The sequence below is a fragment of the Octopus sinensis genome, linkage group LG3 (genome assembly GCF_006345805.1).
Source record: "Octopus sinensis linkage group LG3, ASM634580v1, whole genome shotgun sequence".
Classification (NCBI taxonomy): domain Eukaryota; kingdom Metazoa; phylum Mollusca; class Cephalopoda; order Octopoda; family Octopodidae; genus Octopus; species Octopus sinensis.
This window is the reverse complement of record NC_042999.1, coordinates 144,809,249-144,953,427: the sequence shown is the minus strand read 5'-3', so window position 1 is coordinate 144,953,427 and position 144,179 is coordinate 144,809,249. Positions and strand designations below refer to the sequence as shown.

At 36.2% G+C, this 144,179-nt stretch overlaps 3 protein-coding genes and 3 non-coding genes across 9 annotated transcripts; 3 read left to right on the top strand and 3 right to left on the bottom strand.

Annotated features, from left to right (window-relative positions):
• The first annotated feature begins 18,036 nt into the window (after positions 1-18,036).
• Positions 18,037-18,170, top strand: LOC115210079. The gene has a single exon (XR_003881422.1). It is a non-coding gene; the product is annotated as a U11 spliceosomal RNA (small nuclear RNA).
• A 10,580-nt stretch (positions 18,171-28,750) lies between these two features.
• LOC115209601 (60S acidic ribosomal protein P0) lies at positions 28,751-35,234 on the bottom strand. Its single transcript, XM_029778041.2, has 9 exons — positions 35,099-35,234; positions 33,024-33,120; positions 32,583-32,682; positions 31,969-32,044; positions 30,843-30,930; positions 30,499-30,754; positions 29,295-29,371; positions 29,063-29,203; positions 28,751-28,953 (listed from the first exon to the last, which is right to left on the bottom strand). The coding sequence occupies exons 2-9, from the start codon at positions 33,075-33,077 to the stop codon at positions 28,780-28,782; spliced, it is 966 nt and encodes a 321-aa protein (XP_029633901.1). The 5' UTR covers positions 33,078-33,120; positions 35,099-35,234; the 3' UTR covers positions 28,751-28,779.
• On the bottom strand, positions 32,751-32,987 carry LOC115210062. The gene has a single exon (XR_003881408.1). It is a non-coding gene; the product is annotated as a small nucleolar RNA SNORA73 family (small nucleolar RNA).
• On the bottom strand, positions 33,708-33,944 carry LOC115210064. The gene has a single exon (XR_003881410.1). It is a non-coding gene; the product is annotated as a small nucleolar RNA SNORA73 family (small nucleolar RNA).
• Positions 35,235-47,544: 12,310 nt separating the features above from the next.
• On the top strand, positions 47,545-51,993 carry LOC115209085 (peroxisome assembly factor 2-like). Its single transcript, XM_029777195.2, has one exon. The coding sequence runs from the start codon at positions 47,733-47,735 to the stop codon at positions 51,069-51,071; it is 3,339 nt and encodes a 1,112-aa protein (XP_029633055.1). The 5' UTR covers positions 47,545-47,732; the 3' UTR covers positions 51,072-51,993.
• Positions 51,994-71,815: 19,822 nt separating this feature from the next.
• On the top strand, positions 71,816-140,759 carry LOC115209919 (ribose-phosphate pyrophosphokinase 4). Of its 4 annotated transcripts, none has more exons than XM_036501459.1 (9): positions 71,816-72,756; positions 115,075-115,158; positions 119,741-119,867; positions 128,667-128,739; positions 130,141-130,234; positions 132,107-132,225; positions 133,690-133,874; positions 137,168-137,244; positions 140,215-140,759. In XM_036501459.1, the coding sequence occupies exons 2-9, from the start codon at positions 115,096-115,098 to the stop codon at positions 140,437-140,439; spliced, it is 963 nt and encodes a 320-aa protein (XP_036357352.1). In that variant the 5' UTR covers positions 71,816-72,756; positions 115,075-115,095; the 3' UTR covers positions 140,440-140,759. The 4 variants fall into 4 exon arrangements, with proteins under 4 accessions (XP_036357352.1, XP_029634382.1, XP_029634381.1 ...); XM_029778521.2 differs by lacking the exon at positions 71,816-72,756 and adding an exon at positions 94,647-95,201; XM_036501458.1 differs by lacking the exon at positions 71,816-72,756 and adding an exon at positions 106,567-106,692.
• The last annotated feature ends 3,420 nt before the right edge of the window (positions 140,760-144,179 follow it).

Sequence of the window (144,179 nt, the reverse complement as noted above, 5' to 3'; positions counted from 1 at the left end):
TTACACATGCCACCAGCACAGGTGCCAGTAAGGTGATGCTGGTAATGATCATGCTCGAATGGTGCCTTTTACATGCCACCAGCATGGAAGCCAGTTAGCCGCTCTAGCAACGATCACGCTCGGATGGTGTTCTTAGCACCCTACTAGCACGGGACTCAAGTGCCAGTAAGGTGACGCTGGTAATGATCACACTCGAATGGTGCCTTCAATATATCATTATTAACCCAGTAAATGCCTTTTTGAAGTTGCTTCTTTATCTTTTCTGTGACATTTCATTGACAAATATATAATTCATTCACTCAACAAGAAAATTAAATCTATATTGGATTTTCTTTCTCTTACTTCACTGAGGAAGTTTCTAAGGCTGATGGGTTTTTATTGTCATTTTATTTCCCACGGTGCAAGCTTTCTTCAACTCTTCACAACTCAGTAATAAAACATGTAAGAACCGGCTCATCACTCTTGATGATACACACTCTTCTGCCATTCTTTGTTGGTTTATCCTAATTCCGATATACCACTCTATCAATTAGTCATTGAGCTGGATAACAGCATTAGCGACATTGTTTAGCATTGCATTAATAGTCTATGGCAACTGCTTTTTTTCCTCTCAAAGTATCTTGAACAGACTGTAACAAAATACAGTACTTTTGGAAGAGAACTGTTGGCAGCCTGTCACAGTGTTAAATATTTTCAATGCATGCTGAAAAGTTCTGTTTTCTGTATTTACTTTGACCTTTAACCACTTACTGATGCTTTCAAATTCAAGCTTAATTACCACTAGTCTGGAGAAATATACCATCTCAGCTACATATTGCAGTATATGACTGATATTTACCACATTAAGAATTCAGATAATTCTGCAACTGATGCCCCTTTTCAAATCCATTTTAATACACTGCACACTTCTATGTTCATCAATCCTCACCTGCTAGCAATTGATCAGAACAAAAATGAAGAATTCTACAAATTTTGAAATTATTCTTTGAAATTTCAACTTCTTCCTCTGCCTTCTCCAGAGTATATTTGGCCTAACATTTCCATTAGTCATAAAATGCCATTATGTACAAAATAAATATCAACATCAAGCTTTCCCTACTCTGTGCAATTCATCATACCCAACTTGCTGTAGGAACATCCAAGAATGAGCCAGGGATTTTGTTCTATTAATGTACCTTGACTGATTTTCCCAGGGGTATAAAATACTTCTTTTGTTGTATACTACAGTGGAATCTATTGCTAAGGTTTTTATATGCCAAGACAGCATATCTTGGCACACCTGCCACATGGCTCATTAGAGGTAGTAGATCATTTCTGCTACCTAGGGGGGGATCAAACTAGTAGTGAGAGAGGATGCACAGAGAGTGTGATAGCTAGAATAATAGGCTGGTGAAATTCAGAGAGTTGCTACCTATGTTGGCCAAGAAAGGTTTCTCTCTCCAAGTGAAAGGAAGATTTGCTAATGCATGTATATTGACAGCAATTCTACATGGTAGTGAGATGTGGACCCTAAATGCAGAGGACATGCAAAGGTTAGAAAGGAATAAGGCTAGTATGCTCCACTGGATGTGTAATGTAAGTGTACATGTTTGACAGAGTGCTAGTGTATTGAGAGAGAAGTTAGGCATAAGAGGAATTTCTTGCTGTATACAAGAGAGGAGATTGTGGTGGTTTGGTCATGTGATGCAGATGAATGCTGACAGCTCCATAAAGAAGTGCCAATCTTTCAAAGTAGATGGAACACATGGAAGTGGGAGACCCAGGAAGACATAGGATTAAGTACTGAAGAACAACTTCAGGAAGCTGAACCTTTCAGGCAAGACGACTGAGATACCTGGTGCCTGGCCATACTCAAGAAGACTCTTATGTTACAGCAGAAGTGTTAAGACCAATCTTTCTGGTTGTGTAAAGCACTCATGGTGATGCCATGTAAAAGCACCTGTGTGGCAACACACAAAAGCACCCATGTGGATCACATAAAATTGCCCATGTGATGCCACATAAAATCACCCATGCGGTGTCATGAAAGAGCATCCAGTACACTCTGTAAAGTGGTTGACATTAGGAAGGGCATCCAGTTATAGAAACCATGCCAAATCAGATTGAAGTCGGGTGCAGACTCTTGGCTTGCTAACTCTGGTCACACCAGAGCTAGTAAGCTGGAAGGCAGCATTTCAGTCATTAGACTCCCACCATGCTGACGTACTGTCTTGAAGTTTTCAGTTGAACAAATTGACCCATGTACTCAGTTTTAAGCCTGTGATTATTCTATCAGTCTCTTTTGTCAAACAGCTAAGTTACAGGAACATAATCAAGCCAACACTAGGCATCAAGCAGAGGTGGGAGACAAACGCAAACAAAGCTGCACACTCATAGATATATATCCATATATATACATATTGGAAATTCGAAATTTTTTGGTGCTATTTATTCTCTATTACACACGTTTCATTTGCTAATAGGAATTACAAAGATTTATATGTAAGAGAAACATGCAAGGAATCTCCTATTAGAAATTCTTCAGACAGAAAAATTATAATACAAATTTTACATTTGGATGGAGTGTTTATATTTAGATAGTAATCAGGAAGAGCACAAACAACCTTGGTGAAGGAAGAAAGAGAAATACACATACACACATACAGACATACACACAGATATACTAGTACATATGCCCATATACAAGGGGGTACTCGAAGGAAACCAGAACTTTGCAATATTTTTTTATTCACTTAATTTTACATATTTACACTTTTATCGCCTCCTTCAAAGTATTCTCTATTTGAAGCAATGCATCAGTCCAGATACATTTTCCATTGTTCGAAGCAGTCCTGGAATGCTTGTGAAGTGATACCTTTTAACACCTTTGTTATGTGTGTGTGTGTGTGTGTGTGTGTGTGGTGTGTGTGTGTGTGTGTGTGTGTGTTTGTCTTTGTTCCACCACCACCATTACTTGACAGCAGGTCTTGGTTTCTTTATGACCCTGTAACTTTGCACTTCAACAAACATTACCAACAGAATAAAGACCAGACATTAGAAAATAAAGTTCCACGGTCAATTTGTTCAACTAATCCCTTCGGCTAGGCCCCCCCCACCTCCAGCATGATCACAGTCCAATGAATTAAACAAGTAAAAGATAATTAATTTTAATGAAATAAATTTTAGTATGAAAATAAAAAGCCCTCAAAAATTATGTATTATAGAAATATCATTTAACAAATTAGAACTATAAATAATAATAATAATATTAATAATAATGATAATGATTTCAAATTTTTGCCACAAGGCAGCTTGGGGGTAGGGATGAATCAATTACATCGACTCAAGTGTTCAACTGGTACTTATTTTATCAACCCCAAAAGGATGAAAGGTAAAATCGACCTCAGCGGAATTTGAACTCAAAACATAGTAACAGACGAAATGCCGCTAAGTATTTTGGCCAGGTGTGCTAACGTTCACTGCCTTAATAATAATAATAATATTAATAATAATAATAATAATAATAATAATAATAATAATAATAATAATAATAATAATAAGTAAACATAGGTGGGATTGGCTGAAGAAAGGAACATTAAAAAAGGGGATCGAGAGCACTATACTGGCAGCACAAAACCAAGCTTTAGCCACGAACTGAAGGGTCAACCTTAGGAATGAGCAAATGTCTCCGCATCTGTAATACAGTGGATGAAACCATTGTCCATATCACGGCCCTAGACTTGCCCAAAATGACTGCAAGCTGTAGCGACATGGTAAGGTTGCAAAAGTGCTATCTATTGGAAACTGTGCGCAAAGTGGGAATAAGAGAGAGGCAGAAACTGCAGTCAAAGACTAAGAAAATCCTCTGGGATTTCCTAATCCAAACAGATCTGGTACTAGAGCATAACAGACCAGACCTAGCGGTGGTGGACAAGATGCACCGCATGTGCTATATAGTTGATGTTGCATGTCCATTTGACACATGAATAATAATAATAATAATAAACATTGTGTACAGTTCTCAGGTGCACTACAACTCATCTAAAGTGCATATATAATCAGGTGTAGTTTCGACGGATTTCGGAAAGCATGAGGGCCTTAAAGGATGCAGTGTCATGGCAGTCAATAACTGACGCAGGCAGTTTATTCCATGCTTCAGCGACTCTGAGCGTGAAGAAATGTTTCCGAAAGTCATGGGAGCTGTGTTGTTTTCTGACTTTGTAGGCATGTCCATGTGTGTTAGACACATGAAGATCAAAAAGGTGTTCAGTGTTGTTATTGGTGAGGTGGTTGATAACTTTGTGGGCGTTTACCAAGTCCGTCGCCATACACCGGAGCTTCAGTGAATCCATGCCCAGGGAAACAAGGCGCTCAGAATATGGTAGGTGTCTGATGGAGGTTATGCGTTTGGTTGCACGTCTCTGAACAGATTCCAGGAGGTCAATGTTCTGAGCAAGATAGCGGTTCCAAACTGATGATGCGAATTCCAAGTATGGTCGTACCATAGCTGTATACAGTTTTAAATAGATGGCTGGAGAGCGGCTAACAAAAGTCTTGCTGAGTGATGCCAAGACACCCTCGGCCTTCTTGACAATTTTAGAGCTATGCTTTGTCCAACGCAAATCACTGCTGACAGTGATGCCTAGGTCATGCTCGCAAAAGGATTTCTTGATATCAGTGTTGTGGAGGGAGTATGTGGATGCAGGGTTTTTTCTCCCAAAATGCATGGTGGTACACTTGTCCACAGCCAGTTTCAGTTGCCAGTCTGTGATCCATTGCTGCATTGTGTCCAGGTCTGATTGCAGGAAAGAGCTGTAGACAACAGGATCTGTCCTCTTGATTTCAAGGTACAGCTTGATGTCGTCTGCATTGATGGAAGGCGAAAAAATAGATAAATACAGCCTTCTTAAGTACGAAATAGCCCGCCTATAGAAAATGAAGAAGGTGTAGATAGTGCCAGTTATTGTTAGGTCCTTGGGGACAGTATCAGAAGGCATTAAGGGGACGGAAATTGAAATAGAATGCCTAATAGAACTGTAACAGAAGGTTTGCCTCCTTGGCACGGCCAGAATAATCAGTAAAGTATTAGATTGTTGAAAAGAACGGATAGCATGTTACAATAGGCTGCAGGTAGCAAGCCCACTATGCATGTACCACTCCAGGAGTTCCGACAAAACCTGTGATAAAAAGGAAATAAAAATAATATTAACGTTCAATTCTGAAGAATGGCAATATATCATAACGTATAAAATTAAATAAATTCCAAGTTTAAAACAAAGTACAATGTAATGTAAGGGAGGTAATTCATGTAATTCATGTACATTTATTCCATTACATCAAGTTTCTACATTTAATAACGGGAAAGGAATAATAATAACAGTCACTATAAATCACCCTTGTATGTGGATTTATTAAATGCGCAACATATATTGAACTCTTATGGGAGGGGATAATGTGCTTGTCCGATGTTTACACTTATCCTATAGGTATTTCTGAAATGTTTGCATAAAGTGTATCAAAAGTCTTTGATAGCAGATATTCCTCTATACATTCAGCTTAGTTATTCAACAACTGACAAAATTCCAGATCTACAAAAATATATTGGTGAAATTTTTTCCTCCTCCTCTGACTGTATGTTAACCCTTTTGTTACTATATTTCTGCTAAAACACACTACCTTCATTTCAATTAATTTTGAATATACACACACACACATATGTATATATATTCACACACATATATATACATATATGCATGCATATATATATATATGCAGGAGTGGCTGTGTGGTAAGTAGCTTGCTTACCAACCACAAGGTTCTGAGTTCAGACCCACTGCGTGACAGCTTGGGCAAGTGTCTTCTACTATAGCATCAGGCCAACCAAAGCTTTGTGAGACGGAAACTGAAAGAAACCCGTCATATATATGTATATGTTTGTGTGTCTGTGCTTGACAAACGATGTTGGTGTGTTTAGGACCCCGTAACTTAGTGGTTTGGCAAAAGAGACCGATAGAATAAGTACTAGGCTTACAAAGAATAAATCCTGGGGTCGATTTGCTCAACTAAAGGCGGTGCTCTAGCATGGCCACAGTCAAATGACTGAAACAAATAAAAGAATAAAATATATATATATACATTGGATAAAAGGAGGGTGGAGGACTTACTGGGGATGCTGGGGTTGGAGGAATTGGTAGTATGGACATGTGTTGAGGAGTGTGGAGTGTGGTAGTATGGACATGTGTTGAGGAAGAATGAAGAACATGTTCTGAGGAGAGTGCTTAAATTTAGAGTGAATAAACTGCGAAAGCAAGGTCAACCAAAGAACCAAAGAGGAGAACAGGTGGAGAAGGAGATTGGGAGGGTTGGCTTAAGGAGGGAGAATGCCCAAAACCAGGTGAGATGGCGAGATGGTATGAGACCAGCTGCTGTAAGAATGAGGTAGATCTAACCACCCCCATTAATGGGGACAAACTCAGATTTAAAATATTGGACATCAGTTGTATATATATATATATGTGTATGTGTGTGTATGTGTGTGAGAGAGAGAGAGAAAGAAATTATAAGTTAGAGGTTAGGCAACCGTCTAAGGGATAAATGTATCCATACTGGTGCATTACCTAACTATGTATGGGCCTTGTTGTAAGGCTAACAGTAGTTGGTAATTTAAGGGTAAACCGTGGTTTAATATATTCAGAAAAAGTGTCACACCCTAGCGGTTGAGGGTACCTGTGGAAGAGGTAGTCCCTGAAAGACCTGGGATGAGGTGGTGAAGCACGACCTTCGAACATTAGGCCTCACCGAGGCAATGACTAGTGACCGAGACCTTTGGAAATATGCTGTGCTTGAGAAGACCCTGCAAGCCAAGTGAGACCATAACCCGTGGACTATGCCAGTGGTGTAACCATCCCACTTATGGGTTTTAGTCGAAGAAATAAACCCCAAGAATTCTTAGGGTTGATTTCTTCGACTAAAACCCTCTTTGTAAGCCTAGTATCAATGTCTTGTGCTGAACCGCTAAGTTATGGGGACATAAACACACCAGCATCAGTTGTCAAGTTGATGCTGGGAGGCAAACACAGACAAACACAAATATATACATATATATATATGACAGACTTCTTCCAGTTTCTCTCTAACAAATCCACTCACAAGACTTTGGTTGGCTTGAGGCTATAGAAGACACTTGCCCAAGGTACTGCACAGTGTGACTGAACCTGAAATCATGTGGTTAGGAAGCAAGCTTCTTACCACAAAGCCACACCTGTGCCTCTGTGGAAAATATTAAAATATTTTCCAGAATTTTCAACTTTTATGCATACCTTAAACAAATCTACATATGGATTTGGAATACTGGAATAAACAGATGTGACTCAAGAGGTCATACCTTGAATTTTAATTCATATATATATATATATGTGTATGTGTGTGTATGTGTGTGAGAGAGAGAGAGAAAGAAATTATAAGTTAGAGGTTAGGCAACCGTCTAAGGGATAAATGTATCCATACTGGTGCATTACCTAACTATGTATGGGCCTTGTTGTAAGGCTAACAGTAGTTGGTAATTTAAGGGTAAACCGTGGTTTAATATATTCAGAAAAAGTGTCACACCCTAGCGGTTGAGGGTACCTGTGGAAGAGGTAGTCCCTGAAAGACCTGGGATGAGGTGGTGAAGCACGACCTTCGAACATTAGGCCTCACCGAGGCAATGACTAGTGACCGAGACCTTTGGAAATATGCTGTGCTTGAGAAGACCCTGCAAGCCAAGTGAGACCATAACCCAAGGACTATGCCAGTGGTGTAACCATCCCACTTATGGGTTTTAGTCGAAGAAATAAACCCCAAGAATTCTTAGGATTGATTTCTTCGACTAAAACCCTCTTTGTAAGCCTAGTATCAATGTCTTGTGCTGAACCGCTAAGTTATGGGGACATAAACACACCAGCATCAGTTGTCAAGTTGATGCTGGGAGGCAAACACAGACAAACACAAATATATACATATATATATATGACAGACTTCTTCCAGTTTCTCTCTAACAAATCCACTCACAAGACTTTGGTTGGCTTGAGGCTATAGAAGACACTTGCCCAAGGTACTGCACAGTGTGACTGAACCTGAAATCATGTGGTTAGGAAGCAAGCTTCTTACCACAAAGCCACACCTGTGCCTCTGTGGAAAATATTAAAATATTTTCCAGAATTTTCAACTTTTATGCATACCTTAAACAAATCTACATATGGATTTGGAATACTGGAATAAACAGATGTGACTCAAGAGGTCATACCTTGAATTTTAATTCATATATATATATATATGTGTATGTGTGTGTATGTGTGTGAGAGAGAGAGAGAAAGAAATTATAAGTTAGAGGTTAGGCAACCGTCTAAGGGATAAATGTATCCATACTGGTGCATTACCTAACTATGTATGGGCCTTGTTGTAAGGCTAACAGTAGTTGGTAATTTAAGGGTAAACCGTGGTTTAATATATTCAGAAAAAGTGTCACACCCTAGCGGTTGAGGGTACCTGTGGAAGAGGTAGTCCCTGAAAGACCTGGGATGAGGTGGTGAAGCACGACCTTCGAACATTAGGCCTCACCGAGGCAATGACTAGTGACCGAGACCTTTGGAAATATGCTGTGCTTGAGAAGACCCTGCAAGCCAAGTGAGACCATAACCCGTGGACTATGCCAGTGGTGTAACCATCCCACTTATGGGTTTTAGTCGAAGAAATAAACCCCAAGAATTCTTAGGGTTGATTTCTTCGACTAAAACCCTCTTTGTAAGCCTAGTATCAATGTCTTGTGCTGAACCGCTAAGTTATGGGGACATAAACACACCAGCATCAGTTGTCAAGTTGATGCTGGGAGGCAAACACAGACAAACACAAATATATACATATATATATATGACAGACTTCTTCCAGTTTCTCTCTAACAAATCCACTCACAAGACTTTGGTTGGCTTGAGGCTATAGAAGACACTTGCCCAAGGTACTGCACAGTGTGACTGAACCTGAAATCATGTGGTTAGGAAGCAAGCTTCTTACCACAAAGCCACACCTGTGCCTCTGTGGAAAATATTAAAATATTTTCCAGAATTTTCAACTTTTATGCATACCTTAAACAAATCTACATATGGATTTGGAATACTGGAATAAACAGATGTGACTCAAGAGGTCATACCTTGAATTTTAATTCATATATATATATATATATATATATAGGCGTAGGAGTGGCTGTGTGGTAAGTAGCTTGCTTACAAACCACATGGTTCTGGGTTCAGTGTCTTCTACTATAGCCTCGGGTCAACCAAAGCCTTGTGAGTGGATTTGGTGGACAGAAACTGAAAGAAGCCTGTCGTATATATGTATATATATATATGTATGCATGTGTGTGTATATGGTTATGTGTCTGTGTTTGTCCCCCCAAAATCGCTTGACAACTGATGCTGGTATGTTTACGTTTACGTAATTTAGTGGTTCGGCAAAAAGAGACCGATAGAATAAGTACTAGGCTTACAAAGAATAAATCCTGGGGTCGGTTTGCTCGACTAAAGGCGGTGCTCCAACATGGCCAGTCACATGACTGAAACAATTAAAAGAGTAAAAGAGTATATGTATATATATACACATATATACATACATTGGTGTCCTGTATGATAGTCATGTACTATAGCAAGGTCAACCAATACTTCACAAGTGAAGATAGAGGTGTGAGATGGAGACAGAAGCCCTTCCTTATCATCACCACCATGTTAACCCCTACTATTTTAAGCTTGCATGGATCTGAAGAAATTATTTGACACAGATTTCTTATGGATGGATGCCATTTCCGATGCTAATCCTCATCATTTTCAAGCCAGATCTTGTACATTTATATATGTACATATTTATACAGGGGTCGGACAAAATAATGGAAACACCTAGCATCATAGCATCATAATTTCGAAAAATCTATAAAACAGTCAAACGCTTATTTATTTTTATGCTTTTTGATTTATTATTAGTGTTGCTTAATTTTGCTAAATTTGCAGTTTCTTTTCAGATATCATCAGAAAAAGGTAATTAAAATTCATTAAAATGACAGATCTATCGGACTTTGAAAGAGATCAAATTATTGGTGCTCATATAGCAGGCGCTAGCGTAATGGAAACAGCCAAAATGTTTGGTGTATCAAGAAGTACTGTCTCGAAAGTAATAACAGCTTTTGAAAAAGAAGGAAAAACCTCCTCGTCAAAACAAAACTCCAAAAGAAAACCAAAAGTTTCAGATAGGGACTGTCGGACTCTTACACGAGTTGTTAGAAAGGATCACAAAAGTACAGCTCCCAAAATTACTGCAGAGCTTAATGACCACCTCAAGAACCCAGTTTCCACAAAAACTGCTAGCCAGGAGCTGCACAAAGCCAGATTTCACAGGAGGGCTGCAATCAGAAAACCACTACTTTCAAAAACAAACGTTACAAAGCATTTAGAGTGGAGTAAAAACCTATAGAATTAGTCCCAAGAGCAGTGGAAGAATGTTATTTTCTTGAATGAGTCATCCTTTACCTTATTTCTGACTACCGGCTGAGTATACGTGTGGAGACAGCCAAAAGAAGCATTTGACCCAGACTGTCTTCTTCCAACTGTTAAACATGGAGGAGCATTTACTATTTAGCTGGAGTTAGATGGTAAATGTTTTTATTTTTCATTCCCTTCGAATTTTTATTCCTAATAGTGGTTTAGAATTTAACTGTCCTCTCTAGCATGCAATGAATCCTATGATGGATACCTCTTATGTGTTTAAATGTACACTGTATTTATATGAATAATACAGAGTCTATCGACTAAATTTTTACATGCTAGGCCACTGGTAATAGAAATTTCGAATATTTCTGATTACCCTTTGATATTATTAATTATATATATATATATATACAGAGAGAGAGAGAGAGACGTCTAAGAATCCATAAGTCAGGAAAAAATGCACTTGTTGAATTGTTAGTAGAGTGGGTATACTAATATTATATCTCCATTACAGCCAATCTTACAAATCAGTTTCACGCGAGAGGTTCAACAGAGTGTTAGGTAACAGCCTGATTATGTAACCTTGTGCTCCACAGAGAAAGCCATTATGGTATGAAATATGGTGACTGCTCTCTATTGTTGAAGGCGAGCAGACGAATCCAGTTTGTGGTTGCTATAAAAAAGACAATGAAATAAATCAAACCAGGGTTAAGTTAAGAGTTATGTCCCTTGGTACCAAAAAACACCATCTCTGTGGGTGGTTGTTGTAAGTTGGCTAGAGTTTTCTGGAAAAGGGTTTATGGGGAAATGGGTGCATCTTTAAGCTTGGTGTCTTTGTAGAATGTGTGTACATGCATGCTTTTTACATAGCCCCCAAACATGTGCAGCTCTAGGTGGCACTGGTACAGGTCCTTATGTGACACAAACACAGGTACTTTTTATGTGGCACCAGCCTACATGAGACCACAAAACGAGGACCTCTTGGCTGACAGAGGAACATGCCTGTTTGTATAGATAGCTACACTTTTACTTACCTAGATGTGTCTTCTTAAGCACAGCAAAATGCCAGAAGTCTCTTCCACTGTCATCTCAGCGAGGCCCAACGTCTGAAGATCCTTTCTCACCACTTTACCCCATATCTTCTACATGTTCCCTCTGCAAATAGAGACCACCCCTTCTCTCTTTCAAACTACATCTGATGCCTCTTATACTCAATTTAGTGTACATTGTCACACGTATGTTAACATTACCCATCAAGCCTTCACATGTCCTCAATAGTTACAGCCTATGTCTCACTCCCATGTAGCATAGCTGTTCATACAAAGGCATCATATCATCTGCTTTTCGCTCTGAGGGAAATCTACAGTTGCTCTATCCAGATTACAAGTTCAGGTTTATACCTGTAATTATTAGGGTCCTGGGATATGTAACACATTGCCTAAATACCAATCTTGAGAAATGTGGCTTCTCAAAACCAGAAACGTGAAAGCTAATTCGAAGGTTACAGATGGAATCCATCACTGGAATGGTAAAAATCTGTAAAACTTTCCAGAAGTTTATCATTTAAATATATATGAGCATGTCTAGATATGTAACTCTATGCATGAGAATACATAGATAAAACATACTAATCTGCACATAAATACATACATACAAAAATACCCTGTTGTTGATGTTGAAAATCCAATGAATGAACCTTGGATCGAGGTTAGAAACCGGTTCTTTATTGGCTAGAAATCTTGAAATAAACTGAATAATGACATACATACATGTCGCTAACTGGTATGGAAAATGTGTGTGTAAAGCTTTCAAGAAACGAAAGACAACACCATAAACAATGACAATCTTTTGGTATTCATATATGTCATATCTGTGTTTAGCAATTTAAGGAAAAAAATTTCTTTATTTTCCTATAGGCGAAGGAGTGGCTGAGTGGTAAGTAGCTTGCTTACGAACCACATGGTTCCGGGTTCAGTCCCACTGCGTGGCACCTTGAGCAAGTGATTCTACTATAGCCTCGGGACGACCGAAACTGAAAGAAGCCCATCATATATATATATATATATATATATATATATATATGTATGTGTGTGTGTGTGTGTGTGTATGCTTGTGTGTCTGTGTTTGTTTCGCCAACATCGCTTGACAACCGATGCTGGTGTGTTTACGTCCCCGTAACTTAGCGGTTCGGCAAAAGAGAGTGATAGAATAAGTACTAGGCTTACAAAGAATAAGTCCTGGGGTCGATTCTCTCGACTAAAGGCGGTGCTCAAGCATGGCCACAGTCACATGACTGAAACGAGTAGTGTAATTGATGCGTGTTGCTTGGAAATTTGCAGATTTTCCATACACACATGAAGCAGGTTAAGGGCGATCCTTCGGTACAAGTACACACGTGACTTTGTTTACATTTTCTGAAGATAACAGAAACTCTTTTCTCCCACCCCCAATATAATAAAAATACACTTTCTTGGAATGTATCCGGTACTTATACCGAAGTTACACCCAGGTTAGGAACAAATAATCAAGCTTTTTTTCCTTCAAGTTTAAAATGAGACATTGCTGGCACGCACACATTGACACAGATAAGAACAAACACGCACGTACAACCCATAAACTTTCTTCTCCTCCTCCCATTTCAGCAACTGTCACGGAGATATCCGAAGTGAAATGTCAAATCTTGTCAAGTTATATCGAAGGAATGCCAAAAAAAAAAAAAAAGGATGTATGTATGCCTGAGTGTGTTTTGGGGATCTTTTCCTTTTTGAACGGCCGTTTTCAACACAATCTCTAGTTAACTAAACACTTTTAAACTTCGTATACTGGTAGAATATGTCAAAATAAAATATTTTTTTCTCTTGGCTTTCTTGAGAAAATTGTAATTTGTAAGTTTAACGTAGTTTAATTTTTCGAATTTTAACCAATCAATCGCCTCTATTGAGGTAAAATCATTTGCTGCGTCTAAAACTGAGACAACATCCTGTCACTGTTATGTTTACGTACGGGAAACGTGTGTATAAAATAATAGAATTATTTTGTTAATTGTTTAAATTATTTTCCATTGCTTTCGTTTTTTTTTCTTAAGCAATGGAAAATAGTATCTCAAAACAAAAACAAAACGAATAATTTTAGACACACGCGTAACAACTATATTAATTTAACAATTAAGAAAAAAAACGAAAGGCTAAAAGTTAGGGTTAGGGTTAGAGTTAGGGTTAGTGACAGGATGTTGTCTCAGTTTTAGACGCAGCAAATGATTTTAGCTCAATAGAGGCGATTGATTGGTTAAAATTCGAAAAATTAAACTACGTTAAATTTACAAATTACAATTTTCTCAAGAAAGCCAAAAGAAAAAAAGGCATTCCTTCGATATAACTCAACAACATTTGACGGTACAGTTCGGGTATCTTCGATGTAACTACGTGTTCGGCAATTTACGTAAAAACATTCTATTTCTTAACTTTTTTTTTTTTCATGAGATGGTGAAACCGATATCATTTTTGATTTACACGAAAGCTGAACAAAAACAGAATCTTTTCCTTTTGAACGGCAGTTTTCAACACAATTTCTAGTTAACTAAACACGTTTAAACTTCGTATACTGGTAGAATGTGTGAAAATAATTTTTTTTTTTTGGCGTTCTTTCGATATAACTCGACGAAACCAAAACATCAATTCGATATAACTCGACAATTCACTTCGGATATCTCCGTGACAACTGTTGAAATGGGAGGAGGAGGAGAAGAAAGCTAATGAGGTGTGTGTGAGTGCTTGTTCTTGTCTGTGTGTGTACCTGTTCTGTTTTTATATAGAACACAAACACAGATAGACAAGAACAAGCACGCACGCACACACAACCCATTAGCTTTCTTCTCCTCCTCCCATTTTAGCAGTTGTCACGGAGATATCCGAAGTGAATTGTCGAGTTACATCGAAGATACCCGAACTGTACCGTCAAATGTTGTTGAGTTATATCGAAGGAATGCCGATAAAGCATCTGCATGACTTAATATACGAATACAGAAAGATTTCTTCAGATGACAGGTATCGTAATTGTAACTGACATTATAAACATTGATGATCTGAATTACAGTGATTTATTTTAATAAAGTGAAAGTAAAACAATGTTTGGCAATAGTGGACTAAAACTCAGTTAAAATTTGAGTGTATTTTTGGAAATCGAAAGTTTATTTAGAAACATCTAATATAAACCAGAAATGGCTGGCCCTGTGAAACGAAAAACAACCGGGAGAATTGTAGATGAAATTATTGATGCTGATAAGCTGACCGAAAAGAGTTACGTTTTTCGGGATATTCATGCGATGACAATGAACAATGAAAGTACAATCAACTTTCTTGCCTCTTTGGGATTAATTCATAATTCAGCAATGTGCTGTAATCAACCAATGCGTTTAATGACTCGATCGACTTCATCGGATGGAAAAGCTTGGAGGTGCTATGTATGCTCGCATTATCGAAGTATTAGACAAGATTCTTTCTTCTCTGGGTCCCATCTCCCATTGGCTCGCCTTATAGATCTTATATATTGGTGGGCAGTATTTGAATGCAAACAACGTGTAGTTATGGAGCAGGTCGGTATTGGTCCAGAAGCAATTGTTAAATGGTATAACTATTTTAGAGAAATATGTGCTGTATGGTGTAACGATAATGCAATGCAGATTGGAGGCGAAGGGACGGTTGTGGAGATTGGCGAAACGAAATTTACGCGCCACAAGCACTATACTGGTCCTTATGAAAACCGTTTGTTGCTAGGAATGGTAGAACGCCGAAGTCTGAGATGTGTCTTTGTGCCTATCTCCGATCGAAATGCTTCCACTTTATTGCCTATCATTGCTCAGCATGTATTGCCAGAGACTCGTATTATTATTGATGGCGGGCTTGCTTATCAAGAACTGTTAAACCACTCAGACATAAACTGCAATCTGCACTTCGTTGATCCTCGTAATGCAACTTTTAATACAAATACCATAGAAAGAACGTGGAGAGAATTTAAAGACAAATATCGCAACATGCATGGAACTTCAGATAATCTCTTTGATACATATTTACAAGAATTTTGCTGGCGACGTTCTCATAAGCAGAAGGTGTTTATGTCATTTATAAAATGCATTAGAACTTACTATCCTTTGTCAGAATCATCTTAATTGTATGAAAGAAAAATTGTAATTATTTCTTTCAGATTTCAAATAATCACAAATAAATCATTCCATTCGGCCTTTACATACATTAATCAGGTACGTTGTAGATTCACTTTAATGCCAGCACACACTTTGTTTATACATGTGTGTGTGTGAATTGAGTTTGCATGTTACACATTCGTGAAACACCCTGATATTTATTAATAAAACGTATCCTCTGGGGTCCTGTTGTTTTATTTTATTTTTAGGAATTATTTCGAATTTGGTGTCGTATTTGTTATTGTTTCTTTTGTTAATATATTTTCCTATGTTTTAGAATATGGAAGTGAACAGTCCTAAAGTTTACACTCACTTCTGCAAATGATTTGCTTTCACTTATCACGTGAACTTTCCCAAGCTTTCATTTAACTATGAATTAATATCCTAACCATTAGGTTATATACACACACATATATATATATAATAAATATATGCATGTATACATACATATATGTATGTACATACCTACTATTTAAGAAGAGTGGTCCCGGTGCGCGCATCCCCGCTAGCTAGTCGTGGCTAGTCGATCTTACAACGACTACCTAAGGTGGGGTTTTTTTAAAAACAAAATAAATTATTTATAAGGATTTTCACAGTAAACACGTGAAAATAAATTATTTTTTCTAAACAACGTAAATAAATTTGGAGTGCGTACAATAATGGGTTTGGTGAAATAGATGTGACACCAAAATACACCCATTTCAAGGTGAACCATTCCGAAAACTTTGTCGATCTTATAACAAATGTTCATACAAAATCGGTTGAAAGTTATTAGAAGAACGTAAAACGACGTTTTAAGAGTATGATGGGGGTACCAAAAACAGGTAGTGTGTTATTTTTATTTAATTTCTTTAGAAAAAATTTGTTTTCGTTTTAAGAAAGATTATTTGGCGATCTTTCGTTTGTAGTAGCACGTTTCCGTCAATGATTTCCGTAACAAAACTTTAATTTTTTTACATATGGGCTTGCGGGAACATTTGAAGTAATGAGAGCGAAAGAGACTAAGAGGAAGCGATTTTATGACGAGGGAATTTCTTTTGAAGTTACCGAAGCATTGATGTACATGTGTGTGTGTGTTTGATGAGGTGTGGGAGACAGACAGTATGTTGTGTAAGTGAAGTGCTTCTGTTAGTGTGTGAAAGAGAGATAACTGAAATTTTTTACTCGGTGTATATGTATATGTATGTATGTGTGAGTGTATGTATGTATGGCCGATTCAGTAATTTTTTACTCGGTGTATGTGTATATGTATGTCTGAATGTGTGTGTATGTATGTATGGCCGATTCAGTGTAATTTTTTACTCGGCGAAAAGTTATAACTATACAAAGTAGGAGTAAAGGATTCCAAACTAGTTATACAAAACCATAAATAAGAACAGCTTGGCAGAATCTAACACAAGTAATATTCGGCAGACCGCGAGAGCTGTTGCCGGGCGATATGCTTAGCAGTATTTCATCTGCCGTTACGTTCTGAGTTCAAATTCCGCCGAGGTCGACTTTGCCTTTCATCTTTTCGGGGTCGATGAAATAAGTACCAGTTACGCAATGGGGTCGATGTAATCGACTTAATCTGTTTGTCTGTCCTCTCTGTGTTTAGCCCCTTGTGGGTAGTAAAGAAATAGGTATTTCGTCTGCCGTTACGTTCTGAGTTCAAATTCCGCCGAGGTCGACTTTGCCTTTCATCCTTTCGAGGTCGATAAATTAAGTACCAGTAACGCACTGGGGGTCGATATAATCAACTGGCCCCCTCCCCAAATATTTCGGGCCTTGTGCGTAGAGTCGAAAAGACAACTGAAAATTACCGGTTAACCAAATAACTGAAAGATAAAATCAGTGACAGTGGTTGCTGTGAAAGATAAAGAACTGGTAAAAATCAACGCTAACACGCACAAATTTAAGATAGTGAAACGTGATTTTCTTTTCACAAACGTAGAATACTATTATATAAACTGAATTATCAAGTATGAGTAACGAGTCATGTATTAGTAGAAGCGATTTTTTAAATTTTTATTTAACTTATTCAATTATTACTGACATTGAATGCAAGTATGATATCTCTAAAGAGCGAACCTATTTGCTATGAATTACCTCCCTTACGTAGGATACTTTTAGAAAAGATTGTCTGGAAATACATGCCAAATAAATTTTTTTGATATTTTCCTAGCTTACTTTAAAACAAAATAATTAACTACTAACAGAAAATTATTAGATATTGTTTGTAAATATCGAAAAATGTACTTATATTTGCTTGTATTTAGATTTTATTTAAATTTTAAGCAGAACTTCAATTGCAATATCACTTTAAAGTTATTGTAGTAGCGGTATATGTTAGTTAATGAAATGTTAGTTTATTAAAAGGGTCTTTGTCGTCAGTGACACCCAGTTGCCGATTTGCGAGCGTCTGGGCGGAATCACAATCAAGAGATTTCGGAGACGCAATTTTTAACAACCGGTGGCAGCTGTCGCTCTTTAAGCACGGCGCCCGGTAAAATAAAATAATATCAGATTCGATTTAACCAGCTAATTTATTGGTGGTATATTTATTTGTGCACATTGATAAATATTTTAGCTTTCATGTAAATGGTTAATCACCACTTGCTCTGATTATGTACCAAAAAAATACTCAGACATTCTAAACAAGCAACTGGCTGAAAAAGTTTTTTTTTTTTTTTTAGGTAAGGGGTCTTTCTTGAACACTATAACTGTATGCTTTCATTGCATAGCAACTACCAGCTAAAGGATCAGGAGTTCATACTGTTACCAGCAGTGTATTAATGTCATGACATTTAATTGTAAGCAGGTACAATATGGAAATAGTTCGATACCAAGCAGTCACAGTACTACATAACTGATGAGCCTTTCATTTACAAAGTACTCAGTTGAACTTCACAGTATTAGTAGTTTGTTCCAAGCAAACACACTAAATGAAGGCTGAATTGCATTCTTTCATTCCAAATTTTCTATTTTACATGTTAATGATCTGATAGGTTGTATTTGGATTATATCTAAAAGTTGCTGTTCCAGCACAGTGCAATTCTAGAAGAACAGGGATATATGATTTATGTAGTATATAATAATTGTTAATTTCTATATATCACTTTTGCCCCTCCAGTAGATTTGTTTGAGTGACAAAATACTTTGTTTTGAAAGGAAATTCTATTGAATTTTGCAACCTTCTAGGATCAGTAAGATACTTGGGTTGATACATTGTATTTTTCAGAATAAGAATTCTGCCTGTTATATAACAAATTTGCATCCATTTCTACACTGAGTAACACCACTCACTGCCTCTGAGTCCTAATTCGTCTTTAGTTTCTTGTCTTGTCCTTCTATTTCCACTCTCACTATCGCTCAATGACAACATTCTTTCGTAACCTTTTTCACCAGTGGAGATGTCTTCTAAATTCTGTGGTTTCTGCTCTTTTTTCCTGTGGGGAAAGGGAGTGGATGGTTCTTGTGTCTATATAGGGTGGGTAGGATGAAGTTGGACTGGGGTACCACATCACAATCAGTATTCTTTCTTTTCTTCCTTATACTCTGTTACTATCCATTCTTCCTCCTTTCCTCTGACTTTCTTTTGTTCCCCTCCTTCTCCACAACTGGTTCATCTGTTGTTTTCTTCTGGAGAGGACAATGTAGCCTTTTTGGACACATTTAAAGCATTGCGGAATTCTGCCCTCTGCCCATACTCTCAATGCTATTTCTCCCAACGTCACCGTTTCCGCCAAATTTTCCAGCTGCTTTGCCTCCACTTGTATGATAATTTCCAGTATCTTTCCTTTATAGCTTCCTTTCTCCGTCTCTGTGGCATAGAGGACAGACAGCTGCCACGTGGAATTCCTTCTACCCTCACCTTAGATGTCTTTCTTCCAAGGTGCGTGGGTAGAAGTACTAGTTCCTCAGTTTTTACAGTTGTACTCGCCAGCCTCTTTACCTCCTCTGCTGTCCTAAACTGGACAACCACCGTCCCATATCCGTTTCCTTTTGCTGTATCTTACTTCCTTTGAAAGCCCCTTCAGAGCTTTTTCTACTTTTTCCATCTCCATCCGTTCTACCTTCCTACTCTCCACTGAGTGCACCTTGTAGGTAATGGTTTTCTTTTCCATATTTACCATAACCCTTTTCGGGGGTATTAACTTTACATCACTGCCCACCTTCTGTCATCTTACACAGCTCCTTCGGTCCGGTTAGGTCTACTTCCCTATTCTTTACCTCTGCAGCCTCAGCCAAACTCTTTACTCTTTCCAAATGCTCGTCCATTCTGTTTACTGCCTTATCGAGCTCCTCCTCTGCTGAGGATAGTTCATACTCGCTAAGGTTCGAATACATTCCTTTCCACTGGTACAACACTCACCAACAAACCGCTGCTATTTATACATTCACACAGGTTATATTTCATCATCATCATCATCATCATCATTTAGCGTCCGTTTTCCATGCTAGCATGGGTTGGACGGTTCTACTGGGGTCTGTGAAGCCAGAAGGCTTCATCAGGCCCAGTCAAATCTGGCAGTGTTTCTACGGCTGGATGCCCTTCCTAACGCCAACCACTCCGTGAGTGTAGTGGGTGCTTTTTACGTGCCACCCGCACTGGTGCCAGACAGAGCTGGCAAACGGCCACGAACGGATGGTGCTTTTTATGTGCCACCGGCACGAGGGCCAGGCGAGGCTGGCAACGGACACGAAACGGGGCGGTGCTGGCAACGGTCACGAAACGGAAAGTTCTCTTACATGCCACGGCACTGGTAACACATCTGCAATTTCCATTGATCGATTTCGATTCTGATCCTCACTTGCCTCAATGGGTCTTCACAAGCAGAGTTTCGACATGCCACCGGCACTGGTAGCACATCCGCAATTTCCATTGATCGATTTCGATTCTGATCCTCACTTGCCTCAACACGTCTTCACAAGTAGAGTTTTGTGTCCCAAGAAGGGAAGGTATGCATACGTAGGCTGGCTCCATCCCATGTAGAAGGCCACGGGTTGTGGACTCACTTGTCCTGCCGGGTCTTCTCGCGCACAGCACACTTCCAGAGGTCTCGGTCTCTAGTCATTTCCTCAGTGAGACCTAAAGTTCGAAGGTCGTGCTTCACCACCTCGTCCCAGGTTTTCCTGGGTCTGCCTCTTCCACAGGTTCCCTCAACCGCTAGGGTGTGGCACTTTTTCACACAACTATCTTCATCCATTCTCGCCACATGACCATACCAGCGCAAACGTCTCTCTTGCACACCACAACTGATGCTTCTTAGGTCCAGCTTTTCTCTCAAGGTACTTACACTCTGCCGAGTGTGAGTACCGGCATTACACATCCATCGGAGCATACTGGCTTCATTTCTAGCGAGCTTACGCATATCCTCAGCAGTCACGGCCCATGTTTCACTGCCATGTAGCATGGCTGTTCGTACACACGCATCATACAGTCTGCCTTTCACTCTGTGCGAGAGGCCTTTTGTCACCAGCAGAGGTAAGAGCTCTCTGAACTTTGCCCAAGCTATTCTTACTCTAGCAGTTACACTTTCAGCACACCCACCCCCGCTGCTGACTTGGTCACCTAGGTAACGGAAACTATCAACTATTTCTAGTTTTTCTCCCTGGAAAGTGACGGAAGTTGGTCTCAGAGCATTTCAGTGTTTATTGTTCCTGAGCATCTGCCACATACAAAAACCATCTTCCTAGTTAGCCTTCCTTTGACATTGCTGCATCTCTTATGTGTCCATAGCTTACACTTGGTGCATCTTATAGAGTTCTACCTACACCTTTTCTACAGATCGAGCAGGGCCATCTACCTGAAGGTGTTTGTGATTTGTCTACCTTCCTACTGATTACGACTTTGGTTTTAGCTAGATTGACTCTGAGGCCCTTCGATTCTAATCCTTGTTTCCACACCTGAAACTTCGCCTCCAGTTCTGATAGCGACTCAGCAATTAGAGCAAGGTCATCAGCATAGAGGAGCTCCCAAGGGCATCCTGTCTTGAATTCCTCCGTTATTGCCTGGAGGACTATGATAAATAGGAGGGGGCTGAGTACTGAGCCTTGGTGGACCCCTACCTCTACCCGGAATTCTTCACTGTACTCATTTCCAACCCTCACCCTACTAGCGGCGTCCCTATACATGGCCCGCACAGCTCTCACTAACCATTCATCTATCCCTAGTTTTCTCATTGCCCACCAGATAAGGGATCGGGGGACCCTGTCGAAGGCTTTCTCCATGTCAACAAAAGCCAGGTACAGGGGCTTATCTTTGGCTAGGTATTTCTCCTGCAGCTGCCTTACCAGGAATATAGCATCAGTAGTACTTTTCCCTGGCACAAACCCAAACTGCATCTCATCTAAACTAACTCTCTCTCTAATTAGTTGGGCTATGACCCTCTCCGTAACCTTCATCACCTGGTCCAACAGCTTGATACCTCTGTAGTTATTTGTATCTAGGGCATCACCTTTACCTTTGTAGCAGTTGACTATTATACTGCTACACCAGTCATTGGGTATGACCCCTTGTGTATCACCTGATTAACTATATGGGTGACTAGGCTATAGCCGACACTACCAGACATTTTGAGCATCTCTGCAGTGATTCCTGATGGGCCTGGGGCTTTCCCTGTCTTCATGCTTCTAATTGCCTTAGCTACCACAGAACTATCAACTCGGATAGCTGGTCCCTCTGTTGGGTCAACATTCGGCAGACTCTCTTTATCCCATTCATTTTCTTCATTCAGCAACCTTTCATAGTGGCATCTCCAAACCTCTCTCTTCGCATCCTCATTTAGCGCAAGTGAACCATCTTCCATGCGAACACACTTCTCTCCTACCACATCACGATCTCTCTCAAACACTGTCTTGCAACACGAAACACCTCCAGTCTTTGGTCCTCACGGCGCAGAACATTGGCAAATTTTTTCTTATCTGCTTCCCCTCTGGCTAAATAAACCTGTCTCCTAGCTTCTCTTTTGGCAGTCTGATACAATTCCCTGCTACCCCCATTTTTCCAGACCTTCCAAGCCTGTCTCTTTTCTCTAATAGCCCTGTCTACAATATTGTTCCACCACCACGTTATTCTAGGTCGAGAGGGGACTTTGCACCAGCCACAGATCTGGTCAGTGGCTCTCAGCAGGTTGTCCCTTAGAAACGTCCAGCTGTCTTCTACCCCCTGTGATGCTCTATCCCCTTCTACTTCGTCAGAGGCTTCAAGTAATATGTCCCTAAATCTCTGTCCATTTGCAGGATCTTTAAGCTTCCAGATCCTTCTTCTCCATATTTGTCGTCTTCTGGTTGTCCTCCTAGTCCTGATCCTAAAGTCACTAACTACCAGTCTATGTTGTGGGGTACATTCTTCACCTGGGAAGGTTTTGGCATTTATAAGCAGCCATCTCTCCCTTTGCCTTGTAAGGATGTAGTCAATTTGGCTGGTATGTTGGCCCGATTGGTAAGTGACTAGGTGGCTGGTAGGTTTCCTGAAGTTAGTGTTGCAAATCATAAGATTATTTGCATCGCAGAACTCCAGCAGCCTGGTTCCCTCCTCGTTGCGGGAGCCATAGCCATAGCCTCCATGTACGCCATGGAAGCCCCCAGCATGTCGTCCAACGTGACCATTGAAGTCACCAGCCACAAAGATAAGGTCTCTGTCGTTCGTCAATGAGGTAGTCTGCATATTTAATAAAATATAACTGAAACATTAAGGGGATCTTTTACCTTAGGTAAAAATCCCATTAAGGAACTATGTAAGAACCAAAAAATAAAAAGAAACCATAATCGAGAATGTCAAAGATTTACAGATAACAATTGTCTTCAGTTTGCTAAATGTTATCTGACATAACATGACTAAGAAGCTGAAATTTAAAAATATAAAAAGTATTCAGAATGTAAGAATAGTCTCACTTTGTTGAAAAAATGTTTAAGTAAGTATTGTGACAAAAACATTTTATTCTTAAAAGAGAGACTATAGAGTGAGGTATATTAACGGTTCAGAGACAGGAAAGCACTGAACAATCAACTTGATTACACCAGCTTTTACTTTCCACTATCAGGTACAATGAAAGAGGAAACACTTGACACTTATGACTACAATTCAATCGGTTAACAGAAGGGAAATAACTTCGTTATCTTGAAAACAATTACAGCTACGATAAGCAAGTTGTGCACAAATTACTGATCACATAGTTCTAATTTGACGCGGCTGTTTCTATGAAATACTAGGTAGTCAGACATCTTTTGTAAAACCACAACTTCATTTCATAAAGGAAATATTCAGTGGAGATTTGTCATTACAAAATAATGCATTACACTACAGAAATGTACTTACCGTTCACTATATGCAATAATAAAAATTTTTTTTTGATTGTGTAAATCTCCAATTTTAAAGTAATGAATTAAAGGTCGATTTTATTCCCTGTGACATAAAACTGACCTTTGATGTAACTTTAAAAAGCATAGCATTAATAAGCACTGACTAGGTTTGTTTTTTTTTAACCTAAAAGCGGGGGATTTGATTATGCTCCTTACCAGCTCTCTAAAACCAGTGATAATATAGTTCATGATTTAAAGCTGAAAGTTACGGGGTGGGGGGAATAGGCAAAGAAATTCTAGAGGATTGATATTCAAGGGAAGGTTTAGCTAGAACCTGGGTAGGACAGACATAAGGGTCAGAAATAGTTGGGATAACGTACAAATTATGAGCAACAAATTCAAGATGGTTGTTAATTATTTTCCTCAATAGTTTGCTTGATAGTTCATTTGGGGGATATGCCACAGATCAGAACAGTGTATTGGGGAGTTTGATGAAACTGAAGATGCATGAATATGTAAGAACATTTTTGGCAATTCACTGTATAGTTATATTATGTTTGTGGAAATATTCCAAATGTAGCTATTACTGTTCAGAAGTGAAAGCAATGGAGGATTGGTCAAGATTTTAAGGGCTGCAGTGTGGAAAGTTTTAAGTAATTCTTTACATTTTGGATAAATGCAAAGTTTGTAGGTGAGCAATTTTCTCCCATTGTAATCCATGTTATGACTTATTATTATGCATAGCAAGTGCAACTTCAGAATAATTAACTCCTGCTTTTAGCTACTTTGAACTTTCCATTTACACTCACCTAACTTCCACTAGTCACACTAGATCCAGTTCAATAGAAAGCGAACCAAATATTAAATATTTACCTATGCTTATACTGGTTTCATAAGTAAACAGCAATAGAACCAGAAGCCCAAATTGCTTTGTGTAAAGCTCATCTGTCAACCAGCTTTGTAATTTCATGACTAGTTCACTGTCAACTTCCCCTTTCTACCAGGGTGAATAGGGACAATAACCTGGAAAAAGTATTTTAGAACAATGAATTTGAGAAGACTCAAATTGTGCTGTTTCTTCTAGTTATTTTGTAGGTACATATGCCTTTCATTCAATGAGATCACTTTGATATTATCACCCTGCCAGTAGCCATGGCAACCGGAATTCCCAGTTTCATTTTTGTCACAAAAAAGGTAAAGTTGTCAGAACTTTCTTTCTGCAGGAGAGGTTGTACCAGCAAGGGTACTCCAACCCACTCAGTCTCTTGCAGCAGGTTTCCAAACAGTGCACCTCTGATTTCCTGGAAAATCCATTGTTATCCTATTTCTGCTTTTACTCCTACTTTGGTGTTTTGTAAGGGTGAATAGGGACACCATGCTGCAACAGTGCAGACCAGTTCCTGGGAAGAAAACTAAAGCGTTAAACCCAGTCAAAAAAACAAAAAAAATTTTTTGTAATAGGCGTAAAACAACTTCCTCTAAACGAATGAAAAAAAAATGCGCGAAAGGGGAGTGGAGGAGACGCCTCGGAAAATTCACATCAGGAATTTCCGAAAGCGTCTGACCCGGGCACAGAAACAAAAAGTGTGATAGGTGTAAAACAACTTGCTCTAAACAAATATGAAAAAAATGCGCGCTCGTGAGGCCTCGGAAATTTCACATCTTCAGTCCATGGCCTTTAAACTAAGAAAAAATAGTGTAATTGGTGTAAAACTAGTTCTAAACGATTATCAAGAGCACACATGAATCATAAACTCCGTATTTCGCAAAAAAAAAAAAAAAAAAAAAAGAAAAAATTCTGGAAAAAGTGAAGATATTTTAAAGTTAAAGAAAACATTCCTTATGAGGTAACTTAATTTCACTTGTTAGTACCATGTTTTTCTACAAGATCTTTTCAAGAAATACAGTTAAACACACTTAGGTGAAGCGAAACATTCTTTGATTGGTTTATTTATAATCCTTCCGAATGAAAATGCATATATCGCAGTTAATCTTTTTCTTGCTGTTAACTAATAGATGACCTGCTGGTAATAGAAATGAAAATATTCTGCACTTAGAGCTAAACATTTGCAAATTGTTAGGCTTTTTGGAAAATTATGATTAATATTACTTTGTTATTCTAGACTTAGGGAGGAACGACCAAATTTATCTCACCTGTTTTTTCCACTGAACAAATTTTAAAACACTTGATATTTGTTTGATAGATAGATACCCGAGAATTTTAAAAGTGTACATTACAAACGTACATTTATATTATTCTTTAAAAAAAATGATCTGCTTACTTTTTATTTTATTATTTTTACTGGAACTTAATACAATCATACAGTATGTTATAACCTATTGTAGCCAACTGAGTACAATCTTGCTACGCTAGTAAATCTGTAAAATACCCATCAGATGCTTATCTGAAATGGAGAAAATACTTATAAACTTAATCAGGCCAAATAAAATTCGGTAAAAACGACTAAGCAAAGAGAAAGACAAATCCATAAGCATTGTCAATTGATTTATATATAGTTAGATTCTGTCACGCATTTTGATTCATACGGCGGAGATCCAACATTTCTTCACTTTTTCCAGAACTTTCTTTTGCGAAATACGTACAAAAATACGGAGTTTATGATTCATGTGTGAGCGTGTTCTTGATAATCGTTTAGAACTAGTTTTACACCAATTACACTATTTTTTTCTAAGTTTAAAGACCGTGGACTGAAGATGTGAAATTTCCGAGGCGTCTCCCCCTCCCCACCCCTTTCGCGAGCGCGCATTTTTTTTCATCATATTCGTTTAGAGCAAGTTGTTTTACACCTTTCACACTTTTTGTTTTTGTGCCCGGGTCAGACGCTTTCGGAAATTCCTGATATGAATTTTCCGAGGCCTCTCCTCCCCTTTCGCGTGCGCGCATTTTTTTTTTCATATACGTTTAGAAGTTGTTTTACGCCTATTACAAAAAATTTTTTTTTTTTTGTTTAACCGAAAAAAAATACACCAAAATAGATCCTGAGTGGCAGAATGACACTCAGAAAAGCAGAAGGACTTCAAAATTTCTAAGTGTTCTTTATTGGCACATCAAGTTGGGGAAAAATATGATGGCATAGGAGTAGCTGTGTGGTAAGTAGCATGCTTACGAACCAGTGCCAGGCTGTTTCACTGCGTGGCACCTTGAGCAACTGTCTTCTACTTATAGCCTCGGGCTAATCTAAGCCTTGAGTGGATTTAGTAGATGGAAACTGAAAGCCCGTCGTATATATGTGTGTGTGTGTGTGTGTGTATATATATATATATATATACATACATACATACATACACACGTCTCCCCTAACATTGCTTGACAACCGATGGTGTTTAGATCCCTGTAACTTAGCAGTTTGGCAAAACAGACCAATAGAATAAGTACTAGGGTCCATTTGCTCGACTAAAGGCGGTGCTCCAGCATGCCCCCAGTCAAATGACTGAAAAAATAAGAGTTAACATGGTGAACAGACTTTTATCATTGGGGAGGGATTTCTTGTACAAAGGCTCATAGTGTGCCACTTGGGGCTATCCAATGAACTCGTGATTTGCGACTGATTGTTAAAGGATACTTAGGTGTTGATTTGAAAAGATTCAAAGGGAATATGCCTTGTGTAAATTTGGGATGTCATTTCTCAGACAGTTTAAAAGAATGAAAAGTGACAGTAGAACCTGGTAAAAGTGAGGAAACTTCGCGAGCTGTTCCACAGGATGCTGATAAGGGTACACACTCTGGAGAGGATATGGAGACAAATGATAATGGCAAAACAGACGAGAATGACAACTGTATCAATACCAACAACTGATCATCAACAGCAGATATATTTGGATTTAAATCGTAAGCAACATTCCATCTCAGATCAGTTGCCAGACATGGATTTAATCAGAAACTATAATTAAGAACAGTGCCATTTGTCTCATGTTGAAAATAACTAAATCTCGTTTATTCTGCCAATAATCTGTTCACATCATACCACTTTCTTTACCAGTTATTTATCTGTATTCACCCTGCAGCTAGTTTAATAGGTCCAATAGTGTGTTGTAGACAACTATCCCCATTCACCCCAATTGACAGGGTGAATAGGGTCAGTGGTTTTTTATAAAAACGGTGCACCGACGAATTTTGATAAAATTTCAATGAACTAAATCAGTAAATGCTATTTGCAGTTGCTTAATGACATGCATTTGAACCTCAAAATTGTCCCCATTCACCCCAGATTACAGTATGTGAAGTTTAAATTGCAGAATGTTTATGGAATCCTATGAAAAATCCCAAACAGCACTTCCATAACATAAAAAGCAGTGTGTATAGTCATGAATGTGCAGTTCAGAGAGGGTGCATGGCTCAGTGTAAGAGCCTGTCTCACGACCAGGTGGGTATTCAATTTCCAGACCATGCTGCATCATGTTCTTGCAATATCAATATGTATCAGCCTTTGCCTTGCATGGCATCAATGGCACAACTAGTATGCATGAGCAACTGCTAGACTTCCATAAACCTTGCCTTGACTTGTACTTCTGCCCATCACCTAAGAAGGCATTTCAATATTTGTGTGCAGTTTAGAAGCTAGTTTTTCCAACAGTAGTTCCACTCATTCCTACTCCAAAGCAGTATTAGCAAAGAACTGTCTTGTGAAACCCATAGACTAATACAGGTCATCAAGTCACCAATTAAATAAATGATTTTCCACTGCCCAGTTGCATCTCAGTCACTAAGAAAACTAGAAGAAAAAATAGTCTATCAACCATGTGAAAAACAAAAACCCAATTCCAAGATGAAAGTGATGTTTATTATCTTTAATCAAACAAGCCAAGACCCATGTCCTCGTCAGACTCTTCTTCAGACTCCACTTTTTCTTCCTTCTTTTCCTCTGCTGCAGAGGCAGCTGCAGGAGCTGCAGCAGCAGTACTAACAGCACTTGCTGCCAGAGCAGCTGCCATCTTTTCAGGATCTGATAACAACTCTTTGATCTGAAAATACAAATCATTTTCATAGTTTCATCCAATAAAAACACAGATGTAATTATTGACAGATTTAACAAGTGAAAAAAAAAAAAAAAAAAATTCAAAACTAATATACCTCTCTTGCTTCTTCAAACTCAATATCTGTTTCCAAAGATATAGCAACCAGATTTTTGAAGCCATTGACAAGAAGATGTGGTATAGAAGCTAATGTTGGATATCCAATAGCCAGAGACAAGCTGGCAACATTTGTCACACCCTGCAAAGAAGATATATATATTACTTGAATATCATGATGAAGGCAGTTTTAAACATTCTGCAACGAGTTTATAAATGAAAAAAGTACTTACAGCCATGAACTTCTTACGGATATCATCATCAGTAATGTCCAAGACACCAGGTGCAAAAACAGTTCCAGAGTCATACACTAGTATAAGAATAAAAACACTAGTATAAGAATAAACAAAAAAATTAAATATAAATCAGACAAGACACTAATAAATAAAGCCCTTAAGTCAGAGATAAAGAATCTACATGGTTTTCAGTAGAGCGAAAGTCATTCTTTTTTTCATCATTCTTGAGGGCTGCAAAATAAATTATACGCAACCTACCTTGCTCAATAACTAAACCATATGAAAATGGTGAGATGTTTAACATGTTTAGCAATGTAGCCTCAGAAGCTCCAACTTTATCAGCTTCCTTTATCAAACAGACATCATTCAAGATTTCAATAGTATCCCTGGAGTTTATGATTCATGTGTGTTCTTGATACTAGTTTAGAACAAGTAGTTTTACACCAATTACACTATTTTTTCTTAGTTTAAAGGCTGTGGACTGAAGATGGGAAATTTCAATAGTACCCCTGGAGTTTATGATTCATGTGTGTTCTTGATACTAGTTTAGAACAAGTAGTTTTACACCAATTACACTATTTTTTCTTAGTTTAAAGGCTGTGGACTGAAGATGGGAAATTTCCGAAGCCTCTCCCACACCCCCCTTTCGCGAGCGCGCATTTTTTTAATCATATTCGTTTAGAGCAAGTTGATTTACACCTATTACGCTGTTTTTGTTTTTGTGTCCGGTTCAGACGCTTTCGGAAATTCCCGATATAAATTTTCCGAGGCCTCTCCCCACCCCTCTTTCGCGAGTGCGCATTTTTATTCGTTTAGAGCAAGTTGTTTTACACATATTACACTATTTTTTTTTTGGTGCCCGGGGAGGCCCCTCAGACGCTTTCGGAACTTCCCGATGTGAATTTTCCGTGGCCTCTCCCCCACCCCTTTCGCGTGCGGGCATTTTTTTTTTTTCATATTCGTTCATAGGAAGTTGTTTTACACCTACTACACACATTTTTTTTTGATTTTCTGAAAGGCGTAACGCTTTATATTAACCGTATAAGAATGAACAAAAAAATTAAATATAAATCGGACAAGACACTAAATAAATAAAGCCCTTAAGTCAGTGATAAAGAATCTACATGGTTTTCAGTAGAGCGAAAGTCATTCTTTTTTTCATCATTCTTGAGGGCTGCAAAATAAATTATACACAACCTACCTTGCTCAATAACTAAACCATATGAAAATGGTGAGATGTTTAACATGTTTAGCAATGTAGCCTCAGAAGCTCCAACTTTATCAGCTTCCTTTATCAAACGGACATCATTCAAGATTTCAATAGTACCCCTGGAGATTTTTGTTGGGATAGACAAAGCTTGGAAGAAAGAAGTCTTTTCAGGACCAAGAGCTGTATTTTGAGCAGGTATCAACACATCACAGGGAGCAACAGCACCAGCACGAGCTGGAGCTTTTACCTATAAATAAATATGAATTTATCAGTAGGGGAATGAGAATCAATCAAAATAAAGTTTCACTGTTTAGATGGAATGAAAATCAACTTACTTTGTTATTCAGCAATCTATCCCTGATATCAGCCAAGTCATTCTTGGTGAACACAAAACCAACATTGTTCTTAATGTGTGGTAGCAACCTACAACAGACAAGTATTTGTTTAATAACCTAAATTTTAACACATTACAACCAACACTGTATAATCAAGCAAATCTTTTACTCATTTCATATTCCAGCCATGCTAGGGCAACACAGGAGTTATCATCGTTTAACATCCGCTTTCCATGCTGGCGTGGGTTGGACGGTTCAACTGGGGTCTGGGAAGCCAGAAGGCTGCACAAGACCCAGTCTGATCTGGCAATGTTTCTACAGCTGGATGCCCTTCCTAACGCCAACCACTCCGTGAGTGTAGTGGGTGCTTTTTACGTGCCACCGGCACAGGTGGTGCCAGACGAGGCTGGCTACAGCCACGTTCGGATGGTCCTCTTACATGCCACCGGCACTGGTATCAGAGCTACAAATTCTATTGATGTTTATAGATTACGATTTTGATTTTAACAAAATTGACTTCAGTACTTATATCCAGCTTTTTATTGGTTGTTAGGTGGGGGATGAGCAAGACCACCTTCCCATTGAGGAATGGGTAGAACAGAATTACAGATGGATCTTCTACAGCCATCCTGCCATTCACCAGCCTTCACTTATTTCCCCATAGCTAAGATGAATTTTCACAAGAGATTGGAAATGGTCACTGCTAGCATAAGTGACATTTACAGGCATGAAACACCATGACTAGTCTTTCCAGTCTCAAGGCTTTGAGTGGTCCAAGGCTATAATAGAAAAAAAATGACGGTCTGAACCCACACTGGTTGCAAATTTAGCAGCATCTGCATTTAAAACTTCATGCAATAGTTGCAAGTAAATCTTTATTTTCTGCATGATCAAAGATACCATTATTTAATTGACACGTCCTTATAGAACACAAGGTGAAAATTTTAGAATTAAAAATTGTATCACTTAAGGGGAAGTTGTAGTGTCCAGTATCAAAGAACTACAAGGCAAAAAAGTGACCGGATTATTATACCAGTTCAAGATTGCTTCTGATCAAGAATAACCCAAGCAACATCGAAATCGAAACTGGCAATATGCATTTTAGTGGAAAAAATCTCGAACTTACCTTTCAAGGGCTGCATTGTGCTCCAAATGACCTCTTATGGCCTTCCTCATCATTGTGTTTTTACCCATGAGGACAACTGAATGTGATGAAAAGAAAATTAGTATAGTAATTTTCTTCAAATTAGTATAGTAATATCAAAAGCATGCTGAAGTTCTTAGTATTAAGAATAGGGTGTTCAGACAGCCATTCTTGGCTACATTTTGTCATAGCGCCCAGCAAACACTAGTGGGTTCAACCTTTCGGTTACTAGTGCCAAAAGCTGAACACTTAATAGCAGTTACTTCATCATCACACCTGAAAATTTATATCCAATTTAACGTTCATTTTTCCTTCTAGATTGAATAAAATTCTCTGACAATTAACATTCTTCTAGTCACCAAACCACACGCGTTTCCAAACAAGATATTTGTCCCTGACCAAGAAGATGAGTTTCGATGAAAGATTGGAAACGAATGACAATTATTTGTGACACCGACTATCACGCGAAGTCATAGTACACAACACACGCACACAACTTTCAACTTTACCCATGTTGCAACCCATGAAATTGAACCCAAAGCATGTGGTTGAGACGCGAACGAAAAAACAAATTAAACTATTTAAAATTTTCTCACCTGCATAGCCCCTGAGTGACATACGGATGGTCTGCATCTGCCTGGAGCCAACATTGTCTGCATTGACGATGAAGCATTTGGGATATTCATTAAGCAATTGCTGAAAGAAAATGAAGACACTTTAAAATACTGATCTCTATACAGTCTTAAACCGACAACACTTGATAAGACTGTACCGAGTATGGTCTAACTCCCCAGTAATAGTCAAAGAGACTATGAGAAGTTATGGAATATACTTTGTTCAAGTCCTCACCCGACTTTATCAGTCAGGGGACAAGATTTATTTCCGACATGGTGGAATGGGATTTCACTGCACGAAACAACTGTACTCAAAGAGTACAGTAAAGTCAGCTCCCGTTTGCCACTTACAAGATATTTTAGCAATGATCTCATAAATCACGTCGGTTAAGTTAAACGCTTACATTAAACAATTGTACTTACAATGATCTTGATGAAATAGTTGGCTTTCCAGGTTGATTTATCTTCCTTGACCATCTCGGTGGATCAGGGACTGCACCACAGCAATTTAAAGATAAATCTGAAAAAATTTTTTAAACCATTGTTGTAATAAAAAAAAAGAAGCCTTAAACGGAAAAAGAATTTAAGTTGTGCTTAATATACTTTGGGGCTAATGTAGCCCCAGAACTATACTAAAACCTTAACTTCTTACAATGCTGTTCCTTTTCTTCGGCAAATGATCAGATATATACACCTTCCGAAGGCATGAAAAACACTATACTTAGCGCAAACTGTTTTCCGGAAATAAAAAAATTTAAACTATTGAGATAGCTGTTCCACTTCAGATTGAATTTTTTTCAAGAATTTGCATCCCGAAAAATTTCAACTTATGTGAAGGGATATTCTGAAAACCCGCCAAAAAATTGAGGCCATTTAAATGAACTCTCGAACAGTACAATGCAGTTGTTCGAATAGCAGCTATTTGCATCCTAAACGACTCATTTTTCTCCCACTCCATCACTAGAAATTCCTTCGTTATGTACAACTTCAAGATTAAAAGAAGCGTAGAAAATCGTTGACGAAGTATGATCTCTTGTGAAAGAACGTGGTACAGTATTCGAATTCAAATTACTCGCTATACAGTCTTAAACCGACAACACTTGATAAGACTGTACCGAGTATGGTCTAACTCCCCAGTAATAGTCAAAGAGACTATGAGAAGTTATGGAATATACTTTGTTCAAGTCCTCACCTGACTTTATCAGCCAGGGGACAAGATTTATTTCCGACATGGTGGAATGGGATTTCACTGCACGAAACAACTGTACTCAAAGAGTACAGTAAAGTCAGCTCCCGTTTGCCACTTACAAGATATTTTAGCAATGATCTCATAAATCACGTCGGTTAAGTTAAACGCATACATTAAACTATTATACTAAATTTAACCCGCACCTTTGCAACTTTAATGATATCGAAGCGTAAATAGATAACGGCAATCATGAACAGATACATATACTACATGCGTTTTATTCTCCGTACTTAATACAAGGGAATGGTTGACTGGGAGAAGAGTATATTTTACTCTTAGGAGTTCATTCACATGGCATAAAGCAAAATTAATCTTATGTGTACAGAAACTTTTTCTACATATCTAGTGTATACGCTGAAAGATAATTAGCCTTCAAAGAAATAGCATACGGTTCGAAGAAAATTTCCGACGAAATGACACACGTAAGCAGGCACCCGCCATAACGCACATGGCCTGAAATCCATCACACTTTCACCTAGTCATTGCATTGTTTAATTTTAATCTACTTTTAAGAGAATATACTAGTAATCTTTATACTCGATTTTTTAAATATCTTTTTGGTTCTTAGAACGATCCAATTTATCAAATTACAATAACAGCAGATGAAATGGACTATTAACAAGTATTGATGAAAAAAATATATCCCAGAGAATCCTGTAGGCTTTCTACCAAAGAAAGTATTATTATAATGGAACTGTACCGAGTATGGTCTCACTCCCCGGTAATAGTCACAGAGACTACGAGAAGTTTTGGAATATACCCTGTTCAAGTCCTCAGCTGGCAACCAGGGGACAAGTATTTATGTTCGACATGGTGGAATGGGATTTCACTGCACAAAACAACTATACTCCGAAGAGTACAGTAAAGTCAGCTCCCGTTTGCCACTTTACAAGACTATATCAGCAATGATCTTGTAAATCACGTCGTAGCCATTTTAGCCAACGAAGCTAATTCTAAAAACTTTAATTTATTTTTTTATATATATATAGATAGATAGAGATAGATGAAAGATAGATAGATAGGAGAGAATTTGGAAAGACTGATAAAGTATTAAAAATTTGGAGAACTTTCGCTAAGTATAAGCATCCCATGCTTAGGCTGACCTCGTGTAATCATAATCTAATATCATCCGCTAAACAATGATTAAATCATCGACTATTTTTCAATTAAAACCTAATGATGAAACAAATTGCACTTCTTTGACAGAAATTTTAGATGGAATGACTTAAAAAATAAAAAATACTCTCACCTGAGAATGTATAATATGCCGCCTGTTAAAACAGTATGGCAACTAAGAGGCGGATGACGGGTGGAGTACGTTTTATATAGTCTTGCGCTATACTGCCATCTACCGACAAAATATTGAAAATAAGAGGAGCTAACTCCCATCTTGGGAAGTAGGTAATATATTAATTAAATCGTTTGAAAATACTAATTCAAGATAATAAAGTCATTTTATTTGAGACGTTAAAGTCTTGTTAAAGTTAATTTCTAAGGAGTCGGAAATTATTCAATGTGCCCATAACCCTTCAACTTTTTTGTTATTTGGAATTTTCATAAAATTTTTGCGAATTCTCTACACGAGAATTCACAAAACTATGGAAAAAAAATTTATCTTACAAAATTTTTCTTTTTTAAATTATAGTTAAAAATACGACTTTAGAGCTTAAATCCAAGAAACAGACCATTAAATGTGTTTAAGGGAAGAAAGATATCGAAAAACATGAATACGTCAGACTGACAAACAGACGAGGAGAGAATGGGTCATGAGATTTGCTAAAAATAACAGCTAAATAGCTCTTAAATGATGCAGCATTTTTTTTTTTTTTTTTTTTTTTTTTTGCATTTTGCATAATCTATTGAATTTCTGTGTGTGAAATACAAATTCGCAAAAATTTCCTGAAAATTCCAAAAAATGAAAAAAATTATGAGGGGTTTATATCCCATGCCTTAAGCAGAAATCCATCTAATTCTCTTTTCTCTTTTACTTGTTTCAGTCTTTTAATTGCGATCATGCTGGGGCACCACCTTGAAGGGTTCTAGTCGAACAAATGGCCCCCCAGAACTTATTTTAAGCCTAGTACTTATTCTATCGTTCTGTTTTGCTGAACCGCTAAGTTATGGGACTTAAACATACCAACACCGATTGTCAAGCGTTGGTGACGGACAAACAGACACACACATATCTGTAAATATATAATAGCACCACCAGGTGGTCTTATTAAGTTGGCTATGGCCTGGGCCCTATATTGGCTGGAACCTATGTAAGTTATCTGAGTTACATTAATGAATATATATATATATATTTGTTTATTAAACAGCAGCAAAAATATCACAAAAAATGTTTGGTTTACCCTACAATTTGACTTCACTTCAATACTTTTACATTTGTACATCAACAACATGTTTCCCCATCATCACCAACAAATACCACTCCAGTGTAAATTATACCATTTTCCATTCCTCTATAATTACTTGAGCTTTTATATGCAACTTTGACAGCTCATACTCCATTTTGCAATATTGTATCAATCTCTCCTAAACATGAACAGCGCACAACTAGGACCCTCAAGGTCATTACAAATTAATGAGTCTCATAATCACTGAGGATCTCTCCTGGTAAATGCACATCTTCAGCATAACAAAAACTGTTTTAACAACTAGAATTCCACCTCAGAACCAGTAACAATTACAAATCCATTACAAAGCTTGGGTGAATCCCCAATGCAGTACATCCCACCACTCTACAAAAAAACATACCTGATTGATTGGTATTGAAATCACTCACCAACACATTTCAGCTTATAGTCCACAGACGTGTTGTCCACTATGTTTCAACAACCCCCCTCCCGTTGGCATCCCCTAACTTGCAGTCTCTAGCCCCAGCACTTCTTATACATACCTACACTTCATTCTTACCATCAGTTCCCCGACTCGTTAGTATTCATCTCATATTCTTACTATTTTGCAACATTTAATCCCATCCTCATCATCTTATTATCCATCCCTCCATCACTCTCCTCTCTACTATGTTATTCTGCTACTGTAAGAAATGAAAGCAGAACCTGTTACTATGTACCATCTCATATCTCAATTTCTGTATTGCTAGGCTCCCTCTTCTCTGCCAGCTACTATTCATTCTTTGTCTTTATGTACCCACCTTTGTTCAATAGTCATTACATTCATCTTTTATATATATCTGACCTACTTTTTCCCATGTTTATGTTAGCTTAAACTCCTCCCACACTCTTACAACCTTACTCACCACCCAACTTGATTTTTCTGCCTTCAACTGTCTTCTATACTACATCTCTTGGACTTGTCTGAGTAACACTTAAGCCTCTCTCATCCGCCTATGTAAAATACAAGGTAGCCATGAATCTTCTCCACAGACATTAAACCTGTTCTTGCTTCTCCATCATACTTTATCTTTTTCCCTTCATCTCCGTCATTAGAGCACTTCAGCCTTGAGTTACAAGGTAACCTCATTAACTGCTGGCACCACAAAAAAAAAAGTCAAGTAAACTCTGTAAAGTGATTGGTGTTAAGAAGAAGGTAAAGCCATACAAATGATGCCAAAACTGGAACATTAGGGCAAGACATAGTCCTCTAATCCATTGAATCCTGTCAAACCAACCAACACATACTGGCATGGAAAGCAGATATAAAATGATGATGACGACAGTGAGCTTTATTCTTTTGTGCTTGGCATCTTGTACCACATTCATTTCAGCACTATTAACTTGTCTTTCCTCCTTTCATCTCCACCCCAGCCTTTACATTAAGCACTACACCCAGTCCTTTCTTCTCAGCTTGTCTTTTCTCTGCAGCCATTAACTCTCAGAGAAATATTAACCTTACCAGTTTCTAAGATGCTGTTGATAATCATGGGCACAGTCTTATCAATCAGAGCAAACCATAAATTAAAATAAATCAATAAATAAATGAAGAGCTGTGCTTCTTTCTGACATTACACATCCAGCAGATCATGCTAGCTTCATTTCTTACGAGCCTACGCTTGTCCTCCACAGTCATGGCCCATGTTTCACTGCCGTGAAGCATGGCGGTTTGCACACATGCATCGTACAATCTACCTTCCACTCTGAGCGAGAGACCCTTTGTCACCAGTAGGGGAAGAAGCTTTCTAAACTTTGCCCAGGCTATTCTTATTCTAGTGGTAACACTCTCTCAGCATCCACCCCCACTACTAACTTGGTCACCTAGGTAGTGGAAGCTATCAACTACTTCTTGTTTCTCCCCCCTGGAGTGTGATGGAATCTGTTTTCTGAGTATCTATGGTGTTTATTGCCCCTGTGCATCTACTGCACATGAAAGCTATCTTCTTGGTTAATTTTCCTTTGATGTTGCTGCACCTCTTATGTGTCCATAGCTTACACTGGGTACATCTTATAGAGTTTCTACAGATCGAGCATGGCCACCTACCTAAGGGTGTGTGTGATGAGTTTGCCTTCCTACTTACTAGAACTTTAAAAAAAGGAAACATGAGATTTCATCAATATTTTTTTTATTTGCATATGAAATTTATTGTGTAGAAATTTGTCTTGTCAAAACTTGACCTGATCTTCTGATCCTGCAAATTTTTCATGTCTCGTCTAAAACTTCACCCAATCATGTCAAAACTTTACTGGATCTTTTCTCACTGTTTCACAGGGATCCACAAATTTTTGCTATTCCGGCTTTTGACTTTTTTCAAGATATCACTTCTCCTCACTTCCAATCTTGTCTTGCCAGCTTTCTATCTTGATATTGATAAGCACAATTTTTATAACTCATTTCACAAATTCTAATTTGACTTTTAAACACCATTTGAAAACAAAATTATGTTGGCTCATCATATAAAAGTTTTTCTTCTTGGAGAATGGATTCAATATGAAAAAACTGACTATTACTTCAAGTTCTATGTGTTTCCCTCTCTCTCTTTCGGAGAGGCACTGAGCAGCTATACGCACACATACACACACGGCAGTAACTTCCACCTACCGAATTCAATCACAAAGCTCCGGTCGGCTCGGGGCTATAGTGGAAGACACCTACCCAAAGTACCACGCAGTGGGACTGAACCCGAAACCATGTAGCTAGGAAGCAAGCTCCCTAACCACACAGCCATGCCCGCGATCAATAACATTATTACTCAAAGGCATTTCATCTTAAATCAACATGAAGAGTACTTTACTGCATAAGCATTTATAAAAGTTAAAGGAGTTCCAAAGATGTTGGTTGCTCTCACTGCTTGTCATCAATTTTCTTGATAGGTTAAACATTTCTCCAAAGAATATTCAGCTTTTTCGTTCTCTATACTTCTACTTCCATTGTTACTCTACATAATTCACATTTTGGTGGTTGTAAGAACTAAAGGTGTTGTAAGGTGGTACTAATTTGTATGACAGGTGGATGCACCAAAGTAAAATAGGTAAAAATCTCCTTGAGTTACTCTGATCCCAAATATGTCCTGTTCATTGAGATACATCTCAGGGGCTAAGTGTATAAACCAGGAAACCATGTGAACACACAGAAATTCACATTTATTAGTATTGGTGGAAATAGACAACTAACACATCAAAGTATATTTAAAGATTTAAAATATTCAATAATGAAAGTAAATTGTTGGGATCCATGTTGTACAGTAATACCAACATTTGGTACATCAAGTGAAATAAAGTTATTAGTCTTACTTACATACAGTGAAATAAGTGAAGTGATGTACTAGCCTACAGTAGATAGATTAAGAAAAACTAAACTACTTGATTGATGTTATTGTAGTGTTGCTCACCACAACAAAACTAGTTTTCAAATATAAGTCAGCATTTCCATTCTTCATTTGTATATAGTTGAATCTTGTACTGAATGCTAATGCAAAATTCATTCTATTTCAATGATTGAGTTGTAGCTTGCTCTAAGACCCTATTTTTAAACATGGGGGTGAAGTAGGTCTGTTCTCTGCCCACTCTAGAACTGTGAAGGTCCATCACCTAGTGGTTAGGGTGATGGGCTCACAATCATTAGATTGCAAGTTTCTTTCATACTCCAAATGGTACATTGTACCGTTGGTTAAAGCACTTCATTTCATGTCATCTGCTGGCTTTCAGTTGAAAGTGAGTAGTAGTGGCACCTGGGATTAATACTGTGATGAACTGGCATCCCATTCAGGTATAGTCATGAACTATCAGCCTCTATGCTTTAAACATCTAGATAAGCTCTGACCTCATAAGCCTGTAGCCCCAAACAGCTGATTTTGACTCAATATACTTATTGCTAAATGTAACAATTGTAACTCTCTCTTTATGTTTTACAATTTTATTGAGTTTCTTAACCTGGGTGTTACCAACTTGAGTGATCCTACTAGAACTGAAACTCCTGTTGATATTGTTATCAGAGGCAAACTTTCCCATGTCTAAAGCAGAAGACATATAAAATTGTAGTTGCTTGTTCAGCAGTTTTATGGTCACAGATGAAATCATCATGGGTGGAACACCATTGACCATTGATCAAGAGGCTAAACAATAAAAACAATACTATTGAAACTAAAGGTAAAAGAAATTCTGTTAAAGCTGCAAGCACTATAAGATATTTAGAGTACAGAATAAAATATGGAGGGATAAGACAATTATCTCAGAGAAAATTAGATGTAAACAGAATCACTGGTTTGATACACATCTGAGTTAAAATCTTGATATTTGGTAACTGCAATTATTTTTTGAACAGTTATTTTTATAACACCAGATTTTGCTTTTCTACAATTTATGCTGCCTCACAAATTGTGGCAGAACTTTCTGATCCCTGTAAATGAAGCCAACATTTCAAAATTATCTAATTCACCATTTGAACCAAAATTGCTCCAGATTTGCTGCCCACTAGCCTTTAATTCAAGCATCAAACTCAGACAGTATTCCTGCTATCAACCTCAAAGTATGCTCAAAAAGTAGTTCCTATCTTTGCTAAACTTTCCAATCTCCACAGAAACCTGTCCCAATCTTTCAGATGTACTACAATATATCGTGTCCTCTAAATGAGTTAATGGAAAAAGATGTACTAGTCATCTCCTTAATCACTTGAATCTCTCTTCCTTCTCAGTGTCCACTAAAAATATGGCATCCGAAGTCAGATCTACTGAAAACTTGCATACATATTGGCTAACTTGACCTCAAGAACTCCAGTTAATGTTATGCTGGCTTATTTTCTTATGAATCAAGTATCTATGATTCATTCAAGTTTTCCAAGACTACACTTAACAGCAGTGAATCCTTTGGTTATGCATCTCAAGAACCTCTTAACCTTATAAGTTGTTCCCCTATGAGCTTTACTCATTTCATGGAATGGAAGCTTCCTGTCAAACCATAACAATACAGTATATGTCAACTGAGGTCTTGAAGTTTAAGCTCAACCTCCTCACTATAGAATCAAGGGATTTTTGACTGACAATCAGCATCATCTTCCTACCCCACACCAGAGAACCTTGCAATATCATTTCATTCATTCAGCAAATGTAGCAATAATGTAACATAGTGTGATTGTAAACTGTCCTTTGTCAGCTTACAGCAAGACTTTTAAATCCCAATGTTGTAACTCCCAATGGATCGTGGGCTTTCTCTGTCTTTGTATCATTTTTTACAAAGTTTTCAATTTCTTCTTTTTCATCTTACCTATTGCCTTGAATATATATTTAGCATAAGGATGTTTCAGTGTCTACATCTTTATCCAGCATGTCTTTTACCTCTTAGAGTGTCTGGATCTTACTCTGAAGTCACTAATCAATAACTTGTATTAGTAATACATTCTTCATCAAGGAAAGACTTAGTATGTATGCTTATCTCATTTCCTACTGAGAACGAAATCTATTTGTCTTCCGTGTTTATCTGATTGGAAGATGATCATGTCTTTGGTTGGCTCCTTGAAATTCATGTTGCAGATAGTTCACTTGTGCCACAAAATTTCAAAAACTTTGATCTCTCCCATATTCCTAGAAACATTCCATAAACATCATATATTCTAGAGCAAGCATCATGGTTCTATCTAACATGTTCACTGAAGTCACTAGTATAAATAACGATGTTGCTGTCATTTAATATCAAAATAGTTCACAGTAATGCCTCATTTCTTTTGCTCATTAGGTATTTGAGAGAGATAACAGTTGCCATTGCTTCACCTTACAACTAGTCTAAGCTTTGTTTTTGTTGCATTTTCTGGATACTTCAGTAACATTATTTATGCATTTCACCGTTGATATGCATACTTTCCTACACTAGCACTGTTACCAACCCAGAAGAATTTGTATTTGTGTTCCTTGTCTTTAAAAAGTTTGGTTAAGGCTCCTCTCCATTTCACCTCACATGCACAGTACACATCTAATCACTTCCACTCTAGCATCTTTTTAATCTCACAAGATTTACCTTTCATTATGTCAACAGTGTTACTAGCAATCTTGAGTTCCTGGTGTTGGATGGGTTGATCCTCAAGATTTGTTCTCTGCATCTGATAGGAAGTGTGTAATTTTTTTATGATGGTTAAAGGGTTCTCACACACATGGTCAAATGTTTCTACCTAAACTCATGCACATCACTATCATAGTAAGTGCAACCCATATGTATGTAGTTAAACTTTATTGATGTATTGGAAGTAGTGTTTCTCCTCAGCATAAAGCCAAACTGCATTTTATCTAATTTGATTCTGTTCCTAATTGATTAGGCTATAACTCTTTTTGTAACTTTCATGACCTGGTTCAGCAATTTGATGCTCCTGTAATTACTTCTATCTAAGGCATCTCATTTACTCTTGTAGTAGTTGACTATAACGGAGATTACACCTTCCTGAATAATCTGATTAACTATGCAGGTGACCAGACTATATCCTACTTTACCAGATATTTTAAGTATCTCAGTAATGGTAACTCCCAATGGACCAAGGGCTTTCCTTTCTTTCATATCATTAGTTGCCTTATCTATCATACTGATGTCAACTCAAATAGGTGGTCTTATTCATGTATGGGGTCATGTAGGGAAGACTCTCTTTCACCCATTCAATCTTCACATTTGATAGCCTTTCATAGTGTCACTTCCACACCTCTGCAAGCTCACCATTGTCAATCTGTACATATTTCTCTCTCACAACATCTTGATTGACTCTGACACTGTCTAGCAATCTGGAATGCCTCAAGTCTCTGACCTTCATGCTCTAAGACATTGGCAAACCTTTTCCTTTCTGCTTCTGCCCTTGCTAGATAAGCCTGTCACCTAGCTTCCCTCTTAGCTACCTGATATAGCTCTTTGCTGTCTCCATTTCTCCAATCTTTCCAAACCTGTCTCTGTTTTCCTGGTCCCATCTACCTCATTGTTCTACCACTATGTCAGTCTTAGTTTGGCAGATATTTTGCCCCAACTGCAGAATTGGTCCACAGCCTTCAGAAGATTGTACTGTAAGAAGTTCCAGTTGTCTTCTATGTTATATGTCACTACTTCCTCCTCTTTCCCACTAAATGCTTTCATTAGAATGTTTTTAAATCTCTGACTGTCTGGTGGATCTTTGAGGTTCCATAATTTTCTTTTCAAAACTAGTTTGCATCTCTGTGTCCATCTAGCTCTAAGTCTAAAGTCACTAACTCCTAACTTATATTGAGTCATACATTCCTCAATGAGAAAGGACATTGCATTTACAAATATCTGTCTATCCCTGTTTCTGGTGAGGATGTAGTCAATTTGGCTTGAATAGCCACCAGATTGATAAGTGATTAGGTGGTTAGCTGATTTCCTGAAGTTAGTATTGCAGACCAGTAAGTCATATGCAGAACAGAACTCTAGGTGCCTTACTCCCTCCTCATTTCTAGTGTCAAAGCAGAAACCTTCATGCACCCCATAAAACCCATGCACACACAGTGTATTTGCACATGTGTATGCACATACATACATACATGCATGCATACATATGCATATGCTCCAGTCCATTCAGCTGTAAATGGATAACCCTGATATGGATTAACTTTCTGATCAGAGGGGATGTTGATCTGCTAACCTAGTGAGCAGGGTGGAATCATTTGAAAGCAAAAACATTATGACCAGCAATGTATAATGACATCCAATAGCCTGGTTGATCCCATGATGTATAGGCCACATTTCCTCCATGAGGTCCAACACTCGAAAGGTGCTTATTACATGCCACTGGCTTAGGTACCAGTTATGTGACACTGACAACAGCCAAAACTATGATTTCACTTGGCTTGATGGGTTTTCTCAAGCATGGCATATTGCCAAAGTTTTCGGTCACTAGTCATTGTTTCGGTGAGATCCAACATTCCCATGTCTTCCTGGGTTTTGTCCTCTTCTTCAGCTTCCTTCCACTGGTAGAGATCAGCACTTTTTCACACAGTTGTCCATATCCACATGCATATAACCGTACTAACACAGTCATCTCTGTTGCACACATCTGATGCCTCTTATGTCCAACTTTTCCCTGAAGACATTTACACTTTGTCATACATGCACACTGACATTGCACATCTAGCAAAGCATACCAGCTTCATTTCTTTCAAGCCTACACATGTCCTCAGCAGTCACAGCCCATGTTTCACTGTTGTGTAGCATGGTTGTTTGCACACAGGCTTCAAACAATCTGCTTTCACCCTGAGGGAGAGGTCTTTTGTTACCAACAGAGGTAGGAGCTCTCTAAACTTTGCCTAACCTATTCTTATTCTAGCAGCTATGCTTTGCGATCATCCACTTCCACAACTGAATTGGTCACCTAGGTAATGGAAGCTATCAACTACTTCTAGTTTTCCTTCCTGGCATTTGGTGTAGTCTATTTTCTGTACATCTTTAGTGTTAATTGTACCTGTGCACCCTCCACACACAAAAACTAGTTTCCCAGTTAAGTTTCCTATGATATTGCTGCACCTTTTATGTATCCATAACTTACAGGTACATCTTGCAGAATTTCTACCTACACCTTTCCTACAGATCAAGTAGGGCCATCTACCTGTGGGGATTTGTGATTTGTCTGGACCATTTACCTCAGGGGATACATACATGCATACATACATGCATGCACACACACACACACACACACACATATGAAGAAAGTTTAATTAGAGGTTGGATAAGCTTCATTAAGGGATAGTAATATCCAATGAATTACTGGTATTTGTTGTGAATATTAATTATAATACTCACGAATAATAGGTAATTAGATAAACCAAGGTTTATATTTATTGAAGAAAAATAAGAAAATGGAGATACATCAATTAATAAGTATATTTATATACTTAGATTCTGCTTTATATAATGATTTAATTATTACAATTATAATCTTTAAAGTATGAATCAAAACAGCTGTTAGAGATCATGTTTATTTTTGCAGCTAATTCCCAATACTGGAGGTTGAAGAACCAAATGAAGGACAGATTTTTCAGCCTCAGGATCATCCTGATTCCAAAGCACCTACTCACCTTAAATTAAAATAAACTTTTTAATTTCAAAATAAAAGTATACTTTTCTTAGGCTTAAATGATAGAAAAATGTATGGAGAATTCAGAGTTGTCAGTCATATTGAACAAAAATTAGTAGAAGAAAAGTTATGGGGTGAAATACCATGAAATTTCGTGTAAGGAAGTAACGCTTATCAATAAGAATATTAAAGAATATATTGCTAAAATGAATATTTATGTTCTAAGGTGGTGAGCTGGCAGAAATTTTAGTATATCAGGCAAAATGCTTAATGGTATTTCACCTGTGTTTATGTTTTGAGTTCAAATTTGCTTTTAATCCATTTCGGAGCTATTCAATTTGATGTTCAGATTATTTAATTAATTTTTTTTTAACTAAACACTTTGAAACTTCCGATACTGGTACAATGTGTCACATACAACAGGATTTACTCTTAACATTTTTGACAAAATTTTGTGTTTTAGAAGTTATTTCGTCACAAGTTACAGAGTGACAATAGACAAATTTGTGTTTGATAAATGCCAATACACGAAACTCTCAAGTTTTGACTTACTCTCTAACATCTGCTGATGATATATATGTATATTATACATATATGTGTAAAAGAAATCTCATCACACAATCAAACCAATGAAAGAGCCTCTAACTGGTCACTCGACACGCTAAAAATAGCAGCCAATGTATTCTCCTACCCAGTATTTTATAAGGTAAAATCCTAAATTATTAATTGACACATTATTAATTATCTTATAACAGCAACGCCTGGAAAAATCATGGGTTACATGGAAAAATGTGAGCATGGAAAGTAATATTCTTAAGATTATAAACCTGGAAAAGTACAGGACAAGTTATTACACCTGTAAAAGTATAGGACAAACTATTACTTCAAGTAAAGAATAAGAAACTTTTACTTAAAATATTGCAGCTAAAATTAAAATTTGAATATTAAAAAATATTTTATTATAGTTTACAAATAACGCTATACTTATTTAAGTAGAATTTGGTTAATTTACTACCTTAAATACAGAAAAAAGTGATTAATTAGACAAACTTACAAATTAGCTGAACAGTTTTGTACAATAAATTTAATAGATGAGAACTGTAAAGAGTGATAAATTAGAAGAACTGGCATTCTTTGCTGCAATATTTTAAGTAAAAAGTTTCTTATTCTTTACTTTACTTGAAGTAATAGTTTGTCCTATACTTTTACAGGTGTAATAACTTGTCCTGTACTTTTCCAGGTTTATAATCTTAAGAATATTACTTTACATGTTCACATTTTTCCATGTAATATACATATATATGAGTAGAAATGGCTTTTCTGATAATTTTTCCAAAAAAGCCATGCATGTGTAAGGTCCTATGTATTTTGCGTGTGTATGTGTGTGCATTTCTCTGTATATGTGTTTAAGTATGGGTATATGTATCTGTGTGTGTCGGTGTTTCTGTCTGTATGTTTGTAATTAAACGCTCCCTATTTAAACAGTGAATAACTTACTCAAAAATATCAGTTTGAAAACCACTTTTAAGTGAGACTCCGATCAGGGTCACATTTTGTAAACCTCTAATTATTGAAGTGGAAAAATTATCAGAAAATCCATTTCTATTCATTTTTTCAAATAGAGAATACTGTACTAAGGACTTTCTATTCTTTATACTAATGTAGTGGTATACAAGGGTCCCGAAATATTGACTTCACGATACAACTGTCCGACAATATTCTATGTGAATTCTTAATTGTTTTTAATCTAGTTTTTTTTTTACAAAATTTATTATCTTTGTTCATTTTATAGTGATATATGTTAGAAATAATTATAAAGCAATAGACTAAATATGTTTATTTTATTGTATCGTTAAATCAATATTTCGGGACCCTTGTATCCCACGAGTACCCTAATATCAATTTACGTTAAAAATAAAGCATTATCTACACGGTTTCTTTCTTAAATAAAACACACGTGAAAAAAAAATTAATAAAAGATCGTCATCAATAATAACTATTACGATTAATATGCATGTCCAATGAAAGAGATTAGAAGTAAACTTTTAAGTTTATCTCGCAGTTAGTTTGCAGACTGAAAATACAATCGAATTCACCAGTTAAAATTTTGTTTTTCAAAGAACAGAGATTTTAGATGTAATTTTGGGTGTAGAATAAAAAAATACGAATTTAATTTCCTAACATTAGCAAAATAGTAATTCGGAAAAGTAATTAAAAGATTACAAAAACATTGCAAACTATGATGCACTCTAGCGACAAAACAACTTAACTAAGAGGAGGTAACTCTAGCTTTTTTTGCGTCATCTTTTTACAAATCGAAAATAATTTTGCTTATGACAAGTCCTTACCAGAAATGGATCTGAAGGTGAGAGAATGCGAAATTTAAATGTTTCTTTTGTTTTGCATATTTACATTTTTAATTAATCAAGGATATGATTATAAAAAATATGTATCAATCATCGTATCTCGGTGAATTTGTTACTCGGGAGGATAAACCACCACAGCAAAACAACACTAATGTCGAGGGCGTAGATGAATCCTTTTTAACGAAACACCCACTTCATTTGAATGTCGATAAAAAAACTGCATCATCAATTCTGTCGTTAGAAAATGATTGTGAATATTTTTTCATTGCTTTCCGACGTCCAGAAGTGCGGAAGAGCACTTTACCAGTAGGGGGCCTTTATTTCACCCTTCCTGACGATCAAGATATTGAGCCTAAAGTTGATGAAGACACTAATTTAATATGTGTCGTGTTTATTGATGAAACCCTGGTTCCCCCTCCATTCCCAACTAATCGGGAGCTGGACGAAGGTAGTGAAGTAGATGAAAAATCAAACCTAATCAACTCTAAAGTCCATCTATATTGCACTAACCAGTTTTTACAACACTATGGTTGGGAACCATCACAGAATATAGTTTTCAGAAGGATAATACCCTTTCCTCTGGAGAAAGTTATTTTGTTTGTTAAGGATTTAGATACGTATAAGGCATTAAAAAACTTGGATTTTCGTCATCTTCTTTTGCAAGTATGTAAACATGGTGTTTTGGTGCGGACCAATGATTTGTTTCTTGCATTATGGGTTCCTGGAAAGCTTAATTCTTCAGTACCGAACTACTTTCAACATATTGTGGTCACTGAATGTTGTCCTTTTAGACAAGGTCTACTAACAGCTAAAACTGAAATATTTACTATACACGAGGAAACTAGTTCTTCAAATCCTCGCAGGTCTCGCATGGATTGTTTGTCTAAAGACAGTTTATTCTTCTCAACCTTCTGTCCATGGAGCAAAAAGCCTAAAGACAACAGTTTAGATATCAATATAATGGTACCTGCAAAAATTGTTGGTGATAAGAGACTCAGAGATGTGATGATACGAACTGATTCAGATCAAGAATTTGATCCAAACTATATTATATGCATGTCTCGAAAACTGATGTTGGCCAACAAACTATTTGACAGTAGTATTGTTGAAGTGTATTGTATTGGGAACAAAGTCGAACTTTTCCGAGAAAAAGATGATATATTTGAAAATGACTTTGAATCTTCTCCAAAAAGGACCACAATTGTTCGCTCCAAGATGGCAATGGTGAAGTGTCTTGGAAGGAGGTATGATAAATCTCGCTTTGCTTTCATTTCTCCAATTCTGCTGTTCAATATACAAGTACCTCCACAACACCTCCCTACTACAAGTGTAGCAATTGTCATTAAGAAACTACAAAATGTTAATGGAAAGCAAACAAACGATTCCTTTTTAGATAATTTGAAACTCTGGAATATAGTGATTGCCAAAAAGGTCATTTTCAGCCTAATTAAAACACCTGGTAGTGAGGATTTACCTTCTAAGGAACTTGAAAAATATTTTACATATCCTCGTCTAATGGAAAAGGGTGATATTTTCTGCATAAAAATAAAAAATAGTAGCCTCTCCCAGACAGACCTTTCCTTTGAAAAGAGTTCGATTTTCTATCTTAAGGTTGAGAACATCAAACCAAACCTTGAACATGGTGATAGACATCTTGTACATCCAAAACATACAACTACAAGTCTCAAAGAAAATTATACTGCCCATAGCTTTGTACCTTATCTCCTCAATGACTCACCCCCTTACTGGTGTCAGTCTAAACCTGCTGGACTGGAATCTTATGTGGAAAACTTGTTAAGATTGATTTTACCATTTCTTAATGACACACTGGATGCAAAAGTTCAAGAAATTCTATCTCCCACTATATTAATATCTGGTCCTAGTGGTGTTGGCAAGACAACTGTAATTGATGCAGTGGCAAGAACATTATGTCTGCAGGTCATCAAAGTATGCTGTCAAGATCTCAGCAGTATGTCACCATTTACCATGATTGAGAAAATTAAAAATATTGTTCGGACAGCAAAAGAATATTCCCCATGCATTCTAGTATTGAAAAATTTGGAATTTTTGGGTCGCTCAGAAAAGCATAGCATTGATATGAAGATAGGTACGTTTTTTGTTGATATTCTGCAGCAAGCTAAGCGATATGCTTTAGATTATCCTATGTTGATTATTGGGACCACTGAAAATATACAAGAATTGCAACCTAATATTCCAGAGGGATTTCTACATCATATGAAAATGCAAGTTCCTTCTGAAGCTGAACGTGCAATTATATTCACTAATTTGACAGAAGATGTATACTTTTCTGGTGATGTATCATCAACTTACATCAGTCGGCGTACTGCAGGCTATGTGTTAGGGGATATAGTTGATCTGGTGAAAAGGGCACAAGCAGAAGCCTACAAACGGGTGACTGATTTTGTGGGAATTAAAGACAAAAAATGGCACGAGACACATAATGATCTTTGTACTTCAGGTGTAGTCATACAACATTGTGATTTTGAAAATGCACTTGATAGTTTACAGGCCTCACAAGCAGATGAACTAGGAACACCTAAAATTCCCAAAGTTAAATGGGAAGATATTGGTGGTCTAAGTGATGTAAAACAAGAGATTTTAGACACAATTCAGTTGCCTCTTCTGCGTCCTGAACTTCTAGCTGCTGGTCTGAGACGTTCTGGAATACTCTTACATGGTCCACCAGGGACAGGAAAAACATTGATTGCCAAAGCTGTTGCAACAGAATGTTCTTTGAATTTTTTCAGTGTCAGAGGACCTGAACTTATGAACAAATATGTTGGACAAAGTGAAGAAAATGTACGCAAAGTATTCCAACAAGCTCGTGATGCTGCACCATGTGTTATCTTTTTTGATGAACTTGACTCATTAGCCCCCAATAGGGGTCGCAGTGGAGATACTGGTGGTGTAATGGACCGTATTGTTTCACAGTTACTTGCTGAGCTTGATGGATTACACAAGTCAAATAATGTATTTGTTATTGGTGCAACAAATCGTGTTGATTTACTGGATCCTGCACTGCTGCGACCTGGCAGATTTGACAAAGTTCTTTATATGGGTGCTTCAAAAAACAAAGAGACACAATTAAAGATACTTCAAGCTGTTACAAGGAAATTCAAACTTGGTAATTTCTCACTGAAGTCTATTGTGGACAAATGTGATCTAGATTTGACTGGCGCTGATTTTTATGCCTTAGCATCAGATGCTTGGATGAATGCCACAAAAAAAATCATTCAAAAGTTAGAAGTTGGTCGTGATGTAGATACATCCAAAATAACTGTTGAAGAGTCTGATTTTTTGGAAGCTTTAGGAAATCTAGTTCCATCTGTATCTGAAAATCAACATGAACACTATAAAAATCTTCGGAATACATATGCTACTTAAACTCTTGACTTTTTTTTGGAATATATATGCTATTTGAGCACTGTTGTCAAGTATTGGTAATTGAAAAAAAAAAATGAGATCTTTAATCAAAAACATTTATGAAACAAAATTCTGAATATATGAAATTCATTCAATTTCACTATTTATTTTAAAAATTCATCTTTTTTTTCTTCTTTCATATTCACACATCATTGCTCGACATAGACCTGATCGCATTATTGCACTGTGTACTTGCAACAAAAGTGTCTATTTGTTCCAATAGTTGATATATAGGTTTCAACTGCTGAGAATTTAGCTTAATTGTTCAGTTCCTTTTTGTGATTTTCAACTTCTTTTATAGCTTGTGAATTTATTTCAATTATGAAATACTACGAATCATGAGTTATGATTAATATATTCTACCCTACATTGTAAACCATGAAGAAATACAAGTATCTTTTCTTTTAAACAAAATGAACAAAATTGTTTTGTGTGAGTAATGTGTGTGTGTGAGTGTATGTATTTGCATATTGCAAACAGGTGCAATCCTGAACAGGTCCATCCACAAAAACCTCCACCTTATGCACCAAGAAGAAATATTTCTGTAAAACAGTAGCAACAAGTGAGACTGATGATTAGCTTCCAGTCCAGTTGCATATGGTGAAGGGAAGTAAAATTTTTCCCTGTCTTTGGTTAAGATACAAGTTTCTCAAAGTTAACATTCCAAGATGATTTCATATAAACTTCCAAATGTGAGGCACAGAGAATTAAGGAATCTTTTCTAATTATAGATAATATAGAATCCCAGTGTCTAGCAGGATCCTATTGTTGCTGGATCACTCTGGGCAACATCTAATTATTGCAGTTATTTTTGCCAAGTTGCTCCACTTGATTAATGACAAATAGTAAGGAAAACAGAATAAATATACTGTTGTATCCAGTTTAAAATTTCTCGACACTCACAGTGAAGAATGTGTACAGAATAGATAAGTGAGAGTAATAACAGAGTATAGTTTCAGTTTTCAATTGAATATATATATATAGAGAGAGAAAGAGAGAGTAGTGGAACCATTAGTGGATCAAAGAAAATATCTTCTGGTATATAGTTAGGGTTCTTTCCTCTGAGGTCAACTTTGCTTCACATCATTGTGGGATTGATAAAATAAGTACCAGTCAGTTGTTAGGTCTGGTGTTATCAACTGTTTTAGCTCCTCTTCTTGAAAGAAATCAATGAAACTGACCACCAGTTGATAGATAACTCAGATAACTGATAGAAGAAAAACCAAGTGGTTGACTCTGTTTATCTACATTAGATCACAAATAAATTAATAGTAATATATCTATTTCTTTCTCCCTTTTTCTGTGTGTGTATACACACACACTAAAGGCTTTTTAACCCATTAATTACACATTATTATCTATAGCTTTGTCTGCTTCAAGTATCATTATTCAAAAAAAGAATTATTTAAAGGTCTCTTGAAGTTTCTAAATTCTTATGATGTAAATATGTGTGTGTGTATATATATGTATGTATGTATATGAAAGTGTGTGGCCTAGTGGTTTGGATATTGCACTCACAATCACGAGATCATGGTTTCAATTCCTTGATCAGGTGGTGCATTGTATTTTTGAGCAAAACTTTTTGACACCTGACATGTGGCACACTTGTGCACCTGTAAAGGCAAGGTCAGTTTGGAGGGAGTGAGCTAATGTACAGCACAAATATCTCGTCACTATAAACGAATCTTCTGTGCAGGCTGTTCAGCAAGAAGTCTTTTTCAGATCATGAGAGACTACCATCATACATGTGTGTGTGTATATATGTCTACACACACACACTCTCACTCACTCACTCACACACACACACCGAGTTTAGTTTTAAGCATGCTTTGCATCTGTCAATTTCAATTTGTGCTTTTGAATATTCTCAGTGATAAATAAATGAATGAATGTCTGCAAGTTGTTATTTATTCAGGTTTAATTCAAGTGCAAATGTTTGTTTGAAAATGTATGGAAGGAATGAGTGCAACAAAATAACAGGCGATATTGCACCTCTTGCCAGAGGGTGTGTTTCTGTGATAAATATTTTCTCCCCCTTAAAAATCACTTACAGTACTTTGCAACAGCAACATACTAAACTATATTTTCTCTCTCTCTTTTGTCATTATGTTCATTGTGTTTTCTTTATGAGTATTTTTCTTATATCCCTTTTCTTTTTTTCTTTAGGGAGAGAGAGAGAGATTTTTTTTTTTTTTGCAGTTTTTAGCTACCATGTGATTGTTTATCTATAATGTGGTGTTTTGAAAAAGTATAAATTGTTCAATCAGTATATTTTTTATGATAATTATAAAAGAGGAAAATAATTGTAAAAATAATTGCTGAAACAAAATAGAAAAAAAACAAATATACTTTATGTATTGAAAACAGTAATGCTCTAAAACTTGTTAATGTTATGTCACAAATTAACATTGCATTGTCTACCTAAAAAATAAGGCCTTTGTGCCTGGTAAAAATTTTTAAAAAGCAGTATTAAACAATAGTGAGTACTATATATTAGAATGTATTCTAAGAGAACCTAAGTCTGCAGTCAGTTTTAATTCCTAAATGTAGACATATGCCTCCAAGACTGTTAAAATGAATATCACATAATATCACATGATCTCATTATTATTCCTCTTTGTAAAGCTGAGGCCTTGTGTCTGTGGTGTAAGAAATCAATATTAAAAATGACTGTCACTAATAAATATTACCATGATAACACTGGTTATTGTAAAGGAAAAAAAAAACAAATAAAAAGCATAATTGATTAGCATGTATGAGAGATTCTATCATCTATGTTATCTTTCATAGTATTTTCTGTATTGTATACATATGCAAGTATTGAAGAGATCCAAATAATAAATCTACTTAAATTTAATCTGCCCTGAAACTTTCAAATGTCTGTTTATTTCCTTACATGTTTTTTGCTTTTTTTATTATATATATATATATATATATACCAGTACAGGTAAAATGGTATTTGAAATTAAAATTTTGCATATTATTTGGGTGGGTTTTTTTTTTTTCACAGCTGGAAAGGAACCTGTCTGGTAGCCAGACTAATTGCAGCAAGAAGAGTTATGAACTTTACCCTGTAGCACAAACTCAGTGGTTGTTGTTGATAGTCTAGCATCTTAACCCTACCTCTATTGTGCTTTATGGAAAGATGCAAATATTGCCAACGCAGTAAGAAAACGAAACAAAACAAACACGTCAATAGTGGATAATAAATGCTGATGAAAAATAACAGAATAGGGGCTCCCTTGAACGTACAAGATTACATGACAACAATAGCAAGGACACATTTATCTGGTGTGACATTCTGATTTCCAGTATAGGCACAAGTACACAAATATTGAAAAAAATATTGTTGATTATAAAGGCTAAATACCATCTGTGTTTATGAAAGGAAAAGAACTTGGCTGATGACACTTGGAGAAAATTTATCTGAACATCTTTACTTTGTGGTTTCACTTCTGCAAGACCATCATTCCAACCAGAAAGGATGCCTTCATGCATTGTACAGCCTACAACTTAGTGAAATTCTCCTTCATAACCATGATGGTTCTGTAAGAAGTAATAATAATAATAATAATAATAATAATAATAATTGTGTACAGTGCTCAGGTGCACTACAACTCATCTAAAGTGTATATATAATCAGGTGTAGTTTCGACGGATTTCGGGAAGCATGAGGGCCTTAAAGGATGCAGTGTCATGGCAGTACTTCCACATTTGCTGCCTGCTTTGCATCCAGATGCACATGATTGAAAATCTTCCTCCAAAACTGCCCTTTCCATTTCACTAGGGTCATCATCAAGTAATTATATACACCAACATGTCAGCCTGCATACAAAATGATTCTGACACTATGCTTTCCTGGTGAAACTGTTTGCTTATATGCTTCCTTTATCTTCGAATTCTATGATTGATGGCTTCCTGTCAATTACAACATTATAACATGTTGATTGAGCTGTCTCTGATCCTCCTAATATCAACTCAGTTATGCTCTGGGACTCAGTTCTGTTCTCTACACTCTTCCTTTTGTACATCAACAACTTACTTGTTAATGATGCCAATCCTATGTAGATTATACTAGGCTTCATTTTTCTTTAACATTCTGTACCTAAGTGTCATTAACATACATACTAGACACTGACTAACTCCATGAACAGAGATCTTAAAGCATTTTCTACTAGGGTCATGCCAATCTCATTTCCCTCAATAGCCCAAAGATAATCACTACAGATATTTAGAAAACATTATCATCTTCCCCTAAACAACTTGCAACTAGAATTTTCAAAGTCTTAATATACGGAAGTTATCACCATTAGTGAGGATCTCTCTCTACAAATGTACTTATTCAACACATCTGTGACTGCATCACAAAGACTTAGAAAATGCTTATCTCCCAACAACAACTAACCCTCAGTAAAGTTCAATTGAAACTCACAATGGAGTACTGCTCCTATATGTGGGTCAATGCTGTTATACACACAGACATCTTAAACAACAACCAAAGAAAACTCACTTAATTCCCCAACACATTTCAACCTCTGACAGATGTGCTATCTCCCCTTTCTGCCTTTTCTACTGTTACTACAGTGTCATATGCTTCAAAGAGCTGTCTGAATCTAGGCACCCCCAACTTACTCATTTATCCTCCCTTTAATCTATATTATATCCAAACCCCGCATTAACCATACCATCCAATCATTCTGACGTAGGACATTACATTAACCATCTGGTTAAACTCCCTGCATATCCTTTGTTTTTTTTTCAGGCTTTTATTTGCATCAGTTTAAGAGAATTATTAACTATGTTGATTTCACAGCTTTGGTGGGCCTTGGAAAGATAAAGGTACAGTTCATTTTTCCAAGACAGAAAAAAATACACTACAGCTTCTAGATCACAAGTGACCCTTGCCCCCTCTATATACTTTAATGTCCTTTGCTGCTTTGAACTAGCTGCTTACATCCACTTAATGCCATCCAACACAACCAGCCTACATCTTGTTACTCCTACAGTGTTCTACCAACTGGACCTAACTCTAAACATTTTCTTAATCCTTACTCCTTGTCATGTCAATCTTTTGGAATTCCCTTCTTGTACATATCAACTTAAAGAATTTCAGAACCATTGACCTCTTCATGCAGATATAGTTATAACTGATTTACTGTTAGCATATTTAATGTAATGAGCATTAAATACCTAATTACTAATATGCATGTGATGTGGAAAAAGCAATGACAAACATTATTTTAATCATTAGCTAAGTATGGAAGACAACTCTAGATATGTTTTGGTTTTACTAAAACTCGTTAGTGAAGTATAGATTTCACTATACTAGCTGAAATAGTGATGGTGAGAGAATCACTACGTGAGCTGGCTGAAAAGTTAACCTGTTGAAATAATTTCTGCACCACATAAGTATTTCTAATTGTTTATTTAATCTTATTGATATTAACTCATCTGAAGCCATCTCTAGTTCTGTGATATAAACATTCTGTTTTAAAGTGATCTGAATTAAGGTATTTTACTTTACATCAACATTTCATATGCCTCAAAGTAATTCACTTCAGTGATTTCATCATCATTTTAACATCCATTTTCCATATTTCCTTGGATCTGATAGAATTTCTTGGGGCAGGTTTTCAATGGCTGGATACTTTTCTTATTGCCAATCCTCACCTGTTTCCAAGTCAGATTATAATATCCTAGTTTATCAAACAACAAATGGCCTGGACATTGTTGCTTAACATGTACTATCACACTTGACTGAAAAATAAGACACTAGCTTATTAATAGCAAGGCTGTTATTTTGCTTATAATCTGTAAACACATAAAGACTAGGGAAAAAGGAACTTATTTATATGAAATGTGCATGCACACACACATTTCAAATATGTGTGTGTGTATATATAAAATGTACTGTTCCATCAACAAAAAACTACTCCATCTGGTGAGAGATAAATATTATTTATTTAAAGGATACAATACATATCTTTAAGGGATACTAATAGTTTCATATGTTGAGAAATACCTCAAACATTCATCACAATAAACGACATATCATAACAAACTAAAAAAACTGAATAAGAGAAGAAATGTGAAAAAGCTGAGAAGGCAGCATATAGAAAATGTGGAAAGTTAAAAAAAAAATAAGGTAAAAGAGTTATTCTCCTTAGACCTTAAATTATGAGGTTGGAAAGATATCAATAAGTTAATCGTATAGGTGGAATTTTCCACTTCTTCAAAATATATTTATACATATGTTTGCAACTGCTGAAAATTTCAGACCTAGAGTTCAGTAGAGAGTTAGGGATCTCAGATCTGAAAAGAATCTGAGCTCTTTCAGCTAAACATAGCCTGCATTTATTTGATCCATTAACATAAGGTGTAGATTTCTCAATTATTTTCTACTTAATTACACATGATGTTTCGTTAGCTTTCAAACTCCATACTTGTCTTGCCAGCTTAGTAGCTTTGCTTTTATCCTTATGTCGAAAGATGGCTATGTGATTGGCATAGCTATTTTTAAATTCTTCACATAATCCAATATAGGTCTTATCTGTTGTATTATCATTGAGCATTGGAGTAACTTCTGACTCATATATGACAGAGTTAATCGTACATCATTGGACTCATGGACAAGATCCTGGGTTGTCACAGTTACATCTGGATTCAGGCTCTTGGTATTGACCTTGTGCAATGATACTCTTCATATTGGAGCAGCAACTGTATGATAATTTCACAGAATGCCTATTAAATATTTTCCTGTATCTGTGCGTTGCTGGAAAATATTTGTCTAGGTAGTTTTTATATTAAGGGAAAAGGGAAGGGTTAACCAAATAATTTTCCTTGGCCTATTTTTAAGTATCTTATTATTATTCTTATTAATATTAGATGGGTTGTGTATTATTTTATCTTTGATGCCACCAGGTCTATTATTATTATTCTGATAAATATTAGTGGGATTATATATTTATCTTTGAAGCTACTATTGACTAGGGCATTGTTTTAGTAGGGGGCTGCTTTCTTGAAAATTTCTTTAAAGGCAGAGAGGTTAGACACTTTGTTAATAATATTAGCTATCAGGTTTCTAAATATTACAGGAGGGTGAACAGACTGTTTATGTATATAGGCAAGTTTCTCATTAGGTTTATGGCAAAGCTTATACAAAGAGGAGTTCAGGTCTAGGGAAACATCTAAAAAATCAACTATAGACAGATTAGTAGCTACTGTAATTTTAAGGCATAATTGACTGAAGGTAGAAATAAGTTGTTTTCTAAATCTATCAAGGGTGTGAAATACCCAAACTGTTGCCTAGGTATAGACCAACATGTGTGTATGTTTGTATTATTATTATTATATTTGAAAGGATTGACGTAACTCTTCACAAAGGTAAATAGATAATATGAAGAGCGTGATGTGATTGCAATAGCTACTTTATTGGTTGAACAACATTTTGACAGCTTGCTTGTCTCTGTTGAATGCGAGCAACTAGCATTCCCACATTGACAGAATGACATCAGTCATCAATTGAAGACTAAGAATGTCATTCCAATTTTTGAACTTGAATTTCTGTGTATCACTTTTCATTTTGAACTCAACAAAGACAGGCAAACTCAAAATATTGTTCAACCAATAAAATATCTAATGCAATTGCGTTGTGCTCTTCATATTGCCTATTATTATTATTATTATTATTATTATTACGAGCCTGACAAGATAGATTTGTGTAAGAAGTTTATGAAGCTTTAAGTCATATGGAGCTGAATCAAAACTGTTTTCTGACTGGCACCCATGCCGGTAGCACATAAAAAGCACCATTCAAGCATGGTCAATGCCAGTGCTGCCTGACTTGCTTCCATGCCAGTGGCAGGTAAAAAGCACCATTCAAGTATGGTCAATGCCAGTGCCACCTGACTGGTCCCATGCTGGTTGCATGTAAAAAGCACCCACTACACTCTCAGAATGGTTGGCACTAGGAAGGGAATCCAACTGTAGAAACCTTACCAGATCATATTAGAGTCTGGTATAGCCTTCTGGCTTGCCAGTCCTCAGTCAAACTGTCCAACCCATGCCAGCATAGAAACTCCTACTAATTGTATTGAGTGCCTCTTTCTTTTGTTTGTCCATTTACCAGTGTGTGTGTGTATATATATATATATATATATATATATATATATACATACATAGCCTCACCGAGGCAATGACTGCCTCACTGAAGCAATGACAGCCTCACCGAAGCAATGACTAGCGACCGAGACCGTTGGAAATATGCTGTGTGTGAGAAGACCCAGCAGGACAAGTGAGACCATAACCCATGGTCTTTACCAGGATGTAGCCAGCCCACTTATGCATACCTTTCCTTCTTTGGACACAACTCTGCTTGCGAAGACCTGTTGAGGCAAGTGAAATCGAAATTGAACCACATTCGATGACTGGCACCCATGCCAGTGGAGTGCTAACAGCTCCATCCAAGTGGGATCACTGCCAGAGCAGCTGTCTGGCATGTAAGGAGCACCATTTGAGCGTGATCGTTATCAGCGTCGCCTCACTGGCACTTGTGCCAGTGGTACGTGAACAAAACATTTGAGCGAGATTGTTGCCAGTGCTGCTGGACTGACTCCTGTGCAGGTGGCACGTAAAAAACACCATTTTCGAGCATGGCCATTGCCAGTACCGCCAGACTGGCCCTCGTGCCAGTGGCACTTTAAAAGCATTCACTACACTCTCGGAGTGGTTGGCGTTAGGAAGGGTATCCAGCTGTAGAAACTCTGCCAGATCAAATTGGAGCCTGGCGCAGCCATCTGGTTCGGCAGTCCTCAGTCAAATCGTCCAACCCATGCTAGCATGGAAAGCAGACGTTTAACAATGATGATGATGATGATGATGATATCATGATCATTGTTTAACATCCATTTTCCATGCTGGTATAAGTTGGACGGTTTGACATGCAGCTGGCCACACTCCAGTTGTCTGCTGTGACATGGCTTCTTTGGCTGGATGGTCTTTCTAATACCAACCACTCTACAGAGTATGTTGGGTGCTTTTTATGTGCCATCAGCACAGGTGTGTATATACAACACCAGCACGGGTGCATTTAATGTGGTATCAGCACCTGCGAAAGACAAGTTTGTATGTATGGAATATATATATAAAATAAAAACAGGCAGATGGATTATTGAGTATTGCTGCAATTGTTTCATTAAGAGAATTTATTGTGACAAGATTTTGTACAATCAGAACCCATTTGTCTGTTTTTATTGTCTTTACATCATGCCTAAGGTTCCATTCAGCATTGGTTACTTTTGGATAACCAGTCTGAGGCATACTTTACTCAATTCTTTATAGATCCCCTGTAATCAAAGGTGTGTGTGTGTATGTGCATGCATGTAACAGGTTTCTCAAGTTTCAGTCTACCAATTTCACTTACAAAGTATTGGTTGACCTCTAGCTATAGTATAGAAAGTTTGCTGTCAGTATTCATGCACTCCTAACAATATGGTTCCAAAGCAAACTTTTTAATGATATAGCCATGCCTGCACAACTCTGATTTATTCCTTTTAATACATTGTTTTCATGACTACTCTTGTAGATTGTTGCACATCTACATATGGAGTTTCTTATCACTACTTCAGCATGGACAGTGAAATTTTGCTGAGGAGATTCTAATTACGTTGAACATGTCTAGAGTTATCTCCCCTTGTCAAAAGGATTTAAATGAATAATTCAGCTAACAATGTCATTTCCTCACTGCAGAAGTATTTCTAAATAGGTATTTAATCTTTTGGCTTTATTTATTAAAATTAAATTCCATGGTTATTCCAGTAATAGAATTGGAATTTCCTGCAACTCATATCTCGGTAAATTTGTTATATCTCAACAGAAAATAGTTTCAAACATGACATTTTAAAAAATAAACCTTCCTATTACTTAAAATAACATGTCAATTGGAAGTATTCATATATAACAGAGTAACAGGTTTTGTTGAATTTTCTGCTGCTTTAAATAAAGTATATTACTCTACCACTGGTATTTGAGTACTCTTTTTTCCACCTTGTTTCACATTTATGTGTTTACTCCGGTATATATATATATATATATATATATATATATATATACACACATGCACACACACACACACATACACACACACACACACACACACATGTCCTATGTCAGTGTAGCCAACACTCTACAGGCAACAACATGCCAAGCAAATCTCAGTATATGTAGTAACATGACTTATTTATGTCAGACATTTGATGCAACGCAACTAGATGTACTAAGTCCTACCCACAAGGGACAGATGCAGGATGGGTCGAAACAGTCACTGCGTTGAATAAAGATTTTTGCTAAATCCATTTTCTGTTTCCCTCATTCATTATGAACTCAATGAACACTGTGAAATTTCTGACATAGATCCAGTGACAATTATATCATAACCGTGGATGACATCAGGTAGCCTAAATAGTGAAAGTGTTTTAATCTGCATACTACTAGACATATACCCAGTGTCTAAATAATTACCTGTGTATGTATTATGTTACTCTTTACTCTCTTTTACTCTTTTACTTGTTTCAGTCATTTGACTGCAGCCATGCTGGAGCACTGCCTTTAATCGAGCAACTCGACCCCGGGACTTATTCTTTGTAAGCCCAATACTTATTCTATCGGTCTCTTTTTGCCGAACCGCTAAGTGACGGGGACATAAACACACCAGCATCGGTTGTCAAGCAATGCTAGGGGGACAAACACAGACACACAAACACACACACATACATATATATATATATATATATATATATACATATATACGACGGGCTTCTTTCAGATTCCGCCTACCAAATCCACTCACAAGGCTTTGGTCAGCCCGAGACTATAGTAGAAGAAACTTGCCCAAGGTGCCACGCAGTGGGACTGAACCCGGAACCATGTGGTTGGTAAACAAGCTACTTACCACACAGCCACTCCTGCAGGTTGTCATGAAAGTTCTTGCAGAATTTTTAATTTTGGTTTTAAATGATGTATTTCCAAATAAATTTTTGTTAAATTACTTTCACTTTGTATATCATTTTAAAGCCTATTTTTTGCTCTATCTAATCATGTTACTCTTTTCCTTTTAGAATAATTAGGCCATTTTTTTTACCAGAACGTTGAATACAACATGGACAAAAAAGCAAATTTGCACAATTTTCTTATTCCAGTTCAAGCTAGGCCGAAAAGCTGCTGAAACAGCTCACGATATCAACGATGCATTTGGCCCAGGAACCACTAATGAATATACAGCACAATGGTGGTTCAAGAAATTTTATAGCAGTGACGAGAATCTTGAAGATGATAAGCATAGCAGTCAGCCATCGGATCTTGACAATGATCAACTAAGAGCCTCAGTTGAAGCCAATCCACACACAACTGTTCGAGAGCCTGCTTCTGAATTCGACGTAACGTATATAACAATATCTAACCACTTGAAAAGGATTGGAAAAACAATCCACTTTTTCAAGCATCTTGAAGCATGAGAAATGCTTCAAAAACCAAGATGATGCCAAACACGCCTTCAACAACTTCATCACCACCAGAACGCAGGATTTTTACACTACTGACATAAATAAACTTGTTTCACGTTGGCAAAAGTGTGTTGATTCTGATGGTGTTTATTTTGATTAATAAAGTTTTGTTTGAGCTGAGATATGTACATCTGAATTTAAGGTTAAAAACAGCAAGAACTTTCTTGACAACCTAATGTATATACATACATACGTATGTATATACATGCATATATATGTATATACATATATATGCTTTGGTCAGGTCGAGGCTATAGTAGAAGACACTTGCCCAAAGTGCCATACAGTGGGATTGAACCCGGAATCATGTGGTTGGGAAGCAAGTTTCTTGCGACACACCCACACCTGTGCCTATATATGCATATATATATATATATATATATATATATATATATATATACATACCACAGAACCTCCCAAAACTAGACACCAATATCCAAGCATTATCTAAACCTAATTAGATTAATTATGAAGAAAACCAAACATTATCAATGTAAGTGATCTCCACAAACTAGGAGTCCACAAGCACTTTACAAGAATGAAGGACAGCTCAGAATAACATGATTAAGATATAAGAAATTCACAATTAAACAGAATAAATGTGTATGCCCATCATCAGCTGCCAAATATACTCACTATGGTTTCGACACCTGGGCAATGCCACACAATCTTGCAATCTCAACGGCATTAAAAATATAAATGTTGCCTGAAAATCCACCAGCTTATTACTACAAGTAACAATAACAGACTAAACAATAGCTACAAAATAGTTCTTATAACAAAGGACTTATAAAAAAATGGACATTCAGACAATACAACAAACCTAGACTACTAGATACTTTGTTTCTCAATCAACATCATATCATGAACATGATATCTATAATCAACAGGATACAAAATGTTGTATTGATGAATATTGTGTTTAAAACAGAATACATTTGAATCAAAGAGGTAGCCTCTATGCAGTAGTTTACCCACAGACACAAATACTCATATACAGAGAGGCACGTATCGACACATACCAATGAACTTAGTCGATATATTAATGTCTTTCTCTGGAGGGCATTGAGCTAATTACGAAGACTTGTTTAAACTGATGTCAAGTCTCCCTCATATATCCTTAAATAAAAGAAGATACCACTGCACAAAGTGATCTCTGATATACAGGGCTGAAGTAATTGTAATCATAAGTCTGTTCAATCAGAACTGACCTGTGGCTAAACAATATTAATGAGAGAATATTCACAATGTTCATTTTTCAACCTGCTAGGAATAGCAACCAAGTTTCCCTTAAGTCACACCTTATTATCTTAAAAATAAATAGCATATTACCTTATTTAGTACTTATGTTGAAAAAAAACCAACTTTTATATAATATAATGAAATTATTGTATAGAGTGCTCAGGTGCACCACAACTTGTCAAAAGTGCGTATAAAGTATATGCAGTAATCAAAAGTGCGTATAAAGTATAGGTTTTGACCATAGGTTTGCTTTATCAAGGCTGATATGGAGCTAAACAACTAAATACCATCATCTTTTCTAGGTAAATTCAACTTTCCTAATAAGATAGAGAGAAAGAGGAAGGGAAGAAGAGATACCAGAGGGTTACAGCCTTGAAAAGGAAGAACAAGAGGAAGTGTTTCATGCACAGTCTAGAGGATTACTGTGATAGATAGAAAGGGTATGCAGTGAGTTTCTTTAGAGAAGTTAAGTTATATGTAAAAAAAAAAAAAGATATGTAGAACCATCTAGATAGAAAACCCAATATTTATTCTGAGCAAAAAATGGATACACAAAAGTGTTCTAGAATTCCTGGCAGATAGATAATCAACCAGACACATTAGAGTAACTAACAGCAAGATCTGCCATGAGCTATGAATTATGGACTGCTCAAGTGGCTCATTAGAAGAAGTAAGTACATCTAGTGCTGAGCTGTGGAGGTATTGATAGTGTTGAAGGTGTTTATGATAAAGTTGTAGGAGCTTGTATGTAGACAGGGCTGAAAACATTGCAAATAATTTAACTTCCCTTAGCAATAAAAATAAATCACATTTTCTGTACAAAAATCAAACATCATGAGCTTATGTGATGGAAAATTCACATAGACCAAGAATAACAGTTTTGCAATTTATTGCTGAACAACCTGCACAAATGGTTTGTTTATAGCGATCAAATGTTTGTGTTGTTCTCCCTCCATCAAAGTGACATTGCCTAAACTGGCACACAGTGTACTATACATCAGGTGTTGAAGTGATTGCAGAGGAATGTGAGATGAAGTGTTTTGCTCAAAAGTGCAATGCACCACCTGGTCCAGGAATTGAAACCTTAGTCTTACAATCGTGTGTGCAACACTCTAATCACTAGGCCATGCACTTTCATGAAGCACATGTAAGAAGTGTGATACTGCACAGCAGCAAAACATGAAATGAATGTAGATATATAGTGGTTGGATAGGTGTAAGTTGAATATGGACTTATGGATGTGCATTGTTAATTTAAGAAAAATATCAAGCAGAAATAAGTCAGTTGACAAAGTGATTGGACATCAGAAGTAGTGACCACTATGTGCAGGAGAGATGAGTACACTGTTTTGAACAGAAAACACAACTGGGGGACGAATTCTTGATGCACAATACTGCAGATGTTGAAAAAAACAATGTGCATGGTCTTGATTGAGCTGCAACTCTGTTGTACCTTCTTTGATCATGGAGATGAAAGGCTCTTCCATTGTGACGACTGCTGCTTCATCTCAGGGTCTTACCCAAAGACCCAACACTTGCCACTGGTGATAAAGCTTGACATGAAGGATGGGTCATCAGCAGCATGCTAATGAAGATCTTGACAGACATTGACATGATGTTCTCTCTGCTCAGTGGTCAGCAGGCAGGGGATAAACTTAGCAGAGGCATGCTGCATGTTCAATTCAGACATTAGGATTGCCTGCACGGATCCATATGACAGACTAAGAACATGAGCAATATCATTGATTGTCCTCTGACAATCTTTATGCACAAGATGATGAATTTTCTCCACAGTTCCAGGGATGATACTTGTGGCAGGTCTTCCAGATTGTTCATTGTCTTCTATAGATGTTCTGCTTTTGAAGTGCCTGTGCCACTCAGAACATTGCATACGACTCATTGCCTCATCTCCGTAAGCTCACCAAAGCATGTTCAATGTCTCTGTAGCAAGCTTCTCAAGTTTAATGCAAAATTTCATGTTGACTCTTTGTTCCAACTTCCTGTCCATGATAAAATCACAGACTACAGCATACATGTGATCACAAAAATACAAATTTTAAAACTTGTGAAGTAAGCACAGTGATGTTACTCAACACACTGCCTCATGAAGGTGACTGCTAGCTCTTGCTATGCACAAAACTGTGTGCTGCCATCTATTGGCATGCTACAGATCTAGTCTGGGAAATGTTTTGATACCACTTCATAAATGGAATACAAGGGTAACAATCATCAACATTAATAGTGGCTTTGACATTTGGCTTGCTATCAACATTGCAGGCCAATAGATGTAGGTAGTAAGTACAGAGAAAATAAGAAACAATATGTAGTAAGGTATGGCCTATATAGACATGCAGTGTCTGATGATCCCTGGAGGTGATAAAGGCTTTCTAAAGCTGTACTCCATTGCTGATGCAGAAAAAAAACCCCTTTAGACTGAAAGTGCAGTTTCTATATATGTGACTGTATGAATCACTTGAAAGCTTTCTGCCCACAGGAGTTAGAAAAGCAATGTGTAGGAGGAGAGAGAGAGAGAGAGATGCAGGCAGTAACAGAACCAAAAGCAACAGTTTCTAAAGTACCAGACTGCAGTTTCAAGGATAGTCTAAATATTTTCCAATTTTCCTAATTTTCAACACCATATATGTGTGTGTGCGTTTGTGTACATATATATGTTTGTATATATATATATACATATATATATATATATATGTATAAGGGTGAAAAGGAACACACGAGTTGATATATATGAAAAAACAAGTCAAAAATAGAAAATGCTAAAATAATTTTATAGTGAACATTTCAGTACCGGTTTCGGTCATTTTGAGACCTTTTCAACTGTAACGATTAAATAATTAAATTTAGAAAAATTAGAAGAAAAGTTTTTTTAAAAGAATATTTCTATAGTAGTGTTCAGATTTAAGTGGCATTCTGCCTTTCTCTGACTCCCTTGTTTGCACTTGTGTGTCGGAGTTCTTGGAAGGGTAGTAGAGGAAGAAGGCTGGTGGGGAAAGGGGGATGGGAGAATCTGGGAGTGCCCTGATGGTCGTATTTTGAATGGTCAATATAAATATTCTCCTGAATTGAACTGAGACTGCCAGCCACCACTGACCATTCAAAATACGACCATCAGGGCACTCCCAGATTCTCCCATCCCCCTTTCCCCACCAGCCTTCTTCCTCTACTACCCTTCCAAGAACTCCGACACACAAGTGCAAACAAGGGAGTCAGAGAAAGGCAGAATGCCACTTAAATCTGAACACTACTATAGAAATATTCTTTTAAAAAAACTTTTCTTCTAATTTTTCTAAATTTAATTATTTAATCGTTACAGTTGAAAAGGTCTCAAAATGACCGAAACCGGTACTGAAATGTTCACTATAAAATTATTTTAGCATTTTCTATTTTTGACTTGTTTTTTCATATATATATATATATATAAGTTTTAAAATGAGGGTGAGAAATTAGATATTGATTTAATTAACATCGATTTTCTTGAGAACATTTCTTAGTGGTAAGACCATAGCGGATCTGTTCCTAGCATAAGGGTGTCCACAAAGTGGTTTCCCTCTAATATGTATATAATATATATATATATATTATATATATATACAGAAGGCTTCTTTCAGTCTCCACTTTCAAAATCTACTCAAAGGCTTTGGTTGCCCCATGGCTGCAGTAGATTAAAGCCTTGTGAATGTGTATGAATAATGTTGTAAATGTTGTATTAGCTTAATGCTGAAAAGGAAGGGAAAGTGTTTTGATGTTTTAAGTGCTAGTCTTTCATCAGAAGAAAAGGAAGGGAGTAAAAGAGTCATTGGTGGAAAAACATACAAGCAAGGGAATGAATGGATAAGTAGGAATATGGTTCTATGAGGAGGCTTAAGGAGGGGACAGGTGTGTATATGTGCACATATAAGAATGTATCCATGAACTGAAATGGATGTACACATGTATACACACACTTATATGAGCCTCTACACAGCATCTATATACCAAATTTCAATCATTGGTCAACCCAAGGAGAGTGTAGAAGACACTTTCTCAAAGTGTTGTGCAATGGGATTGAACCTGGAACCACATGGTTGTAAAGCAAACTTCTCAAACCATTTGCATGTATGTCTTTCAAGATGTATCTAATTTCTATGTGTAAGTAAAGAAATCTTTAATCAAAAGCAATTTTTTATTTGAGAAAATTTTTTTTTTCTTTTACTTTGAGATATTAAAAGTGGTCAAGAATGTAATAAGCAATTTTGCTATGTTGTTAATAATAAAGCTAAAGCAAAAAAAAAAAAAGAAAAAAAGAAAAATTTGTAAAATATCAAAACTCATAATTCACTGAAATCTTGTAGTGTTTTGTTTCTTCTTCCTGCAGTCAGAGCTTACTCTGAGTTATCAGTCTTTCATTCTTCTAAAGCTGATAAAATAAGAACTAGCAATATGCGAAGGTGATTCAATCAATAACAACCCTCCTAGGCCTTAGGCTTATGTAAAAAGTATCATTATTAAGAAATCTAATTTGTTACTATTAATTCAAAAATGTAAACAGTCCTATATCTGTTTGTTTTCTTTCATGCATGTCATACAAATCTTAGTCAAATCATATTTATTCATATCTAAATGATTATTTATATAATATCAAATGAATCTAGTTTTAGTGAACCTACCAGTTCACACTACATGTAAACCTTATAGTAACAAGTCAACTCTCCCTTCAGTGTTGTATATAAATGTGAGATGGCTGAATGAATAATATATTAGATTACTTGATTATGAATCATTAGTTCAACTAAGTACACACTCTAACTTTCATGGGAGTTAGAAAAATACTTACATTTTCCCGTTTTCTTTTACACTACAATAAATGACCACTATAAATATATGTAGTCACTGAAGCTGCTAGAAATAGCAGCCAATATATTTCAAATTAAAGCCTACTATTTTCAGAAATGTAAACATATTTGATAAGGAAATGTTAAATAAACTATATCTGAAAATAAGATGGGATGGTCATTGCTACCTTTGATTATGTGTTTATTGAAGGCTAATCAACAACAACCATTTTGAAAGAGTCTCCATGTGGTTGTTCACCTTGCTAGCAGCAGCATCAAAATCTTCAAATCGTTCCTAACTATCTCATAAAGGAGTACATGACTAATAATATACAATTATATCTGTATATTTATTAAACATATATTTGGTCCCACTGTGAAAGTAGCTTGGAATAGGAATCAAAATGACTGGTTTGATCCTTCATAAAACATATCAGGGATCACTTATCTCAACCTCCCAAACTGTTGAAACAAGTATAGAACTACTTATTAAACATCTAAACAAGATTGTGTGTAGTACAACTCATTTACATAATGGTTCAAGGTCGAAGATCAGACATCAATAAGAATAATGAAACATGTGGTTCCCCTAGTGGTTGTTGCTATTACAAGGGGGAATAATCATTTTTGTATAATATGAGGTGGTATTAGAAATTTGAATTTGAAATTAAGGAATTATAGGGAAAAAGATATATAGAATTCACAGATTTAATTTTTTTTGTGTACTTATTATAAAATTCTTGAAATTTCTACAACATGGCTTTTGAATAAATATATAACTACAGCATGAATACAGGGGTTAGTTTGCCACAAGCTTACAGGCTCATGGGGTTGGAACTTAAGTTTTTAAAGGTGTTTAGGTGCTTGAGAGTACTAGACTCCTATGAATGGGATGCTAGTTCATTGCAGGGTTAATCTCCACTGGCTATTGGCACTCACTTTCATTAGCTTGAACTAGAGCAATGTGAAATTAAGTACCTTGCTCAAGGACATTACATGTCAACCAATTCAAGAATCAAACTCATCTCCTAATGCTTGTGAGCCTAGCACTCTAACCACAAGGCCACATGCTTCCACATCCCCATCCAAAGCAAGGTGGGTAATGAATAGATGTATAATTACAGTGCCAATACTGGGTGAGTAGTGAATAAACATGAAATACAACACAGGGTAAGAATAAATATATATATGAACTCATATTGGTATGTTTGATAAAGTCATAGCTACTTCTAGCAGTGACCAACCACAAAGGGTCTTACTGTGAAATTAGACCTTGTGGTTAAACCAATAAGCCCCTCAGCAACTTGGAATGAGAATTAAACCAACTAGTGTCATCTTTCTTAAAATAATCAGTTAACCTACTTTTAACAACAGAGCCAGTGATGGAGCCTCTGTTTCAACCAACAAAGGAGTTTTAACTTGAGCCAATGAGGATACCTCAATAGATTGCTCAACCTGTTATAAATTGCAGCCAAATCTCCCTCAAATTACACTCTATCGTCTTAAAAAAAGGGTCACATTAGATAAAGTGATTCTTAATAAATAAAAATGACAGGATTGTCATGGCTGGAATCACCCAATCATAGTTTTGCTTAATCAGGGTTGACAAGAACTAAACAATTCAGAGATGTTATGATGTTAAACAAATATAAAAAGACGGTTTACTCAAATTTTCATCTCTAATGTCTCTATAAGACAGACAGTAAATTAGATTGTAGTTTATTCTTAAATAGCACAATTTGATTGTCTAGACCAAATTTATGGCACAGTGGAAGCTTTTTATGAATTGAAACTGATTGTCATTGGTTTCTTAAGATAGTTTTTTTATGAAGTGACACTGATTGCCATTGGCTTCTTATCAGAACATTAATCATTTTAATTTCCTTCTGTTATTAATTTTCAGTCCTATGTTTCTTTCAAACAAATAAATATTTGAAAATATTTTTTACTCCTTAAATCTTAGCTACAAATAGTAATGGCCACTAACTTTCATTTAGAATAAACATATTTTTTAATAATTGGGAATTTATGATCACAATTTTCTATTTATATTTTTAAGCCTTATTTTGTGGCAAAGATATAGAATTACTCTTGAAATGTTACTGCAGTAAAGAAAAATGGATTATTCCATCATTTGAACTGATAACTTCGTATCAGAGCATACCATTATGATATATGTTGGAGTTCTTTCTGTCCCACTCTCAATCAACTCTGGTGTCCTCTTACTCTCTTTCTTCTATACATCAATGCTGTCATATCTAACAATACCTTTTCTTATGCAGATGATATAATTCTTCATTCTTTCCTAATATACCCCCAACCATCCACACACAACATATACACCATATGTCAAACCTGCATTGATTCCTGAAGCAAAGACATCATTCCAACATTGTTTCTATCAACAGTAGACAAGCTCAAGTACTACTCATATCAAGAAAGCCCTACTAAACCACTCTTCCTCAAAACATGATGTACTCTGCTAGAATCCTCACAGCTACTCCTAATGCTGGACATCATTATTACCAAACATATCTCCTGGTGAAAGCAGATCCCTAGCATAGATAGAGCTATTTCGCAAATACTAGTCCTTTGCTTTACGGTCAGGAAATATTTCAGCACCCAACAGCTGCTGTCATTTTACAAAGTTCAAGTGAGATCTACGATGCTGTGCCGCATTGACATATGGGATGGTGTTATTGCTACGTACACAGATAAACTGAGTGACATTCAATCACTAATAAACACATCTTAGCTTCGACTGTAGGTGTGCTGCCTTCTCTCTGTGTATTTTCTATCGTGACAATGGTTACTGATTCTCGGATTGGCGGGGTCTTGTTCATCCGTCACTCAGGGTATCTTCAACTCATACATCTCCCTTGTTTCACCTACCAGCAGATTTCTGCGTTTAGTACCCCCATGAACCCCTCATGACTTTTTATTTTCAGGAATTTTCTGAAAATTTTTGCGCATTTGTGTTCTACACACAGGAATTCAGACGATTACGAAAAGAATTTTTAATTTTTCGAATTGTTTAAAAATCAGAATTTAAAATACAGACAGTCCGAACTTTTGCTTAAATCCCAGCAGTGGACCATTAAATGTATTTATGAGGAGAAAGATATTGAAATACAATATATTAGCGACAAAGACAAGAGGAGGGTATCGAGTGGTTGTGAGTTGTGCTAAAAATAACAGCTAAATAGCTCTTAATCCACACAAAAATTTGTTGTTTTTGCATAATCGTACGAATTCTCGTGTGTAGGATATAAATTCGCAAAATTTTTCTGAAAATTCCAAGAAATAAAAAAGTTATGAGTGGCTTATGGGGTGCTTAAACCAGAATTCCGCCCATCCACTTTCTCACAGCCACCCACTAACCATTATGTTTGATCCTTTCTCTCTAGAATATTGGCTTTTAGAACCTCTCCACCCTGCTTATATCTTTTTCCTGCATGTGTTTTGAAGACAATGTCTCTCTTGTCCACTTTCAGCGTATCTCACTTTCGCATAATTGGATCATGTGTCGCAAGCTGTGGTGATAAGTTGTTTCGCTCCGTAAACTGTTAGACTCACGAACTTATTATGATTAAAAAAAAATTTCCTGTGTATGTCGACGCAGACCATTACTAGTTTTCTCTAATTCTAGTATTTATTTTCACTTTCCCATTCATTAAATCACGCAGTCCTGGATATTATGTTCAAATTAAAGACAAAATGACTGCGGTTGAAATATTTAGAATTCTAAAAAAAAATTTGTTTTGAATTACAAACTGTGTCCACTCTTTAGCGACAAAAGAAGGGGAAATTAATTCTCCAGTTTCCTCGTTTATTATTTTCCCGCCTTCTTTCGGTTTTTATAACTAAAACTTGATTTGCAAGAAGTATTTGCAGTAATTATATAACTAACTAAAGCTATTACCTTTGTTTGGGGTGTTACTAAGCGGAAGTGAAATTGTTGTCAGAGTTGAAAGCTGTAACACTTGTGATTGCGGAAACGTGATGCAGTAACTTCGAGGTTGGTTCATCTAAATTAATTTATTTCTTTGTTTCTTAAATATTATTTAGATTCTTATTAGAATATTAAGCCTTCTTGGACTGTAAAATACTGGCACTTCCCAATTATTGTATTTTGTGCAGATTTTCTTTAAAGATATAAATAAAATAATGATGAAAGATGAACGGTAATGTTTCCGATAATTGTTACAATGTTTTTGTCATAATTATTAAATTATATTTAATACTGAGTAACATGATGCTGTGGCTATTTTTGTCGTTGGAGAATGAATTTTGATGATTTACTGTGTAACACTGCTTTTCGTTTCCCCTTCGCGAGATAAGTGCATAGCAACGTAATAGCAATTATGATGATAAATAGTAATTATAATCAATATATAAAGATTGGCTAGTTTATGTGAGTTAAATTAAATTAGAGCCATGGAAGGCAAAGCTAATCCGACTAAATGTCTCAGAAATTTACACACCCTGTGTCAAAAATACTAAAAGCATTAAGAAAAATTTCGCACAATAAACACGTACATGGGTGTGTAAAGTCATGGTTTGGTGGATGATAGTGCACACAATATTGAAAATCTTGAGATGAAGACAAAGATAAAAATTAAAGAAAAAACATGGAACCAGAAACCAAAATTACGGCAGAATCTGGAGACTGAATTGTACTACTAAATAAGATAACATAACTTTGTTGTGTATATTTATTGAAAAGTACTAGAGTGAACAAATAGTAATTGTGCATCGACAAATATTTGCACAAAACATTTTCTAGTATCATTTAGATGTGTTGCATGGGAGGAATCGTTTTTGAATAAAGAAAGAATTACACAAAACTCGCAATGCTTGTTCCATTTTACTACTACAGTGTCCTCGCAATGCTTGTTCCATTTTAGGAACATTTCGGTGAGGCACCCTTCAGGTTCCACAGCCAAACTCTTACATCAACGAAGATATTATTTGCCCTTAATTCTAACATAGGAAGTAAATAATGAAATAGTTTGTAAAAGTTTTAGAATTTTCTATTTTTCTATTTTTCATTCTAAGTAAATAAAAAAAAAATTGTCCATGTCTGTTAAATAAAAAAAAAAGTGGTTTACATGATTAATTTAAGCCACTGTGTGTTGGGAAGAGAAACAGGTACTACTTAAATACAGAGGTCCCTACAAACTAACCCTTTGAGACTTCTGTAGTACCGAGAAATATGTTTTGCCATGGACTTTAAAAAAAATGAATTATTTAGATTCAGGTCAGCCTTGATTGAGCTTATCTATGACTAAGGCATTCCAGCTGTGATTAATTTCTTTTAGAAGTGTCTAGAATTACATTGTCTAATGTTCCTTTTGCTTTTAAAGATGATTGAACATGATTTTGTTGCTATTATGGTGCAAAACATTCCCTCATGGTATTGGATGGCTGTAATTGATGTTGAGGAAGGTAAGAAAAAATAGTAGGAGACAGTAAAATGAGTATGTGGTTGGTCAACAGACTAAATAAATCATATTTATATGTATATTTGTCATATATGCATACTCAAGTATGGCTGTGTGGTAAGAAGTTTGTTTCCCAACCATATGGTTCTGGGTTCAATCCCATTGTGTGGTACCTTGGCCAAGAGTCTTTTACTATATCCTCAGGCTGACCAAAACCTTGTAAATAAATTTGGTAGACAGAATCTCAAAGAAGCCCATATTCACCTCTACAATTTTTGTTTGATCCATGCATGCATGAAAAAGTGGATGTTAAAATGGTGAGGAGGGGGGATTCTTTTACTCTCCACAAGGAACTCTTCTTTGATTAGATAAGGAAGTTATATTTTTCTACAAGTTCATGAAGCTATTGAAATCTCAGGGGTTATTTCATGGATCTCTCTGTCCAGCGAAGAAAACATGTCTTTTATCTTCTAATTTGTTTCATATGGCAATTGAGTATACTGTCCTTCACAACCCATCTGTTTCATCCCTTTAAATGAATACTGATACTTTACTAGCACTCCCTGATCATCAGGAATTTCTTGCATATAGGATGCTGCATTTATTTACTGGCTTGTTCCTATTTTCAACTAAAAATGTTTTTAAAACCCCAAGTTTTATTTATCACTTTGGTCCACAGCATTCTTTACTATATTCAGCTTCTCTCTTAGAGCCTTCTTCACTGTTTCCTCTTTAAACCCCCACACCTTCAGCTTTGGTTGTTACATCATCTGAATTCTCTGTCCACCTTTTATCTTCTGGCCATAGACAAAAAAACGGTGCTGTTCAATAATACAGTCAGCCATGTCAGAATTTGAATTCGGAATACAAAGGGACATAACTAAATACATGAGGTGTTTTTTTTCCATCTCAACAAATTCTGTCATCTACCATCCATGAATTGTTAATATATTTATAATTCTGCAAACTATTTACCTCATCTTCAGACAGATATGTTTACACCATGTTAAATTTAGCTTGATCCCCAATTGTTGTCAAGTGTCTTATTCTTGGATTTGTATATAATCCAATGCTAAATATGAATTTTGAACATTTATTTCTACATTAAAGGTAATATAGCTTTCTTATGCTCTCCACTGGGCCTGTAAGTATAAATTTTGTAAATATATTCTCTAAAAGTAAGGTTAGTAGTTTGAAATATTGTTAACTTACTAAAGTTTATGACCCCCTTCTCAACAATTTTATAGTTTCTATTCACTGACTTGCTAGAAATAGCAACTGAATCACTCAAGTCACATCCTATCATTTTGAATAAAGAAAACATAATAGAAAATATGATACTTTATACACATTAAAAATAAATAATCATGACTAGAACACATATGATCATAGGCCTGCCTGATCAGAGCTGACCTGAGGCTAAACAATAACATCAAGAATATATGGATGTAAGTAACAAAAGAACAGTGATTTTATATTATGACACACTTCTAATGGTTACTCTAGAGGTGATATATCTTATCTCTAGATAATTACTACAAAAAGGAAGAAAAAACGAAATATTCAAATTATTATCAATAATCAATCTTTTTAATGATTTGCAATAAATTTTGACAGTACTTGAATTAATATTTTAATTTTTCCTGTAAAATCTACATCTTTACCTAGTCCCTCTTGCAACTTGTTCAAACCTCATTGATATATTAATTTGTTGACAATATGTCAATTTCAGATCAATTCAGTTCTAATAGTAATTTCACTAGTTCCCTGTTGTACAAAATGTATTGATTTTTAACCTACACTGTATGTGTAGACAGACAGACAGTTTGTCTTTATATACAATTTATGTACCAGTGCATTGTTAATAGTCTTTCATTTCAGTCGTGGGCTGTGTTACAGGATATATCTATTGATTCTTAATCAACACTATGTGTAGACAGATGGAAACAGCTTGTCTTTATCTTCATTTAATGTTCATTGTCCATGCTAGCATGGGTTGGATGGTATGGCCAGAGTTGGTACGCTGGGAGCCTGTACCAGATTCCAATCTGATTTGGCATAGTTTCCACAGCTGGATGCCCTTCCTAACACCAACTACTTTACAGAGTGTACTGGATGCTTTTACATGGCACCGCATGGGCAATTTTACATGATGCCACATGGATGTTTTTATGTGATGCTGTGCTGGCAATTTTACGTGTCACTGCACTGGTGCTTTTACATGGCACAACCATGGGTACTTTACACAACCAAAAGGATCAATCTTAACACTTCTGCTGTGAGGTGCAGGTCATCTTGAGTACAGCCAGGCAACAGATGTCTTGGTCCTTTGTCATCTTGCCTGAAAGATTCAGCTTCCTGAGGTCATTCTTCAGTACTTTGTCCCATGTCTTCCTGGATCTCCCACTTCCAAGTGTTCCCTCCACTTTGAGAGATTGGCACTTTTTTATGGAACTATCAGCATCGCATAACCAAACCAATGCAGTCTCCTCTCTTGCTTCCCTGGGCATGGATTCACTGAAGCTCCGGTGTCTGGCGACGGACTTGGTAAGCATCCACAAAGTTATCAACCACCTCACCAACAACAACACTGAACACCTTTTTGATCTCCATGTGTCTAACACACATGGACATGCCTACAAAGTCAGAAAACAACACAGCTCCCATGACTTTCGGAAACATTTTTTCACGCTCAGAGTTGCTGAAGCATGGAATAAACTGCCTGCGTCAGTTGTTGACTGCCATGACACTGCATCCTTTAAGGCCCTCATGCTTTCCGAAATCCGCCGAAACTACACCTGATTATATATACACTTTAGATGAGTTGTAGTGCACCTGAGCACTGTACACAATTATTATTATTATTATTATTATTATACAGCAAGAAATTCCTCTTATGCCTAACTTCTCTCTCAGAACACCGACACTCTGACAAACACATACACTTACATTACACATCCAGCACCCTCTATGAAGATACTGGTTATAAACTCGCTGTTACAAAGAGCTTAAATCAGATAGACAAGTTGGCATATATCATCCATTCTCAGCAGCTAGTTTGATTTATAAATTACTAGTATGCTGTGTTTCACAAATCCAATTGTATGTAAAATAACAAGATATTTGTTTACATCTGTCCATACAGTATTGGCTAAAAGCTATAGATACATTTTAGTGTCATATCTATACATAGATATGGCATTAGAACAAAACATTAGTAAAGCAAGAGTAATTTATTAATTGAAATACCTCCTATGTATGCATATCAGCAAGGGAGTTTGTTTAGTTGTTACTCATACACTTGGAAACAACATGCACAAAGATAGTTTTAAAACATTTTGTCAGGTGATTCACTGTTTCTATGAATACCAATGCTGATTTTTTTTTTTTTTAATGATTGAAAATACTGTATATGCTTTTGATCATTCTTCAAAAATTTCACTTTGATCTGAAACTGGGATGTAAGTTTGGAATTGTAAGGAATATAATTATAGAAACCAATTCTTCTCAGACTTCACTGCATTTCATATTTTACTATTTGACTGATATTCTTTTGTTGTTTCAAAATATTTTATTCATGATATCATATTTACAATTAATTTCATTGAAGAAATTTAAAACTTTGATGTTTTTTTTTTCCCCTATCTTATTTTCAGTGAAAAAGATTGCTGAAATTATGTTTGTGTCACATGACAATGAAATTCCGCCAACGAATTGCGTGGGTCACTATTGTTGTCTACCTCAGCATTACCTGTGCTTTGACCTATTATGTATTTGAAATTAATGAGAAATATACTAAATATGCCTTTGATCATTCTTCAAAATTCCACTTGGATCCGAAACTGGGCCGTAAAGTTGGAATTGCAAAGAATACAATCATGGAGACCAATTCTTCTGAAACTTCAGTGCTGCACCGCATGTTTTCCCACTTGAGCGATATTCCTTTGTTGATCTGGATTATTCTATTTATGATACCATATTTTCAAGTCTTCTTCTTACTATTGGCATGTACCAAACCCGATCCAAGACTAAGCTTGGCCTTGCTCTGGCCAAACATCCTGTATTTAAAATGGAAACAACATTGTACAGCTACTATTTTCAGAAAACCAAGCATTAATGGTGACTGCAATAGTAATGTATCAAATAACCATGTGATTTTTGACACGTAATATTTCTTATTCAGCATATTTTTTTGCAAAAGAACTTTTTCTTTTCAATTACTATAATTATTTTTAAATGTATTTTTATGTGAGTCTAATTAGGTGCTAATCATGCATTCATTGAAGGAATTATATAATTTGGTTAATCTAATATTTAAAAAAATTTTTATAGTCTATCCATAGATTATGACGATGTGTTCATATACCAACAGTCAGCATAATGAACAGACGTGTGAATATTGTTGATACGACCTTGAACAAGTCTATCGATAGTTGATATAGTGGGGATTTAATCTTGGACAAGTCTTGCTGCTAATGATATAACAGTGACTCAGACTTTCAGTGGATGAGATGGTCGTGCCCAGGTCTTTAAGTTGGGTGATAATGTCTTGATAATGTCTACCATGTGATGAAATAATGATTATTTAATTTTGACAAAGTTTCACTATGACTGATTAAGTTTTGATAAAATTTAACTGTGGATAGTGACAATACATACCGTGGCTATTTTCAGCTGAAAATAAATTGCTGAGAATATTTCTCTCTAAAACTGATTTGTTAACTTCTAAATACATAAAAAAATATGTTGTGAATCCAGTTGGTGAAGGATTTCCTCATAATTAACATCAGGACCAGTATTAATGGGAAATGTAAAGATCCAAATGGGTTTTTTTTTTTTTGAATTAGCGAAACAAGTAAGTAAATGCTTCACAATCATTCAGTCCTTGTATATTTTTGATATTTTTTAAAAAATGATCTTTGAATTTCCATGTTTTGAACACTGGAATTACTGATAGTGCAAAAATAAAATTTCAAATTTTACATTATATTCTTGCTTCCTTTTATTGACAATATATATAACATATCATCTTGTGAAAATATAATTTCCTACAATTTCTACTGTGTTGGATTTTATACAAGAGAACTATATTCTGACTACATTTAGTCTTAACATCAACTACTCCTCCCTGTAACAACTTGAGGGTGTGTCCCAACATATTTTCTTCATCATCTTTTCTCCCTCTTTCTCCTTTTCCAGTTGAGAGAGCCATGTATTTCCTCTGCTGCAAGACACCTGTTTCTATCACTTTTTTTATCCCTTAACCTTTCTTCACTAGGTGCAAAGCCACCTCTTTCAATGCTATTTCTTCAGTTGAGGGGTTTTGTCTTGCAAGTTACATGGTGAGCTTATTGGTGCTGGTGGCACATAAAAAGCACCCAGTACACTCTGTAGAGTGGTTGGCATTAGGAAGGGTATCCAGATATATAAACCATCCAAAGCACACAATAGAGCTTGGCACAGTCCTCTGAGTCACAAGTTTCTGTCAAATTATCCAACCCATGTCACCAGGAAATGTGGATGTTGAATGAGGTTGATGATGACTGTATTATGTCATGTATAGGTTGCATGATTTATTTGTCTTGAAGCACTCACTCTTTTGTTTCGGAAATACAACAAAGCAAACTCAGATTTTTACATTCCTCATTAATGTTAGTCTCAGTTTTAATTACACTATATTCCTCCAGTTGTGTGTGTGTATATATATATATATATATATATACATATATATATATAAAGTAGATTTTATCCTATTGTTGAATATATATATACAGTGAAGATGCATAGCCTAGTGATTGCTAGATCATAGGTTCAAATTCCAAGCCAGGCAGTGTGTTGTGTTCTTGAGCAAAACACTTCATTTCATGTTGCTTTAATCAGGGCGTAATGTTGGCCTGCTCACCTAGCTAGCTGGGTCTAAAACATCATTTAAAGTCTAAAACAATGCAGAGCATGTTGTAATCAGTAATGTGTAACAACATCTGATAGTCTGGTCAGTCATGTGATCACATGATATATATCAAAACAAGAGATTGGAAAATTTTTTGTATTATTTCCAATCTCCCATTTGCAGAAAATATTTTCCAGTATTTTCAATTCTTATGCATACCTCACACAAATATAACATTTATATATGGATTTGTAATACTGAAATAGCAGATGTGCTTCAAGAAGAAACAGCTGTGATTTTAACCCTCTCTACATTATATATATATATACGCGAGAAAGAAGCAACAAGAATGGATAGGTTTTTAATACAATCGTTTCATACAAGGACAGGCTTTATTAAAAGTTGCAAAAATTGCAGCATATAAACGTGTCCCGTACTCATCAGCTAAAATACATGTGAGTTCTCTAGACATCCTAGTGGTTGAGGCTATACTCATGAAGTAATGTAGATAATTAAGTAACGTAAACAGATTTCCAAAGTTCATTAAAGTTCTTTAAAGTTGATGTACAGTTTTATCACAGAATTTTAAAAAAGTTTTAATAACATCACAGAGAAGGTGACTTAATCCATAGTGTACATATGAATTTCCAGAGATATGAGGAGGGATTACATACTCACAGACGACAAATTTATCCATTGCTAATCACAACGAGGTGGGTCTCAATTCCTGCTTATTAGCATTACAGAGAGGGTGAATTAATCCTTTGTATAGATGCACAATTTCCAATGGTGTAGATGTAAATTTCCAGAGAAATGAAGAGGAATTTCATATTCACAGGCGATAAATTTATCAATGGTTGAACACAATGAGGTAGGTATCAATTCTTGCTATATGATTAGGTATTTGCCACATTAATCACATTACTGCTATTTTCAAGAGACTGTAGCTATTTAACTTTTAAAGGCTGAAGGGCTTTCTAGAGAGGCAAAGAACAGAAAAGGGAAGGAAAGAGAAGAAAAGAGAGAAAATAAAGGAGGAGGGAGCAAAAGGGGGGGACTAAAAGAGAAGAGAAAAGGAAAAAAGAGAAAAGAGAAAGAAATAGGGAAAGAAGGGAAAAAAGAAAAAGAAAAAAAGAGGGTTCTAGTTATACAGAAGAATTAGTAGACGGCAAGTCTGGTTTTAATTTGCAGGCATCTAGGAACTAGAGGAGAATATTATTCTTTGACCAGTAAAACAGCTAATTTATTGCTGTTGAAAGCAGCTATGAATTTAAAGAGAATCTAAAGAGATAACAAGGTCAGGGGTTTAGGGGTCAAAGGCTAAAATCAAAAGAAAATACATTAGGAAAATCTAAGTATAATCTTATCAAAAAGTTTAAAATTTATTTATTTAATTTATTCATTTTACTGTCTTAAGGAGTTGCCGTTATTATTCATACATTGACGGACTACAGGTCAAATCTTAGAAGATCATTTACAAGGTGTTAGGGAATTGTCTATCGTAATGAAGATAATCATATTATCACCGAGGGAGTAGCCTTATTTATTTAATTTTGAAATAGAATTATGGGGCTTTAGTAACTCATTTTATTTTATTAAAGTTATGCTACTTAAATTAGATTAAGTTAAGAATTAAGATTAAAAATTAAAATTAAGATTTAAAATTATGAATTTGAAATTAAATAAAGCCTCAATTAAGCAGCGTATAAGTACTATTCATTTCCCTGTTCTCAAAAAACTGATGCAGATATAAGGAAAAAGATAACTGTAGTGTGAGAACTCTTAGTTATCTACTTAAAGCAGTGCTATACTAGTAAAAATCAAGTTATATCTATCTATCTATCTAGTTACGAATATTCTAATCATTTAAAATATTTTAAAGTCTTCAATTTAGCGTGGACACAAACTTGACCTAGTTCGATATGGTTATTCAATAAGTTTCTATGTTTTCTATGCTTTAGAATTTCATACGTCTCCATGGAGCATAGTTGGCAACCAACCCTGCTATTTTTATACGGAATTGCTCTCCTAACTATTTCCCAATTAAGGTTATAATTATTGTTATTATTTTTGAGTTCCCAGATTTTGTTTGAAAGTGTGGTGGTACCAGCTTTATGACGTAATTTAAAAGACGAGATGTGATTTCTAACTCTGGCTAGAAAATTAATTGTACATCCAATGTAAAAATATTTGTTATTCTCCGTGGATATGGTACATTTATAGATTACATTATTTTCCCCGCATAGACCAGATGCCGGGCATTTTGATTTTATTCTACACTTACACACAGGAGGAACAACTTCAGGTTTTGGATTATTCTTGGGTAGATGTCTTAGGTTCCTATTATTTTGATTTATTAATATTTCTATAGTTGGTGCTGATATCTAAAGTATTGCTATTATTTATTGATCCTTCTGTTTCATCTTTTAGGTCTAAAGTCCTACCATGATTTCTTATATTATTGGTAATGTTACTATTATTGTTAGTCTTTTTATCCGACTGCATATTGTTGTTATAGATATCACTGATATTTTCATTCTCCTTATTTTCTCCATTAGCCTTATTTCTATTATTTCTATTATTAACATTATTACTTCTATTAATATCGGTATTGTTATTATTACTATTAATGTTAATGTTATTAGTCATTCTGTGGTTACTAATTTCACCCATGTTTTGATAGTTACTATTGCTGTTTTTATTGTTGGTAGTATTATTATAATTGCTATTGGTATTCATGCTGATATTATTATTTTTATTTCTATCTTTCCTGGCTAGTTTAATGTTGTTATTATTAATCTTAGCTATTAAAGTGGACATATTTGGGAGGGTTGAATAAGAAATCCTAACTGTTTTCCTAGAAATAATTCTATGATATCTATGAGAGATTGGGAAATTTTTTTTCCAGAATTACTTTGAATTTGTTCTGTATATCCGATTGTATCGCACAGTTGAAAGGAATATTCAGCCATATTATATCTTTTTTATTAAATTTAGGGTTCGTAGAATTATTACTATTCATCTCACCGGAGTTATTGTATTTATTACCATTATTTTTATTTTTATTTGTGTGCATCTTTGGTTTATCTACTTCGATATTATCCGAGTTACCTATGTTCTGGTCAATGCTTCTATTTGAATTGTTGGGCCTGTACGTTAGATTAGCGTTTACCGTTAATTTAATTCTACTTTTATTTCGGGCTTGGTCTGTATTGCTGCTTATGTGATTACTGATAACTTCTTTATTAGGAATACGTGAGTTTTCCTTATCAACGAATGTAATCTTTTGGTTGTATCCAGCCTTAGTTAACGCCACATTATAATGCTCAGAATGGGAGTTAAATATATCCTTATTGGATGATAATTTTGAAATTCTTAATGAAATATTTCTTACTAAAGATTCAATTATATTTGGGGGGTGATTTGATAATTTATTTACGTAATTCGTGATTTCGCCTTCCTTTCTAAATGGGTAATGCAGCTTGGAGTTAAGGTCTAGCGTAATATCTAGGAAGTTAACTATTTTAGTGCCCGGTTCATACGTTATACTGAGGTTGGAATCCTTAAAGAACTTATTAATTTTCTTTCTAATCCTTTCTATAACAGATTTATTATTACTAGGGATAACAAACAGAGCATCATCCCTATATAGACCCCCCTGTATTTCTGGGATATCCTTGCTTATGCATTTTAATAGATATGCGCCTACTAGGTTGGTTACCTCAGCCGAATCACTGGAACCCATTAGTATATCAAAATAATTAGGTGTATCTGCTCTAGTCCATAATTTATCTTCAAATTCTATAAATGTCTTCCTAGCTAGTAGCACAATATTGATTTCTTCTCTAGATATGAGGGAGCGATTCATGGCAAATATTAGTGATTTGTTGAGTAAGATAGGGGAAATACTAGAGTAATGCTAATAAGCAGGAATTGAGACCCACCTCGTTGTGATTAGCAATGGATAAATTTGTCGTCTGTGAGTATGTAATCCCTCCTCATATCTCTGGAAATTCATATGTACACTATGGATTAAGTCACCTTCTCTGTGATGCTATTAAAACTTTTTTAAAATTCTGTGATAAAACTGTACATCATCTTTAAAGAACTTTAATGAACTTTGGAAATCTGTTTATGTTACTTAATTATCTACATTACTTCATGAGTATAGCCTCAACCACTAGGATGTCTAGAGAACTCACATGTATTTTAGCTGATGAGTACGGGACACGTTTATATGCTGCAATTTTTGCAACTTTTAATAAAGCCTGTCCTTGTATGAAACGATTGTACTAAAAACCTATCCATTCTTGTTGCTTCTTTCTCGCTTATAATCACCCCACATTACTGTATTGTTAAAACCGTATAGTTTTTTGGTGCATCTAAGTTAGGTACCATATTCAAGTAAATTCATTTAAATTAACTTGAATCTTTATTGCTTTTTGTATATATATATATATATATATATATATATATGTGTGTGTGTGTGTTTTGATTTTACATAACTATTTAAAATCAGCTCCTTGTTTATATGTTCATTCATATCTAAGTACACTTGCTCTGGTTTTGAATAAGGCAACAAATTTCCTCGAAGCATCCACATAATAATGGTGTTTATTTCTTGGCTTCTGGCTTTAAAAAATACCCAATTTATTGCTTTAACTAATGCATAGCATTGCAGTTTTTAAAGCAACATCTGAAATCCATCTACAAAATATTTTTCTGGAGTTCAGATGTAAATAAACTTTTTTCAGAGATACCAGTATTTCAGATAAACATTAGGGTACATATATACATATATAACATATGCTTATACTGTGCATGAGTAGTTATCAGAAAATGTTAAGATTAATATATATATATAAAGATATATATATATATATATAATATATATATATATGTGTGTGTGTGTGTTTTGATTTTACATAACTATTTAAAATCAGCTCCTTGTTTATATGTTCATTCATATCTAAGTACACTTGCTCTGGTTTTGAATAAGGCAACAAATTTCCTCGAAGCATCCACATAATAATGGTGTTTATTTCTTGGCTTCTGGCTTTAAAAAATACCCAATTTATTGCTTTAACTAATGCATAGCATTGCAGTTTTTAAAGCAACATCTGAAATCCATCTACAAAATATTTTTCTGGAGTTCAGATGTAAATAAACTTTTTTCAGAGATACCAGTATTTCAGATAAACATTAGGGTACATATATACATATATAACATATGCTTATACTGTGCATGAGTAGTTATCAGAAAATGTTAAGATTAATATATATATATAAAGATATATATATATATATAATATATATATATATATATAGGTAACTACTCTTAAAAGGCAGCTTGAAATTAAGATATGGGTTTAATGCTTATATGTACATATTTAACATTCGCACATGTACACACACACACACACACTCTCTCTCTCTCTCTCTCTATCACACACACACACAGCCATACACACAAAAAATGTTAACTTGTTACATCTGCTGTAATATTGTTATTATTTAAGTGAAATCATTTTAATCTTGCTTTTTATAGTTTTGATTTCTAGTTAAGAAAAACCATAACTGTAACACAAGTGAGTACGACCAGGTACCATGGTTTTGCTAATTGTTTTAGATGTTTGTGTAGTTGGAAGCTGACATAGACACACTTTTATCCTTAACACATGTTAACACAGGAAAACATCAAGGATATCACTGCTGGAGGAAGAAAGTGCTGTACTACCACTTAACTGGTTCTGATTTTCAACTGAATAAATTGAAGCAACCATGAAATGAAATGCATTACTCAGTGACGCAACACACCTCTCAATCCAGGAATCAATCTTGCAAATTTTAGGTCATGTGACACCTTCATATTCTAGATAACATTCTATTAAAACTGAAGATATGAACTGTTTTAGGTTCAAGTGCAATACTTATCATGTTGTATCATGTTTTGTAAGACCAATAACTGAAATTATTTGACTGCTATTCAGTTGTTTTGTTATTGTTTTCACTGCAAAATCATTCAAGCTTTGGGTACAGTGAATATGTGCAGTGTTTTGTTATTGTTTTGAAACTACTTTACATAATGTATGTGCAATGCATAGTAAATTGTGTAAATATTTTAATATAATAAAAGGGTGGAGTTCAAATTTCCTTGAAGCTGACTTCACATTTTATGCTTCTTGAAGCTGATAAAATAAATACCAATTAAGTATTGGTTTAATTAAATCAGTACACCCTTCTACCAACTTTTGTGGATTTGTGCCTATTAACTTCAACTTTGTTTTAATATCCACTTTTCCATGCTTGGATGGGTTAAAAAGTTTATATGGAGCAGCTGGATTCTCTTCGTGTCACTAAGATAATATTTGTCCATTGTCAGATCTGTGTTAAAAATTATCTGCTATACATACACTTAGCATTTCGCCATTGATTATTACATGTGGTTCTTTGAGAGTGTTGGTATTTGTTTCTCAAATGGTGTTGGAACAAAAATAATGAAAACTATATCATCATCATCATCATCATCATAAATAATAAAATAAAAAAGATTTTGTGGCATATAAACAAAAACAGGTAGGGGAAATGTAATGTTTTGTGTTGAGTTTTGTCATTTCTTTGTAAATTTTTATTTTCCCTGTTAAATGAGATTTGAGGGAGATCATCCTTTAATATCTGTTTTCCATGTTGGCATAGTTTGACAGGAGCTAGTAAGACTTGGAGCCACACCAGGTTCCATATATATATCATCATCATCATACGTCCGCTTTCCATGCTAGTGTAAGCAATATTAGTCATATTCTTAACGAATTATTACAAGCCATAAATACATGCAGTAACAACAGAACATAAGTGAATTGACGACAAGTCTTGCTGTGGAGAGATAAATATTTATTTTACAACCGTGTCAATGTTAGGAGTTTGTAAGCGTTAACACGCGTGTGCGCATGCAACACGTGTTTGTGTCTGTGTTCGTTTGGCATAGAAGGGTACAGAACATAAAATATATAATGGAAATTGGTTTACTGTTCATATGGCGAAGACGTTGGAAACGACTTGAAGTTGATACATGATGGTGGAGACGGCGAAGATAGTAGGCTTTCTGTGATTATGTATATTAGCGTCGTAGCTAGTGGTAGCAGGAACAATCGTATATCGCTTGGTTGAGTAGCGCTGTGGTCTAAAGTTAGTTCTTAGAAGAACTGGAACCAAAGACGCAAGTATACTGAAAACACTCCCTTATATACAAGTAAGGTGGCTCAACAGAGCCTAGGAAATGGGACCTTAACCAAAGGCCGTGATTGGTCAGTTTACACACTGGCGCGAAGTAAGTAGAGAGACAGACCGCGCTTAGATGCTAACCAATCAGAATAGTGGACACAACACCGTTAAACTAGCCAAAGATGTTTGTAATCTCAAACGAGATCATTCTTAATATTTCTCTCAAACAGTGAAGATAGCAACGAAGAAAACAATATTGCTACACTAGCATGGGTTGGATGATTTGACTAAGGACTGGTGAACCAGATGGTTGCACCAGGCTCCAATCTGATCCGGCAGAGTTTCTACAGCTGGATGCCCTTCCTAAGGCCAACCACTCTGAGTGTAGTGAGTGCTTTTACGTGCCACCGGCACGAATATATGTGTGTGTGTGTGTGTATATATATATATATATATATACACATGAAAAAAAAAAAATTGGGGTTCAGATTTTGTCTTTCAGAACATATCAGTATTTCATTTCAATGATTTTCTTTCAGTTCATATAGGTGCTTATGTAAGTAAGAATATGGCTATTGTTTTTATTAAATTTAGGCCATCTCTAATCAAGCAGATCTATACAGTGTGAGTGGAATGAAATTTGGCTGCTGTTTCAAGCATGTTGAATGACTGTATAGAGGCTTTGCAATTAATTCATAAAATATTTTGTGTTTAAATATGTATTTCTGTGTTTCTGGAAATAATCATTAATGGCATCGAACTTTAAACGAGATAAAAATTCAAAAGTTTTTAGGTGTATATTAATTTATTAACATTTTTGCTTTTTAACTTTTATTTACATTGATACAAATTTTGAGTTTCAGCAAAGAGGAAGAAATGAGTAGTGAAGTAGTGATAATAAATATAAGTTTCTACTGAGACCTTTGAGTGTGGCAGATAGGAACAATAAGCACTAAGAGCACACGGGACTTAGACTCTCTCAAATGTTCAGGAGGCTCTCTTGAGGTAGTAGATAGTTTCTGTTATGTAGGTGACTAAATTAGCAATGGGGATGGATGCTCTGAAAGTATTGTCTCTAGAATACGAATAGGATGGAGAAAGTTCAGAGAGCTATTACCTCTGTTGGCAACACACAAAAGGACTGTCTTTCAGAATGAAAGGTAGACTGTATGATGCTTGTGTATGAACGGCTATACTCCATGGTAGTGAGACCTGGCCTCTGAATGTAGAGGACATACATAGACTAGAGAGGAATTAAGGCAGTATACTCTGCTGGATGTGTAACATGAATGTGTGCATGAATGATAAAGTGCAAATGTGTTCAGAGAAAAGTTAGGCATAAGAGGAATCAAATGCAGTATGCAAGAGAGAAGACTATGTTGGTTTGGATGAGATGCGTATGAATAAAGGCAACTATATAACGAAGTGCTGTCACTGATAGTGGATGGCACCTGTGGAAGAGGAAGACGGGATGAAGTGGTGAGGACTGATCTCAGGATGTTGGGGCTTGTGGATGAAATGAGGTTCTAGAGAAGATCCACCCACATCAGCAAGCCTGAGTTCTAGAAACATGTTCCACCCACATGTAACTAAAAATTTTACACACACTACTCCAGCAAACCAAACTACATCCCCCACCTTTCCCAAACTGTTTCTCTTCGCCTCCTCACATTTCTTCTTCATACACTATGATTATCTCTCACTCCTCAATCCAGTCCTCACTATGTTGCTTCCCCCATCCCCTCCCTCTATATACCCAGATTATTATCCCCACTCCCTACTTACAACTTCTTGGCAATACCCTGCTACCATTCATCTCTCTCTTACTTACTCTACTATCCTGTCTATTCCCTGATTCCCATTCCTTGTGAGTATATCTTGGCACTTACCAATATCCCTCTCCTACTCTCTCTTTCCCTTCCTCTTCCCTCTGGCTGAGTAATCATGTATCTCCTCTACAGCAACAAACCTATTTTTGCCCTCATTCTTGATCACTCTCTCTCCTTCCTTTTACTCTTACTGCTGGCTAGATAACCATGTATCTTCTCTCTCTCTAAGTAACCATGTCCCTCTGCTTTAGTAACACAACTGTTTCTGCCCTCTTGTTAACTCTTTCTCTCTCTCCATCTCTGGCTGGGTAACCAAGTACCTCCCCTACAACAAGACACCTGTTTTTGTCTGTCTTGCTATAACCTTTCATATGATACAAGATCACCTCCAATGTCCCTTGTCTCACAAAGTTACTTGGTGACCCTACCAGTGCAGGTGCCACTTAAAAAGCACTCAGTCCACACTGTAAAGTGGTTGGCATTTGGAAGGGCATCCAGCTGTAAAAACCATTTCAGAACTGACCCTGCCTGTGTGAGTGTCACATAAAAAGTACTCAGCCAACTCTATGGACAGGTTGGTGTTAGGAAGGGCATCCAGTCGTAAAAGCCATGCCAAAACTGATATAGAAGCATAGTGCAGACTCCTGCCTGGCCAGCTGTCAAACCATCCAACCACTACCAGCATGGAAGGAGTATGTCAAACGATGATGATGATGAGAATATAAAATGACATCCTGATATCATTTTTCAGAAAACTTATCTCTACATCAGAGCATGTGTCAGAGTTGGTAAAACCAGTTGATGTATGTATGTCAGTGTGTTAATCTGTCCACAAGGAGTGAAGCAGAAAAATGAAACCAATAACTTAGAAGGAAAGAAAAGTTCAGTGCTTTTGGTACTGATAATGAGAGAATGAGGGTGATTTTTAACTGCCATATATATTCATGTACAATGCAATCTCAAATATGATGCAGGCCCCTACCAAAAAAGTCAGCGATATATTTTATTTTCTCAGCATTTTTTTAACCATTTGACTTTAATGCTACTGCCACCAAGTTTTGACCTTGATGTTTATAATTAAATTTCGCGCATTTTTTATGAGTAAATATGATATTTTATTTGTTCTCATTTATGGTGTCATAGGCTTTACTTGTTATTTCATTTTGATGTTATTTGAACATTAAACAATAAATAGTGGAAGTTAAATAAAATGATTTCTTTTCATTCTTTTTCATAGGTGAATGCTATTATAGTCAGTATAAAAACTTCCAGTCCTTTACTAGTTCTTATTTTTAATTCAATACCACTGACATGGACTAAACAGAAAGTGAACCAATAGTGTAGGACATTATTCTTATAGTAACTTTGTAATCATGGTATCCTGTAGCTTGTAGAGGCAGGATGATTCAAGTGGATAACATTAGATTACCTACTCATAGACCATGAGTTAAGATCCATTATTATTTCATGCTTCTGGGCAATACATTTATTCCTATATTGTATTAGTTTCACCTTGTTGGAAAGAATTGGTACCGCATTATCTAGGAAGATTGTTTGCATTTTACCCTGCAGGGGACAGGATGCAAATACCATCTGTTTAATACCATGAAAATGTTGCTAAGTAACAGTCTTTTTTTAAAAGAAAAACTCTCAGGAATTGAGTGGAATTTATATTTACTTTACATTTGCATCCTGTATTTTGAGGTTTTCACTAAAACTGCATAGAAACTGTAAAATTGTTTTTCATACGAGCTTAACCCTTTAGCATTCAGATTACACTCTCAACTGTAATACTTGTTTATTCATTGTTTTGAATTTATCATGTATTACCTTGTGGCTTCAAGATTTTGATAATTTGATTGGAATGACATTGAAGGCTAAGTGTAAGAGGTAGAATATTTAGGTCAGATGTGGCTGGTGTAGATGCTAAAGGGTTAAAAGATGTTTCACACTGCCACAAAATTTGTGCTGCATCTGCTGATAGATAAATAAAAAGAGAATTGAATCAGTCAATCAGGAGCTGTTTCATCATTTGAATACTCATGACAGCTTTCAAAAATCAACAGGTGACATGAATATATGTGTATATGGCTTCAATCTCAAAGCAAGAAAGAAGTCATTGTCATTCAGATAGGAAGCTGATGTTGATTGCCTTTTTTTTTCTTATCAGTATGGCATCATTCTTTATAAGTTTGTTCCTCATGGTCAGATAATCTGTAAAGAACTATTTGAATCTCTAGAGGTAAGATGAAGGAAAAAGCCCAAGACAAACACAACCTGGATGCAGCACTACAACCTTTGCCTCTTCTTGTCTGTAACTTGATAAAAGACAAGATTACTCATCCCCAAGCTGGCCTCATATCTAGAATTGGGTGGTAGATATTTTTTTGTTCCTAAAGTTAGACCACTCTGGAAGGTTGCCAGTTTCAGATGATAGAGGAGATCAAAGAAAATTTGCTATGAGAATTGTTCACAATTTCTGAAAATACATTTATAAACTGGAAGGTGGTGAGGAGTATTAAGAGTGGTGTACCTTCAATGAAGATAACTATTTAACTACATGGTCTGATCAATAAGTATCCGGACTGTTGTCATAGTAACAAAGCTAAAGTACACAATGAAGCTGTTTGGCACAGATTGACCTTGAACTCAGCTGTGCATGAAAAGTTAGGCATAAGAAGCATCAGATGTAGTGTGCAAGAGAGATGAATGCACTGGTGTGATGTGTCTGGATGAGGACAGTTGTGTAAAGAAGTGCCTGTGGTTGAGGTAGACTCAAGAAGACATGGGATGAGGTGGTGAAGCATGATCTATGAACTTTGGGCCTCATGGAGGCAATGACTAGTTACCGAGACCTTGAAAAGACTCGCCAAGCTAAGTGAAATTGCAGTCGTGACTGATGCTGGTGTCATGTAACTGACACCCATGCAGGTGGCACATAAAAAGCATTTTTCAAGCATTGAGCCTCATGGAGGCAAAGTGGTTGAGCTCCTTTTGCACAGAGGCAATTACCAAGACCTTTGGCATTATGTTGTGCTTGAGAAGAAAACCCATCAAACCAAGTAAAATCGCAGTCATGGCAGAAACGGGTGTCACGCAAATGACTCGTGTACTAGTATCACGTAAAAGTACCTTTTGAGCATTGTGTCTCACAGAAACAAGGACTGAGACCATTTGGCATTATTTTGTGCTTGAGAAGAAGACCCATCAAGCCAAGTAAAACTGCAGTCATTGCAGATACTGGTGTCATGCAAATGGCACCCGTGCCAGTGGCACATAAAAGCACTCATTACATTCTCGGAGTGGTTGGCATTAGGAAGGGCATCTAGCTGTAGAAACCATGCCAAAACAGACTGGAGTCTGGTGCAGCCTTCCAGTTTGCCAGGCCTGGTCAAACTGTCCATCCCATGCCAGCATCGACAACGGGCGTTAAACGATGATGATGATATATATATGATGGGCTCCTTTCAGTTTCAGTCTACCAAACCCACTCACATGGCTTGGGTTGGCTTGAGACTGCAGAAAATACTTGCCCAAGTTGCCACGCAGTGGAACTGAACCCAGAATCATGTTGGGAAGCAAGCTTCTTACCACACAGCCACGCCTGCACGTGGGTTCAGTCCCACTAGGTGGCACCTTGGGCAAATGTTTTCTACTATAGCCTCGGGCCGACCAAAGCCTTGTGAGTGGATTTGGTAGATGGAAACTGGAAGAATCCCGTCATATATATATATATATATATGTGTGTATATGGTTGTGTGTTTGTGTTTGTCCCCCCAACATCGCTTGACAACCGATGCTGGTGTGTTTACGTTTCCGTAACGTAGCGGTTCGGCAAAAGTGACGGATAGAATAAGTACTAGGCTTACAAAGAATAAGCTCTAGGGTCGATTTGCTCGACTGAAGGCAGTGCTCCAGCATGGCGGCAGTCAAATGACAAGTAAAAGAATATAATTTTAAAAAAATCAAATTTGAACAAGGTCTGGCCCGCGAGATATGCATCATTGCAGTCTTAAGAAAACAACTCATAAATTTTGTGAAAAAAAATGGATCTTTTCTATTCTGAAGCCAGTTTTTTCAAATTTTTCCAGAATGAAAACGGAATTGTAACTTCTAAGTTTAACGTTGTTTAATAATTAGAATTTTAACCAATGATATTCCGTCATTCGGCTTTATTTTATTTACTCCGTCTCGACCACCAATTTCGTGACGTATTAAACATCTTAAATGTAAACAAGCTATAGTCAGCCACCTTCTAATAACAAAAGTTTGTCTTTGAAGTTACCGTCTAGGGGAAGCATTGATGTACATGTGTGTGTGTGTGTGTTTGATGGGGTGTGGGAGACAGTATGTTGTGTAAGTGAAGTGCTTCTGCTAGTGTGTGTGAAGAGACAGAGAGAGTAATGTGTGAAAGAGAGAGATAACTGAAATTTTTTACTCGGTGTATGTGTATATGCCTGAATGTATGTGTGTATGTATCTGTGTATGTATGTATGGCCGATTCAATGTAATTTTTTACACATACTTACACACACACACACACACACATACATACACACACACATGCAGACATACATATACACATACACCGAGTAAAAAATTATATATATATATATATATATATATATATTAATTTATAAAAATATGGTAAAGTAAAAAAATTACTTAACCACACACCGAGCTTTTTAGAAATAGCAGCCAAAAATTTCTCAACTGCAAGAAAAAGTCTCCCAGACAATGCATACTCAGAAATAATTCACATACGTATAAGAGAAAAACAACGAAAAATCACTTGGATTCTCCGATATATGTTATAAAAATATGGATTCTCCGATATAATTTATAAAAATATGGTAAAGTAAAAAAATTACTTTACCACACACAAAGCTTTTTAGAAATAGCAGACGTCACAAAACTGCTTTCAACGTCACACTAACAGATCGCAGAACGTTTTAGATATGAAAACAAGCAAACTCATTGGTTAAAATTCGCAGTTTTAATCTACGATTAAAGTCATAAAATAGATTTTTCTCAAATAAACTAGTTCCAACTGGCGAATAAACTAGTTCCACTCTATGAGTACACAAAGTTTCAAATTATTTAGTTAACTAGAAAGATCTGGGGTCCTGGCCACAAATTTGAAAAGATCCAAAAAAATTGTATCTCATGATCATTAAAATCTGTTTCCCGTCCTTGTTTCTTTAATCAACACTCTTACTCAAATGCCATTATTTATCCATTTACTAAGAAAACGAGCTGGAAGGATCGTTAGCGTGTCAGACAGAATGTTTAGTAACATTTCTTCCGGCTCTTTATTCCAGGTTCAAACTCTTTTGAGGTCAATTTTGGTTTTCTTCCTTTCAGGATCGATAAGATATAGAACCAGTTAAGTACTGGAGTCTCCTACCATCCCTTCAAAATTGTTGGCCTTGTTCTAAAATTAGAATTATTTACTCATTTATTATCCATACAAGTTAGCAACCTACAGTCACGCGACAAGGTTATTTTATGCTTCAATAACTGAGCAACTTGCAGCATCAGTATCTAAGCAACCTTTGTAAACAGTTAAGTGTTCTGAGAAGCATTAAACACTGTTTAGAAAGAAACCTATTATGTAAATTATTGCAGTGATTTGTCACTAGTTTTACTTTGAATGTTCTGAGCAAAGTGAAAATGTTATTTTTCAAAGAAATCGAAAGTGAAAATGTTTTTCAAGGAATTCACATTTGAAAATGAAACTTAAAATTTTTGCATCGGGGAGGGTCTTTATGCCAGTAATGTTTTTAAGGTTATCTCCCCTCCTGTAAAGCTGCGTGGTGTTCGTGCGAATAGCTTAAAGAAGCAACCAACGTCATTCAATAATTTCGGTCAAATATCCTACCTGTAAGTTTGTTTATGAATTAGAGCTGGTAGAAAAATGGAATCAGAAAAAGGTAAAATTGGAAGCCAGACAGTTTTGCCACCTGTTTTGCTTTATGCTCATCCTTCAATGGAAATGTTAGCTAAAAAAATAGTTTCAACATGCACAGAATATACTCTCGCTGGTGAAATATCCGATGTTCGCTCTTCTTGTTCACAAGTAAGATATTTTTAACAACTTTTATTTACAACTTTATAATTGTTATATGTAATTATATCAACTTCAGTGCTAAAATTTTTGACTAACAAGCCCTAAAGAAGTATGCCTGTTCGATTTTAAAGTACAAGTCATTCAACGAAAATTTCATTTCCGTAAAAAAAATGTAAACAAAACTTTCTAAATCATTGAATTTTGTAAACTTTTATTATTTAAAAAAAAAAGTTTTTCAACCAAAATGTAAATTCTGCTTTATTTACTTTCGTTGTACACCCTAATTTTGATGCAAGTTCTTTATTTTAATGCATTTTATTGTTGTTTTTAGCTCGGTTCCGAGAACCGAGAATGTATGCGTGCATATTGTTTGTGCAATTAAAACTGAAAGTGAAGGAATATTAGCTTGTAGAAAAAGATTTACTTGTTTTTCACTTTTGACTAGTATTTCTTCATAAATTTCTGATTGAGAATAATTAGTATTATTTATTTATAATACAAGAACGAAATTCTATCTTGAGCCCCTCCGAAAATTTCAGATCCGTTTTAGTTATGAAATTGAAAGTTGAGAAACCCAGTTTCTACTGGTTTTAAAGCTCATTAATGGAAATACATTACTGCGGTCTCCGGATCCATTGCGCATTCCAACACATGATACTTTGCAAAGAAAGTATCTCGTTTAGAACACTTCCTTCTATTTCCAAGGAAAGGATGTCATTGTCCGGTCTGGGTCAGATTCAACCAAATTCAGCGGCTTCATAAGATTACACGCTTTAAAAAATTTTCACTAAATTACGATATGAGTAAAAGTGGGGTGGAGGAAAGGGGATCTTTTGAAGTCGGCATAAAAACGAAAGAGATAGAGAGAGAGCGCGATTGGATCAGGAAAGTTCTTTTGAAGTTCGCATGCCGTGTGTGTGTGTGTGTTTGATGAGGTGTGCGAGAGAGAGAGAGTGTATGAATGGCTTCAGTGACACACACATATATATATAGATGTATATGTATATATTTATGTATATATATATATATATATATATATATATATATATATATATATATACATACACATACATAGAAGTATATATATATAGATATATAGATGTATACATATACACATACTTAGATGGGTTAATATAGGGCGTAACAAATATCAGAAAATCAAAAAAAAAATGTGTGTAATAGGTGTAAAACAACTTCCTATGAACGAATATGAAAAAAAAAATTCGCGCACGCGAAAGGGGGGTGGGGGAGAGGCCTCGGAAAATTCACATCGGGAAGTTCCGAAAGCGTCTGAGGGGCTGACCCGGGCACCAAAACAAAAAAAAAATAGTGTAATATGTGTAAAACAACTTGCTCTAAACGAATATGAAAAAAAAAATGCGCTCTCGAGAAAGAGGGGTGGGGGAGAGGCCTCGGAATATTTATATCGGGAATTTCCGAAAGCGTCTGAACCGGGCACAAAAACAAAAACAAAAACAGCGTAATAGGTGTAAAACAACTTGCTCTAAACGACTATCATGACAAAAATGCGCGCTCGCGAAAGGGGGGTGGGGGAGAGGCTTCGGAAATTTCACATCTTCAGTCCACGGCCTTTAAACTAAGAAAAAATAGTGTAATTGGTGTAAAACTACTTGTTCTAAACGAGTATCAAGAACACACACTCACACATGAATCATAAACTCCGTATTTCGCAAAAAAAAAAAATAAAGAGAAGAAATTCTGGAAAAAGTGAAGAAATGTTGGATCTCATTCCTTGGTTAAAGCTATTTTAAACATTAAATTTATGCTTTTCTTTGAAATAGTTCAGATATATGCAATTCTTCTCACTTATTAAGATGCATTTATCAGAAAAAAAGAGACAGAAAAAATTATTATTTTGTGTCAATCCTTCCCTAATTATCCTTTATTAATTAGTTTTGGCGTGTATTTTTTTCCCAAATTTATTTTTTCACCTTTACAACACTGTTTAGTAAAGTAATTAATTATCTTTATAATTTGCATATTTGACTTATTAATCAAAATTCTCTAGATGTAATATATACTAAGTAATGCATCCTTCATTTATGTGTTCCGTTCTGTATTATGCATGCGTGACTGTTTGTATGTAAGTGTGTTTAACTGTGCACATGAATGTGAATATTAAAGAACATATTTATTTACTATGATTGTTATTTTCAGAACAAATAAATCTTTTGGCTGTTATGTTATTGATGTTATTATTATTGCTAGTTAAAGGGTGGTGACTTGGCTGAATATTTTGAGTCTTGTAGTATGTAGTTGTGTTAGTCAATATTCTGAGTTCAAATCCAACTCATTTCTTTATCATCATTATCGATGGACCACTCAAAGAGGTATGTATACATTATCATTTTCGTAACATAATTTCTGTAGTATTTCAAGATGTTTCTGACACGTATTTTGATTCACATGGCGGAGATCCAACATTTCTTCACTTTTTCCAGAATTTCTTCTCTTTATTATTTTTTTTTTTTGCGAAATACGGAGTTTATGATTCATGTGTGAGTGTGTGTTCTTGATACTCGTTTAGAACAAGTAGTTTTACACCAATTACACTATTTTTTCTTAGTTTTAAGGCCGTGGACTGAAGATGTGAAATTTCCGAAGCCTCTCCCCCACCCCCCTTTCGCGAGCGCGCATTTTTGTCATGATAGTCGTTTAGAGCAAGTTGTTTTACACCTATTACGCTGTTTTTGTTTTTGTTTTTGTGCCCGGTTCAGACGCTTTCGGAAATTCCCGATATAAATATTCCGAGGCCTCTCCCCCACCCCTCTTTCTCGAGAGCGCATTTTTTTTTTCATATTCGTTTAGAGCAAGTTGTTTTACACATATTACACTATTTTTTTTTTGTTTTGGTGCCCGGGTCAGCCCCTCAGACGCTTTCGGAACTTCCCGATGTGAATTTTCCGAGGCCTCTCCCCCACCCCCCTTTCGCATGCGCGAATTTTTTTTTTCATATTCGTTCATAGGAAGTTGTTTTACACCTATTACACACATTTTTTTTTTGATTTTCTGATATTTGTTACGCCCTAGATGTATATATATATATATATATATATGTATACATACATAGCTGTATATATGTATATATACACACGTAGATGTATATATGTATACATATCTATCTATATATATATATATATATATATATATAATATATATATATATATATATATATATACGTATATATATATATATATATATATATATATATAGGAAAACCTGGGACGAGGTGGTGAAGCACGACCTTCGAACTTTAGGTCTCACTGAGGAAATGACTAGAGACCGAGACCTCTGGAAGTGTGCTGTGCGCGAGAAGACCCGGCAGGACAAGTGAGTCCACAACCCGTGGCCTTCTACATGGGATGGAGCCAGCCTACGTATGCATACCTTCCCTTCTTGGGACACAAAACTCTACTTGTGAAGACGTGTTGAGGCAAGTGAGGATCAGAATCGAAATCGATCAATGGAAATTGCGGATGTGCTACCAGTGCCGGTGGCATGTCGAAACTCTGCTTGTGAAGACCCATTGAGGCAAGTGAGGATCAGAATCGAAATCGATCAATGGAAATTGCAGATGTGTTACCAGTGCCGGTGGCATGTAAGAGAACTTTCCGTTTCGCGACCGTTGCCAGCACCGCCCCGTTTCGTGTCCGTTGCCAGCCTCGCCTGGCCCTCGTGCCGGTGGCACATAAAAAGCACCATCCGTTCGTGGCCGTTTGCCAGCTCTGTCTGGCACCAGTGCGGGTGGCACGTAAAAAGCACCCACTACACTCACGGAGTGGTTGGCGTTAGGAAGGGCATCCAGCCGTAGAAACACTGCCAGATTTGACTGGGCCTGATGAAGCCTTCTGGCTTCACAGACCCCAGTAGAACCGTCCAACCCATGCTAGCATGGAAAACGGACGCTAAATGATGATGATGATGATGATGATATATACATAGATGTATATATATATATATATACATATACATAGATCATAGATGTATATATATATATATATATATACACACACATATACATAGATGTATATATATATATATATATATACACACATATACATAGATGTATATATATATATATATATATATATATATATATATATATATATATATATATATATATATTTATAAATCTATTATGTAAATTATTGCAGTGATTTGTCACTAGTTTTACTTTGAATGTTCTGAGCAAAGTGAAAATGTTACTTTTCAAAGAAATCGAAAGTGAAAATGTTACAGCAGATTTAAGATGCTGAGTAATCTTCAGCTAATTTATATAGGTTTTCCAATAATATAAAAGTTTTCAAATCAATTAATAACATCTTAGGGAAGGTAAATATACAGATAAAGATGTAGATATGAATCTTAGGAACATAAGGTCGAGTGGTTCAGATGCTAACTGACCAAAACATCTTTTTAACTAGAAAAAAAGTAATTAAAAAAATCAGCATTATCGTAATTTAGACCCCCACAAATGTTTTTGAAAATCTCTGCACCGAAATAGTTTTTCATGCTAATTACGAAAATCATAATTGCTTTTTGTTTTTTTTTTGAGAAATTAAAACTAAATCGTCTTGTTTTCAAAGAATTCAGATCTGGTGTATGAAATCGAAAATATCGTATTTCTCTTAAATTTCATTAAAAAAATATACATTAAAGAAATTAAGTATTTAAAAAAATGTCGAAAGAGGGGACTCTAATCTGTAGTTTTGCCACAAATTGAACTCGGCTAAAATTTGAAGTGAAAGTAAAAGTAGTATATGAAACAACATTCACCCAAATCTGGGGGCAGCTTAAAAGGAGCGGGTTGGGTATTGGGACTGAAGGCAAGTTGGCTCTGGGCTTGCATAGTTCCCGTTTTCTTTGTGCCTCTGCAATACTGTTCTGTTCACCTCTGTTGGTGCAGCTTCACCAGGCAGGGCGGTCTTGTGCTAGCGTTTCCAAGGTGTCTGGGTTGATCTCAAAGCTCTTCAGTGAGGCTTTGGACATATCTTTGAAACGCTTTTTCGGTCCTACTTGCATGTGCTTACCTTCCGTCAGTTCTCTGTGAAGCAGTCTCTTGGGAAGTCGTATGACAGGCGTGCCCACCTGACTTGCGCTCTGTTCAGCAGTGTGTAAATACTTGACAGATCAGCTCGAGAAAGGATCTCTGTGTCTGGAACCTTGCCTTGCCGGGTGATTTTTCAGCAGCTTTCTCAAGTAGTTTATGTGGGAGAGCAGTTTAATTTTTTGGCGTGACGTTCGTAAACCATCTTAGTCTTGCGGGCGTATAGCAGCATTGGCAATACAACTGTTTGGTACACCTTCAACTTGGTAGCCAGCCTTAATGTCTTTCCTCTCCCACACTGATTCACCTAGCCACCCGAATGCTGATTTTCCCTTGGCGATTCGTGTGTCAACTTCATTGTCAATGTTCACAGCTGTGTAGAGTGCTGCTGTGAACTTACCAAAAACCTTCAGGGGTTCCACTTCGACTGTGATAGTTGGTTTTGAAGGCCCTAAATAGAGCCATGACGTTTTTTGCTTTGATTTTTTTCAAAGAATAGATTCAGAAAGTGACTTGTGCACTAAAAATCGTACTTTTTAAAAATTCTCATAGATTGCAAATCTGGAAAGAAAAAAAATGGAGGTGGGGTAGAGATGGTGGTGTTCCTATACTACCCTTTCCCTGTAAATTTTCAGTTTTAAGCTTTTTCGAAAGATTTTTTTTTTCAGACTCGTAAAAGCATATTTTTTACGAACCATAATCACAAGTAGTGCACCACTGCTATGGCAACAAGGCCATAGCAGTGGTGCACTGTCCTAAAAACCAATAGAAATTACTTATACCTATTTCTTTATTACCCACAAGGGGCTAAACACAGAGGGGGACAAACAAGGACAGACATAGGTATTAAGTCGATTACATCGAGCCCAGTGCGTAACTGGTACTTAATTTATCGACCCCGAAAGTTGAAAGGCAAAGTCGACCTCGGCGGAATTTGAACTCACAACGTAACGACAGACGAAATACGGCTACGCATTTCGCCCGGCGTGCTAACGTTTCTGCCAGCTCGCCGCCTTTATTACTTATACCATCACGCGCAGAGGCGGTACCATAGGCAATGAGGGTTATCGTAGGCGTGGTTATTGCTAGTTGAAAACAACCAGAAATACTAGTTTCACATCCTGCGTCGCAACTCTATTGAACAAAATATAAACAACTATGCAGTTGATCGGAAAGAAGTTGAAGTACGGTATGCCCATAACCGTAATTTATTTATGATAAATTTATGGTTTCATATTTTATTCTAGTAGACCATCATAATCATGTATTTACATATTCAGAATCATACATTTTATTCTACAAAACCACTTTAAAATCTCATTAAATAACTCTATGATGAAACCAGCCCCAAAACTTTTTTTGTAAAATAGGGGTGCATCTTATATGTTGTCAAATACGGTAATTATCAAAAAATCGAAGTAAACAGTAACCAGTAGAGTCGAAGGTAAAGAATACGCACACCTGATACTTAGGGTTAGGGTTTTTGTTAAGCAGAAAACGGGTGGTGTGCGTATTCTTTACCTCCGCCCCAGTAGAATGCCGGGTTAATGTTTACTTAACACCCGGCCACCTAAAAAGAAAAAAGAAACAAATGTAATAGGTGTAAAAAAATGCGTATTAAACGAAAATGAAAACAAAAATTTGCACCAGTAAACAGAGGGAGGACTTTCGGAAAATTCACAAGATCCGATTTTTTCCCTCATAACCTTTACGAAAATGGATATCCTTCAGTGAAATTTTACAAACGGCATAGATTACGATTATAAAGAAATTTATGGGGAAATTTCTTTATAATCGTGACCTATGCCGTTTGAAAGATATTTATACAGAATTTCTTTAAAAGGTATCCATTAAAAGTTATGTGGGGAAAAAAATCGGATCATGTGAATTTTCCGAAAGTCCTCCCGTTTGTTGACACAAATTTTTGTTTTTATATTCGTTTTCTTACACGTTTTTTTTTCACACCTATTACACGGCTAGATTATATAAAGGGTTAATGTTGGCATTATTACCCAGAATCGAAATCGAAAAAAAAAAAAATAGAGCATCGGGTGTAAAAAGTGGTGTAGAAAACGAATCTGAAAATAAAAATGTGTGGAGAGCAATTGGAGATGGGGAGAAACCTTCGGAAATTCCATTCACAAGATCCGATGTTTTCCCTCATAACTTTTAGAAAAATGTTTTTTTTTTATGAAATTTTATATAAATACCTTTCAAACGGTATAGAATACGATTCTAAGGAAATTTGTGGGGGAAAATCTTTTCCGAGAGGGTGAGGAGAGGACTTCGGAAAATTCACAAGATCGATGTTTTTCCCTCGTAACTTTGAGGAAAACGGAGGAAAGACTCCCTTCCCCCATTTTCTCCCCCCCACCTTTTTTTTTGCCCAAAACCCCCGTTTTCGGGTACGGGGATTCCGGAAAATTGCCAAAAATCGACATTTTGAAATCTGCCCCCCATTTTTCACTTTTTTTCCCTAACTGTAACCCTAAAACCCTAACTACAAAAATTTTGGGAAATTTTTTTCAGAATCATAATTTCCGTATTTTCCAGCATATTTTGAAAAAAGAAGAATTTCTGAAAATATTTAAAATGAAGTAAGTAGTGGGAGGGATAATTTTAAAATGCCAATTTTTGCCAATTTTTTTGCAGATTCGTATTCTCCATAACTGAAAACAGGGGTTTGTGTAGAAAAAAAAATAAAATAAAAATGGGGTGTTTTTTTGTGGGTACAAAAGGAAGTCTAGCCAAAATGGATAACTTTCTACTTCACCCCCACGAAGGAAACGAATCTGAAAGCAATAATGCGTGGAAAGCAAATTTTCCTGTTACAGAAAATTCACAAGATCTGAGTTTTTCCCTTATAACTTTGAGAAAAATATAATCCTTTTGAAATCACAAATTAGGCTTTTCCCCAGGAACTTGGATGCTAAACACCCTTTGAAGGGTTCAGTATATATATATATACTAGCAGTATCGCCCGGCGTTGCTCGGGTTGTAAGGGAAATAACTATATAAGCATTTTTAGAGAGTTATAGCCAAAAAATAGCAAAAAAATGCATTAAAAATTGAAAAAAAATTAAGGTAAATTTTTTTTAAATCGTTGACACATCGTAGATATTTTTAGAGAGTTACTTCCCTTATATAAAAGCGAAAAAAATGCATTAAAATGGAAAAATATGATGGTAAATTTTTTTTAAATCGTAGACTCATCGTAGACGCGCGCTAATACCCAGAAGGGCTCGATATGAATCACGACTATAAGATACCCGCTTTTGGTTAAACTGCACCGCAAAATGTGGGAGTAATTACGAATGTAAATCGAAGGGGACAGACACACAACTTCACTCTTATATAAAGATGCTTTTTTTTTTCAGTCATAGAGTTAGATTTATGAAGGTCTTCAGTAGAAAATCCTTCGAATTCTGACTCGCTGCTTGATATAATGAAATTCGTATCCATTTTTTGTCAGAATTACAAATTTTGAAAACACAATAGGAACAAATTTCGGAAAAAAATCTCCCATAATTCACGGAATTAAAATTACACTTCGATTTTTGTACAAAACTGTATTTGAAGTGTTTACGAAGTATGATACGTGTTTTCACGAATGTACTAAAGAGATTTACTCTGATATTCTCATTTAAATATGAATAGGTAAATTCGGGCGGTTTGGTAACGAAAGGGTTTATATAAGTGTCGTCTGTTTATACATAAACACTGTTTCATAGTTTCAGTTTAGTCTTCCTCAAATCACTGTCGCTAATTTACTCTCTTCCAAGAACATTTTCACTCACTGTTATCTGTTAGCTTCCCATACATTTTACTCATGTATCTATCAGCGTGATAGACAGAAACAAATATTACATTTACTTTCATTTTATTCGTTGCCCACTGTGTGTGTGCGTTTGCGTGTGGTGTAAACCAGACTAAGAAAAGCATTTGACACACACACCAGAATGTGAGTTTTCTGTAAATTTTGCTTGATTGGAGTTTTAAAACTGGACCTGGCATGACGCAATGCATTGTACTCTTAAAACTGCTAGGTAAATTGTAATTGAAGAAATCCTATATTGTAGATTTGTATAACTCCCAAAGGGAGGCAGATAAAATCTGCCTTTTATAATAAGAGATATATGAAATCACTCACTCGCTTCATTTGACACATGACATTGGAAGTTTAGCTACACAAAGTATTGTGGCACTCTGTCGGTTACGACGATGAGGGCTTCAGATGATTCGATCAACCGAAAGCCTGCTCGTGAAATTAATGTGCAAGTGACTGAGCACTCCACAGACATGTGTATCCTTAATGTAATTCTCGGGGAGATTCAGCGTGACACAGGTACAACAGAAACAGGAAGAAAGTGAGAAAAAGTTGTAGTAAAAGAGTACAGCAGGGTTCGCCACCACCTCCTGTCAGAACCTCGAGGAGCTTTAGGTGTTTTCGCTCAATAAACACTCACAACGCCTGGTCTGGGAATCGAAACCGCGATCCTTCGAACGCGACTTCGCTGCCCTAACCACATGTGTGTATCTCTCTCACCCTCTCTCCTCACAAAATTGAAACGTATTTATCCGATTAAAATTTCGGTAAGAAAAATTGCTAAAGGAAAGTGAAAACATTGGATACCATTTGAAAACTAGTGATTTTTAAGAGGTATGGAAAAGATATTTTGTTTTAATATAATACTTTGTTTCACACACACAGAGACACTAACGTGATTTTTATAAGGATTTTGTATCATTCTTTCTCTCTCCTGTCCAGACTTCGTTACCACTAATTTTTATAAAGGTGCACTTGTAAAAGTTTAAAGATAATTCAAGTTTTGTCCATGTGTATAATATTTACAAAATACTGGAGTGAGAATAATTGTTACTGTGTTTTTGAAGTACTTTATGGATTCTGAATTTCAAAACAAAAACTAAGATCTTTGTGGCTAACGTGTTACATATTGGAGTGGAATTCAAGATGCAACTGTGTTGCAGGCGAAATTACGATATAATGACTTGAAGACAGAATGTGTGAAGACAGAATGTGTGAATCATTCTCATCAGTCAGAACCAAGAATCACTCGACAGCGATTATTTGACAACATACACAATAGCCAATTCTCAAACACGACAATGTATGAATTATTCTCAGCAGTCAGAACAAAGCGTCAACACAATACCTCAAATAATAATAGAATGTTGAATGAAGTATGAGCCACTTGAAAAACTTTTGCTGACAATGTTGCAATTAACTGCAATTAATTGATATGATAGCAATTAATTATTTAATTGGCAGTACAACACCAATCAATTAATTGGACCAATGTATTGTAATTAAGTTTTTACAAACCCTGCTAGTGACAGTGACCTATTCTATAACAACGTATTGTTTGCTGTCAACTGTTGCCCACCAATATAAGGCGAGGCAATGGGATGTGAAACTCAAAGAAGGAAGAATCTTATGCAAGTTTTCCATCGAAACGTGCTGCCATACCTTTTGACCGGCAGATTTAGAAAATAATTTTTTGTAACTAAACACTTTCAAACTTCATATACTGGTTGAATGTGTCATATAAAACATCTTTTACTCTTAGCGTTTTTGAGAAAAGTTTATATTTACGAAGTTATTTCGTGTTAAAGTTGTCGTATTTAGGTAATTTCAACCGATCAATGATGTGTATTCAGCCTGAATACAATTACTGCTGTTTGTCAACAACAACTTCTGGTGGTGTATATTTCGTTTGTCACTGTTATTTATAACATATTTCATCTCAATTACGTTTGTATGAATAAACGAGTATATCTGAAGCATGTTTACTTCATGGCACCACCATAATCGTTCGGGCATTTCTACTGCTTTTAGTTTTTTTTTCCTGTTTTTCAGCTACTATTTTCGCAAATACTTTTTTGCCCCCACCCCCACCCCAATTCCTCCAATTTCTTCATTTTTCATTTTTTTCTGTAACTGTAACCCTAACCCTAAAACCTTAAAGCTAAAACCAGTAGAAATGCACAAACGATGTCATAAATAATAGTGACAAACGAAATATACACTGCCGATAGTTGTTGACAAACAACGGCAGTAATTTTATTCAGCTGAATACATGTCATTGATTGGTTGAAATTACTGAAATACGACAAGTTTAACACGAAATAACTTTGTAAATATAAACTTTTCTCAAAAACGCTAAGAGTAAAAGATGTTTTATATGACACATTCTACCAGTGTCCGAAGTTTGAAAGTGTTTAGTTACAAAAAATTAATTTCTTGATCTGCCGTTCAAAGGGAAAAGATCTGTTTATCCGCTATGCTTCGTTTTGTGTCTCAGAAAGCATTTCACGAATGAGTTTCCATCAAATTATGATTGCTATTGAGTTCACTAGTTTCACTTTCTAGATCATAAAACAAAACATAGCCCAGCAGTATAATGACAAATGGCATGTAAAGTTTAAATATTGTATTGGTCATCAGTAATATTTATAATATTATTTCGTTTTTGGATTTGGTTTGCAAGTTTCTTTATGTGAGTTCGTGTGTTGAAGTATATTCTGTTGTCTGGGGAAAGTCATTCTCTTTTAGTGCCTTATAATGTAACACACTCATTGATAAAATTTCCACTTATTTCTTTTTTATTTTTCTAAAATTTTTGTTGCGTCTTGCAACCTTTTCGGTAAGTGTGTTAAATTATAAGGCACTAAAAGAGAATGACTTTCCCCGGACACAACATTTATAATATTAGTTGTACGATTATGTTTAAAATTTATCTTTCGTTGCTCGTAAATTGTTTCTTTCTTTTTTGTGTGGAGCTAGCTAGGAATCAAATATGAAAATGAAAATAAAGTAATTCTTTGAACATGTTTGGTTCCTATACAATGTACTCTTGTACAGGAACAATCACACAAGCAACTCTTTTTCTATCACTATAATTACCCCGTTCACTTTGATATATAATCACCACCTCATTACTATCAAATCCTTTTTTTTCCTTCTTCCACCCACCTCTCTTTCTATGGATCTTTTCTGTTTCACCTATAGGTTTTGAAATTTTAAAATTAAGTGAAACTTGTCAAACCTTGTACATTGATGTAATTTTTGACACACACTCTGATTTTGTTATTCACTTGTTTCAGAAAAATTTTAGAAAAATGTTACAGATATTTAAAGATTGATTATTTTTACCCTATCAGAAAATAGGATTTGAAAACTGGGATTGTGTGATAGTTGTATGTGACACCATTAGACAAGACATAACTACACACCTTTTCATCTGAAAATATTTGCGTTTTCTAACTGAAAATGCTTCTATAGTTTTTAAGTGCATAGTACCTAAAATAATTGTCATATGTAGGTCCACAAAATCGGTGAGGGTGGGGGTATCATTTTCCGTAATTTCCAAGGGTACTGTGAAAAAAAAATCTGAAAAATCCCCGTCAAAACGAAGAAATTCCAACTTGTTGGTGCTTCTTAAAGCCGACATCTGTCTACTACTCCTTGTGAAATTAATTTAACCCTTTAGCATTCAGACTACATTACAATTGTAATGCTTATTTACTTAAATTAATGATGTAATTGTTTATTTTTAGAATGACCTAGTAGGATTGGTGTGTGAGGCCTGGTCTGGCTGGGCCTGGCATGGCCGATTTGAATACCAAAGGGTTAAGCAGGAAGTCAAATTTTGTGGCTGTCATTTGAAATTAGTTATGATGAAATGTAATTTTATTAGCAATTCGTTATACACTTATAAGTTTAAGAGGAACGGAAGACGTGAGTTTAAATATAAATGCAGTTGCTAGATGACAGAAAGATGCAAATGGTTTTGTAAATGTGAGTGCGCAGTATCTAATCTAAGTGCAAGAAATTGTGAATATGCGAACAAGATAAAAGAGAAACTGAAAGAATAATAGATAGAAAGAGTGGGATAGACAGAAATCGATGTGCTAAGCAAAGATCAGTTCTGATAAGTTTTATGTACATATTTGCATCTGAGCTCATTTTGGAGCTTCAAATTGTTCATGAGAACAAGAGACTCTCTAGAAAATATGCACACTGTTTCAATACACCAGAATGCAATGGAGGTTGCTGTCATCATGAGTGGAGAATCACATAGCAAAAGCAACATCATTCTGACATACGAAGACAACACTTTCAAATATAAATGAAATATATAGCTCCTATGATATGTTGCTATATAACTCTTTATGGCAATACTGAAGACTGATATCATTTACAATTACCACAGGTCAAATGAAATTCTTCAAAATCTGTCTCTTGCAGAAACTTCTATCATATCATAGTTTGAGATAGTTCATTCAACCACCTGCATCAATACCAATCTCTCCCCACCACCTCTGACATGTTTGCCATAAATGTAAAGGCATAGCCATAGCAGCTACTTTTACAGATATTGCCAGCACCACTCCTTCCCAGAAACTCGACAGTATGTCCTGCTTTCAAGCATTTCCTTTGCTAGCATAAATATTAATAAATTAATAATATCTAGCAATAATAATAAATCTTCTCTTTTATACCTTCTTATCCCTTTAATAGATCTTATAATTTGCCCTTGATCATAATAAAGAGTTTGTGAACTGGGCAAGTTCTTAAGAAATGATTGCTTAAGATGACTGCACATTAGAACACAAAAGAGCACTGGCGGCCCTGCACAGGACTTTGCAGACTTGTGTGCCAGTAGATCTTAAATGGGGGTGAGTAACAGTGGTATTGTTAAGTGACTTCCACCAGACTTTGCCAGTTGTTCTAAAAGGAACAAATGCCATTAAAATTCAAGTTTACCTTAAATTGCCATCACTTTGGATCAAAGTTGAAGTCTTCAAACTTTCTACAAACATGAAGTTCAATCTTTTTGGAGATAAGCTGTCCCGTGAGTTTGGCCAAAGCTTTTTATGAAGGTTTCCTTTTGACAGTGATGACACAATTGACTTTGCACCTCTGAAGACAATGGTTAATACACAAATGAATTAATATTGAAGGTGTTCTCTAACCTTGCAACATCATTATCTGACATGTGATTGTGTGAAAGATTTATATTTTCACCTAAACTCTCCAGTTAACAGCATTAACTGGCAACTGTTGTAGGCACTTTCAGGAAATCAATGGATAATGTGGATCAAGAAGATTTCACTCTCCAATGGAATTTTGAAAATTCTTGGAACCTTCTAGTTTACTGCTAAACTTGACTTCAACAAAAAAAAAAAGATCTCCAATAATGTGTAAGATACTTTGGTTGTGATTATGCAATGGCACATGACTGATGGTTAATAATTTTGTACTGCATGTCATTGAAAGTATTGTTCTCACTAGGTGCACCAAAGCAGAAGATGCAGTTATATTTAGTATTCCATTCATACCAGTAGATGTGTCCCTTTCATTTAGAAGGCTTCAGCTCCCAGTAAATCTAAATTTTGTCATGTCAATCAATAAATCTCTAGGACACAACATTAACAGTTGCTGGACTGCACCTTGAGAAATCCTGCATTTTTCATGGGCAGTCATATATTCTTTTACTCTTTTACTTGTTTCAGTCATTTGACTGTGGCCATGCTGGAGCACCACCTTTAGTTGAGCAAATCGACCCCAGGACTTATTCGTTGTAAGCCCAGTACTTATTCTATCGGTCTCTTTTGCCGAACCGCTAAGTTATGGGGACATAAACACACCAGCATCGGTTGTCAAGCAATGCTAGGGGGACAAACACAGACACAAACATACACACAAACATATATATACATGTATATGACGGGCTTCTTTGAGTTTCCATCTACCAAATCCACTCACAAGGCTTTGGTCGGTCCGAGGCTATAGTAGAACACACTTGCCCAAAGTGCCACGCAGTGGGACTGAACCCGGAACCATGTGGTTGGTAAGCAAGCTACTTACTACACAGCCACTCTGCGAATATGTAGAATATTCAGTTGTTAGGAAACCTCCAAAATCTGTTATTTATGCCTCTGATGGCTATAACAAAAATATTCACAATTGATAGGTGTAGATCTAATATAACCTGGGATTCATCACAATTCCTAACATTATTTATCATTGCATATATTGCAGTTCAAATATTTGCCTGTATAGGTTTCCTCTGGACACTCCAGCTTCTACATATTTTAAGAATGATTTTATTCTCATGGGTGGTTCATCTCCCTCTCCAAGCACTCCTGTTTCTATTCATTTTTCAAATTATTTTAAGAATAGAAGATAAAATTTTATAGAATAAAAGATAAAATATTGTGTTAAGTAAGGATTTCAAATGAAAGAAAGCTGTCTTTACTTTCAGATAAAACTGTATTTTTATTTAATATGTATGAAATGTACCATTCATATTGAATACGAATCTGCGTTAGAGTGCATTACACACCAGACTAATAAATGGAGAGGAAAACAATTTCATTTTTCACATAGCTGTTTTAAGAGATACTTAACAGTGTTCTATTACATGGGTAAAAAAAAAAACCTTCCTTAAGAACAATTCTGGGACATTTATAGCTACTTTTCATCTTGGGCAATGTCAAGTATTCTGCGTGAGTGTGTGTGTGGGGAGTTATTAGTTCAGAAATATTTCTTGAAGAAATTGTAGCTTTGAATATGTAATTATTGGTGTAGCTGTTGCTGCTGCTATCACTAAATATTTCCATCTTCACCTTCAATATTCTTGCTCCAGTTACCATTTTCATATTGCTATTTGCTATTTCACCATTACTAATAGCTATCTCTACCATTTCTACTTCCAATATCACTACAACCATTATACTATGTTTATCACTGCTGCTTCTCTGATAGGGACAAAGAATCAATCATCAAAATATTCAGGTGGTTTAAGTTATCAGACGAAGCACACTTGTATTTTCCTACAGTAGGCAAGATCTCTTGTCCCTCTGCTAGACATTTAGCTCCACTTGTCTAGAAGGGTAGTCACTTTACAGTTGGTATGCTAATGATAGTGTATTCTTGATGTGCTAATAGAGAAAAAAATTTCTTCTGAAGGGCATAGCCCAAGACATTAGTTTTTGCTTCATGGTAACTGGGTATCAGCATATATCTCTTGTTTTGTATTTTTAATTTATTTGCTGAATTCTTTGGAGATGATGTTCACTGATGTTTTTGCACTAAAAAAGATAGAACCATTTGTATGAGTTACAAAAAGAATAATAGTGATATTTAAAAAAAAGAAATCAGTTTAGATAAATTCAATTCATCATGAATTTCTACACTATATAAAATATACTGTATTGATATTGGGGATAGACTCGTCTACTTTTTACAAAAGTAGTAATTCACTGGTTCAATTATTTTAGGATTTATGTGTTCCTGGCCTAGTTAAAAATTATTATCATGGGAAAGCTTCAGGAATAAACAGATTTATGCCTGTAGATGTATGTACACACACCTAAGCACTTAAGTATTTGCATGCACATGTTTATGAATTTGAAGTTGTGATATCAATTTCTTCTAACTTGGCACCAGGTTGTGCGTTGACCTTAGTATATTACTGTACTTTACTACTACTGTTTGGATTGAGAGTTTATGAAAATAAAAATATTGCTGCAGATCCTGAGCTGAGAATCGTTATAAGATAATTTTAAATTCTGTAAGATAGATGTCAGAACTATAGAGTAGAAGGTATAAGAAGCTATGATAATCATTCCTTTGTCGAGAGTAATAGAAAGCATTGTTGTGTAGGTAAAAAGTTAACTTTGCTATTACACAGTTTTGGTGCTGATGTCACTGCACAATGCCTAGAGTAAGTGACTGCTACCATAATCTAGGAGCAACCATGGCTTTGTAAGGAAAGCTGGTTAGGTAGAAACTGTGTGGAAACCTGTTGGAGGCACTGTTCCTGTTCTTGGGTGGTCGACTTAATCTGTTCTCCAATCTATCTCTCCCACTAGACCCTTAATTGCCTTTAGAGGATTCACCTCTGTTGCAAGTATTTCATCCTTCCTATTATCATGTAATGATGGCGAAAGAAAATAAAAATGGTGTCTAAGAGGGGCTGACCAAGGTTGAGACTGAGAAGATCAAATGCCCACAGAAAGAACCTTATCAGCTTGCATATCCTCAGTTTTACAATTGATAGAATTTATTAAAAAAAGAAGGAAAAATTAAAAGTACTATGCTGGTTTGGGATAACATTAATGGGTGCCTTCATAAATTGTTGGTGAAAATGGTATCAACAGTTTACCAAGGAATGAAGGCCATCTTTCCAGGTTATGTGGGAGAATACAATACAGGGTCCTTGATGCTTCATATCAGTTTTGGAGATCCCCCACTTACTCACTTGACTTGAGACAGCATTCACCTGGGGTGGGTTGAGCTGGCTTCATCCATCCTCAATGCTGCATCTCTCACAAAGGCCGACCAGGCCTGGCGATTTGAGGCTAACGACCGCGTGATCTCCAACCACTTACTCACCAAAAAGATGAAGCTTATCTTGTTAATTGAAACAGGAATTGAATATTAGCTGTTTGAATGTTCATGGCTAAAGGTGGGAATTGGCGACATCAGAAAGCAAGGTCACTATTAGTGAGACTGGGGTTTCCAATACAGTCAATTTTGCTTCTAATATTGACTATGAGGTGTAATTTCTTTTGGTTCATCTGAACCATGTGGGGTGACTGTGTTTAGAAAAGGCCTCCTATGTCTCAAAATAAGGTTATTATCCAGTACCCGGTAGCCATTAGTGGACCTGTTCATGAATGGTAGTGCTCAGGTTGGCAATCATTAATGTACCAATGTGGACAGACTACCAAGATTTCTTCAGGTGCTTAGAGATCTTTATTTCATCTTGCTTACTAGTATTAGTGGAAGGGCACCAAAGATATATGTCAGGATCAAATGGGATTGATATTTAGGATGGATGAGTGCAAAAGTCTCTTCAATATGTTCAAACATTTCCAACTGTTTGACAGATACAACTAGATTATCAGCATTCACTGGCTTGGACTTTGGAAAATTGCTCCAGGTCATCCATATCGTACATAGTTAGAGTGGTTTTAGAATATCCAATAGGAATGGTCTAACTTGTTTATAGTTTCATGTGATTAACTTTACAAAATTGTAGTCTGTGTAATCAACCATTTGAAAATGATAAGATTTTTAGATAAGGATCTAGTTACATGAAACTGAACATGACATATGTACCCAAACTCATAAAGAGACCCAATTAGTGAAGTGGTAATTAATTGGAATGATGATGGGTGTGCTTGAAAAAGAAAAAAATTGTGTACAGTGTAGAAGTAGCAATAGTAAGCAATAAACAGTAGAGGTAGTTAAAAGCTGATTTAGAAGCTGTTGAAAAGGATTTCTCAACTAAAGTGGTTGCAGTAGGAATAGACACTTGGGCACTTCTTTGCTAGACATAAAGGTTGAGTTTTACTTAAGGTGCTAAAACATAATGGCATTAAAACTGTTCTAAAGGTTTTGGTGGTAGAAGCATGTCATGGCACCCAATCTATACTGCAAGACTCTGGTGGTTCACCAAAGGTATGTGTTATCTATTTGTAAGTGGACATGCGTGCTTCTCAATGGCACTTTGTTGAACTACTTGGGCAGATGAACTGGAGTTAGTGGGTTTCAATTCCAATCTTATGGTTTGTGTCAAATCACAGAGAAAGAGATCAATGGTACAAAAATCCATTTCTAGGTTCCAAAATGGTGGATATTATGACTAACTGTGAAAAGTAAATTGTCAGAACTGGATAAACTTATCAATGAACTTTATTCAAGCTTACCACACTTGTTTTCCCTTCTGTTTTCAGAGATCTAACAGAACTGGCTGCAGAGTGGAAGAATTCCCATTTATGTGGTTCTCTGACGAGAAAGGATGCAAATGTAGTGTGTTATAGACAGTCTTAAACCCATGTTTCTGCTGGATGCAAATTCAAAGATTTTGGTGCTTGTTATAGGCCATGTTTTTGAGCTCACATAAGCCTGTGCAATATTTGATGAATCTCTCCAAAAAACCTCTGCCTTTTGTGTTACATCATAGCTCTAGTTTTGGTGGCATGCTAATGGATTAATCTAAAGTATTCAGTGTGGTCAGTAACTAGTACCAAGTATATATACTACACACAACCACTTTCAGTCATGTTCAGGGGTTAGATCCCTACATTATATAATGACACCTGCTTTGTGTTAGTGGTAAATGGCTGCCTGTCAGATCATTTGATATCAATGCTTGATCCATGAAATGTCTGCTCTCATTGTTTCAATATGTTTTGGCTCTAGAGGTTACTGCTGTAGATGTTATAGTTGTTGTAGGGGATTCTGCTTGAGTTGAGATGTTTGAACTATGTTAGCATAATGCATATGATGTTACCAACAACGATATCAGATATACTGGAAACCAACATTTGTAGAAGATGACCATTAGGTAAAGAAATGCAAAGTGATCTAAGTGGAAGGAACCTGCATAAGAAGGAGACTAAAGGAAACAAGACACACATTCAGCTTCTTATCAGCAACTACATTATCTCGCTTGTATTCTATTTTCCATTCACTTTTTATAGGAAAGTCTCATGACAGCTTTACTTAATTGTTTTTGAAGACTTTAATTTCTGTACCCACAAAATTATTATAGCTCTTTTCTGTGCATGTAAAGCCAGGCCTATTACAAAAGCTCTAATTAATTATTGCCTACACTTTTGTATTTAAGTCAACTGTAAGCATTTTGAAATAATGTGAGTTTTAGTCTCATCTATATCATTGCGTATTCTACATTTGAACAAACAGTCCTGCTTTTCTGTCATTTTCCAATTCTTTGAGCCTATTCTTCTACTGCTAAAATCAATTATTGTTATTAGGAATGCAGTAGCCCTGAAATAATGAATGACAATTCACAAAATGATTCACAAGGAACCTCACTGTGTGGAATAACATCATCTTTAGTAAGTAACATTTAATATTTATATTTACATATTTCATGCAAAACTCTGATAATGATAATGGGAAAGAAATGCAAATGTGAATATACAAACATCAAAGACATTACAAAAATTATTGTTTTCTGAGTGGAGAAAAAGAAAAAGAAATAATTTTTTAAAATGTGAGTTTCCTTAATCTTTTGGAAAAAAACTTTATAGCTCAACAGCAAGTAGTATCAAATAAGTCAGTCCCGTCCACTACTCTGCTAACTCTGAGCCTATAAGATGCGAGATGATGTAGTAAACATACTGTGTATAAAGGCTCTTTAACCTAACAAGATATCCCCTTGAGAAGGAATGCTTTAGACAAAGTAATGTGGTTAGTGGTTGTAGTTATTTACTTTCAGGTCAACCCTAATTTAGCAGATCCATAATTAAAAGTGTTCCAAACTTGAGTGACGTGTCTTTTTGAAGGCAATTTGTTTGCTATTTTTAGCAGACTGAGCAATCACATACAAGCTTTGACTACAGCATTAAAGCATTTTAGCTCTGATTTCTAGCAATGTAGGTATTTATAACACCCTAGTTGCATTTAGGGACAATTATAGTTTTCCTTTTTGGTAAAACATTGCAAACTGCTGTTTTTTAAAAATTTCATATATATATATATATATACAGGGTGTCCCAGAAATCATGCATCATCCTGGTTTTTTAAAAAAAATACACCTTTATTGATTTCAAAAACACTTTATTGAAATTATTCATTACAAATGCATAAATTGAGCACCCTCTACAGTAAAACATGCATCAATTCTCTTTATGAAACTGTCTTTCACACTCCTCATGGTGGAAACGGTGATCTTTTGGCACTCAATTGTTTTTGCATCCTTCAAATTATCAAGAGTGCACGGACAATTCTGGCACACAACAGATTTGAGATGTCCCCAGAGGAAATAGTCAAGGGAAGTAAGATTTGGGGATCAGGTTGGCCACTCCATGGAACCTATCTGTCCAATCCATCTGTTAGGAAAGGTCTGGTTTAAGTAGTTATGCATGCAATTATGCAAAGTATGCTGGAGCTCCATCCTGCTGAAAAAAGTTTTTGCGTTGAATTATGGAACATCCTCAAGGTAGTCAAACAAGAAGGTCTGCAAGAGCTCTAAATAGGTTTCACCAGTGATATTATTGTTAAAAAACTAAGGGCCAGTGATTTTCTCTTCCCATATTCTAGCTCAGATCATAATCCTTGGTTTATTCTCATGGTGTCCCCCCTCATTCCAATGTGGATTGTTATCTGACCAATAGCGCATATTATGCCAATTTATTTGGCCATTCAAATGGAAGCTGGCTTCATCACTGAAGAATATTGAAGAATCTCTATGTGCGCAAATCTATTCACTGACTTCCAATTGTCTATCTTTGTCATCACCATGAAGTGTTTGCACAAGATGCACTTTGTACAGATGAAATTTATGAGTCTTGAGAATATGATACACTGATGATTTGCTCCTGGTTTACTCTTCTGACTGATTTCATAGGACTACGAGCCACTTTTGCCAAAACAATAGTGGATGTTTCTTCATCAGTTACACTCTTTGGTCGCCTATATTTCTTATGGTCAGCAACTGAGCCACTTTCTTGGAAACATTTGATTAAACCGCAGACAGTAGTATGGCTCAATGGTTCTCACTCAGGGTGTTTGCAGTTGAATTCTTCAGCTACTGGGTGGTGTGTTGCCTCATCTCTTCCAAACATGAAAAGTATTTGAACTCTTTCTTCTACTCGTAGTTTATTAGCCATAATTCAATCCGAAAGACAGAAAATAAATAAACAAGAAAAAAAAATTACATTAATTATTTTTAATAGAAAACAGAATGGTGTGCGACTTCTGGGATACTATGTATATATATATATATATATATATATATATATATATACACGATGGGCTTCTTTCAGTTTCCATCTACCAAATCCACTCACAAGGCTTTGGTTATAGTTGAGGCTATAGTAGAAAATACCCTAAGTGCCATGCACTGGGATTGAACCTGGAAGCAAGTTTCTTACGCCTGTGACAGATATATATATATATATAGTTTAATTAATGTAAGGCTTAAGTTAAGTGTCCGGTTATACAACCCACTCCTCCAACCATACAATGTTTAGGCCTCGGCCCTAGACTAGGGCTGGGTGCGTTCACTGCGTTACATGAACAATACATACCGTATATCATAGCATAGACCAGAGTACTGCTGGCACTGTGCCTCTGACAGGCTGTCTTGGCCCTAGCCTTTTGGCAGTAAGAACTCACCATTCATAGTGCCCTGCAGTTACAAGGTATGTTTGTGATACCAAACATGAAATAGGAAAGCAATGCTGAGTAACAGTCAATGATATTTCACGGTGCAAGGAAAGATGTTTTGAATTTTGACTAAATTTATTGTCATTTCCTGCTGGTTTCAAGTTGATCAATCTTATTCCTAACATCCTAGACGTATCTATCTAACTTTTTTAGATTTCTAACTTCAGATTAAGGCTTTATTGAGATTTATAATGAAATATCTGTGTCAACTTACAGAGAACTTTAACAAATGTCTCCTCATTGCAGACTTTTATCTTCCTTGGATGATCCACTGTTAACATGAAATACATTACATCCACACTTCTGTGTCTTCCCTGTTGCTCACCACGACGTCGTTTTGGGCAGCCAATTTCCACTAAGTTCAAAATAAACTCCTCCTGAATCACCTTATTTGGTTTTTCGTAAAATTTGGCTTGATTAAAAACCAGATCGGTTGGAGAAAGAAGAAAAGCATGACAATGTTCATTTTGTAGTATGGTATGTCTGCAGCCCAATTGAGGCACTGTACCTAAACCCGAATGTCGCATTCGCTTAAGTCTTTCTCTCTCATGATTTCCCTTGCACATTCTGCGTTTCCTTGGGGCAGGGGACAATTCCAGCTGCTCTTCTAGAACGTCAAAACTATTAATTTTCCTGGAAATTCATGCATGAGTCCAAAGAAATAAAAACTTTCGAACATGAACGTGACTGTCTTGATGCGTTAGTTACTGTGACTGAGGTATGAACCTTAAAATTATACCTTGTATGTACGTACGTACGCGTTGTATAGTTTATGCAGGCTAAGGCTTGTTGTGGTAGCGCTCTTCTTTTCTAGGGGGCCCACTATGTTGGACATATCGAGCACCCTGATTGGCCAGGTGGATATGCGAAAGACTAGTGGTGTTTATTGCGTTTTGCTATAAAAGTTACTTTTTAACACAAATATGCTGGAGATATGATTCGTAGTGCAAAAAAACTAATTATGCAGTAACGTTCCCGCTTCCATGGACAATAGATTGATAATAACATCTACAAAATCATTATTTTAGCGCTTATTGCGTTTTGCAATCGATCCTCTTCATATCTTTCTGTAATACATCAATTAAAAATTGTTGTAGGGTATACTGTGTAAGGGGAGGTAACTCTAAAGTAACCGCAAAAATAACGCGGTTATTCAGTTCATAGGTTAATAAAATCTGTACTTGACTAAGTATTGTGGTTGATACAATGGAGTAAATACTGCGTTTCCGTTAGTTGCAATAGATCCCCATACAGAAAAAAATTGAATACATTATAGAGAACGAGTGTACTTTTGGAGTGCACTGTCTGAGTGAATGATGATGGAGCCCTGTACTATGTCTTCCGACTGAAAAATATTTTATTTTCATGTGGTTCATTTTAAGGCTCACTGCCAAGCTATGAGTGTCCAGTCCTGCCAGCATTGTCTGTAGCTGATCTGTGATTTAGGTGTTGAGGATAATGTCATCTGTGAATTGGTAGTGTATTAGCAGTTTGCAGTTGATGTTCACATTACCTGTCCTGTCAGTGTCTTTGATGACCATTTCTAGACATGGACCAGATACAGTAAAAGGTTTGCAGACAACAGATGAACCCATGCAGTTGCCAAGTGGTACCAAAAGTTTAGAGAAGACGACTTAGAAGGACTCCTCAATGATAGGAAGATGATTTAGTTAATTGATTTGGGTGAAGATGGAGGTGAATTGTAACTATTGCTCATATCCAACAGTCTGGCCTGTATAGGTGACACACACACACATTTAAGTATTTCTGCCTCTTATAGGCTTTAGGCCAGTAGAGTTAAGAAACACTTGACATTTGAAAGATGCCCTACAGTATTTCATTTTGTTCCTGTAGATTCTCAGTTTGTTTAAGTCTCACTAGGTTCAAATTTGTATTTCATTGTTTAAGTAGACATATTTAAAGGCATCCCAGCTGTGACCATTTCATTTTACTTTCAAGTATAGTGCATCTAGGATCACAGGAGTGATTTAAGGAGATTTAGTTGCTATTTCTTGAAGGTTTAAATACATCCTAGAGTCTTTTTCTTTAGCTCAAGAGGCTGTCTCAGAGAACCATTTGACTTTGCTGTAGCTGCACACTAAGAATGACTTTGTCTTGATTAAAAGGAAACAATTTTTCTGCTCTCGCCATCTTCCTCTCTCTGTTTTAGTATATTTCCCCCTCTTCTTCATTCTTCCTTACAGCCTATGCATATTCATTGACTTAAAGCATTCTATTTATTCTTAGGCAGCTAAAAGATCTAGACGTATCAAACGGCAAGTTCAGTTACGCAAAACCATTAACTGGGGCAGCTTCGATGATGGTTTCCCAAACATTTTCATTTCTGATGTTAAATACATGGCAGGCAAAGATGGTAAGTATTTACATCAAATTATTAGTTTGTTGACTCATTACCTAAATAGGCTCAGGTGGAATCTGTCTTTGTTTTGTTAATTCAGGTTTACTACATTTCACACTGTACAGAGCACAGATTCTTTCTTAATACCTTCCAGTTATGTTGTTGAGAAGTAGTGAGGAAGAGAAGCTAGCATAAGAACTACCTAGTATGTATAAAAGTAAAAAGTAAAGACCCCTTTCAGTCATGAATGACCATGGGATTGCCCTAGAAAGTTCCCTTCCAAGGCACAAGTCCAGGCAAAGCTGTTTATTTAAAACCAGAGTCACCCATGCATACCAGTCTCCTCTCTCCATGCCATTGAGGATATCCAAGGAAAAGGCAAAGGCCAAACAACTTGGCACCAGTGACATCACAACTCATTTCTACAGCTGGTCGAACTGGGGCAACCTGAAATAAAGTGTCTTGCTCAAGAACACAACACAGCCCAGTCTGGGAATCAAACTTGCTACCTCATCATTATGAGCCCAACACTCTAACCACTAAGCCATGTGCTTTTGTGCCTAGTAGGTATACAAGCACAAATAATAAGCCTCATGAAACAGTGTTTCCAAATGGATTGAAGCATAAGGAATCCTTGTCTGATACAACATGGCTTTCATCTCCCTAATATTAATACATCACTTTCTTTTATCAACCATTTGCCAGTTGACCAGATGAAAATCATATCAGATATTGTTGTTGTTTAGCCTCAGGTCAAACTATAATGGAAGTTTATGTAGCCATGACCATCCTATCTTTTACAGCGTGTGTAGAAATAAATTATTTAATGTGTTCTATCATTACAGAAGGTGGTATGGGGTGATTTGGGGGAGATTTGCCTGCTACCTTTAGCAGGTTGAGTGACCAAGTAGAAGGCTGCCATGTTGGCTCATGTATATTAGAATTCATATCTGTGAGAAACATGCTTGAAATATATTAATCTGGCTATGATTTATCTGTAATTGATTTTGTTCTGTTCAAATAAAACCCATATTGGGAGCATTGCTCACATATCTGAGATTGTGATGCTACCACTGGATGTACATACATCCCAGATCACATCCAAATAGAACCATCTAGCTGAATGGCAAACATTCTCTTACCAGCATGATTCAGTCATTAGCTCACAGGTGCATTTTTTCTCTGTTCCTTTTGTGACAATCACAATGGCTTTTGCTTTTATGAACTAAATAGTTGTAAACCCACTCCAACCAGGCTCACCCAACACACCTGTCCCTATTTTTCTCAGCACCCCTACTATATCTTTATTCTCAGATCAAGTAGTAAAGACTTTGAAAAATCATCCCTTTCTGGAACTAGTCATCTAGAATTCCCCTCCTTTTCATTTGTATTGTTCTTAAAACATTGCATGTATAAGTGTGTACCCTTGTCTAGATATCATGTGATCTGACTGGCTCCCGTGCCGGTGGCATGTAAAAAGCACCATCTGAATGTGGTTGATGCCAGTGCCCCCTGTGCTGGTGGCATTTAAAAAGCACCATCTGCACGTGGTTGATGCCAGTACTGCCTGACTGACTCCTGTGTCAGTGACGCACAAAAAGCACACACTACATTCTCAGAGTGGTTGGCATTGGGAGGGGCATCCAGCTGTTGAAACCATGCCAGATGAGATTGGAGCCTGGTGCAACCTACTGGCTTGCCAATCCTCAGTCAAGCTGTCCAACTCATGCCAGAATGGACAGTGGACGGTAAATGATGGTGGTTGTAAATGAGCATCATTGTCATATAAGTAAGGTTGTTTGTTTCTTGTCTTCCATGAGAAACATGTTTGGCCATGGGAAAATATTACCTTGCTTGGAAACAGGTGGGAGTTGGTGATAGAAAGGGTATCTGGCTGTAAAAAATCTCTCAACAAATTCCGCTTAACCCATGCTAGTATGGAAGAATGGACAGCAAATGATGATGATGGCTAGGATGAGGATGGTCGTCATGCAGAAAATGAAACTTAACATCAACTACATTTAAGGTCACTAAATGGTCATAAGGACTTTACTCCAACAAAATATAAAAATAAATAATCTTACTGGCATTCGAGAAATTTTTTGAAATGTATAGCATATTAGCTAAGCCATGGGGAACTGGGATACAGTTGGCTATATTCAGCTTTAATATATTAGCAAATACAATTATAGTCTTTGTTGTCAACCTCAAATATTACATGACTTACTAGATTATTCAAACCTACATCTGAATAATATTTTTTTTTTCAGTTGAATTTTCAAGTTGTGCTTGTCCAGTAATGCAAAGAAAATAAATGTAAATTGTTAATAGAGGAGTTTGAGAAAAACTGCCAAGTCAGTTTGGTTCATATTTCATTGATGGTATTATATTGTTTGCAGAGGTCACTTAACTCACAAATGTCATAATACATTTTAATGTCAGGTAATGTAAGCAAGTTACAGTAGGAGTGGTATTGTAATCTATATATATATCTATAAAACAAAGGAGATGTGTGTGTAGTACATATGCATTTCTGCAGTTTTCAACTGATTTTCACCAAACTTTGCACACACATTACTTATGTGCCAAGAATGGTCATGCACTACAACATTTTACCCAGAGCCCCCATGTAAAGAAAGAAACCAAGAAAAACGGTATTTTACATGGGTTTTTCTCAAAAAACTTCTGCAGTTTTCAACTGATTCCCTCCCTTTTCTCTCTCTGTATTTTTCTCCTCTCTCTTTTCTTAGTCTCTGTTTCTGTTGCTTACACATATTCTATCTCACCCTCTGTAACAGTTCCTCTCTTTTAGTCTGTTTGTTTCTTCCACTCTCTAACTCACTCACACACTAACTTCTGTCTACAAATTGTCTTCCGTGTATTTCAATTAGCCATGCCTAAAAATCTATTATGGTTTTTGTATGTTCTCCCTGAAAAATAATTTAGTTATTTTTCATTTTTGTTCACCCAGAGTGTTTAAATTCAGTTTTGCCAAATTTGCCTAAAAATTGACTTCAGTGTATTTTAATTTTGTCGTGTGTAAATATCTTTGTTTTTACAGTATTTCTACAGTCTCCCAACAACATTACTTGTTTAAAACTTTTTGCACTCCATTTATTTAAATACACTATTTACACTTCTTCCTCTATCAAAAAGCATTGTGTGTGCAATTGTGCATGCATACAAATGTCCACTATGGGCTACATACAGCCAGTAAGATTTTATTACTAACTAATGAGATTTCAACCACGCCTCTGAGCGATCATGCATTTGAAAAAGTTGTCCTAAAGCAGCTCAAATTTTTTCACTCAGGCTATTTTCTTCTACAGCTTTATATGCTCAAAAGGGGTTTGTATGTTCTGTCTACCAATTGACTTCCTTGGAGTTTATACACACACACACACACACACAAGCATATCTGTGTATGTATGTGTGTGTGTGCATATATATGAAGCAACAACGTTTAGTATTAAATTATGTCTAAATGTATATCATCCAAACTGATAGCATGTGTTGGAGGCTGCCATGCTTCCCACACAAGTGGCACTGTGAACTCTCTTAGATACCCTATTTTTTGGGATTTTCTGGAGACGGATGCACATCTTATGCAGTCTGGATCAGAGCTTTCAAATGTCCTGCACTAACCGCCACCAATCAAACCACTTCAACTCCAGCTTTTCGACATCATCCCAATTCATCCACTGACCCTGCTGTGTTTGTTGCGCTGCGTGACACAGATGCCTCTCACTTTCCAGCTGCTTTACTTGTTGTTAACGTAGCTTCCACTGTTCTTGTTCACTTGACTGAGACCACAACCGCTCTCTCTTGACAAGCCCCACACCAGCCCTACCATCTATCATCACTCCATGCACTTCAGCATGCTGGACCATCTCATCAAGCTGCTACATCACCTCAGTGACCTTCCACTTCATACCAGTGTTCAAATCTGGTGGATTGTCTTGGATCACAGTGTCCCTTGACTCAGACGGCATTGATTGCAGACGCACCTTAGAGACCTTGTACTCCTCCACTAGTGATGTCAGAGGCAACTGGAGCATACCCTGGTTGCCATAAAGGGTGATAGATGAAAGGCACTTCGAAAGGCCAACCACTTCCTTACCATCTTATTGATCTTATGTTCAATTGTTTCAATCCTTGTTAGAGAAACTTCATACACAGTTATGGGCCACAACAGTCTTGGGAGCAACCCAAAATGTATGCACCACACCTTGAACTTCCCTGGCAAACTTGCTTGATCAGTGCTTTTTAACCCTGTCTCTGCCCGCTTCTGCAGTTCAACACCTCGATGTCTGTCTGTAAGGGGAAAACTGTACCATCTTTCCAGGCTTTTGACTCTTTGCTCACAAATAGTTGGTATTTGCTTTCCACCGATGCTGAAGACCAAATTTGTGAGCGATCCACCCTTCAGTGAAAGAGATCTGCTCTTCTTCAGTTTAAAGGCCATCTGACTCCGGCTGATCAGTTCAGACAATCTATTCAAAATGTCTCTGGCAACATTGATATTATCCTGCACAAAGATCATCCATGAATGCCTTCAGTTTTACTTCTCCTTGGTCGAACCTATGCTCAGGCTTTAAGCTCCCCAGTATGACCTCTTTAACCAACACAAAGAGGATTAGGGAGATGGCACAACCCATTGCAGTCCCATTTTCTAGACCAATGTATTCAGTGATATACCTTGCAGCAGAGAATTGAAACATGAACTGGTCAAAGTATGTAGATAGAACGCTTTGGAGTTTCTGGGGCACACAGAAGAACTCCAAGGCTTCCTGTATCATGTTATGAGGCACAGAACCATATGCTTTTGCTAGATCCAGCCATACAACATGCAGCTCCTTACACAATGCTTTCTTCTCTTTGATCTTAGCCTCAATCATTGAGACATGCTCAAGGCATCCTGGCAACCCTGGGATATTTGCTTTCTGTATACTAGTGTCCACAAAGCCATTGGCAAGCAAGTAAGTTGTGAGCCCCTTTGCAAAGACAGTGAAGAAGACTTTTCCCTCAACATTCAACAAAGAGATAGGGCGAGACTGACCAAGTGTCACTGAGTCTTCCTCTTTGGGTATTTGACCATTGAAGTATCAAACTATGCACCTGGAGGGTTGGGTCTGTTCAGCCCTGGTAGATGTTTAAATTCAGCTCCTCTGTTGGCATCAGAATAAGTTTGCTTGAGATGGTTGTCCAGCTCTTGCTGCTGAACACTCAGCACACCACTAGTTTTCTCCTCGAACAGCCATTTAACAAAGTGAAAAGGATTTTCAGTGAAAGCTTTCCAGGCCTTTGCAGCTTCCTTCCATTTCCTGGCATGAAGCTCTGCTCTACTCAACTTCCTGATCTTCTTGTGAGTTTCACACTGGAAGATCTCAATCTCAACCTTGGAACGATCTTCTCGCAATACTGCTCATAACCTTCTTGCGTCCTTTTGAAGTTCACGGATAGCTCTTCTCCTCCAGGATTCTTTCATCTGAACTGTAGGTCTTTCAGTCAGATCATGTACACCAAAGTTCAGCACTCCATAATCACTAATCATCTCTCCCAGCACTCAGACTTTCCTGCTTGAATTACCTTTGACCATGCAGAAAGCCGCAGACAAGTCCTCGTCCATCGTAGACCATGCTTTATCAGAGGCATGAGGCCACTTTATCACTTGCTGGCCTTGAGCTGGAACTGATGTAGGGGTCTGTGGGACACTGTGGTGTTTGTCCTGGTCCCAGCACTCCAACAACTTATCTGCATTCACTGAGCAATTATCAAACCACATTTCATCTTTGTTTTATGTATGTATGTGTATATATATATATATATATATATATATATATATATATATATATATATATATATGTATACTCTTTACTTGTTTCAGTCATTTGACTGCAGCCATGCTGGAGCACCGCCTTTAGTCGAGCAAATCAACCCCGGGACTTATTCTTTGTAAGCCCAGTACTTATTCTATCGGTCTCTTTTTGCCGAACTGCTAAATGATGGGGACGTAAACACACCAGGATCGGTTGTCAAGCAATGCTAGGGGGACAAACAGAGACACACAAACACACACACACACACACACACATATATAGACATATATATATATATATATATATATATATATATATATATATATATATATATAGACATATATATATAATATATATATATATATATATACATATATATATATATATACATATATATATATACATACATATATATAGTATATATATATATATATATATATGTATATATATATAATATATATATATATATGTATATATGTATATATATGTGTATATGTATATATATGTATATATATTATATATATATGTATATATATATATATGTATGTATATGTATATATATATATATATATATATATATATATAATATATATATATATATATATATATATAAATATTTAAATAATGAGGGAGATAAATTAATATTAATTTTAATATCAATTTAAAACCAGTAGTCTAGCATACAAAAAATCTGAGAAATCAGAGAAAATTCTAATATATGTGTATATTGGCAGGGCAAGACTGCTAGGTAGTCGGCCGTATGCTAGAAATAGATCATCAACGATCAAACTACAAAGAAAGTTCTCTAGAGGAAAAATTCAGTGAACACCAGAACCAAATTTGGCGGGCAGGACAGATGAAAATTTATATAAAAAACAGAATTAATTGCATACCTCGGTTTTGGCCTTTAACAAAAGAATTACTTACATAATTCAAATGTCCGTGGCCTCATCAGTACAATCGTTCAGTGTAAATGCAATCTGAAAAACTAACCCCAGCTTTCTGTGCCAAAACAGACACGTGTTTAGTTTTACCGATTACATTAGGGATAAAATTTCAAATGTCTTAGTTCCGGCGCGCTAAAATAATTCACTGCAGTTAGTGCTTGCTACTAGAATTTGGTTCTGGTGTTCACTGAACTTTCTTTTTTCAGTTGAATTTTCAAGTTGTGCTTGTCCAGTAATGCAAAGAAAATAAATGTAAATTGTTGATAGAGGAGTTTGAGAAAAACTGCCAAGTCAGTTTGGTTCATATTTCATTGATGGTATTATATTGTTTGCAGAGGTCACTTAACTCACAAATGTCAATACATTTTAATGTCAGGTAATGTAAGCAGGTTACAGTAGGAGTGGTACTGTAATCTATATATATATCTATAAAACAAAGGAGATGTGTGTGTAGTACATATGCATTTCTGCAGTTTTCAACTGATTTTCACCAAACTTTGCACACACATTACTTTCTTTGTAGTTTGATCGTTGATGATCTATTTCTAGCATATGGCTGACTACCTAGCAGTCTTGCCCTGCCAGTATACACATATATTAGAATTTTCTCTGATTTCTCAGATTTTTTGTATGCTAGACTACTGGTTTTAAATTGATATTAAAATTAATAGTATATATATATATATATATATATATATACTCTCTCCAGCATCGCCATGAGCGGTACATCATTTGTATGATGTGGAGAATATACCGCCAACTTCGCCCAAATGACCTGAACATTAGCTTCAAGGTTCATCCAAGACTGGGACCACGGGCCATACGTCCCCTGCCCAATTCAAGATCACAGCATACATGTACACTGCAACATAATTTCTTTTCCTCAACAGGCCCTGCCCTATTTAACATTGTCCCGAAAGAGATCAAAGAGGAAAAGGATCCCATCAACTTTAAACGGAGTCTGGATAGATTCCTTCAAGGAATACCAGATAAACTACCCATAATTGGATACAACTCACCCAACAAAGACTCATTACTTGAATGGACCATAAACAAAACTTGACTTAAACAGAATTTAGATAATCCTATCAGGTGGTGCTATTAAGTTAGACATGGCCTGGACCAATCTTTGGTCGAAACATATCTAAGTTTTATCTAAGTTTTATGTATATATATGTATGTATGTATATATATGTATATATATGTATGTATATATATGTATATATATGTATGTATATATATGTATATATATGTGTGTGTATATATGTATGTATATATATGTATATGTATATAAAAACATATAATCAAAATTATCCATATCATTACTTTTTTTTCAGTCAGGAATACCCATATCACTATGTATGTCAATGGTGCTCTATTGCTATAGGTAGAAACTCCAAGCAATGTAAAATATGGCCCAAACCATGTTTACCGGCATGACAGTTAGACTTCAAAAGGTAGTTAACCATTTAATGGTTTTAGTAAATTTAGGCAGAAAAAGTAAGCATTATACTGTTCAGCATAAATAAAAGTCAACTTCATTGTATTTAAGCCATTATTTTTTTCTGTAAAAACCTTTTCTGACATTAAATAAGTCAACTTCAAGTATGAATGTTTACGTTTTGTATGTCTTTTTGCAAAAAAAAAAAAAAAAAATTCAAAGGAATTCTATAAACGATCTACTTATGTAATTTATACACTCCTTAAAGTTTATTTTTATTTTTGCGAAAAATGTGCCTAAGTTACATGGGTTTTTACGGTAATAACCTATCATGCAGTACTGCAGCTACTTACACTAGTGAGTTGTTCTTATATTGCAGTATCTATTTACAGCTAGATAGACTGAGCTGTTTAAGCCAAACAGCTGTTAAGCTAAGCACTTACTTTGTCATTTTAGTCTGTGAAACTTTCTTAATCCTTGAAAAACCAATATACGGTCAAAATTCCAGGCAGCTATTTTATATATTAAGTTTATTTTTGTTTGTTTTCAGCAAAATTTCCTTTATCATTTTTGTAGTTCTTATACATAAATCATTTTCTTATTTCAGTCATTTTCCTTGGCAGTTTCCACTCACCTGAGATCATATTTGAACAACTTTCCGTTCTTTATATGTTTCCAAGGTAGGCATCAACATAGTTTGCTAATTAACCAATAAAAATATCTTTTGTGACCTTTAATGGGTTGTTGAATTATCACCATGTGTTGTGGCTGGATTTGCCAGGAGAAATAGTAAGAAAAGCAGAATAGTTCAACCAGGAACTGAACCTTAGTTGCAAACTTAAATAAGCAGCTACAGTGTAGTAGAGCCAGTCTAGCCATTTAATAACACACAGCACTGTTAAATTTATCTTAAATTTAAATTAATTTTAAAGGAAGTTAGCATATTTGGTCACACAACTAAAGCCTAGTCACTGATACAGTTCCACTGCAACTCTGTCAGTGGCCAGGTTGCAGTTGGGCAACAAAACCTTTTCACACACATGCATACACACACATACCATCAGTTTTCCATGCCGGCATGGGTTAGACAGTTTGACTGGAGCTGGTAAACCCAAAAGCTGTATCAGGATCCAATCTGATTTTAGCTTGGTTTCTATGGCTGGATGCCCTTCTTAATGCCAATGACTCCATAGAGTGTAGTGGATGTCTTTTATATGTCACCAGCACAGGTACCTTTTGCGTGTCACCAGCATGGGTGTCATTTATGTATGCCCTGCATGAGTGCCTCACTAGCATGAAATAAATTTAACACGTGGTCTTAAATCAAGTCACTTGCTAGATAAGTACAACTCTGAAGTTACAAACTTGGTTGATTGAGAACTTAACACCAACCAGTCAATGATTCAATGGTGCCAATTCAGAAGACAATTGAGGCCCAACAATCAAAAGGAGCTCAGCTACTTTGCCTCCATGAGGCCCAACATTTGAAAAGTGCTTTTTACATGCCACTAGCATGGGTGCCAGTTATGTAACACCAGCATCAGCTGTGACTATGATTTCACTTGGCTTGATGGGTCTTCTTAAGCACAGCATATCACCAAAGGTCTAGGTCACTAGTCATTGTCTCTGTGAGGCCCAATGTTTGAAGATCATACTTCAGCACCCCGTCCCTTATCTTCCTGGTTCTACCTCTACCACAGGTTCCCTGCAGAGTTAGAGATCAGCACTTCTTTACACAGCTGTCCTCATCCATATACATCACATGACTATACCAGTGCAGTTGTCTCTCTTGCACACCACATCTGATGCTTCTTGTGCCCAACTTTTCTCTCAAGATGCTTACACTCTCGAACATGCTAACTGACATTGGAAATCCAACAAAGCATACTGGCTTCATTTCTTTCAAGTCTATGCATGTCCTCAGCTGTCACAGCCCATGTTTCACTGCCATGTAACATAGTTGTTTGCACACAGACATCATACATCATTTATATTTTATAGATATCAAGATTTCTTTTCTGATTCCCCTACTAATTAAAACCCTCTCTTGATGATTAGATTCTCTGTATTTTCTTTTGTAGATATCGTGCAAGGTCATTCCATTTTCTGTTGCCATATTTTCCTACTGGAACAATGGAACGAGTTGAGAATGAGGGTGAAATACCTACAGCAAAGGTAAACACTTATTTTTTTTAGTTATGATAAGCACCATTTTTTTAAATGATAATAATTAAAGAGTGAATGATTAAATGCATTCCAGGTATAACAATACCATCCTTTTTGTATTACTCGGGCTACATTGTTCAATGCGTTGCCCATTTTCTAAGGTGATAGAACGTAATTTGAAACAGTTTTGACTACTCTTTCTAGCAAAGTGTGCAATCATAGAGAAGCTGGCTTAGTAACAGATAATCTCTCTCTATATAAAATTCTTTGTCTCTCTGTCTGTCTGTTCCCTATGCATTCTCAAATGGCACCACCAAATCAAATCAAATTGTACAAGGTAATACTATTACACCCCACGAGTATCAACATGTAATTTTTATTTTCATTTGGATTAAAACAATATAATATTTTCTTGAAAATAATCTTTCTATAGTAATCTATAGTACAGGACATTTTATACCACCACAACGACGTCAGATTTTGTATATGAGTGTGTGTGTGTCTGTCAGTGTGTTTGCGCATTCATTATATACAACATAGTAAAGAACATTTTATACCATGACAACAATGACACATTTTGTATATGTGTATGTGTGTGTGTGTGTGTGTTTGCGTGTTCATTATGTATGTGATAGTAAAGGACATTTTCTACCACCACCATGACACATTTTGTATATCAGTGTATATGTGTTTGTCAGTGTGTGTGTTTGCACATTCATTATACACCACGTGCTAAAACACATTTTATACCACCACCATGACAATGACACATTTTGTATATGTGTATGTATGTGTCTGAGTGTGTGTGTGTGTGTTTGCACATTCATTACATAAGTATATGTCTGTGTGTGTCTGTCTTGGTATATGTCTGTGTTAGTGTATGTCTGTGTCAGTGTATGTGTGATTGTCAATTACACTGATGTAAACTGGCTATGTGAAAGAGCTGTACTAGCTCCAGCTAATGAAATGGTTCATAAACTCAATCATGAACTTCTTCAAAAGTTAACAGATACATCAGAAATGATTTTTCCATCAATTCACACAACAGTTAATCAAGATTAGGCTGTTCAATACCCTGTTGAATTTCTGAAAACACTTAAACCCATTGGGATGCCACAGCATAACTTGACACTAAAGTTGGATGCCCCCATTATGTTGCTTAGGAATCTTAACCCACTTTGCCTGTGTAATGGAACTCACTTCATTGTTACTTCCATGAAGCCCCCTATTCAACAGGCAACAATCATAACAGGTAATCACAAAGAAGAAAATGTCTTTATTCCAAAATTTCCTCTCATACCCACAGATGTTCCATTTGATTTGAAAAGGTTTCAGTTTCCAGTCAAACTGGTATTTCAATTAACAAATCTCAGGGTCAGTCCCTCAAGGTAGTTGGACTTCATTTCTCTACTACATGCTTCTCCCAGGGCCAACTCTATGTTGGTTGCTCATAAGTTCGAAGCAGCAACAATTTATTCATTTGGACACCAACAAAAAATTACACAATGAATATTGTTTACCCTGTGGTGTTTCAAAATCGACAGATTTTCAGTTCGAAATTCTATTATCATTACAATTTGGATATTTTTAAAAATAAAAATATAGATATTTTGAAATAATTATTAGAAAAAGATATATATCTTCATATTTATTGTTTACTAATCTGAATAAGAACAGCACTAACTGGGCAATGCCAGGTAAATCAGCTAGTAGTTTAATAAGATGAAAGACAGAAATATATTTACCTTGTTCTATTAAAACAATAATCCTGTATCTCTCACATTTTCTATATTTATGAATAAAAAACAGAAGAGATGTGTGTTATACTTTAAATATAAAACCTTATCTGCGAATTTATAATTGTTTTTCTATTTACAACAGACTTTGGCCAGCCTAATGTCTCATATTCCATTTACTACAAAAGGACCAGCACAGATAACAATATTTGACATCCATGCCCTTCAGGAACGCTTTTACTTTTCTGACACGGTCATTCCAAGGTAAAACTGATGATTTAAAAAAAAATTCCAATTAATAGCATTGTTTAAAGAACAAATAATTATTAGTACCTACATTCAGGTGTAGATCTGATATAGTAATAAGATGGTGTAAAGTGAAAACAATGTTGGAAAATAAAGGATATGAACAACCTTTATTGTCTAAATTTATAGAACAATGTGAATATACACAGGCACATACATTTTGTTTTAACAGAGACAGTTTTTTTTTTATAACTGTATAGCCTACTTGTTGCCAACCATTGTCTGTTTCCAAACAAGGTAACATTTTCCCATTCCCCTTTTTGTGTCCATAGCTTATACCGGGTACATCGTATGGGGTTTCTACTCATGCCTTTTCTACAGATCAGGGCCATCGCCCTGAAGTAGGTTATGAATTGACAGCCTTCTTACTTACTAAGACTTTTGGTTTTGGCTAAGTTAAGCCTAAGGCCCTTTCAGTGTGCCTACATTTAGAGTGCCAACTCTGAAAACTGGGAAAGAGATATGGGAGGTAACACATGAAGGAGAGATATTATTCAGTATCTGAAAAGAAGGATCCCGTGAACATTTGGTAACAGGCATCATAATAGTTGTTCTTGCTTTTAACCTACTGTCATTCAGACATGTTAGAGTTGTTAAAGATGTTACCTCTATTGGGGGTGGGGGTGAGGAAGCATTGTATATGAAAGTGTTTGGGGTGTTGTAAAATATAAGCGTTATGGGCCTTGTGGGAGAAGCGTTATTGATGCTGCAGAAAAAAGGAAAAAAATTTTCATATATATATATATATATATATATATATATATATATATATATATATATATATATATATATAATATGTATGTGTGTGTGTGTGTATATATATGTATGTGTGTGTGTATATATATGTATGTGTGTGTGTGTGTGTGTATATATATATATATATATTTATATACACACATATGTATATGTGTCCCACCCATGCTAGCCTGGAACACAGGCGTTAAATGATGATGATGATGATGATGATATTGTATATGTGTGTATATATATATATACAGGGTGCAATGGGTAAATTGTCACCATTTTATATCTTTAATTTCGCTCATGTGCATTGTTTGTTTTTGATTTTGTTGACTACACAGTATAGTAGGGTCAGTTGGGCACCATCTGTGAGAAAAACAACACCATGATGCAATTCACTCTACCAGAAATATTGGAAGCAAAATGCTGTACTGCTTGGCATCTGTGGCGGAAGTTGCAATGTGAACATTTCTGAGTGTCAATCTGAAGACAGATATCTCCAAAACATGTAGAGAGAGTGGTAAAAATTAAACATCCATTCAACAGCTTGAAAGTAATCTGCTGTATTGGGAGCAGTGTGTAAAGTTGGAATTTTCAGTTACATTAGAACATTCACAAAATATACATACATTCATTCTAAATTTAAAACTCAACTATTTTGTTTTGTTTCTTTCTTCACAGACTGGAGTCTGCCATTCCTTTGGTGAAACTTGAATTGGAGAATGTGTTTGGCTCTAATAACTACACAGTAGCTTTCCCAGATGATGGTGCCTGCAAACGCTTTCAACGTTATTTTCCCAATGCAGACACCATAATCTGCAACAAGACGCGAAATGGTTCAAAAAGAATTGTTCAAATTAAAGATGGTAGGTCCTTTAATTTACACAGATAAGAAGAAAGAACAGGGAAATGGCTGTGTATGGAAAGGATACTAGAGTAAACTTCCTTAAATGTACAATATGTTCTGGGCGAGTTTATGAAAAATGTAGTGGTTTGTGAGGTTAACTAATTTGGCAGCTACATTTAAGTGAAGGTCACTGTGCATGCAATCATGTGCTGCCATCTGTTGGTGCACTACAGAACTAGTCAAGGAACTTTTCCACTTTGTATTTTGTCAAATAGGAAGCATTGAATGGAAAAGGTTGCTCAGACTGAGTGATGGTGACTACTGTCAGATGTACATTGAAGAAGTTTCAGGAATTTAATAGTGTGCTAAAGAGAGGAATGATGCTAAAACTGAGAGAAAAATGTATACTGAATGGGTGAGGTGTGTTCTGACTTATGGAAATGAAACACAAGTAATAAATGTGGAGTAACTAAGAAACCTGAAAAGAATGAAAATGAAAATGTTTCAGTGGTTGAGTGAAGTATCTTGGAGAAAAAGAGGTTGATTAATAATAAATTGCAGAGCATGATGAGATCAGAAGCAGCAGTGAATGTTGTGAAGAAAAATGGGATGGGACGGCTGAGTCATCTGCTGAGAAAGGATTGAAATAAGTGGGCAGCAAAAATCAACAAAATGAAAGTGGAACAAAATAGCAGTGGGAAAATACTGTGAAATACATGCTAAAGCTGATGGAGGAGGAAATGAAAGCAAGGGGGTTGCTGAAGGGAATATAGAAAATAGGGCAAAATGGGGAAAATTGTAATGGTATTCACAAGGCTAACCTTTGTCAAAGAATGAAAAATGGCCTTCAAAGACTTGTTGTATGGGCATGACAATAAATATAAATATTTTCTCTTAGTTCTCTTCTGATGAACTACAACCTTTTTTTTTCTCTATTTTAAAATCGTTGGCACAGTCCTTTATTCTTGTATTTGTTCTGTTGTACACATATACAAGTGTTTCTGTTATTCTCTTCCTTTGTACACACACTGCTATTCAAAAATCCCAGTTCCCCAATCCCAACTGCCTAGACCTCCACCAACTCTTCTCATTTCTCTATCCTTCAAGAGTTGCATCTTCTTTGTCTCCTTTTTTCAACTATATCCTTACTCACTATATTGTGTGTAATATGCCTTGGTATGTTAGTTGGTATGTGTATTCATGTTTGATGTTGTATAATATATGTGTACAGATGTCTTTACCTATGTGAATTATATGTTTAAACCAAATCAAAATAGATGAACATCAATGGAATTTGTATCCTTGTGGTACCAGTGCCGGTAGCACATAAGAAAACCATCCGAACGTGACCGTAGCCAGTACCGCATCGACTGGCCTCCGTGCTGAGGACACGTAACAAACACCATCCGAGCGTGGCCGTTCGCCAGCCTCGTCTGGCACCTGTGTCGGTGGCACATAAAAACACCATCCGAGCGTGGCCGTCTGCCAGCCTCGTCTGGCACCTGTGTCGGTGGCACATAAAATCACCCACTACACTCTCGGAGTGGTTGGCGTTAGGAAGGGCATCCAGCTGTAGAAACACTGCCAGATCTGACTGGCCTGGTGCAGCCCTCGAGCTTGCCAGACCCCAGTTGAACCGTCCAACCCATGCTAGCAAGGAAAGCGGACGTTAAACGATGATGATGGTGATGATGATGATGATATACAAGTGTCAGTAGTTAAACCTTATACAAATATAAGCTACCTCTTAGTTCTCAATCACTTTAAAACAATCTTTTCCTTTTTAGTAAGATGGCCATCACTTTAGTAGTGGGTTTCTTTTACCACTAATCATAGTATGCAGCTGCCACTGTTACTAATTTTTAACACAGTTACAAGGTTTGGAATAACGAAAGAGCCATTCTTAAGCTTCACAAATAATTTAAAGTAATTAAGAGCAAGTACGCATGCTTCATGTGAAGCTGTACATGAATGTGAAAAGTTACATACAATTTCGTCTTGTCACATTCTGCATGGAAAATATGGAATAGAAAGATGTACAACAGAATTTCGTAGTACAATTGGGTTCGCTTGTAGCGTAAGAGAAATCTGTACACATGTTGTCTAACATGAAAGCTTGGCACATATGGTTGCTCCAAAAAGTCATTTTCTTTCACCTAGGCGATGTGTAGTCAAGATTTGCTGCTCTCAAATACAGATGTGCTCAGGTCAAAATTCGGTGAAGTATAGAGGGCAAAGAACTGCAGCTGTCCATTATATAGCCTCAAAGACTGGTGAAGACTTGGTGAACAAAAACCTTCCAGAACATTCTATGACGCAATAGTATTACTAAAAGGGACATAAGTCTGCTATTCATGGAAGTTTCTAGAATGTTCGCTAAGAGAGGTCACTGTGGTTTGATCCCTGACTTCTGGTGAACTGTAAATAATACGACAGAAGCTGTTTCAATTTACATCACGCTTACAGCACCCCCCTGGCAGAACCAGAGCAGTCAATAACAACAAACGAATTGTAGGTGAGAAACAGAAAAGTAAGCTAAGACACAGGTAGCAACAAGGTATATGAAAGAATGTATGCAAACAGAACAATGCAAGACATGAAGAAGATCAAAGCATGTAAACAATGCATGTGAAAAATACAAAAACATGTAACCAAGAAGGCAAAACAAACATAAGAAAAGTCTGTTTAAAGTGTACAGTTTGTTAAGTAAAAGGAAGTAAACAGTTCATGTTTATGTAAAAAAAGTTTGATCACTATGTCACACACAGTGGCAGAACTGTACTTTGGCTGCAAAAAACTGTCCAAAACCATTTACGTTGAAATCTGCTTTAGAGACTGGAACTTTTCCTTGCCTGTGCATTGTATGGCATTTCTGTTGTCTGTTTTTTTCACTTTTCTTTGCATGTCACTTTCTTTTGCAGGATCTTACCTATGTATGTACATATTTTTGAATATTGTGTATATTATATGTTAACTTGTTTCAATGTTCATACATACATGCACCACATTCTATGATTTTATTTGCTTTCTCATTGCTTCTGTAGGCTAGCACTTTCAGCCTCAGCAAGCAACTTAGAGCTCTTGCAGACTAACAACACTTTTTTCTACTGCAAGTGACTCACTGCCCTTGCAGGCAAATTCTTGGCACTGCTCATGTCTCAGCAGCCAACATATACACGCTCATGTCTCAGCAGCCAACATATACACACATATTTTTACACACACACATACACATTTTAACAAATGCACACAGCTACATATATAAAATTTTTTCTGTCAGTTTATTGCTTCATATTTTATATTCCCTTACAGGGAACCCAAAGGGAAAATCTGTCATCATAATTGATGATTTGGTTCTAACTGGAGGAACTTTGAAAGAATGTGGCAGGGTAAGTTGCGTTATTTTAAACAAATGTCTGTAAATATATCTGTTTCAAAGCCTGAATGGTGTAATTAATAGTTTTTGAAAATGGATCTATCACTAACTACGAACCTTTTAATGGGCCAACAAGAGAGCCTCTATATGATCTTTCAGTCTGCTAGAAATACCAGCTAAATTTTCTGCAAACATCATTGTACTATCTTAAAAAAGATCATTGAATGATGTATACTGTCTGAGAAAAATGGAATGATAAAGGCTGGAACATAGGTTTGATCATAGATTTACTCACACAGAACTGACCTGGGGTTAAACAATGACAGCCTTGTATAGAGGGCAGCATGGTTGTGTGATGAGCTTCTGGGTTTGATACTATTGCACAAGCACCATAATCTAAGGTTGATCAATATCTTGTAAATGGAATTTTGTAGATGAAAGTTATATTGATGTCCAGCACTCTCTCTCTTTCTCTCCCTCTCCCCTCTGAACTACCTCCATTGCCACCCTTCACCTACTCTTACCTTTATCTCATCACCTACTTCTACCTTTGTCCAGCATATGGAGTTTATACCTACTCCCTTTCTACATATCACAAAATGCCATTTTCCTTCTTACTAAAATTTTTGTTTTTTCTAGGTTCACCTTAAGACCTCTCAATTCTAGATTTAGTTTCCATGCCTAGAATTTCCTCTCTGATTTCACTTTAGATTCAGCTATGAGAATTTGACTGTCAGCATATAGGAGTTCCCATGGACAGTCAGTCTTAAGTTTCTCAGTAATGGCCTGAAGGACTACAATAAATAGGAATGGACTGAGGACAATGCATTAATGGACTCCTACCTTCACACTATGAGAGGGTGCTGAAAAGTTCCTGGCTTTAAGGGTATCACAATAAGGCCTGGTTGGAGGCCCAACCTTCCAAGTTCTTTTACAGAGCTCAGAAAAACTGAAGGACCACTGCAATGAGTGTGAATCTGAGAGGGGAATATGTTGAAAAAAATTATAATTTTCTTTTATACCAAACCAGGAACTTTTCAGTACCCCTCATAAATTTGTCACTAAAATTATTGCTGACTCTCATTTTATTTTATCTTTGTACATAGCTTGTATGTATTTATATATATATGTATACACACACACACACACGCGTGCGCTCGGTGGCATGTAAAAAGCACCACCCGAACGTGGCTGATGCCAGCGCTGCCTCGACTGGCTTCTGTGCCGGTAGCACATAAAATGCACCAATCCAATCGTGGCCGTTGCCAGCCTCGCCTGGCACGTAAAAAGCACCCACTACACTCACGGAGTGGTTGGTGTTAGGAAGGGCATCCAGCTGTAGAAACACTGCCAGATCAGACTGGGTCTGGCGCAGCCTTCTGGCTTCCCAAATCCCCGGTCAAACCGTCCAACCCATGCTAGCATGGAGAACGGACGCTAAACGATGATGATGGTGATGATATATATCTCTCTCTATATAAACAGCAGTTTGTCTGTGTGTGTTTCTGTGTGTCTGTTTGGTTGTACCCTCACTCTGACCACGGCTTTCAACCGATTCTGATGAAACTTGACACACACATAGCCCAATGTCATAATTCAAAACTAACGCAGCGAAAATTTTGAAAAGTTCCCCCAGTTCTGAAAAAAATTGATAAACTCGACATGGGGTCGAGAATCAGAAACACAAACCACAGACTGTCTAGGGGACGCAACTTGGCATTTTTAACTCTGACCTACCAATCCACTTCAGGCGTTCTCAGTTTCCTGTTAAACTCTGCTTCGCAATGTCCATCAATAAATCCCAAGGCCAAACGCTACAAGTCGCTGGGTTACAAGTTGGGCGAACAGTGCTTCGCCCACGGTCAACTCTACGTGGGCTGTTCACACGTTGGGAGGCGCAATGATGTTTTCATGTTTTCGCCCAAACGGACAGCTAGGAACATCGTATACACATTGCCGACTACAACATCGTATATACAGAAGTATTCGAGTGAAGACAAGACATTGCAACGTCCACATGCACCTTCGTTCCCTGGAGGGAAAGGACTACATTGGGATTAGTTGTTGCCTACTAGGGCCTCTTACATACCCGGGCAACGCCGGGCTATGCTGCTAGTACTTTTATAATACACAAAATATTTTAACAATTTTTTTATACAGTTCCTAATAATATTTAATTATAAAAGTATAATAGGATTTTTAAACATCAAATGGCTATGAGGGTCCATCCAAATAAAATAGGAATCAAAGAGGTCCATAGGCAAAAAATGGTTGAGAACTACTGATTTAAAGTCTTAAAGTTTTAGAGTTACCCAAACACTGTGTATAAATACATGTTTCAATCCAGTTACTTACAAAAGAATGAACTCTGGCAAGTTGATTAGTGATAGTTGCACTTCATGAAGACAAATCATGAATAGAATCTGTACAACAAAACTTAGTTTACTGAAAGTTTACCTTTATTAATGATCTGTATTAATGGGTGCTGATGAAAGAGAAAAAACTGCCGGAATATGGGATATACACTCATTACCCATTTTTCATCTTCGCTCTCATTGTTTACATCAAGCATTTTGGATACAAAACGTCATGACAAAATTAATGTTGGCTTTAATTTCTATAGAATATCTGTAGAGATAACCTTAACAAGTGATGAAAGTTTACCATTTTAGTGCCCTTTATTAAGTGTACTCGATATTGCCTTTTCTGGCATAAGATACAATAACAATTAATTTAAAAGAAAGAGACATTGTCCATTTAATCGACTGTAATATATTACAAGTACTTCTTTTAGCAGGCCCAAAGAGAGGGGAAAAGTAAAGTCTAATTCCACCCTATGTAGACAATTTGAACACAGAATATAGAAGAATGAAAGTAAAAACTGTTGCTCTTTTTCTATACAGTATAACCTCACATACTTTCAGATAATTCTAAAAGATTACTGGTTTTGTTTTCTTCAATTTCTTTTGTTATATATTTTCAGATTTTGCTTCAACATGGTGCTATTTCTATCAGTGCTTATGTAACTCATGCTGTTTTTCCTAAAGATTCTTGGAAGAATTTTGTTGACAGTGATATCTTTGATAACTTCTGGATCACAGACTCCATACCACATGCCCTTCAACTTGCTCAACATAAACCTTTCAAGCTGCTTTCCCTTTGTGATGCCATTGCTGACTGCCTTCTGGGATATGATCTGTTACCATGATCTCCTCTCACTTATCAGTAGCTATTTTTTGTCTATAAATTTATTTGCTCATCTTTAATTTATCAGACATTCTTAACCTCACACAGATTATGGAAATGAAGAAAATGTACTTAATCATCTTATAACTTTGTCATTATGTGCAAAAACATTATACTATATGTTGATACCATTATTTTGTTTGAAGTAGAAGCTATTTAAAATTTTTTTTTGTAATTATTAACTTAAAGAAAGGTGAGATTGATATAACAATTGATCAATGGTAGAATGAGATAAAATGAATCAAGGAAACAATTCTATTTAACCCATAATAAAGTGAAAAAACACAAAAGTTAAAAACATATGATTATGTGAGGTAGAATAAAAGTAATCCCCCACCCATCACATAGAATTGTGTCTGCCAACCAGTTTTTATTAGCAACTGAAGCAAATCTACTTCATGTTATGTTGAGAAAGACTTGAATGTCATCAAATGTCACCCCACTTCCCTATAACTTTGTGGTCTTGTGTCCAAATAAGATATCAGTATTTCATAACAGACATTACAGAGATGTACTTGCATAGCAAGTGATTTGATCTGAGATCATGTGCTGAAACGAAAACAATTGCAGCATCGAAGCCATTCAAGAAACACACAAAAGCCATTCAATTCACTTCAACATTTAAGTTTAATTTTTCAAAATATTTTCGTCGCTTTAAGACCGCAACCTGTTCACTGACAAAAATCCATGCTGCATTTTGGTCAGTGAACAGGTTGCGGTCTTAAAGCGACGAAAATATTTTGACAAATTAAACTTAAATGTTGAAGTGAATTGAACGGCTTTTGTGTGTTTCTTGAATGGCTTACAAACACCTTCCATGCTGCAATTGTATAACAGACATTATTTAAAATTTATATAGATATATAAGTATGGTTGGATGTACTTGATGCCCTACAATTAAACCATTCAGGTTTCAATCCTAATGTTAATTATGTTAAACTCCTATCATTGCTAGTAAACACAGTTACATTTGTCTTTGGGTTTAGAGTCTGACAAGACGTCCACGAGGCTAAGGCCTTTGTGGATGCAAAATCATTGGTCACTTTATGACATAAACTTAGCTACATATATATATATGTGTGTGTGTGTATGATGTATGTCCATCATTCAACAGTGAAGTTTCAGTTGTTTGATCTCCACTGAATTACCTGCTCCTCAATTAATGCATAAGTGGCTAAGTATTCCACTGACACGTGTAATCTCAAGTGAAATCAGTGTGACAAGGATATACCTTTAGAAATGTGGGTACAATTCACCTGACACACTTCTATTGAGTTTCCATCGACACAATTTATGACTGCAGATTGACCTATATGAAATGACATTTGCCCAAAAGGCCACACAGTAGGATCAAAGCTGAGATCTCATTGTTGCAAAGCAAACTCCTAAACAGCTTAAGCATTTTGCCAGACATGTATATCTGCTTATCTGAAACTTAATGATAGTTAGTAAAAAGAAATATAAATATGATAATGATATATATACTTGCTATAAATATATGCATACGATACATATATATAGGTGTAGGAGTGGCTTTGTAGTATAGGCGTAGGAATGGCTGTGTGGTATAGGAGTAGAAGTGGCTGCGTGGGAGTGGCTGTGTGGTAAGTAGCTTGCTTACCAACCACATGGTTCCAGGTTCAGTCCCACTGCGTGACACCTTGGGCAAGTGTCTTCTACTATAGCCTTGGGCCAACCATAGCCTTGTGAGTGGATTTGGTAGACGGAAACTGAAAGAAGCCCGTTGTATATATATATATGTATATATACATATATATATGTGTGTGTATACGTTTGTGTCTGTGTTTGTCCCCCCAACATCACTTGACAACCGATGCTGGTGTGTTACGTCCCCATAACTTAGCAGTTCGGCAAAAGAGACCAATAGAATAAGTACTAGGCTTACAAAGAATAAGTTCTGAGGTCAATTTGCTCGACTAAAGGCGGTGCTCCAGCATGACCACTGTCAAATGACTGAAACAAATAAAAGAGTAAAAGAGTAATTTTTTTGTGACTACATTTTTAATAAGCAAGTCTGCGAATTTTTTCCAGTTAATTTTTCAATATCTCCAACAATTTGGAGGAGTTTAATGTAATACATGCCTGTATGTTTATTGGTGTATTATACATGTGTTGAAAACATGAAATCTCATAATGTTCATTCACATATGAGATTTTGATTGAGATTTATATATATATATAATATATATATATATATATATATTATATATATATATATACATATATATATATATATCTGAACACTTTAGTATAAGCAGTTGTGAATGGGTTGATATTTAAAGTATTTCAGCTATTAAGATAAACAACTGATATTCCTATTTTTATTCATAAAAAGATAGTAAAAATGTATCAAATGATTTATAAAGAATATCAATAGGATGTGTCAGTCCTGCCAAATATTTAAACATGTTATATGTAATTAGCAAATGTAGTTATACCTCTAGCCCAACATATATGTGAGTGTGTGTGTGTATATATATATATATATATATATATATATATACATCATCATCATCATTTAGCATCTGTTTTCCATGTTGGCATGAGTTGGATGGTTTGACAGGAGCTGGCTACTCGGTAAGCTGTCCAGGCTCCAGTTGTCTGTTATGACATTGTTTCTACTGCTGGGTACCCTTCCTAATGTCAACCACTTTACAGAGTATGCTGGGTGCTTATTATGTGCTACCGGCATGGGTGCATTTATGCAGCACCAGCACAAGTGCATTTTACGTTGCACTGGCATCTGGAAAGGACAAGCTTGTATGTATGGGTGACTGCACTTTTACTTGGCTTCAAGCACTTCTCAAGTACAGCAAACTGACACAACTCTCAGTCCCTTGTCATTTCCTCAATGTGGCCCAGCATCCAAAGATCCTTTCTCACCACTTCCTCCCATGTCTTCCTCCTAGGTCTACTCCTTCCACAGGTTCCCTCCACAATTAGAGCTCAGCACTTCTTTATGCTGCTGTCCTCATCTGTATGCATCACATGACCAACCAGTGCAGTCTTCTCTCTTGCACACAACATCTGATGCCTCTCATACCCAGTTTTCTTCTTAAACCATTTACACTCTGCTGTGTGTGCACACTGATGTTACCTATCCAGCAGAGCATACTAGCTTAATTTCTTTCAAGCCTTTGCAAGTCCTCTATAGTCAAACCCCATGTTTCACTGCCGTGTAGCATAGCTGTACGTACACAGGCATCATACAATCTGCCTTTCACTCTGAGGGAGAGGCCCTTAGTTACCAACAAAGATAGACGTTCTCTGAACTTTGCTCAGTCTCCTCTTTTTCTAGCAACTACTCTTGTTTAAGAATAATATGTATACATACCTACCTACCAACCAGCCAACCAACCAACCAACCAACCAACCAACCAACTAACCAACCAATCAACCAACCAACCAACCAACCAGCCAACCAACTAACCAGGTGAAGGTTTGAGGTTGCTGGAACTATGCAAGGCTACATATACGTTTGTGTGTGTGTGTGTGTGTGTGAATAATATGTGAGTATGTTTGCATGTATTTATACATGCTGTAGGTATATATTGAACACTTTGTATCTAAAATTATAAACTTGGCATACAAATAAACCAACTTATCCATTTATCTGAAACTCAAACTTTCATGAGTTATATGTTTCACAACTGTAGTTATATATGTGTGTGTAATTATATG

Coding starts and splice junctions, on each gene's coding strand:
- LOC115209601 (XM_029778041.2), bottom strand. CDS start 33,077: ATGGTCAAGGAAGATAAATCAACCTGGAAAGCCAACTATTTCATCAAG. Junction 30,755..30,842: donor ATAGATTGCTGAATAACAAA/GTAAGTTGATTT, acceptor ATTTATTTATAG/GTAAAAGCTCCAGCTCGTGC. Junction 29,372..30,498: donor TGGTTTAGTTATTGAGCAAG/GTAGGTTGTGTA, acceptor TTCTTATACTAG/TGTATGACTCTGGAACTGTT.
- LOC115209085 (XM_029777195.2), top strand. CDS start 47,733: ATGATTATAAAAAATATGTATCAATCATCGTATCTCGGTGAATTTGTT.
- LOC115209919 (XM_029778521.2), top strand. CDS start 95,040: ATGGAATCAGAAAAAGGTAAAATTGGAAGCCAGACAGTTTTGCCACCT. Junction 95,202..115,074: donor TTCGCTCTTCTTGTTCACAA/GTAAGATATTTT, acceptor TATTGTTATTAG/GAATGCAGTAGCCCTGAAAT. Junction 128,740..130,140: donor GTTCTTTATATGTTTCCAAG/GTAGGCATCAAC, acceptor TTTCTTTTGTAG/ATATCGTGCAAGGTCATTCC.